This window comes from Sinohyriopsis cumingii, chromosome 16, assembly GCF_028554795.1.
Source record: "Sinohyriopsis cumingii isolate HCF-2022 chromosome 16, ASM2855479v2, whole genome shotgun sequence".
NCBI lineage: Eukaryota > Metazoa > Mollusca > Bivalvia > Unionida > Unionidae > Sinohyriopsis > Sinohyriopsis cumingii.
The window spans coordinates 35,582,202-35,726,380 of record NC_142976.1 but is presented as its reverse complement, the minus strand read 5'-3'; the positions used below and the strand labels follow the sequence as shown (position 1 = coordinate 35,726,380).

Here is a 144,179-nt window from a genome sequence, read left to right as displayed (position 1 = left end):
AGGTACATCAGTTAAATTTATAATTTATATTTAAAGCCAGTGCCATTCTTGAAATATTGATAAAAAATCCTTCTGCTCCAAGCATTTATTGGCTTATATTGGGAATATGAAATGAATTCATTACACGTTAATCTATTTTGATAGCATGCAATATTTGATTAGAGAGGCTTTGAACAGGATATTCCATAAAGCACGATATATAAAAGGTTGAATAATAAATAAAACACGGTCCATATATCTTTGAAAAAAAAATTCGCTTTCATCAGCTGAGAAAATGTGTGATTGTTTTGAGTAATCAGCCGTGTTAATTGATGATAGAGTATGCATATGCTTTGCAAATGAAATTGTTTTTACTGCTGTTTGCATTGAATGATGTAATATACTTTATGAATCCAAACACTGCAAGCTTAATGGAGATTCTAGCAATTTACACGTGCATTCAGATGAAAATGAATACGTCAGACATATTGTTTCAAAAATAACTGCTTATATTACAGACGCGTATAGCCTGCCTTGCTGTCTTTCCAAGAAACCTGGCGACTTCGTATTTAGAATATTCTATAGTAACAGAACTATCATCTTATGAATGGCAGAATGAAAAGAAACGTAGTATTTTAACCGCTTTTAAGAAAATGTGATATTAACAGTTGATTGTAGACTTTGTAAGGATATATATACAGTATGTGCAAAAGCAACGTGTCACACCACATTCAGCTAATATAAATATGGTCTTTTTATATGTAGACATGTGTAATGACACGCATCAAAGCATATATGAACGTGTTTGTGTATCACATATTATTTTTCAATTTAGCATTCTTTTATTTATACAATAAAATGTAAACTCGAAGTAATATTTGTTAATTAACTTATATAATTAACACGCTTTTACTGTCGCTTATTTTTAGCTGGGTCTGTTCAATCAAAATCAGGATAATTAATTCTGTTGCAACACAACATTTGTTAGAAGATACCTTTCCACTAATTCCTCATTCATGAAAAGTTTTAATTTCCAAATAGGGAGGACTGGAATCTGTGTAAAAATGGCCCTAATCAGTTTTATCAGTCGTGCTTTTGGCTCAGTACATCTGCATAACAATCCAAAACATGGATATTACTTTCAATGTAGACCACAACAAACATACCCAAGTTTCTTTTAGCTGTTTTCGATTTAATTATTCATATAACTGGTCATTTTAAAGCACAGATTTTGGAGTTTATCTTTAATAAGCAAGGATAGAACACATGGATAAAAAATATGGTAGACAAACTCGTCTCATTCCAAAACCCATTAAAAATTTAATACAGCTATTGGGTGTGTAAGCTATTGGGTGTGTAAGCTATTTTGTGTTAACAGATGTTGGGTGTATGCAGCTGTTGGGTGAATACAACTATTGAGCGTATACAGCTATTGCGTGTTTACATCTGTTTGGTGTTCACAGCTATTGGATGTAGCAGCTATAGGGTGTATACAGCTATTGAGCGTATACAGCTATTGCGTGTTTACAGCTGTTTGGTGTTCACAGCTATAGGATGTAGACAGTTATTGGGTGTATACAGCTATTGAGCGTATACAGCTATTGCGTGTTTACAGCTATTGGGTGTTTATAGATACTGAGTGTACGTTAAGTGGTATAATACAAGATTGCAAGACAATCCCATGCACATCGTGACAGGCTGACTCAAGGATAGAAGATAATCACATCTTGCTTATATGCTGTTAAAATATAATAATCCATCATGACAGGTTAACACTGGTTGGAAGCCAATCATATCTTAACTTTAGACTGTCAAAATAGAGTAACACATCACATCTTAATCCTGGATAGATTCAAATCGCTTCTTGATTTCCGGCTGTTAAAAATAGAGTATCAGATCGTGACAGGTCAGCCCGGGATAGAAGCCAATTACATGTTGATTTTATGCTGATAAATTCTACTGAGCAATGCGTGTTCGTCAATTTATCAAATGAACTGATTTTCAGCCGTTGCAAATTAAAATTTTATAGTCAGTCATGGAAGCTCCAAAGATAATGTGCACCATTATCTTTGGAGTTTCCATGACTGCTTGTACTTCATCTAGGTCACTTGCACAATACGATACCAAAACAATGACTGACATCGTATTGTGATAATATGCCAAAACAATGACTGACCGTATTGTGATATAATGCCAAAACAATGACTATGAGTAGGTCTGGATAAAAGGGTGGTGTCTGTGGCATGGTGTCTAGAATCAGGATTTTGGTGTATGGCTTGGTTTTGCTCACCCTAACACTCAACTTTTCTTCTATATTTATTTGTGTGCGCGTCTCAGCTGGCTTATTTCCTTCCGTGCACCAACCAGGCTTTTATATTTTTTTGTTGGTTAAAATACATTCAAAACAATTGTAAGTCGCAAGGAACACTAATACAACAATGGTCTTTTGTTTTTGTTATGTCATTACATTACCGTTCAAAGCTGTCCAAGTGATGAGATATAACAGACGTAAATATGCCAATTGCCTATTAATGCATGATCGATCCTTACTTAATTACTAATGGTGATCGATCCTTACTTAATTACTAATGGTGATCGACCCTTACTTAATTACTAATGGTGATCGACCCTTACTTAATTACTAATGGCTAATGCAGTTTTTCCGGTGCATGATTATTTGATAATAAAAGCTAGAAATAATTACTTTGGCAACATGTCTGATATGTAAATTAAAGATCGCGTCCAACATAATTGCCTAAGTCCAACTTATTACGTTAATCGTAAACATTCTGCATTCCATACTATCTATGACCAGCAGCTTTCTAGACTAATACCCTCATGTCGTTTAAGGCTATCTAATATTTTCTTTTGTTATATCTGAGACCTCCGACATTTTTAGTTGCATTACTTTCAGTTTGCTTAAGTTGTTGTGCCAACATGCTTCCCTTAGTTTTGTTGACCAATGAGACAAAACTGTTCTAATGACGCGACACGACAGCGGTCTGGCCTAGGAATTGAATCCAGTAATCTCATGCAGAAATCCGTTGCGCTAACAACCGTTCGTCTCTGGCGCACAACAATAACCTAAATGAACCAATTCGTTTTCCCTCCTTCTTCAAACGGCAAGACAAATAATTTGAAATAGAATTTCCACTCTTACCCGATCAAAAATAATATCACAGAAAGGCTTGTACTCGACAACTAAATAGGTTTTTAAAAAATCCTTTACCCCCCACCAACAAACTTGATTTCAATGAAAATAACGTTAATAATATAGATAATACACTAACATCTAGATTTTAAAAAAATAATCAACGATAAGCATATCTATAGGATTTGCTTTCTACTATTTAGCGTCCAAATGACCCATCAAGCAATTTAGTATGACCCTATGTGGAGATACACTTTCTGTACCATCATGCGCCCACCAAAACGAAAAGACCAAAAGGAAACAATCCGAATGGTACAAGTAAGGTAATTACGAGTGTAAACATAGCCAACATTACGATAATAAAAGTACAGACCGGTACATAGCTACGATGTCGTAGCCTCAACTTGATTTGTTGTGGTTGAGGCTACGAACTGATCCCATATCATGTAATGTAGCAACAAAAAAAAATCATCACTGAAGTCAGAAAAACAAATAGTGTAGAAATCTACTACATAAGTATAATCATCTTGTGAAAGACGCTTGGCTTATTTTGAATGTATTAAACCCTTACACGATAACATAAATTGGCATGGTTACACTAACCTCACCGTGTCCGCCATGACAGATAATGCGAGACTCTCGCCGTGACCCCTTTTTTATACAAGGCTTGCCAGATCATATTTGGATATTTTACGCTATATTATTATCAATCACGTGGCGAATAATGACTTCTTGGTGGAATTTCAAAGTTGCCGATGAACCGTATTTACTTTTAATGCGCAGAATTTCTGACTCAAACCGCGCCATATTTTTACTACGATTTATTTACGTTTCCAAATAAGGACTCAATGTCCTTAAATGGCACACAAAGAAACGAGGCTGAGAACGCAAGTAATCATTATATGAACTAATATGGCGGACGATCTAAACGAAAATATCGGCTAAAAAAGGTAAACGAGATTTTACAACTATTTCTACAATGATTTGCGATAATTCCGGTATTAAATAAGAGGACTACTCAATATATTGTATTATGTGCAAGGAATATGTTCAAATTGTTGATATTAGGCTAAAAGACTGCCGGGTGTGAATCACACCCGACTTGCTCCATTGACATATACATGCTCATGTTAGTACCCCGTCCACGAGGTAGGAGTAGGGATAATGCTATTAGTACTAACCGGTACACTGTAAAATTTGATGCAGTAAAACAAACAAGTGGATATTGCAATTAAAACAGTATATATTTGAAAAGTGTGTGTGTGTGTGTGTGTGTGTGTGAGAGAGAGAGAGAGAGGTGCAGGCAAGCAGAGATAACAGTAGTATATGGGGATACCCTACGGACAATGGGAATTAGCATTACAGAACCCCTTGGGACAATCTACGGACAAGGGAAATTTAACATGGCGAAAAATCGTGGGACAATCTACGGACAAGGGGAATTTAACATGGGAATAAATCGTGGGACAATCTACGGACAAGGGGAATTTAACATGGGAATAAATCGTGGGACAATCTACGGACAAGGGGAATTTAACATGGGAATAAATCGTGGGACAATCTACGGACAAGGGGAATTTAACATGGGATTTTTTTTTTAAAAAATAAAAAAGGGGTAGGCAATTCAAAGACTATCTCTTTTCGAGAAATATGGCTGGCCCTGAAAAGGGCCTTTGGGTTTATGTTAATGTATTCATAAACATAAATGGCACCGCATTGGTCTTCTTCTTCTCCTTAGGCTGCGTCTTACTGTTGGTCCGTACATCAGCACTCTTTTCAGGCATCCTTGTCTTTCGACGTAGATCCTACGTATCCACAGGCTGGTGTTGGTCCTGTGGACAACGGTCCACTTCGATCGGACATACATAAGCAAGTCTGTCCGAAACATCATGGAAGACACAAGGGTGGATGACTCAACTGTAGTCCACATCTTGAAGCGACGAGAATAGGTGAATCAATGCAGTGAACGGCGCTTATTTATAGGGACAGGAGGGATTGAAACGGATTGAGTTCATTCACCAATCCGATCACGCGTTACAGAATTCAGTCAGCCCGCATCCAATCCGAAGAGAGCAGTCTGTGACGTCACGTAGTCAATATAGATTCGCTAACGCTTGTGTGCAGTCAATCTATGCGACAGTGATTCAACATGACGGAAACTCAGAAAACGATCCATTGGGCTGCACCAGCAGGGGAGACTGCCCAAGGGAACTCGGACTTACTTTCAGAAGAAGTGAATTGGGATTTTGTGGATTTTCTCTCCTCGCAAGAATTTGTTCCGGAACCTTCGTTAGCTTCTTCATTACCGCAAGTGGAGAATTTTAGACAGAGACAGAAAGAAGAATTGGAGAAATTTATGCAACGACAAAAGGAAGCGGAACAAGCTTTTCTCCTACAGCAACAGCAACAAGAAGAAGAGGTAAGAAAAAAACAACAGCAGCAACAGCAAGAAGAAGAAGAAGAAGTAGCAGCAAAGAAACAAGAGGGTGAAAATCAAACGGCCACGGTACTGTTGGACATTTTAGCGGAGTTAAGAAGTCTGAAACAAATGTATCAGACTTCTTTATCACGACCGAAGAGAATACGACCTTCCCGAGCTAAACACGTCAACCCTGTGACTAAGCCTACCGTACCACCCTTAGTGATTTCAACCCAATCATCATCAACATTACGCAGTCCAGAAGTAGGCCTTGGCCGTGGCAAAGGCATAAGGCAGTTAAAGTTGATTGCTTAAACTCACCCCTTCACCATGAAGAAAAAAAGGCCCTTTTCAGGGCCACCCACATTTCTCGAAAAGAAATACAATTTCAATTTGCCAATAACTCAAAAAAAAATAACCCACCCATTTTACCCTTATAGTACGTGTCTGTGTATGAGTGCGTGAGTGTATCTTCTTATTTTAAAATCATAACTCAAAGACACTTACCTTATATCATTCATTTATTCTTTTCTCCATTTTTTACAATTCAATTCACAATTCACAACACAACACTTTAATTAAAAGTTCATTGATTTCTTCTTTCTCCTTGTTTAGTCTCTCTCTTTTTTTAATTTCTTCACCGTCTCACTCTTTTCCTCTTCTTCTTCCTCCTCGCTTTCTTCCCTTCTTCTTTTTTTCTCTTGTTTCTTTTTCTTCACCTGTCTTCTTTCTTCCTCAGAAGAATCCCTCTCTTCTTCTGAAGAATTCCTCTTTTCTTCTGACTCCTCTTGTTTCTTTTTTGGGCAATCTGGAGACCAATGTCCTTTTTCTTTACAATAATAACAGGTATCTTGACTTTTGTCTTTTTTATCCCCTGTTTTTTTTCTTTTTTGACGGTCTGGACACTCTGAAGACCAATGCCCTTTCTTCTGACAGATATAGCAAGTATCTTGACTTTTATCTCTAAAGGAAGGAGAGTAGTCCGTAGGCTGGTCTGAAGAGAATTTTCTAATGACCCCTCGCAAAGCTCTGACGAAACGTTCCATCTGGTCAGTCTCTTCCATCGTTGTGTTCGGCTTGAGAGTGAAATGAATAGTGAAAGGACAAGACACACATCCTTTTATATACGCTGGTCTGCTATGACTATAAAGTAGTTTATGGTGTTTGAACTTGAGTCATTTGACTTTTTGCTTTCAAGATGAAACGATCCCATTCATTCGAGAAGAAAGAAGAAGAAAGTAAGAGGCAGAAACGTGATCTATCGCCTCGTACCAGGGCTGAAATCTTGGCACAAATTCATGCCAGTGATTTTGAAGAGGACATGAGTGAACCAGAATCCGAACCCTCTAAACCAAGTTCACCACCCTTAGTCAACCCTGAAAAGTACTATTCCATTCGAGAGACGGAAAAGCGCTCCTCTAGAAAATTTAGAACCACGGCTTACAAATACACGGTGAAGTTTAAAGATTTCAAGGCTGAAGTGCCGTTAGAGAAAGCAGAAGTGTTCATCACCGAGGTGTGGGATTCTTTGCTCACTTCACTCAAGCAGCAATGTCAACCCAAAGAAGACGATCGCTTGAGACTTTCCATACAACACGACGGTTTGAAATCCCCTGTTTGGATCGAGTTTAGCACCCCTGCAGAATTGACTGCTTCCAAAGTCATGGACAAGATTCAACACGTGCAACAATCTAATGACCAGTTTGACATCACCGATGGTAAAGCCACACTGGACATGACCCACGTCTCTCCTCCTCAAGGGACTGGACGCAAAAAGATGTTATTGGTAGACGACCTTCGCAACACCAAAACAAGTCTCGTCCGAATTAACAACCCTCAAGACCAGATGTGTTTAGCCCGTGCCATCGTGGTGGGACGAACCTATGCCAACAAGAACGACACGGTAGAATGGAAAAGAACCTGTGACACTATTCAACGTTCCGACCGAGCCAAACAACGAAACGAAGCAGAACTCTTGTTACAACAAGCCGGATTGCCCAAAGACACACCCTGCGGCATTCCTGAGATGCAAAAATTGCAAGATGTCCTAGCTCCACGCTACACCTTGAAAGTGCACCCTCAAGAAATGCGCGGACCTCTATTGTTTCGAGGCCAAGATTTTAAGGACGGAAAATACATTCATGTTTATCATCACGATGACCATTTCGATACGATTACCAGTATCACCGGATTTCTGGGATACGGTTATTACTGTGAGAAATGTGACCATGGTTATAATAATCGAGAGCAACACAAGCATTGTGGATGGAAATGCTCAGGATGTTTGGCCTCTTCACCCTGTCTGAGCGAAGAACCAGTGCCTTGTTCCACTTGTCTGCGCACGTTTGTCAGCCCTACCTGTTACCAACAACATCTGAAAACGCAAGGTTCACAGAAGAAATGTGCTTGTCAACTCCTGAGATTGTGCCCCGCGTGTGGACAAGGCATACGTACCAATAGTGTCAAGGCACACGTATGTTCAGGAAAGAAAAAATGTCACATTTGTCACCACATCGTGGACTTGGAACACCAATGTTACGTGCAAAAATACCAACCCCCACCAGAGAAAGAGGACGGTCACAAGAAGAAAGGCAATTTCATCTTTTTCGATTTCGAATGCATGCAAGAGACCGGCATTCACATTCCTAATTTCTGCGTGGCTCATCGAGCGTGCGAGAAGTGCATTCAAGAACCTATCTTCAGTCATTGCCCTCACTGTAGCAAGATACCCGGAGGGCGTGAAAAAATCTTTCGGGGACCGAACACGTTAGCCGATTTTGCCCAATGGGTCTTAGACCCCGTCGACAAGACGTGGAGCCAAGAGGACATCGAACGTTACGGAGATTGTCATCGTCATGCCACGGTGATGGCTCACAATTTCTCCGGATACGATGGACAGTTTCTTTTGAGGTACTATACGGAACAAGGCACCGAGCGTCCTAAAGTGACTTTGAACGGAGCCAAAATCATTTTCATGCAAGTGGGACAAGTACAGTTTAAAGATTCGATGAGCTATTTGGCCATGCCTTTGAGTCGAATGCCTAAAACGTTTGGAATGACAGAAATGGCTAAAGGGTACTTTCCACACTTTTTCAATACGGAAGCCAATCAACATGCCGTTCTACCCCATTTGCCTGAGGCTCACTATTACGACCCCAACAACATGCGTACCGAACAACGAGAAGCTTTCTACGCTTGGTACCAGATTCATGCCTCGGACCCTTTCGACTTTCAGGAAGAAATGCTAAAGTATTGTCGTTCCGACGTGGACATTTTACGGCGTTGCTGTGGAAAATTTCGAGAACTGTTCATGGAACACGGAGGGGTCGATCCTTTGAAAGAAGCTTGCACCATTGCCAAAGCGTGTTCCTTAGTGTACCGCCAACGATTCATGCCTGAAAATACCGTGGCTGTCATCAGTCCTCAAACGACCCACTATGTCAAGCGTCAATACTCGGTCAAAGCCCTACGTTGGTTACATTACTTGTGCGACAAGGAAGACAAATGGATTCAGCATGCCCGCAACGGAGGAGGCGAAAAGACCATTGGAACGTATTCGGTCGATGGCTGGGACTTAGAAAACCCCAAGATCGTGTACGAGTTTAACGGTTGCTTATTTCACGGATGTCCCGTCTGTTACCCTGACCGTGACACTAAAAATCAGTTTTTGCAACGAACCATGGAAGACTTGTACCAGGACACTTGTCAGCGACGCCTAAAGTTAGAACAGCAAGGATACCAAGTGGTGGAAATGTGGGAACACGAGTACGATCACCGTTTGAAAATCGATCCCGAGTTTAAACGCCTCGTGGAAAGTTACCAGTTCATGGACCCGCTGAACCCGAGGGATAGTTTGTACGGAGGAAGGACCAATGCCACCTGTTTGCTGTACCAAGCCGACGAAAAGAAAGGAGAAGAAATCAAATACTTGGACGTGTGTTCGCTGTATCCCTACGTGTGTAAATATTGTCGCTTTCCTGTAGGGCACCCGCAATTGCTGACGGAACACATCGACCTGAAAAACATTCGACAATACGAAGGCTTGATCAAGTGCAAAGTTTTGCCTCCCACGAACCTCTACCATCCCGTCTTACCTCACCATTGTCAAGGCAAACTGATGTTTCCCTTGTGCCGTACTTGTGCCGAAACGTGCAACCAAGATCAGCCTTGTCAGCACAGCCAGGAAGAACGGGCCTTGACGGGAACCTGGGTCAGCGTAGAATTGTTCAAAGCTCTGGACATGGGATACGAACTGTTAGAAGTATACGAGATTTGCCACTTTCCCAAGACACAACAGTACCGCAAGGGTGATCCCAGTCAGAAAGGCATTTTCGCAGACTACGTGGATGCCTTTTTGAAACTGAAGCAAGAAGCCAGCGGCTATCCTTCCTGGTGTCACACTCCCGAAGACCAAATACAATTCAAAGAGAAATACCTGGAACAAGAAGGCATCACTTTAGACCACATCGAGAAAAACGAAGGCAGGCGATCGTTTGCCAAAGTGATGTTAAATTGCTTGTGGGGTAAAATGGCACAACGACCGTGTTTACCCAAGACGGAATATTTGACAGAACCTTCCCGCTACTTCCAGATGATTCACGACAAAACCAAATACATGAAACACGTGGACGTCGTTCGAGAGAATTTGATCTTGGTCAATTACGAAGAAGATCTGGACTTTGTACAAGACGACCCTTTTGGAAATGTCATCATTGCGGCTTACGTGACAGCCCATGCTCGCTTAAAATTGTACGAAGCTTTAAAACTGTTAGAAGAACGCGTCCTGTACTTTGACACGGACAGTTGCATTTACATCCATCACCCGATTCAACATCACCCTGACATCGAAGGAGACCGTTTAGGAGCCTGGACAGACGAGCATCCCGACGACAAGATTCTAAGTTTCGTCAGTGGCGGTCCCAAAAATTACGGCTACGAATACCGGGACAAACAAGGAGAAGTGCACACGACGTGCAAAGTGAAAGGACTGACTCTGAATTATCGTACCAGTCGAGTGGTCAACTTTGGGGTATTGAAAGAAGCCTTGCAATCGGGAGAGGATGGAAACTTTAAAGTGACCACCTATCAACCTAACAAGATTGTACGTTTACCCACTCACCACATCGTCAGTCGACCCTTGGAAAAAGTCTATCAAATCGTGTACCAGAAGCGAGTTCGACTTCCCAATCATTTCACCTTACCGTATGGACACGTCGGTATAAAACATTGGTTGTAAGAGGATAGCCCCCCCCCACCAGAAAGATGACTTCGCCACAGCAAGAATCGAGTGAGAAACCCGATGAGAACTCCAAGTTCAAACCCTACCATTTTCCAGTCTTCTTACCTGACTATTGTGATTGTGCCCGTCGATTGGACACGTTTCAGAAATGGCCTACGGATAGGGAAGGATTACTTTCTTCGCATGTTTTAGCTAGAACAGGATTTGTCTACTTGGGACCTGAGTCAGGATTGGGATACGAGGTACAGTGTTTCGCTTGCGGACTGAAGTTACGAATGGATCTATGTATCTATAAAGATTCAGCTATTCTGGAACATACTCGATGGTCTCCGCACTGCCCTTACCTTTCTATGGCCTTTCCACCCATCACACTACGGTACAATGTTGACGGTACCTTAGAGACGGTACCTTCCAGAACAAGACATAAAAAACGTAAAAAAGGAAAGATGTACAAGCTGGAGACTGCATTGCGACTAGTATAAAAAGAGGGCTATGGTCAAGATCGATAGTTCATTGGGACTACCAAGACCGAGCGAACAAGATGAATACTTTGAAAAAGACATCGTTCCAGTTTGGGGATTGTAAAAAAGCTGTATCTTTCTCTACTGGATGGATAAGACCCAGACATTGCGACGGAAAATGTCCGGAAGGAAACTGCGATTGTCCATGTGGTTACCATTGTAATTGCGTAACGGAGTTTGCAGACGAGTGCGATTGTGAGCCTTGCGATGGGACCGATGCTGTACGTTGTGATCTGAGCGATGCCGTAAAGCATCATGGGAACTTTGTTCTCACTACCCCTGTCATGGAAAGTGATGCTGTGCGTGTCAAACCTGAGGGATGCGAAAGCGATGCCGCTCGTCCTCTTGGACATTTTACTGGGTTTAAAGGGGAATGTCGACCTTCACGTTTACCTCCCTACGGATGTCATCCAGCCCTGAGCAAACTCCTGCCCATGTCACTCAACCCTCATCGAAACGAACCTGTGAAAAACGAATATTCGTTTCCTGTGCGTTTGTCGGAATACTGCGACTTTGAAAATCGTCTTCAATCGTTCAAAGGAAAATGGCCTAAGTATCTGGGAGGACCGACCCCCGAAGAATTAGCCAGAGCCGGATTTTTCTACTTGGGCGAAGGAGATAAAGTCAGGTGCTTCAGTTGCGATGTGACACTTCACCACTGGGAACCGGAAGATTCGGCCTACGTAGAACATGCTCGATGGTCACCGAATTGTCATTACTTACCCTTAGTGGGACCGAGACATTGAAGTAACTTACCATGTCGTTGACAAAGAAGAAACCAGATTGGCTAGGAGTCAAATGTTGGACATCACCGAGACCAGTATTTAAACTTCATTTCAAAAACGATATTGAATCATTACCTAAAGAACTGCAAGAGAAGATTTACAAGGAAGTTTGGCAGGGGTTTGCCAGAGTGAAATCTCAATGGGTCACTGTAGAACTTTTGTGTCGAGAAATTCATAAGAGGAAAGTGAAAAAAGTCAACCAGTGTGTTAGATTTCTTTGGGTCAAGGGTGCATTCATCCTATTATATCGCTTTAGACCGTTTACATCAAAAGAGTTCAGTGACATTCTTGGACGTTACCCTGAATGGCAGTGGTCAGAAATTACTCACTATGTGGATTACTTTTGTGAATTGTACAGACTGACCTATCCATGAGTACTTTACAAGAGAACATTCGTGCTTTGCCTGTGGAGTTGAGAGAACGCATTTACCGAGAGCTGGTGAAAATACAAGTGAAACGTAAAGAACAATTGCATCCGTTACGTCACCAGATCTTTAACCACTGGTACCTGAATGGTATAAGAGAACTGATTCGTCAGAAATTCTTTCAATGGTCAGACATTGTTCAAAACTTTGAGGTCGCTAATGATCGACATGTTCATGATTATGGTTACTTCGAGATTCACCTAGTGCAACGCATTGAGGAAGACAAGTTAAAGGATTACCAACATATTTTACGTGGAATCTACTTAGAGGAAGAGGAAACACCTAAACGAACTCTGACGTTTCGGTTACAGTATGCAAGATTTAGATTCCCTACTGGAGAACGAAGATCTCTGGCTAGAAAGTACGTGTATTGCATCCGAAAAAAAGAGAATATAAAAACAGGCTGTCATGCCACGGTTTATGTCACATGTCATCCAACAGATTCCGTGGAAGGAACTCAATGACCATATTCAAACCGTGGATCATTACCATCAATTATTACAAGAATTGTACCCATTCAATTTTGGACGACAAGTGGTGTGTGTCTTAGTGACTTGTTTTCTGGGATTTCGTTTACCAGCCGATTCTTTGTGGACTCTTTACGATCAGTACTTACCACCTCCATGGCCTTAAATGGTCACGAAAAACTCCTTTTGTTCAAAGCCTTGCGGTTTCATCTGGATACTTCTCGACCTCAACAGGAAAAAAAGATTCGTCAACTTTTAGCGACCCAAGACGTGTATGACGATGTGTGTGTAGCTTGTGACTTACACCCTCATTGGACAGATGTTCGTGATTGGAAAAAGGGGGGTTTTGAGGCTTGGACCCAAGAAGTGGCCCAGTATGCACGAGAGTTGTTCAAGGAAAAAAGTTACTTTTCAACCTGTGTTAGTGACGGTGCCAGAAGAACCCGTCACCGAGAACAACCACTCGCTTCAGGACAGGACTGTCATGGACATACCTGAAAGGTCATTCCGGGAGGACACTTGTGTGACAATACCTCAAGTAGAGACTGTAAGAACATTACACACTGTCCCTAGGACATCTTGGTTACCCAAAACATGTTGTACAGACACTTGTTTATATTTCACTTTGATTGTTTTGCTGTGTTTCATATTCCTGTACATCACTATTTGGGTTGTATGTATTTTTGTCTTTCGTGTTCATATTTGAAACATTCAATAAACGTGTTCTGAAAAAGTATATAAACTCTTGTCTTGTTTGTTTTTAGTGTCACAAGTGACATTTCTCACACCATGGCTACCTCTGCTGTCTCTGCTCCCTCTTCCTCTACTGTCAAAGTCATTGACGAACACTTAGATCGTGCCAGTTGGGAGGCTTTGTATCTTCGCCATCCCTTTAACATGCTCATTGCTGGACCTAGCGGTTCAGGCAAAACCGAATTCGTCAAACGTTTGATCGAACATAAACATCATTTGATCGATCGACCCCCTCAACGGATCGTGTGGTGTTACAAAGAGTGGTAATCGGCGTACAGCCTCTTGCGAGAAAGTCAAGGCGATTCCATCGTGTTTGTGGAAGGCATTCCTAAAGAAGACGATGGCATCGTCTCTGACTCCCGTCTAACCCATTTGGTCATTTTCGACGACATGTTAGGAGAAGACGAAGAAGAAATTAAATTGTGGTTTACGCGCAAAGGGCATCACCGTAATGCCAGTGTCGTTTACATCACCCAAAATTTGTTTCAACAAAGTAAAGCCCATCGCACCATCAGTCTCAATGCGCATTACGTGGTCTTGTTTAAAAGTCCTCGAGATAAATCGCAAGTGCAAGTCTTAGCCAAACAGTTAGGAACGCCTTGGCTGACTCAGGCGTACGACGATGCCACTCAAACGCCACACGCCTATTTACTCGTCGATTTGAAACCTACGACCCCCGAGGATTTGCGATTTCGTACCCACTTGTTTCACCACTGGTGCCAAGACGGAGGGCCTGTCCTGTACACGTCTCCGTCCTCGACTTCATTTCACTCCCCATGAAAAAAATCTATAAAAACCTCAGACCCTTTTTCGTCTGTCTCACACAGTGTGAACATGACGTCCCTTCAGTCGCATCTTCCCGTCAAATTGATTCGTGCCTTGTATGGCATCAGTCGAGAAAAAGATCCACAAACACGAGCCCGTGTCTTAGAAGCTAGTCTCAAAGAAGTCTTACGATGGTTCACGGTGACGGCACGTCAATTACTCCAAGGAATCATTCAGATTCCTCATCAAACCCAACGCTTTTTCGATCGAAACAAAGTCGCTTTGGTCCAACTGGCCGATCCCCGCATCGACACTCAAACCAAAAAACAAATCATTTTGAAACCTGGAGGGAGCGGTACTCTAGGAGGGGTCATCATTCGCTCACTCTTAAGATGGGATCCTAATGCCCCCAAAGTTATCCCCAAGACAAAAGTCCAACGAAGCCCCAAGAAGAAAAAGAAAAAGACCAGGTCCCCAAGAAGAATAACTTCTCCAGTGGCAGGACCCTCCTCTTACCAGACACCACCCCGAAAAAAGAAAAGAAGCCCCCAGAAAAAGAAACAGAGAAAAAGTCCCCAGAAAAAGAAAAGTCCACAGAAGAAAACTAGTCGCAAGAGAGGCACTTCGGCCAGGACGCAACCTTACACTCGCAAACCACGACCTGCCACGGCAGTGACTGCGTCTCCGGCATCCTCACGTTCATCCACTTCTCCGTTGATGACACCCAGAACTGAAGAGTACTTGGAGACGTTGATCACACCAAGAACATCTCCGTTGATGACCCCCAAAAGAACTTCCCCAGTGGCAGGACCCTCCAATTTAGTGGCAGTGGCTGCTGCTCACAAAGTACCTTCTCCCAAAATCAAAGTCCAAGAAAGATCGGGCATGTTACAAAGTTTACTGGATTTGTCCAAGCAAGAACTGGCTCGATTTAGTCCGTTGCGTACCCCTGCACGACGTGTCATGCCTGTCCTCAAACTGATAAAACGTAAAGACAATCAGTGGCGACGCGTTCCAGTATAAAAAGAGCCTGTGACCAAGTCGGGGTATCAGTGAACTTGTAAAAAAGATGTCACCTCCAAGAAGCCACAAAAGAAAGAGACAAAGGCAGACGCGTCATCCGACAAAGCGCTTAGCCAAGCATCGACATTACCCTAAGAAAAGACACAGTCGTTCCAAGAAAAAGAGGCGTCAACAAAGGGGAGGATTCCTTGGCGATTTTGGGAAAAACATTGTCACCTTTATGACAAAGCGATAGTCCCAAAAAAAGATAAAAGGGTGTGCGTTAAGTCATCGACGTTAGTGTCTGTTCGGTGAATGTCCCGGAACGCACAAGCAAAAATGTCACCCTCCAGAAAACCCCAAGGAAAGAAAAGGAAAGGACTGCCACCACGTTTAGCTAAACATGGGGACCTGTTATCTGTCCTGTCCAAAGCTTCTCCACCCCTACGAAAAAAACTCATTCAAACGGCCTCCAAAGAGGTCATCGATACCGTCTGCGAATGTTGTTTGAACGTTTTGAAAGGCACGATCCCTTTGTCCAAACACCAGAAACAATGCTTAGGCAAACATCGTCACGTTCTTCGCCAAATGGTTCGAAAAAAAATTCCCATTCGTCAAAAAAAGAAGATGTTGGTTCAACGTGGAGGCATTTTGCCTCTCTTGTTAGGCCCCATACTGAAAGGAGTCTTGGGAACCATGTTGGGAGGACTGATGGGAGCAAGATAAAAAGGCCTTCGAAAGTCCCAAGATCTCAGAATCGACCCCTGACAACCCCATGGAAGGACGAAAACTAGCTTTAGTGCCTTACAAACGATGGATGGAATACCATCGGTGGCAAGAACAACGCACCCCGCATTTACCTGCCAATCCCAATTTGAGCGAAATGTCCCAGTTACAACACGAATTGCAATCCTTGATGGATCGCCAAGATTTGTCCGAAACAGAAAAATCGCAAAAGTACGGTCAACTCTTGCAACGATTGCAACTCTTTCACCAGAAAGCTTTAGACGAAACAGCTCTACCCACTCTGAAAGATTTTAAGACCTTGATGAAAAGTCCAGCACCATCACCAGTACCAGTACCAGTACCAGTGGTCAAGACAGAAAAAGGAGAAGAAGAAGAGGAAGGGTTTCTAACTCCACCAGAAAAAGTACGCAAGTTAACAACACCACCTACCTCCAGAATGGGATGGATTAAAAAGATGATGGCCACCCCTTCTTCATCACAAGAGAAAAAGAAAGTGAAGACAGAAGTGAAACAAGAACCCATATCCCCTGCACAGACATCCTCCTCCTCTTCGACACCTATTGCTGGTCGCACACGCAAAGCCTTGCAATCCAAGAAAATACCCCAAGAGAAAAAGAGTAGCCTCTTCCAAGAGTGGGTGCCTTATTAACACATCAACCAACACAAAAAATGGAAAAAGTCTTAGCCAGCATTTACTACGATCCCTCGCATCCTGCAGGTTACGCAGGAGTTCAAAAATTGTATCGTGCTGCCAAAACTCGACTGAAAAGTCTCCGTTTACCTCAAGTGCAACGATGGTTACAAGAACAAGCTACCTACACTTTACACAAACCCATTCGACGCAAGTTTGCCAGAAGTCGCACCCGAGTGGAAGGCATCGATCATCAATGGCAAGCCGATTTAGCCGATGTCTCTCATTTGGCCAGCTACAATCGCGGCTACAAATATTTGTTTTGTGTCATCGACGTCTTTTCCAAATTTGCCTGGGTCGTGCCCTTGACTTCCAAATCGAGCAGCGAGTTAGTGCGAGCCCTGCAACGGGTGTTGAAACAAAGCGGTCGTCGCCCTCTTCGATGGCAAACGGACAAAGGCACCGAATTTCTGAACCAAGCTTTCCAAAAAGAATTAAAGAAACGTGACATTCATTTTTTTACCACCGAGAATCCCGAAACCAAAGCCAGCATCGTGGAACGTTTTCAACGTACTTTGAAAGAACGCATGTGGAAATATTTTACGCATCACCACACTCTGAAGTACATCGACATCTTACCGCACCTGGTGCAAGCGTACAACCAATCTTACCATCGAAGCATCGGACGTGCCCCGCAAGAAGTGACTCCCGACAACGAAGTGCTGGTGTTTGAGCGTCTGTTTGGTACGTCCCCGACGAGGGCTGTCCCCAAGAAAAGTGGAGAGTTGACCGTAGGAGATTGGGTGCGCATTGGCAAAACCAAACGCACTTTCGACAAAGGTTACTTACCTAACTGGACGACCGAATTGTTTCGCGTCACTGGACGAGTGCATGGCCGTCATCCTGCCGTCTATAAATTGGAAGACATGAACGGAGAAGTACTCAAAGGAACGTTTTATTTGCCCGAGTTACAACGTGTCACCAAAAAAGAAGACGACGTGTACGACATCGAAAGCATTCTCGAACGCAGAACCCGTAAAGTGGGCAAACGACGTGTCAAAGAAGTCAAAGTACGTTGGAAAGGATATCCACCCAGTTTCGATTCTTGGATCGACGCTTCGCAAGTCATCGACTATAAAAAGAAGAAGTGACCATCATGCCCTTTCACACAGCAGACGCAGCTACGTCGACCAGTCCTTCTTCCCCTAGTTCTTCTGTGCAAGATTTACAAAAACAACCCTTGTGGGTGTGGTGTGGAGAACGTGTGCCTAAAACGCAAATCGTCTTTTTCTGCCAAATCTTCGTGGTGTATTGTGTCATCGGGGCAGCCATCGCCAATTTGAGTTTGCAACAAGGAGACAAACAATTGTGGACCATTTTATTGAGCAGTTGCATCGGTTACCTGCTTCCCAATCCCTCCCTGAAATTCTCCTCGAACGGAAACGTTGTGTCCAGTGCCAGTGCCAGTCACCACTCCAACCACAACCAGAACCCCATTTTGGGTGGAGACACGCCTCTGACGTCCACTAATATTCCCTCGGACAGCCACAGAACTCTGGAATTATGAGTCACCAAAATCAATTTTACTTAACCTTACCCAGTGACAGTTCCATGGAGGTGTTTCCCCACAACACGTTGTGCTGTTACACGGCCAAATTACCTCAGGCCATCCCCTTAGATCACGAAGCCCATTGGGAAGTGGCTTTAGTGGAAATCATTCACCCGACCCAAGTCCTCAATGTCCTTCCCAATCAAAATTTTTTTCATGTGGAAGTTCATGACGAGTCATTGCAACAGGAGTTGAATAAGAAAGTCATATATGACAATAAAACCTATAATGAGAAAACTCAAAAGTGGACCTACCACTTTTTCATTTCCCCAGGCTATTATTTCAGTGGTCAACATTTGGTCAGCACCATAGCCTCCAGGTTTAATGCCGTGTTTCTGAAAGCTTTGGAGCATGTTAACAAAAGTGTTACCATGGAGTACCACAAAGTAGCTCGTCGCTTCTGGATGAAATTTGAGCGGAGTAAAATCATGTCCATTTTATTTTGTCCTGAATTGTTTGACATGTTGGGCGGAGACATGAACCTGAGAATGAACATACTCAAGAACAACGAATTACCCATCGTTTACGACAACGAGTCTTTTAGCAAGTTATTTCGTACCCCAGTAGAACTGAACCAAGGACTGAATTTGATGTTCGTGTACTCCGATGTGGTGGAGTATAACGTGGTGGGACACACCTCCGTACCGTTACTGCGTGTCATTCCTTTCAAAGTGGATTCTGCCACGCTCGCTGACGAGGAAGGTGGAAACACTTACCACGTCCACCGCGAATTTGTCCATCCTCACTATTTGCCCGTCAGCAAGTCGTATTTGGACACGGTCAACATTACTATAAAAGGAGATCTGGGACAAAATATTCCATTTACCAAAGGAAAAGTCACGGTGAAACTCCATTTTCGAAAACGGTTCTCTCACGATTCGTAAGTAAGTCATGTATCCAGTGTACCAAGGGGTTGCACGACAGCGAGGACACGGTTTAGGAGACATGTTAAAATCGGCCTTTCGTTCGGTGGCCCCGGTGTTGAAACCGATGGTGACACGCGGATTGCACGCCTTGAAAGATGCCGCACTGACGCAAGGCAAAGAATTTCTCCAAAATGTCATCATCGACAAACAAAACCCTAAAGAAGCCTTCATGAGGGCAGGCAAAAATGTCCTGCTGCAAACGGGTAAAGACATTTTAGGCCGACGAGACACACCTATAAATGCCCTGCACGCTACCGAGTCAGGCATTCAGCAAGGACAAGGCAGAAAGAGACGACGAAGAAAACACCCTTTCACCAGACTTCAAGCTAGAAAAACCAAGAAAAGAAGAACCGTTCGAGACTTAGACGTTTTCGATTATTGAGACACAGAAAAAAATGATGCACCGAGAGTCATGTGCTTGTTCCAAGACGGAACTGGATATGTTTGCCATGCCCCCCACCATGATGACGATGCAAGAATCCCAGTGGGTGGAATTTCATCCCGTCTCCTCTTTGACGGATTCCGCTCCCATCGAGTTCGAAATCAAAGGACAACCCGAAGATTACATCGATCTGAATAGCAGTTACCTGTATTTGAAAGTCAAAGTGATCAAAACTGACAACACCAATCCTGGAGCCAATGATAGGGTAGCGCCCGTCAACAATTTCATGCATTCCTTGTTCAGCGAAGTGGACTTGTACTTGAATAACAAACTGGTCAGCAGCAGCATGGATACTTACCCATATCGTGCCTACTTGGAAAATCTCTTGACGTACGGAAAAGAAGCCAAGAATACTCATCTGGATGCTTGCGTGGTATGGAAACCTGACACGGCAGGTGCAGGCACGTTTAGCGACACAGCCCTGACAGAAGATGACAATCCTCACAATGTGGGGTTTAACACACGTAGAACTAAAATTTTGCAAGGACGTAGTTTAGAACTGATGGATCGTTTGCATTTGGACATGTGGTTACAAGAAAAGTATTTACTGAACGGAGTGGATATTCGCCTGAGACTGAATCGTAGCACTGCCGCTTTCCATTTGATGGCCCATGCCAACGAATACAAAACTGTTATCCAAGAAGCCAGACTTTACGTACGCCGTGTGGAAGTGTTACCTAAAGTGGGAAACGACATCAGTCAGACGTTGAGCAGAACGACCGCCAAGTATCCCATACGACGTGTGGAAGTGAAAACGTTCACCATTCCTGTTGGACAGCGATCCATGATCGAAGATCATCTGTTCCAAGGACAGTTACCCAAGCGTTTGATCGTTGGTATCGTCAGGAATTCAGCTTTCAATGGACTTCACAACGAAAATCCTTTTGAGTTTCGACACTCTAGCGTGTCCAAAATCGAAGTCAGTCGCGACGGCAAGACCTTGTGTACACGACCCTTTGAGCCTAACTTTGCCCAGAACAATTACTTGAGATCGTACTTGTCCCTGTACGAAGCCACCGGACAGTTAGGAACCAATACCAGTCACGGTATTACGTACGAAGATTATGCAGGAGGCTACGCTTTGTGGGCTTTCGATTTCACTCCAGACCAAGGCAGCGACGAGGGACATTTCCACCCTATAAAATCTGGTCAGATTCGTGTGGAAATTCAGTTTGCAAATCGAGACCCTGCTGATCCAACGTTGAACGTCATCCTGTATGCAGAATTTGACAATACGATAGAAATCAACAGTTTGAGAGAAGTCATTCTAGATTACTAGAAGCCATGGAAGACTGTTATCCCTCTTTACCTAGTGAAGAAACTTTGGACATGAAATGTGAGGAGACCGTGGAAGGAGAATCCCAAGACAAAGACGAAGAAATTGTCATGATGAAGTCGAGATGGCCAGAACAAGAAGCCCATTTAGTCTCCTGTTTTGCTACAGTCCTGGCAGATATAATGAAAGAATTGATCAAGAAAGAGTGTTATGGATGTCACAACGATCATCCCAGTCAAATTCAACACGACAAATGTCTGATGTTGAGTCAAGAAGAAAAGTTGGACGAATATCTGGACGAAGCTTGGGGTCACATCGAGATAGAATTCGTGTTGAACGAGTGGTATAAAGGGTTGGATAAACATTCTTCTCCTCCATTAACGTCTCTGGAGTGCCGTCGCATCGAATCTCTCTTGGACCAGAGTAAGAAGTCGGATCTAAACGCCTCTTACTTGTCAGACATTTTCAAGCAAAAAGTCAGGATCGAATTGATGACTTATCATTACCTGTGAAGAAGAAAAAAACACAAATCAATGGATACCTGGGAACTTTATTACCTTTTGAACCATAGTTCGTATACGGCTTCTTGGAATCCTGTCGTCTGTGCTAAAGATGAACTCCCTCATCGCAAACCTAAAGACCATCAAGCTTACGTGATCAACACGGACGAAAGTCATCTCCCAGGAACCCACTGGGTAGCCGTCTACTTTCCTCAAGAAGGATGTGTGGAATATTTCGATTCGTACGGATTGCCCCCTTTGGAAGACGATATCATCGACTTTATGAGAAGAAATGCTCAAACCACCCGATTCAATAACGTGAAATTACAAGGCACAGATTCCTTGGTGTGTGGACAGTACTGTGTGTATTTTCTGCATCATCGCAGCCTGGGCTATTCCTTAGAACATTTAGTGACTCATTTCGATCCTCGTTCTTCTGCTAGAAACGATGTGAAAGTAGATCGATGGTTTTGTGACCATTATGCTTATCTTTTGTCTCAAGCTAGGAAACGTAGTGTCCATCAATGGCCTAATGATTTCCAACAGTGGAAATCACAATTTCATTCACAACGTTGTCAGCCCTGTTCTAAGTAGATTGTTAATTGAGAAAAAAATGTTGGATGTTATAGTGTTATATTATTGTTAAAAAATGTTAGAGTTGTTGTTTAGTGTTAAGTGATTTTTGAATAAAAAATGTTGTGTTTTGAAAAAATGCCTTTGTCTTTTGTTTAGCTATAAGAATGTTGAATTGATGCTCTTTCATTTCTTACTATCCCTCTCATGAACGTTGCGGCTCGAAAAAACCGTGTGGGGATGTTTTCCTTCACGTCCGCGCTTTCACTATAATAACCGGGGTTGTTTCCAGTCTAACCATCCATTGTCGACTCATCCTCCTAAGAAGATGTGCTCCAAACTAGCTAAGCTCAACGAAGCCTACGTGAATTTGCATAGGGTCAGACACAGTCTGATACCGAAGCCAGAAGAAATAGAGAATGTGAGAATGTTAAAAATCACTGAAGACCTAATAGAAGAGCTCTTCAGAGAAGAAGTGAACAGGGAAAAAGAAGAATGGACAGAGAAGTACAGACTTCAAAAACAGCAGCAACAGCAACAACAAGAACAGCAGCAGCAGCAGCAGCAGCAGCAGCAGCAGCAACCTGAACCTGACAGAGGCTTTGTCGATTGCCGTATCGACACCAAAGAGTTCTTCTTTTCTTTCCGAAGAAGCAGACCTATTGCCAGAAAGTCTATCCTCAGAGGACATCGCATTCTTAGAAACTAAAAAAGAATGCCATAGCAAAACAAAAAACAGCCCTTTTCAGGGCTACCCCAATACTCTAGAAAAGAAGTAATGATCCATTTGCCAATGTGTGTGTAGGTAGAGTAGTGTGTATATAAACACTAACTCTTTCTTAAAAATTTTGAGGGTATGTGTTGGTGTGTTTGTGTTTGTAAGTGATAAAGTAGGTTGGTGTGGATAGTAGATTAAAATGATGTTTGTTTGGTTTTTTTGGGCTGCTTGAGGTGTATATTTGGGGTTAGATTGGATTGCTTTGAGTATGTGGATAGTCTATTGAAGTGATGGGTAGCATAAAAAAGTGAGCGAGTGTTTCTTTTAGGTCCGCGCGTTGTTGTTGTTTCTTGGTCATGATCTAGGTAAGATGGATTTTATGTTTTTAGGGGATGTTTTCGTTCACGTCCGCGCTTTCAGTATAAATTGAAACTCGTTCGGCAGTCCAGCTACCCTTGTTGATTGATCAACACCAAAAATGAACACGAGACTTGAGAAACTGTTGGAGCTTCATGTGCATCTGGAATATGCCAGGCGCATATTAAATGAACTGGCCGCGGAAGCCATTGTCGAGGAGGGAAGGATAAGAGAGGAGGAAAGAAGAAAAAAAGAAGAAGAAGAAGAAAGAAGATATAAAGAGGAAAGAAGAAACAAAGAAGAGGAGGAGGAAAAGGAGAGAAGAAATTTCAAAATCCCAGAGAGTGAAAATTGGGATTCTGAAGCGACATATCCTGCCTCTGCTCTCTCCCCCAAAAAGGTAAAAAGTAACTGGGGGATAAGATGTGTATGTGGCGCCAGGCCTGGAAGGTGCCACCATTAACCAGGTGCCCATGAAGTTCCAAACAAAACAGCCCTTTTCAGGGCTACCCAATACTCTAGAAAAGAAATAACGATCCATTTGCCAATGTGTGTAGGTAGAGTAGTGTGAAAATAAACACTAACTCTTTATTAATAGTGGAAGTGTATGTGTTTGTGAGTTTGTGTTTGTAAATGATGAAGTAGGTTGGTGTGAATAGTAGATTATGGGTTTCTTTATTGTTTCTTAGAGTATGTGGAGAGTATAGTTAGGGTTTGATTATATGAAATGAGAAAAGTGGGGATGTTTTCCTTCACGTCCGCACGTTGTTAGGTTATGATATAGGTAAGATCCATTTTATGTTTTAGGGGATGTTTTCCATCACGTCCGCGCTTTTTGTATAAGAACCCACAGTATTCGTGGTTCAAACCATTCTGCAAAGAATAAAAAAGAAGATGGCTTCAAACCACCTTAACAAAATGGAAAAATTGCAAAACGTCATGGACAATTTAGGAATGTTTGAGCAAATGTTGGTTAACCTAAACGAGGATCACTACTCATATAGTCCCCATAGAGTGAAGATGGAGATAAACAATTTACGAAAAATGAAGGTAATCATCAGTGATCTGTTAAAAGAAATAAAGGAGGAAAAGGAGGATGAAGAGGAAAGGATAAGGATGAGAGAATGGAATGAAAAAATTGAAAAAGAAGAAGAAAATGAAAAGAGGAAGAAAGAAGAGGAGGAAGAGAAGAAGAAAGAAGAGGAGGAGGAGAAGAAAAAAAAGAAAGAGAAGAAGAGTGTAGGAGATAAAATAAGAAGTTGGTGGAGGAAAAGAAGAAATTAGAAGAAGAAGAAGAAGAAAACCCAAAGGCCCTTTTCAGGGCCAGCCATATTTCTCGAAAAGAGATAGTCTTTGAATTGCCTACCCCTTTTTTATTTTTTAAAAAAAAAATCCCATGTTAAATTCCCCTTGTCCGTAGATTGTCCCACGATTTATTCCCATGTTAAATTCCCCTTGTCCGTAGATTGTCCCACGATTTATTCCCATGTTAAATTCCCCTTGTCCGTAGATTGTCCCACGATTTATTCCCATGTTAAATTCCCCTTGTCCGTAGATTGTCCCACGATTTTTCGCCATGTTAAATTTCCATTGTCCGTAGATTGTCCCAAGGGGTTCTGTAATGCTAATTCCCATTGTCCGTAGGGTATCCCCATATACTACTGATAACTCTATCCGATGTATTTATAATTGTTTTAAACCGGTCTCATTATACGTATTATAAAGCTATAGATCGTAAAGGCTTCCAGTTTATTAATGCATTTTCAACTTGGCAGGATATAATTGAAAACATTTGTCAACGTTTCTCAATTTATTCGTACTAAGCAGTGCAATCATGATGACGGTATTTGACAAACGTCCATATAGTCCTCACGTTAATATTGACAAATTAGATAACCCAATGAAAACGTTTTAAAAAAGAGAGACCACACAAATACATTGATTTGATTGGTTACTTGGATTTACGTCGCCCAATAGGGCATGTGCGAAGGGTTTATTCCCGCACAGTGGGATGCTAAATGTTCCTGGGGGAAGGAATTAGTGCCACATCCCCCAGGCGTTTATTTGCTCAAGGAGCACTGCTAATTTAGCCGTCAGGTCTTAGGACTATATGTCTCTAACGACCTGAATGAAGGGCTTTCATGAGTGGAAATGGGCCCAACACACACTCATGTTAACAAAGAGTTAATTTTAGTCCGTTATTGACTGTACTAGGTGTTGATCCAAGCAGGCTAGCGAATATGTGGCTCTAGATGCTTCAACTTTGCAGTCATACAGTAACAACGAACATAACCAATACAATTAATCGCAGCATCCGTGCGGTCAGTCTCATAGATCTGTGGGAAGAGATTTAAATATTTTCAGTTTATAAGGGAAATGGCACTAATGGCCCTGACAATTAAATGTCTATTTTACGCGTTCTAAAGTGATTCAAAGACACGTGACACATCAGCTATATACCTACTTGTGTAAATATCCTATAAATCATGATGTTCAAACGGGTTTTAGAAAAACAGAAAAACTCTTCCAGATTTCTGTGCATTCGTCTTAAATCTGTTTCATGAATATATATTATTTATTTCTCATTATTTTCTTTAATCTGTATCCCTTTTCTCCTCTCTTATGTTTGTTTGTCTCGGTCTCTGATTTTGTATTTGCCTTTATTATAGTTTTTCGTGTTAATTTGTTAATTATTTTAAAACAACTCCGTCAGGCATAGCCGAAGACATCAAGGGTTTTTTCCCTTATATCGTAGCATGTGAATACCATGACAGTTAACCCGCCAGAAACAACCTGATACAAAAAATGTCAAGGTTAGCAAATCAGCTAGATTTCTCTGTCGTATGGGCTAGAAAATACAAATCTGGTTCAGGCAACGAGATTACGGCCCAACGACATGTTGCTCATTTATAAGAAATCCCTTCTATATTTATTCCAGCAACATTTAGATATTTTAATGTTTTATATTGTTCATTTTTTCGTTTTTGTTTGTCAAGAAATTCTTAATTTTTGTTTTTCTTTTGAACTTTACAAATAACCGTTTCAGAATTACTTTGAAAACAAAGCTTCACATGTACTTCTATTTCTATGTTGTTGCTTGTAACCGAACTTATCTGTCCCCATTTCTACGTTCTTCGCATCCATGAAGCCCGAATGACGGATACAATCAAGGACATACAATTGCAATTATCCGCGTCTCTTTCCAATGTTAGTCGAGTATCTTCAACTAAATATAAGTCTCAGAACTAATCGTAATAATATTTTTCAAATTGGTAAGTGTTTGGCAGTGAACACTCGGTTAGATATGAATAATTTATACTCACAATGAAAGAGATACGCTGAGAAGATTTTACCATTTCAGTGATTAAAGAAAACACCTGTACTATGGTCACTATTTACATCCGAGGCTTTTTCCCCAATATGCAACATTGCGCATTGTTTATAAACATATGATTCATTTTATATAAACAGATATTCTACATAGATGAATTTTTAAAAAGGCATTAACATACTTGGGCTAGTAACGATGAGAAAAGAAGTAATCAAAATATCAGTGTACTGAGACCAATATATATATATATATATATATATATATATATATATATATATATATATATAAACAAATTAACTGCATTGATTTTTTTCAGTGTTTGTATTTTGCAGGACATTAAAGGATGCATTAAGATTTTAGAGAATGACATGGTTACTTTAAAACAAAGATTTTATTATCATGTTGACCAAATTAAGAGAATTTAAACATGATATTGCTGTGTGATATTGTGTGGAACTATGTAATACATTTTACAATACCCCACTTTTCAGGTTTTAGTATACAAGTTTTATTTACTAATGTTAGCATATAGTACAATACACAGTATAACGGTAAATGATACATAAAGTCAAGAATGGCATTGTCATATCCAGATTAGTATGTGAAGAAAAAGACAATGTAGCAAAAGCATTAACTTACACGTGTATGTATGTATATATATATATATATATATATATATATATATATATATATATATATATATATATAGAGTGGCCATTTTATTTCAATGGCATCACATGATACCATGTAGCTGATGATGCAATTTTCAGAATTTCTATCGACAGTAATTCCCAATCTCTTTAAAATCAAATCTCTACTGTCACATGTGTTCTATTTATGTTGTGCAGCAGACTTTTTTCAAATGTGAAGTAAATGTTAAAAACCACAAAATTAAATTTAAGGTCAACCATAAAGCTGAGAAAGCTTTTAAATACAAATTATGAACCAATAAAAAACACTGTGATTTTTCCATGGTTTAATAATGATAATAATAATAATAATAATAATAATGAGAAGAATAAGATAAAGATGAAGAAGATTACTAATGCTACTACTACTAATAAAAACTACTGCTACTACTACTAATAAAAACTACTGCTACTACTACTAATAAAAACTGCTGCTTCAAACTTTTGTTAATTTGCATTATTATAATATAAAACAGGATATCAACAAAACTGAAAAGAGACTTCTGTGCAAGACAAGTCCCTCTTACAAAAAAGATTTCCTCTCTTGTGGATATCATTTTTGAAGCAAAACGATATCCACTTTGTTTTTCAAATTTCTTGTCCAACTTAACAGCTTGAAGCAAAACAATATTCACTTTGTTTTCCAAATGTTCATATACTGGAACTTCATGATCACCTAAAAGTACAACACATCATGTGTTGAAACTATAAATATCATAGCCTTTCTGATGGAAAAAACAAGCATCAGTCCATAACTCGGAGCATAATTTATTCGTCATTACAGTATAATGGCATATGCTTTGTAATTTGAACTGCACACACAATGTAACACACATTTTGTCATATGTAACAATATTTATGATACTGATAACATATGAGGAAATATGCATACACAGTGATAAAGTATAATGTTTATATTATAATCACATTCAATAAACACTCATATTATGCTCATGATAATATTTCTTGACTGAGTAATATAATTTTTAATGCAAGTACTATATACATATGGATTATGCAAGAAGCTACACACAGACACACACACACACACACAACCTTATTGTTATGTTGTCGCTTTACATGTGCTTTGATTGTGCCTGCCGAAATCAACTTTTCCAGTTCAAACCACTGAAAAATGAGCAAAACACATTAATATCGTAATAAATCTATATAATTAAATTTATAACATTCCTTATGCAAATATTAGAAATTCATTTTTAAAGCAACAAGTATGAACTACAATTGATATATAATTACATATTCATTCCAGTATTTATTACAACTGGTAAACAGTTTTGGATATCACATATTTCCCTCTTTCTATTTCATCATGGAAATATCATGAGAAAGTAAAGGTATACAAGAAAAATGTATGTTATATATCTCAAAGTGTGACATTAACTTTACCTGCAAGTTCGCTCAAATATTTTGCTTTAGACAGAAAATCAAAAATAAAATGTGTGTCTTCAGATCAAACTCTCCTTATGTATCTGACTACCTCTTCTCTCTCTCTTACTAGACACACACACACACACACACACACACACACACACATATATATATCTCAGGAGAGAGAGGGAGTCCCTTTGCCATTTGCAATTATTACAACTTGCAGTCACAAAATATGTTCAAACAAAAACAATATCAAGATTGTGTGTATGTTATGTAATCAATTGTAATTGAGCATGCAAACCTAATATGTATTATATCAAGATACACTATAACAATTAACATCAAGATACACTATAACAATTAACATCAAGATACACTATAACAATTAACATCAAGATACAGTATACCATGTATGTAGGTAATGGTTTACTTTCAATTCATAAAGCAATAAATCAGATATGCTACAATACAGATTAAAAATACAAAAAAACCACTAGTCATCAAAACACATTAAGCATTGTAGAGAAAATATTTACTGAAAAGGGGATTCCATAAATTAATGAAGGACAAGCCAAAGATTTTAGAAATAGAGATAAATGCATTTAGAAATGAAATGTAGAAGTTAGCCTGATATCGATGTGTAAGTGTATGAACACAGTACACATAACCCCATTGATACATTCTGTGAAGTCTTTGCCTTTAACATTTTCCTTAATGAAGAAATACATTGAAAAGCCAATACATATACATGTATCTCCAACCAATGTGCCTGAAAATTCACTACAAGTAGAAAAAAGACATGCAAATGACATTATTATGAAGTATTTCAAACCTATTTGTCATAAGTGTTTTGCAATTTTCCAACAATTTAAACCATGCAAGTTATCAATACATTGCAGTGAAAAAAGGATGATAAGTTTTCTTCATTCTCCTTGGCAAATTGTCCTACTGACAAATGATCACTTTAGATATTTGTCACAGGTGTGATATATCGTTTGAATGAGTTGTCACTAGACATTAATTGGGATACAGTTAGAATGATGCAAATCCATTATTGGAAACAATATATATTTATCTGGAGTTAGCACAGTGACACAAGCTTTCTATTGCCCCACATACCCCACCCCAAATGTTTATCTAGTACAGAATACTATTCATTCTAAAAAAATATAAAACAATTACGAAAAATAAAAGTCCGCTTGTTGTTCTTGTTGTGGTTGAAATTTCCAAATGTGCAATCCCCTATCTATCTGACCCTGCTTTTATTTTACTTTATTGCAGTGAATCATGTATTCATGAAAACATAAATACCATTGTATTTGTGTACATTATTCACTGCATTTTTGTACATTATTCACTGCATTTGTGTACAATATTCACTGCATTTGTGTAAATTATTCACTGCATTTGTGTACATTATTCACTGCATTTGTGTACATTATTCACAGCATTTGTGTAAATTATTCACTGTATTTGTGTACATTATTCACTGCATTTGTGTAAATTATTCACTGCATTTGTGTACATTATTCACTGTATTTGTGTACATTATTCACTGCATTTGTGTACATTATTCACTGCATATGTGTACATTATTATACATGTATCACTGTACTGGTACCTGAGAATAACATTTAGACTTGTACAAGGTTGATGGAATACCTTCCAAGTTCATAGCAAATAAAACACATACTCTCTGATGTAATCTTGAAAATCTATCTTTGCATATCTCAAATTATAATATATCATAATCTGTTCAAACTAAATTGGGATTAGTTTAGTTTTCTTCCATCGGACTTTGAATCTCCAGTCGTAAGTCTTTGATTCATAGGTCATCATCTGTTCACAGGATTAGAAGATCAATGTTCCATAAGTTGCCTGAAATTAGAAATAAGCAGGTAGATATGTAATTATTTACAGGTAAAGAAGCACATATATGATTATTTACTGGTAAAATTGTTACCCACATCACATATATTACATGCATTTGATTCCTATATGTAATACATATAAAAGTTCCCATGTACAGAAAACAACATGTTCACTGCATATATCTAAAACATGGAAAAATGCAGAAAAAATAAAATTAACAGAGAAAATGAATAAAATGTATGTGAATGTTACATACAATTTTCACTTGGACAAACTTATTTATTTTTTTCACCATTTGTAAGAAAAATGTATGTATTTACTTATGTGATCTTTAACATATCTCAATTCAATGAAGATTTTTATATGTGGAAATATTTATATGGTTTTCACATGCAAATCCAACACATATATATGGTTTTCATGTGCAAATTCAAAACAGATATTTTACATTTATGGCAACTTTGTCAAAGTAATTCGTGATTTCAGTTCAAAATTCTTTAAAAATGGATGCAACAATTTTCTCCTCTACCCAGAGTTTATGAAACGTTAGTTATAGTAAAGTAAATTGCTTTTCAAAAATCAAATTATAAATTGACATTCCAATTGGAATTTTCCATAACAAAATTTCCATTTAATTTTTGTTATAAAATATAATAATGGTTTTGCCTTATTTAGTATTAAATAGTTTAAAATTTAATGACTCATTACAAAGCCACCTATATCGATCTACAGTTACTACCCTGCATTAGCTAGATCCTACTATTGTGTTATTTTGCTATTGTCTACTAGTACTATTTGAATATCATCTACTAGTGCTAGTTGACTATTGTCTACTAGTGCTATTTGAATCTCATCTACTATTATCTGAATATCCTCTACTACATGCAGTGTGATCTGAATATTGTCTAATAGTGCAATCTGAATATAATCTATTACAGCTATTTGAATATTGTCCACTAGTGCAATTTGAATATCATCTATTAGTGCTATCTGAATATCATCTACTAGTGTCATTTAAATATAATCTACTATTGCTATTGGAATATCATCTACTAGTGCTATTTAAATATCATCTATTAGTGCTATCTGAATATCATCTACTAGTGTTATTTAAATATAATCTATTATTGCTATTGGAATATCATCTACTAGTGCTATTTAAATATCATCTACTAGTATTTCAGTATCATCTACTAGTGCTATTTTAATGTCATCTACTAGTATTATTTGAATATCATCTACTAGACTGTGTTATTTAAATATCATTTACTCATGCTATCTGAATATCTTCTACTAGTGCTATTTGAATGTCATCTACTAGTATTTTTTGAATATCATCTACTAGTGTTAATTAAATATCATCTACTATTGTTATCTGAATATCCTCTACTATTGATATCTGGCTATCATCTACCGGTAGTGCTATTTCAATATCTTCTAATAGTGTATTCTGAATATCATTTACAAGAATTATCTGAATATTGTCTACTAGTGTTATTTAAATACCATCTATTATTGTCATTTGAATATCATCTATTAGTGCTATTTGAATAGCATCTAGTACTATTTCAGTATCATCTACTAGTGCCAACTGAATGTCATCTACTAGTAAATTTGTAAACAAATGCTACATTGAGTATTGGTAAAACTTCATAATTTATGCCTCAAGATAGTGATAGTGATTGAAACCACATGGTCCAAGAGGAATGCAGTGATAGTAACTGAGGCTGCATGGTCCAAGAGGAATGCAGTGATAGTAACTGAGGCTGCATGGTCCAAGAGGAATGCAGTGATAGTAACTGAGGCCACATGGTCCAAGAGGAATGCAGTGATAGTAACTGAGGCCACATGGTCCAAGAGGAATGCAGTGATAGTAACTGAAGCTGCATGGTCCAAGAGGAATGCAGTGATAACTGAGGCTACATGGTCCAAGAGGAATGCAGTGATAACCGAGGCTGCATGGTCCAAGAGGAATGCAGTGATAACTGAGGCTGCATGGTCCAAGAGGAATGCAGTGATAACCAAGGCTGCATGGTCCAAGAGGAATGCAGTGAGAACTGAGGCCACATGGTCCAAGAGGAATGCAGTGATAGTAACTAAGGCTGCATGGTCCAAGAGGAATGCAGGGATAGTAACTAAGGCTGCATGGTCCAAGAGAACAGCATATGATTATAGACTGAATGTCTGTTGAGAAATCTACAAAATCATTTTGTATTAAAGAAGAGCTTAAAAATTGTAGAGGAAATGTGAATGTCTTTCACAATTCATGCTCGACTCCATAGAGAACAGTGGTGTATATCTGGATTTGTTGGACCATAAAATGAGACAATATTTCTGCACATAATATGACATACATATAAAAGTCACAAAAATACTTAAACACATGTATAATATAGTTAAATATATATTCAATTATTTTCAGTTAAATAAATCATTGTGAATGACAAAACAAACTGAATACTTTTATTTTGAATGCACCAGAACCAAAACAAATAAACAAAACATTATAAGCCATCTTAAAATATATGTACAACCCGGAAAAATATTAAGACATGAATAGAGGGAATTTAAACCAAATCATAATAATGATGTAGAGATTCATTCAAAATGAATGTAAACGGGTACAGATTTTGTGTGGGACAATCAAGATTTTTATGAATATTTCAGTGATATTGAATCATAGATGAGCAAGATCATCATTGGACAAATTTGACCATTTGGTTCAGTAATAGAGCTATAAAACTTTGATCACACTTGCAAAGAAACCCGCTTAAAAAAGATATAAAGTCTAGCACAAAAACGTTTGCCACAGAACTAGATCTATTAACATACTGAATCAAAATGGATGTCATGGAATGTTTATTTGACAAATTTAAATGTCAAATTTAGAGCCAAAATAAGCAAAAATACAAAACTGAAGTTTGACAGGATAAAATATTTAACATTTTACATAGGAATTACTGCACAGTGGAAACTGGAGCATAGATTTGCTTGAATGTATTAAGTACAACAAATCTTGCATTATTGTAGAAAATAGAATGCATTCCATCATGCATGCTGTGGAATTTCTTTTTAATAATCAAAGCTATCATCTGACAGGAAATTGTAATTTAAACAGCTACAGTCACTGGTTTAATAGATATCAGGCAAAGGATGAAGGGAACTGGAAACTTTGAAAAAGAAATTGATATTCTTAAATGTCCACAATATATTGGAATGGGGAAACGGCAGAAATGTAACAAAGGAAACCATACCATATGCAAAAAGCACTGCAGGTACAGCTCAGGAAACTAAATCAAGCCAGTTAAATTAAATAAAATAAAAAAAGCAAAGTCTATGTGATATGCCAATCATATTTCAATATTAGGGTTCAAACACCTAGAAATTCCAAAAGTATCATTATGTTAGGATATTTTCTTGTTAGATTGATATTATCACATATAAACGAACATCAGGAAAACACATATACTTATAAAATCGGCACAAATTTATTCTACCAGAATGCAAAGAATTATATAAAACATATATAACTCAATAGATATAGCGTGTACCCAATGTAAAATAACTAAATATAAAGTTTGCAACACCAAATAATTAAAAGGTACCAAAACAATTTAAATAATGAATACACAAAATACATACAAATGTTCATTCATATCTTGTCTCCTTATGATAATCATATGTTCATCAAAACACTTGCAAACACTAATCCAGATGAAAAAATACAAATCAATGAATGAAGAAAAACGTATTTCATTCAGTAAAGATTTCATATGTTGATACATACAGTACAAAAAAGTAGAGTGATTTGGTAAAGATTTCATATGTTGATACATACGGTAAGGAAAGTAGAGTCATTCAGTAAAGATTTCATATGTTGATACATACAGTACAAAAAAGTAGAGTGATTTGGTAAAGATTTCATATGTTGATACATATGGTAAGGAAAGTAGAGTCATGCAGTAAAGATTTCATATGTTGATACATACAGTAAGGAAAGTAGAGTCATTTGGTAAAGATTTCATATGTTGATACATACAGTAAGGAAAGTAGAGTCATTCAGTAAAGATTTCATATGTTGATACATACAGTAAGGAAAGTAGAGTCATTTGGTAAAGATTTCATATGTTGATACATACGGTAAGGAAAGTAGAGTCATTCAGTAAAGATTTCATATGTTGATACATACAGTACAAAAAAGTAGAGTGATTTGGTAAAGATTTCATATGTTGATACATATGGTAAGGAAAGTAGAGTCATTTGGTAAAGATTTCATATGTTGATACATACAGTAAGGAAAGTAGAGTCATTCGGTAAATATTTCATATGTTGATACATACAGTAAGGAAAGTAGAGTCATTCGGTAAAGATTTCATATGTTGATACATACAGTAAGGAAAGTAGAGTCATTTGGTAAAGATTTCATATGTTGATACATACAGTAAGGAAAGTAGAGTCATTTGGTAAAGATTTCAAATGTTGATACATAGAGTAAGGAAAGTAGAGTCATTTGGTAAAGATTTCAAATGTTGATACATAGAGTAAGGAAAGTAGAGTCATTTGGTAAAGATTTCAAATGTTGATACATAGAGTAAGGAAAGTAGAGTCATTTGGTAAAGATTTCATGTGTTGATACATAGAGTAAGGAAAGTAGAGTCATTTGGTAAAGATTTCATGTGTTGATACATACAGTAAGGAAAGTAGAGTCATTTGGTAAAGATTTTATGTGTTGATACATACAGTAAGGAAAGTAGAGTCATTTGGTAAAGATTTTACGTGTTGATACATACAGTAAGGAAAGTAGAGTCATTTGGTAAAGATTTTACGTGTTGATACATACGGTAAGGAAAGTAGAGTCATTCGGTAAAGATTTCATATGTTGATACATACAGTAAGGAAAGTAGAGTCATTTGGTAAAGATTTCATATGTTGATACATACAGTAAGGAAAGTAGAGTCATTTGGTAAAGATTTCAAATGTTGATACATAGAGTAAGGAAAGTAGAGTCATTTGGTAAAGATTTCAAATGTTGATACATACAGTAAGGAAAGTAGAGTCATTTGGTAAAGATTTCATGTGTTGATACATACAGTAAGGAAAGTAGAGTCATTTGGTAAAGATTTCATGTGTTGATACATACAGTAAGGAAAGTAGAGTCATTTGGTAAAGATTTTATGTGTTGATACATACAGTAAGGAAAGTAGAGTCATTTGGTAAAGATTTTACGTGTTGATACATACGGTAAGGAAAGTAGAGTCATTTGGTAAAGATTTCATATGTTGATACATACAGTAAGGAAAGTAGAGTCATTTGGTAAAGATTTCATATGTTGATACATACAGTAAGGAAAGTAGAGTCATTTGGTAAAGATTTCATATGTTGATACATACAGTAAGGAAAGTAGAGTCATTTGGTAAAGATTTCATATGTTGATACATACAGTAAGGAAAGTAGAGTCATTTGGTAAAGATTTCATATGTTGATACATACAGTAAGGAAAGTAGAGTCATTTGGTAAAGATTTTATGTGTTGATACATACAGTAAGGAAAGTAGAGTCATTTGGTAAAGATTTCATATGTTGATACATACAGTAAGGAAAGTAGAGTCATTTGGTAAAGATTTCATGTGTTGATACATACAGTAAGGAAAGTAGAGTTATTTGGTAAAGATTTTATGTGTTGATACATACAGTAAGGAAAGTAGAGTCATTTGGTAAAGATTTCATATGTTGATACATACAGTAAGGAAAGTAGAGTCATTTGGTAAAGATTTTATGTGTTGATACATACAGTAAGGAAAGTAGAGTCATTTGGTAAAGATTTCATATGTTGATACATACAGTAAGGAAAGTAGAGTCATTTGGTAAAGATTTTATGTGTTGATACATACAGTAAGGAAAGTAGAGTCATTTGGTAAAGATTTTATGTGTTGATACATACAGTAAGGAAAGTAGAGTCATTCAGTAAAGATTTCATGTGTTGATACATACAGTAAGGAAAGTAGAGTCATTCGGTAAAGATTTCATATGTTGATACATACAGTAAGGAAAGTAGAGTCATTCGGTAAAGATTTCATATGTTGATACATACGGTAAGGAAAGTAGAGTCATTTGGTAAAGATTTTATGTGTTGATACATACAGTAAGGAAAGTAGAGTCATTCAGTAAAGATTTCATATGTTGATACATACAGTAAGGAAAGTAGAGTCATTTGGTAAAGATTTCATATGTTGATACATACAGTAAGGAAAGTAGAGTCATTTGGTAAAGATTTCATATGTTGATACATACAGTAAGGAAAGTAGAGTCATTTGGTAAAGATTTCATATGTTGATACATACAGTAAGGAAAGTAGAGTCATTTGGTAAAGATTTCATCTGTTGATACATACAGTAAGGAAAGTAGAGTCATTTGGTAAAGATTTTATGTGTTGATACATACAGTAAGGAAAGTAGAGTCATTTGGTAAAGATTTCATATGTTGATACATACAGTAAGGAAAGTAGAGTCATTTGGTAAAGATTTCATATGTTGATACATACAGTAAGGAAAGTAGAGTCATTTGGTAAAGATTTCATATGTGTTGATACATACAGTAAGGAAAGTAGAGTCATTTGGTAAAGATTTCATATGTTGATACATACAGTTAGGAAAGTAGAGTCATTCAGTAAAGATTTCATATGTTGATACATACAGTAAGGAAAGTAGAGTCATTCGGTAAAGATTTCATATGTGTTGATACATACAGTAAGGAAAGTAGAGTCATTTGGTAAAGATTTCATATGTTGATACATACAGTAAGGAAAGTAGAGTCATTTGGTAAAGATTTCATATGTTGATACATACAGTAAGGAAAGTAGAGTCATTTGGTAAAGATTTTATATGTTGATACATACAGTAAGGAAAGTAGAGTCATTTGGTAAAGATTTCATATGTTGATACATACAGTAAGGAAAGTAGAGTCATTTGGTAAAGATTTCATATGTTGATACATACAGTAAGGAAAGTAGAGTCTTAACAGTTATGAAGATACTCAGTATTGTAGACAGCTTTGGATTCATGGGGCAGACAAAAGAAAAATCAGTCAACAATCTCAGTGATAGAAATTTCACAGAACCACTTAAACAGTTTTGAGACATGAAATCAAAATATACAGGAAAAGAGAATAACACATTTGAAAACATGGAAGTTATGAATGGCTCAATGAAACAAGTGAACCACCCACACAATGTTTTAATCACAGCTTATTGATTCAAAAATAATGAGAAATACCATTAGGATATCATGAAGCATGTTAACTTTCAAACTAATGGAGATCTTCACAACAATCACATTAAAAAAGTATACATTTAGTTTGAGAGTTTTGGGAAGTAATGTTTGTAACAAACTTAGACCCTTCTTATTGTTACCGTGCTCATAGATTAGACTTTATGTAGATTTAAAGATATTTAGTAATGCACATGCACTGTAATATGTTGCAGATGATTGAGAGTTGAATAAGACGTAGAAGTAACATGGGAAACTGATAAAGAAATTAGACGGCTAGAAGAAACTATGTTCAAAATATCATCCGATATGATAATTATTCCTTTCAAAAGTGGATTCGGAAATTCCATTACATTTACATGACCTTACCAAAGACTACTCACTGTCTTCAAAGAAATTAATTCCAGAAGACATTATTCGATTACAAAGTATTGTGTACATTGAAAACTAATGTCATTAATTCTAGAAATATGATGCTTTTGATAGTTTAAAACTGTGAAAGGATTAAAACAGTTGCATTGTTTAACAAATAACCAATCTTAAAAACCTATATCAAACTGAATAAGATACAGCGGCATTACTATTTTGAGAGCGATTTCTTTAAAAGATGAACAACACTGTATTCAGTAAAAAGAAAAATGGAAAATCTGAGGTGAAGAAAAGGAGTAAAACTAAGTGCAGATGAAAATAAGTTTTCAAAAGCCCAAGCAATATACCATTTGCAAGGAGAACATGAAAAGATCCAAAAAAAATTAACACAACCAATAGAGACTTTGCAGTGGTTCATTATGAATTCTGCTACAAGTTGAAAACAAAATACAAAAATAAAATGAGATAACTCAGATTCTTTATGCATTCATGGTCTGACAAAAGTCACGTAGTGAACCTGGAGCAGGATGGTGGGTTTGTAATGCACATAACCTGCTGCTCTGGGAAGATCCTGGGTTTGACAACTGGTTCTATCACAGCATTGGTGTTTTCTACAGAGTATTCTGCTTTTCTCCATATTACCAAAAATATGGGTTATCTAAATTATGTGGTATTAAATAAAATGTATACTTCAAAAATTAATCGTACTTACATTTTGGTTTCATTGTGTGTTTCATTCATGTCATCCACTTCAATTTGTGGGAATCCATCCTGCTGTACTACCCAGAAGTCCTGGTCATCAAACATATGCCCCTTCTTGGGTGCATTAAAGATTGGAAGTTTCAGAAGGAATCCTGTGATTAGAAGAATATTAAAAAAAACTGTTATTGCAAACAAACTATTAACATCACTGCCTACACTTGCTGTATGACCATGAAATAACCTTTGTTTTGAATCAGTGTTAATGTTAACTTATTTTGACAACAACATTGGGTTATTTTGACAACAACTTTGGGTTATTTCAACAACAACTTTGGGTTATTTTGACAACAACATTGGGTTATTTTGGCAACAACATTGGGTTATTTTGACAACAATATTGGGTTATTTTGACAACAATATTGGGTTATTTTGACAACAATATTGGCTACAATAAGACGGAATGCATAAAAGAGTAATATTTTTTTTACTTTTTTGAAAACACACATACCACCCAAACTAGAGTCTCTCAAAGGGACTGAAAAAAGAATTTCAAGGAACTGAAAGATACGACCATTTCTTTTTTTAACTGCAGAGTGTTGAAACCATCTTTTATGTTCTTCAGGAATAACAGAGTTGTAAAATTAATTTCTGTGATGGACATAAATGGTGCCACTAGGACCAAATATACATGAAAACAGAGTTGTTTATTAAACCATGTAGACACAAACCATCCATTCAGGAGGAGTAGTGATAAAAACATTTTCAAGAACTTTCTGTTCTGGAGGAATAGTGATAACAAAATTCTTAAGATGGCCACTTGGGCAACATATTATAAATCAGATCATCCACAGTTTCAATTTAGAACCAACTCAGCAGTCTTTTAGTGAACACCCCATGCAGGTATGAATATTCATTCTGGAGGATTAACTATAATACATTTTCAAGATGGCTACTGTGGCAGCCATACTGGATGTTCATACAGCACCATTTTCTTTAAGAGCAACTAGACCCTGAGATGAATGTGTGTTTCATGGCAATCTTCAAAGTAGTTTAATAGGAGTAGTGACAAAAACTTGTGCTAAAGGATGGATGGACAACAGATAGCCAACAACAGACAACAGAATATCCCAAATTTCTTCTGATTTGTGAACAGTAGACATCAAAACCAATGCATATGTTTTCTGCAAGCTTTATGCAGTAAATAGCTCAAGTAGGCAGTCATCTTATGATTGAAGAAATAGAGCCACATGAGAAGAAGTATGTTCTTATTAATTGGGATGGTGTAATTGCAATTAATTTATGTCTTCCAGTGTGATAACTATTACAGGTAGTAATATCAGTGTGATAACTATTACAGGTAGTAATATCAGTGTGATAACTTTTACAGGTAGTAATATCAGAAAATTCTCCTCATGTATTAATCTTGAGGGAAGTTTTGCCGTTTCTTCTGGTTGAGCAATTATGTCCATTTTCATGAGTTTCCTTTGAAGCCTGAAACAAGTTATACATTTATACATGTTTTCACTTCTGACAATAAAAATATTTTAATTTGTGAATGGTAGAGGAAGTTTTCTATCATCATGGTTTTCTGCATGTCACAGCAAGTCTTATAATAAAAAGCTCTAAGGACAATCAGAAAGGATTTATTTTTGAAAGCAAAACAACATCTGCCTGCCACCTCATTTTCATGGCAATTACAGCAATTCTGTCCTTAATTTTAGAATGACATCAGGTAGCCTTATTTATGAATTAATTGATCATTTATCACTTAATCAATTTGCAGAAACTGATGAGCAGTCCTGAAAGTTTATGATTTCCAAAAACTACAGTATTCTAGAGGAAAACGTAGTATACTGCTTTATGCAATGTGAAAAAGTTTTATTTTCAATATTGTACATAAATATGCAATATAAATTCATGATGTTAAATTAGCATTATGTGCATTACTTCATAATTTACTCCATAGCTATCCTTTCTTTGCAAGGTTTAATAAGAGAATGCAAGTGATTCACAGAGCATGAAATCTATTTTCAACTCATTTCTAAAATTTTATATTAACTGAACCCTGACATAAACAACCTCTATTCACCAGCTAGAACTCCACTCACAATAAAAACTCATCTCATCTCATCACCACTCACACAATAACCTCTATTTATTTGTTAGACTTCAAACCATGAGCACTCACATAATGACCTCTATTTATTAGACTTCAAACCATGAGCACTCACATAATAATCTCTATTTATTAGACTTCAAACCATGAGCACTCACATAATAACCTCTATGTATTTGTTAGACTTCAAACCATGAGCACTCACATAATAACCTCTTTTTATTAGACTTCAAACCATGAGCACTCACATAATAACCTCTATTTATCAGTCAGAATTTAACCATGAACACTCACATAATAACCTCTATGTATTTGTTAGACTTCAAACCATGAGCACTCACATAATAACCTCTATGTATTTGTTAGACTTCAAACCATGAGCACACACATAATAACCTCTTTTTATTAGACTTCAAACCATGAGCACTCACATAATAACCTCTATGTATTTGTTAGGCTTCAAACCATGAGCACTCACATAATAACTTCTTTTTATTAGACTTCAAACCATGAGAACTCACATAATAACCTCTATTTATCAGTCAGAATTCAAACCATGAGCACTCACATAAGAACCTCTATTTATTAGTCAGAATTCAAACAATGAGCACTCACATAAGAACCTCTATTTATTAGTCAGACTTCAAATCATGAGCACTTGGATAATATAACCTCTATTCATTAGTTAGACTTCAAACCATGAGCACTCACATAATAACCTCTATTTATTAGTCAGAATTCAAACAATGAGCACTCACAAAAGAACCTCTATGTATTAGAATTCAAACCATGAGCACTCACATAAGAACTCTATTTATTAGTCAGAATTAAAACCATGAACACTCACATAAGAACCTCTATTTATTAGTCAGAATTCAAACAATGAGCACTCACATAAGAACCTCTATTTATTAGACAGAATTAAAACTATGAGCACTCACATAAGAACCTCTATTTATTAGTCAGAATTGAAACCATGAGCACTCACATAATAACCTCTATTTATCAGTCAGAATTCAAACCATGAGCACTCACATAAGAACCTCTATTTATTAGTCAGAATTCAAACAATGAGCACTCACATAAGAATCTCTATTTATTAGTCAGAATTCAAACCAGGAGCACTCACATAAGAACCTCTATTTATTAGTCAGAATTAAAACCATGAACACTCACAAAAGAACCTCTATTTATTAGTTAGAATTCAAACAATGAGCACTCACATAAGAACCTCTATTTATCAGTTAGAATTCAAACCATGAGCACTCACATAGAACCTCTATTTATCAGTTAGAATTCAAATCATGAGTACTCACATAAGAACCTCTATTTATTAGTCAGAATTCAAACCACGAGCACATTTATTAGTCAGAATTCAAACTATGAACACTCACATAATAGCTTCTATTTACCAGTTAAAATTCCACCCACAATAGCAATGCACAGAGTGACCAATAGTGCCAGCATCTGGAATCCGCCCTGCTGTAATGCCGATCTTCCATCACCTCCCTTCTCAATGAATGAATAGTTGGACATCACAGCAGCAAGCTCAGCTGTGTTGTCCATTGGAATGACTTTGCCAAAAATCTCATAATAGCTGTAAATGTGAAGAAAAAGATGAGTAGTGCTGACAGTACCAAATATAAAGGTGATACCAAAGATGATGGTTATACCAATTGTTGCTAAAACAATTTATTCTTGTTATGGCCTTTCTTTGTCATGTTCTATAGTTTTAATCATCATTGCAATCACAGCCTCCAACATCTCCTCCTGATTTATCTCTTTCTTCTTCTACTTTATTGTCTTGGTTTGTCTGCACTACTGCCATCATTGTCATCATTATCACCATTGTCATCACTGTCACCATTGTCATCATTATCACCATTCTCATCATTATCACCATTGTCATCATTGTCACCAGCATCATCATTATCACCATTGTCATCATTATCATCATTGTCACCATTGTCATCACTGTCATAATTGTCACTATTGTCATCATTGTCATTGTTGTCATCATTGTTATCATTGTCATCATTATCACCACTGTCATCATTGTTACCATTGTCATCACTATCACCATTGTTCATCATTATCACCATTGTCATCACTGTCACCAGCATCATCATTATCACCATTGTCATCATTGTCATTGTTGTCATCATTATCACCATTGTCATCATTGTTACCATTATCATCATTGTTATCATCATTGTCATCATAGTCATCTTTATCATTGCTGTCATCATTATCACCATTGTTGCCATTGTCAGCATTGTCACCATTATCACTATTGTCATCATTATCACCGTTGTCATTATTGTCACCATTATCACCATTGTTGCCACTGTCACCACTGTCATTATCACCATTGTCATCATTATCATCATTGTCATCATTGTCATCATTATCACCATTGTCATCATTGCCACCATTGTCATCATTGTTATTGTTGTCATCATTATCACCATTGTCATCATTATCATAATTGTCACCATTGTCATTATTGTCACCATTGTCATCATTATCACCATTGTTGCCATTGTCATCATTGTCACCATTTTCACTGTTGTCATCATTGTCATTGTTATCATTATCACCATTGTCATCATTATCACCATTGTCACTGTTTTTATCATTGTCATCATTACTATTATATTATATTTGTCTGTAATCAATTGTTAGTCTTACTTATATTTCTAGGATGAATTTTATATATATCAAAATAATTCTGAATGCTGAATTATTATTATTTTATTGTATACATCTGTACCCAAATCCTCCAAATCTAACACTATTTTATTGTATACATTTGTACCCAAATCCTCCAAATCTGACACTATTTTGTTGCGGGGATCATTATACAAAAAGGATATTCAAAATATACAAAATATTTATTTAAAAAACCCAGCTTTATGTTAATGCAAATGGAATTTATTACTTCCTAATTCCAATGTCTATTGTGGAACAATTCAATTACATTAACTACAGCACATACAGTATATTTAAAAATTAAAAAAGATATTATTCCTCATTTACATGATTCAGCTACCATGGAGTGTCCTTGGGCAAGGGACTTTACTCCAACAGTCTTGACACTAAATAACCTACTTGTGTTGCTGTGCCAAAATGCACCAAAACCAATGTGAATGTTAACTGAGCTTCAATCATCTAAATAAACAATAAACCTAACAAACAATGGACATAAGAAAACAACAGACATAACAACAATGGACCTAACAAACAATGGACCTAACTCATTCCTATCTTCTGGTACCTAATAAGGCAAAACAGTGTTCACACATTGAAGAGTAGATACCTAAAGAATCATGAAGATCATTTGCGGGAAATTTGACACTAGGATATGACAAGATAGAGGTTGAAATTTGACACTAGGATATGACAAGATAATGGTTGAAATTTGACACTAGGATATGACAAGATAATGGTTGAAATCTGACACTAGGAGACCACAAGATAATGGTTGAAATTTGACACTAGGATACAACAAGATACTGGTTGAAATTTGACAATAGGATATGACAAGGTAATGGTTGAAATTTGACAATAGGATATGACAAGATAATGGTTGAAATTTAACACTAGGATACTAAAAGATAATGGTTGAAATTTGACAATAGAATATGACAAGATAATGGTTGAAATTTAACACTAGGATACTAAAAGATAATGGTTGAAATTTGACACTAGGATACAACAAGATCTGGTTGAAATTTGACAAAAGGATACAACAAGATAATGGTTGAAATTTGACAATAGGATACGACAAGATACTGGTTGAAATTTGACAATAGGATATGACAAGATAATGGTTGAAATTTGACAATAGGATACGACAAGATTTGGTTGAAATTTGACACTAGGATACAACAAGATCTGGTTGAAATTTGACAATAGGATACAACAAGATACTGGTTGAAATTTGACAACAGGATACAACAAGATACTGGTTGAAATCTGACAATAGGATACGACAAGATACTGGTTGAAATTTGACAATAAATTAGAGCCACTGATGTGAATTAATTGACTTTGTGAGCAACTTTGAAGCTTGCTTGAGGCAAAATAAGCATTTTTCTACCTTGTCAACTATCAAACCCCAAGAGGCAAAATAAAACAGTCTGGTTTAATTCCTGATAATTATAGACTACTTGAAAAATTTATACAAAAATGGGATGGTTCACAACTTCAAGGTTGATTCCCAGTAAAAAAAACTTGATTGGAAATATTTGGCTAAATACAAAGTCTGTATATCATATGATAATGCTTTGAAATTGAGACTAATTGGAGACATATCACTTGATTGATTTTAGAAGCTTTTGCTTGATGATAGTTTGATTCAGTCTGTAATATGGGAAGTAGTTAGAAAATCTGCTTCCTCTCTTGAACCATGTCAAGTTGTGGGTAATATTGAATCTATATCTTTTTCATATGTCGAAGAGGCTGGTTATTCTCACTTCCAACTTGTTTGTATTTCTGTTGTTAATCATTGGAAAGCTGCATTTAGTTTTCTTACAACATGGTAGGTTTTGGTGCCCTATTCAGGGTTCTTTGATTTACTGTCCCATATTGATTTTGTCAGTGCTGTTTTGGAAATGACAACATATGATTTCACAGTTATTGTAAGCCATTGTTATGACTCTATGTTTCCAAAACAAAAAAAGAAGTGAAACCAACAAGTCTTGTAAATTAAACAAATAATTTATTTCTCTATTAATTACAAGATGAAACTTTAAGTGGAACTTTTATAGTATTGTGAATTAAATTCCAAATAATCTTAAATATTCTATCATGATTCCAAAAGTAGAGACGGTACTGAATTAACTCCAATCTTGAATGTGCTGATGTACCAATGTACTATTGTACTATTATCATCATCATCAATCCCCTAACCAAAGAGGTTGTTGAGGCACCACAGATGATGTCATTGCCATTTCTCTCCATCTTTCCCTGTTCTTCACTGCATTTTGGGAATCTCCAAAACACATGCTGGTCCACTCTTTAATGTTGTCTTCCCACCTCCTATTCCCTATGCCTCTTCTTTTGTACCCTCCCACTCTGCCTTGCAAGACTGTTTTTGCCAGTCCAGATGATCATGAGTATCACTTTAGTTTGGATTCCTTCACAGTGGTTAGGAGACCTTCACAGTGGTTAGGAGGCCTTCACAGTGGTTAGGAGACCTTCACAGTGGTTAGGAGACCTTCATAGTGGTTAGGAGGCCTTCACAGTGGTTAGGAGGCCTTCACAGTGGTTATGAGACCTTCACAGTGGTAAGGAGGCCTTCACAGCGGTTAGGAGGCCTTCATAGTGGTTAGGAGACCTTCATAGTGGTTGGGAGGCCTTCACAGTGGTTGGGAGGCCTTCACAGTGGTTAGGAGGTCTACACAGAGTCTGGTGGCCCATTGGATCTTATTTTAGACCTCTTTATTGACTAAGTGATCAATGTATGAGATGCCCAAGATCTTGCAGTAGCATCTCATTTTGAAGGTTGGAATCTGTCATAGGTATTTCAAATCTGTGATTGTTTCCAGCTTCTGTCCACTGACCTTTATCTCTGCACTGATGATACTGGTGTTGTGTGTCATCAGTTTGGTTTTTTCAGCACATATCTCTATACCATATACTGTGGAGGTTGTGTTGAGGTGCCTAACCACGTCAGTCACTTCTTTTTCATCTCCTGCCTAAACCACCAACATCATCTGTGAAGCAAAGATTGGTGATTGTTCTTCCTCCGATGCTGACAGTGCCATCATGGTCTTCCAAGGCATCCCCCATTGTCCTTTGCAGGAAAATGTTGAAGAATGTGGGTGAATCCAATAAACTGATATTAAATTATGAAAAATGTTGTTTATTAGAATCTTCTATAAAAACCTAAGACACAAAAAGAGGACCATGATGTGGGTGATAAGTTTGTATCCAGAACTTACTAAGGTCAAATGTCAACATGTTTACAAATATTAAAGTACAATTAACAACCAAGGATAAAAGCTTGCTATCTAAACATTTGTGTACAAATGACATTAGCTTAAACTACAATATACAATCATGGATAAAAGTTAAGCACACAATATAGATAAACATAACACAATGATGGAATCATGTATTTCCATCATGTATGTTCCACAATAATGGAATTATGTATTTCCATCATGTATGTTCCACAATGATGGAATTATATATTTCTATTCTGTATGTACCACAATGATGGAATTATGTATTTCCATCATGTATGTTCCACAATGATGGAATTACATATTTCCATTCTGTATGTACCACAATGATGGAATTATGTATTTCCTTCTTGTATGTACCACAATGATGGACTTATGTATTTGATCGAATTACGTATTTCCATCTTGTATGTACTACAATGATGGAATTACCTATTTCCATCTTGTATGTACCAGAATGATGGAATAATGTATTTCCATATTGTGTGTACCTTAATGATGGAGTTATGTATTTGATCAAAGTACATATTTCCATCTGGTATATACCACAATGATGGAATTATGTATTTCCATCTTGTATGTACCACAATGATGGAATTATGTATTTGATCGAATTGTGTATTTCCATCTTGTATGTACCACAATGATGGAATTATGTATTTGATCGAATTATGTATTTCCATCTTGTATGTACTACAATGATGGAATTACCTATTTCCATCACATGGGTACCACAATGGTTACTTCCATGCAAACAAATATCTTCTAGCTCTTTTTAAATCTTCAAGGTGTATAATAATGAAATGACTACACATAATAGTACCAAATGATATGCATAATAGTACCAAATGATATACATAATAGTACCAAACGATATGCATAATAGTACCAAATGATATGCTTAATAGTACCAAATGATATACATTTTCTGAAATCATTCCATGCTGGATGTGCCGTTTTTCTCAGCTTTGTTAACATGAATATTTTGTATCTGTTATTTGACATTTTCCTTTCCCAGATTACTGCCAACTATTGTATTGTTTGTTCTTTAAATAGCTGTATGAATGATTGTACTCTTCATATCACAGAGGAAAAAAATGATATCTTGTCATACCTCTGTCCCCAAGATGCCTCCGATGCCAAGGCAGCTGCCACTGCACCCACAATTCCTGCTAGTACCCCAGGCATTCCATGCAAATTGTGAACCCCGCATGTGTCATGGATCCTAAGCTTCTTGGCCATCATGGGCTGTAGGAAGGGGAAGGAAGATAATGAAGCATACAAAATTATACTGGTTTTGATGCAATCCAGAGTTGACTTGAAAGCACTTTCATACATGATATTGGCAAGATTTTAATTTGTATGAAGTATTTTATTTTATGTCCATTTCTGTAGGAGAATCATAAAAGTTGCCTCTGACTTCCCTGGCACTAAGCAATAAACCTTTTGAATCCACTGTCTTAGAAATCATTTTACTGTATGTACATTATATTTGGCTATTACAATCCATTTCCAAGATGGCACAGTGGATATAAATCATGTGGGGAAAAGTAAAATTTGCTAGCAGTTCTTGTTATGGGAAGTTAAATGTTGGGTGTCTTAAATGGCCGGCTTCCATTTAGGAAGGAAAATGTAAAACATACATGGGTATCCTTATTAGTTATTTCCCTTTCAGACAACTATCAGTCCAATCCAGTACAAAGTTTTAGCCAGAATTCCATTCAGACAACTATCAGTCCAATCCAGTATGAAGTTTTAGCCAGATTTCCATTCAGACAACTATCAGTCCAATCCAGTATGAAGTTTTAGCCAGATTGACTTTCAGACAGCTATCAGTCCAATTTAGTATGAAGTTTTAGCCTGATTGCCTTTCAGACAACTATCAGTCCAATCCAGTATGAAGTTTTAGCCAGATTGCCTTTCAGACAACTATCAGTCCAATACAGTTTGAAGTTAGAGTAAGATTTCCATTCAGACAACTATCAATCCAATCCATTAGGAAGTTTTAGCCAGATTGCCTTTCAGACAACTATCAGTCCAGTCCAGTATGAAGTTTAAGCCAGATTGCCTTTCAGACAACTATAAGTCCAATCCAGTATGAAGTTTTAGCCAGATTGCCTTTCAGACAACTATCAGTGCAATTTAGTATGAAGATTTAGCCTGATTGCCTTTTAGACAACTATCAGTCCAATCCAGTATGAAGTTTTAGCCAGATTGCCTATCAGACAACTATCAGTCCAATACAGTTTGAAGTTTCAGTAAGATTTCCATTCAGATAACTATCAGTCCAATCCAGTAAGAAGTTTTAGCCAGATTGCCTTTCAGACAACTATCAGTCCAATCCAGTATGAAGTTTAAGCCAGATTGCCTTTCAGACAACTATCAGTGCAATTTAGTATGAAGTTTTAGCCAGATTGCCTTTCAGACAACTATCAGTCCAATTTAGTATGAAGTTTTAGCCTGATTGCCTTTCAGACAACCATCAGCCCAATCCAGCGTTAAGATTTTGTCAAATTACCTTTGTATTTAGTCACTATCCAAAACATACCTGTACTCAGGATTTTTAGACATTCTGAAAAATGACACAAGCCCTTTAACCCCTGAGACATTGGCCAAATTTGTCAATTTTACATCACATGACTACATCCAGATAGTTATAAATGTTTAAATTGGCCTAGTTATGCCAACACAGGCTATTTTGTTTTCCTCACACATGATTTATATGCATAAAGCTGTAGTTGAAATGGAAAGTCATTGTGAAATGACAAGTTTCATTATGGAAATATCCACAGGTGTTATCGACATGTTTCTTTTCCACACAGATGTCTATGAGACAAATTTCACTCATGTATATCTTCAATGTATCCAATATATATATATATATATATATATATATATATATATATATATATATATATTACAACACAACAAAAATCAACCTATTTCTATAAAATGCATAACTTTAATCTCTGGAAATCCCTCTATATGCCTATTGCTAATACTTCTATGAAAAGGTTCTTCAGTTAAGCAGTCATTTTGTTAATAAATTAAGGAAACAGTTTTACCTGGAGAAATGGAAAGATACAATAAAACTGTATAGATATAATCAAACTGTAGTTAAAACTGTAAAGAATTAATCTGTAATATGTAAATTCAAGAAAAACCTACCGTGAGGAACTTGTATCCCAAGACAGAGATAACACCAGCCACGGATCCTGCGAGCAGAGCTCCCCAGGGTTGGAGAGGCATGTTGGCAGATGTCCCTACAGCAACACCACCTGCCAATGTGGCATTCTGAATATGGACCTGCAACATTCAGACAGTGGTTTTAGCATGGACATACCGGGCAATATAATTAGGACTCCAATAAGGGAACAGCTATTATAATAATACACAAGAACATAGTAGGTACCAAGTTAGAACAACAGGTTGTATTTCTGGATTTGATTGAATAAAATCAGATCATGAAACAGTGAACCAATTAAGGGTACACATTTGAGGTCTTCACTTTGCAGGTCTAGCAAATGTATGCATCTGTTTTTGCATTCTAGAGCATGAAGATGAAATTCTAAAGTAGGACAATGAAATTCTAGAGTATAAAGATGACATTCTAGAGTATGAAGATGATATTCTAGAGTATAAAGATGACATTCTAGAGTATGAAGATGACATTCTAGAGTATAAAGATGACATTCTAGAGTATAAAGATGACATTCTAGAGTATAAAGATGACATTCTAGAGTAGGATGATGACATTCTAGAGTATGAAGATGACATTCTTGAGTATAAAGATGACATTCTAGAGTATAAAGATGACATTCTTGAGTAGGACGATGAAATTCTAGAGTATAAAGATGACATTCTAGAGTATAAAGATGACATTTTAGAGTAGGATGATGAAATTCTAGAGTATAAAGATGACATTCTAGAGTATGAAACAATTAGATATGGAGTACCACAAGGCTCAATTCTAGGTCCATTACTATTCATTTTATTTGTTAATGACCTACCACTTTTACTAAGAGACTCAATATCATCTTCAGATCTCTATGCAGATGACATAACATTGTCAGATATCCAAAACACAAAGTATGAACTTGAAATTTCTTTACAGAATGCCCTAAACAAACTGGAAAACTGGTGCACATGCAATGGCATGGTGGTATTTACTGGTAAAACTAAAATATTACTTATCTCAACACGGCAAAGAAGGACAAATCTTGATAGTGATGAACTATGTCTGACATGGAAGGATAAAAATTTGCAAATGGTCTGTCATGATAGACTAATTGGTGTTCTGGTAGATAATAACCTATCATGGACTGAACATATCAAACGTATCAGTAAGAAAGTCAATTCAAGTTTATGGCTTTTCAGTAGGATAAGACATTTTCTCCCTGAAAGGCACAGTTACATACAACCCTATTTAGACTACTGTAATACAGCATGCATGGGGTAATTCAAATGATAAAAACATAGCAAAACTGGAACATCTTCAAAAAAGAGCATTTGGGCTAATATCAATCCAGAAAGAAAGCAAGGAAAATTTAGCTGGTAGGTTAAAAATATTACCTATTAAAGACCGAATCTGTTTGAGAAAAGAAAAATTAATGTACAGGATATCCCATAATAGTGCTCCTGAATATTTACAGTCACTATTCCAGTACAGGCTACCTGGTAATACTCCCCACCTGCGATTCATGTCTACCAAACAGTATAAAATTCCCAAACCAAATAAGTAGTTATTTGAAAGAAGTTTCCAATACTCTGGAACTCTGCTCTTTAATAGTATTCCAGTTGAGTTAGAAATACCCAATATATTTCCTTCTTCCAAACCCAATATTTTCATTGGCTTCAGAGATGCAGCCAAAATAAATAAATTTCTTTGTATGAGGGCCTCAAAGTTTTTAGCTAATTGTGTTACCCTCTTTAAATAAGGTCATTATTATTATTATTATTATTACTATTATTATTATTATTATTATTATTATTATTATTATTATAGTATGAAGATGAAATTCTAGAGTATAAAGATGATACTCTAGAGTATAAAGATGACATTCTAGAGTATGAAGATGACATTCTAGAGTATAAAGATGACATTCTAGAGTATAAAGATGACATTCTAGAGTATGAAGATGACATTCTAGAGTATAAAGATGACATTCTAGAGTATAAAGATGACATTCTAGAATAGGACGATGATATTCTAGAGTATGAAGATGACATTCTAGAGTAATTCTAGAGTATGAAGATGACATTCTAGAGTATGAAGATGATATTCTAGAGATTAAAGATGACATTCTAGAGTATAAATATGACATTCTAGAATAGGACAATGATATTCTAGAGTATGAAGATGACATTCTAGAGTATGAAGATGACATTCTAGAGTATAAAGATGACATTCTAGATTATGAAGATGACATTCTAGAGTATGAAGATGACATTCTAGAGTATAAAGATGACATTCTAGAGTATGAAGATGACATTCTAGAGTATGAGATAACATTCTAGAGTATAAAGATGACATTCTAGAGTATAAAGATGACATTTTAGAGTAGGATGATGAAATTCTAGAGTTTGAGGATGAAATTCTAAAGTAGGATGATGAAGAACATTACTACATACTTGTACCTTACTATACTTTATAATTATGGGTCATGTGATTTCTTCGAGGGGTTACATAATGTAAGCAGCAAATGTGATATTTTCATATTGTCACCTATTGTTTGAATTTGCACATGCTTTTTATGAAATGAAAACAATCTGCTTGTGACAAGCCAATTTAATACACGTGCAATATGCAGAAAATTCGGTAAATACCAAATCAGTATTTTAGCACTTGTGTAAGACAATACATATAAATTTTTTGCAAGCAATCTTCCATTGTACAGATGCATATAATGTAGCAATATTTGTAAGCTCATCACCTGTTAAAGGAGAAACTGTCGATAGTGACATTGTAAAGTCCCTCTGAGGTTATGGGACAAGGAGACAACTGGTTGAAAGCAATTCCAATTTTTTTAGAGTTGTATAAGAGTTTATAATTAATTTGTCTATAATTTTATTTTATATGCAAAACTGCATGTTTTAGTTGTATCTTGAAGTAATATTGATAAATACTTTTATTTAAGTAATGTAATATGTACAGTTATCCTACTGATATAACAGCATTATATTTTTTAGAAAAATGCACAAATTGGACAACTGATTCCTAGTGTAAATCCATCATCTAAATGGATCTGTACTATTTACTATATAGTTTAACATCACTGTCACTGTGTGATGAACTTGATGGCAACAGGAAATGGCTAGACCAATGTATCATCTATACACCAGATGTGACTTTTATCCATTGTGATTTTCATAGCCCATAATATGGACACAAATGTTATCAACCATATCTTAAAAACTACTCAGTGGATCTAAAATTTGGTATTTCAATAGAAAATTAATTTAAGTTTCGAGGAAAATAAGAATTTTTCTTTTAGAATTAAAAATGAGTTTCTTATTTCTATATTATGTAAGAATGGTGTTAACTAAAATGCAGACATATTTCTATTTGAAAAAAGGAATAGTCATGATATGCAATGAGAATTTCAAATAACACTTCTTATAAATAGATACATACATTTAGTTACTTAACAGCCATGATTGAGTTTCTTTGCTTAAGTGTGTGTGTGTGTGTGTGGGTGTGTGTGTGTGTGAGCAAGAAAGAGAGAGGGATGAATATCATAGAAAATTGGAATGAAACTAAAATATCTAGTCCAAGTTAATATTTTACAAAATATGACAAACAATTTTGGATCTGAAATTATTTTGGAAATTGTTGCTGAATGAGAACATTGAAAAGCAGTGATGAATTTAAGTATCTTAGGCCATTTAGTTAGGTTGCAAACTGGCATCACTCATATTGAGAGAAACCTAAGAGTGTGCCTTGGATGTAGAAAAGCCTAAGAGTCTGCCTTGGGTGTTAGTAAGAAAAACTAAAGAGTGTGGCTTGAAAGTAGAGAAACCTAAGAGTGTGCCTTGGGTGTAGAGAAACCTAAGAGTGTGCCTTGGGTGTAGAGAAACCTAAGAGTGTGCCTTGGATGTAGAAAAGCCTAAGAGTCTGCTTTGGGTGTTAGTAAGAAAAACTAAAGAGTGTGGCTTGAAAGTAGAGAAACCTAAGAGTGTGCCTTGGGTGTAGAGAAACCTAAGAGTGTGCTTTGGGTGTAGAGAAACCTAAGAGTGTCACTTTGATGAAGAAAACCTAACAGTGTGCCTTTGATGTAGAAAATACATAGACTTCATCTCTGATATAGAGAAACCTTAGAGTGTGCCTTGGATTTAGAGAAACCTAACAGTGTGTCTTTCATGTAGAAAAACCTAAGAGTGTACCTTGGATGTAGAGAAACCTAAAAGAATTGCCTTTGATGTAGAGAAACCTAATAGAGTGCCTTGAATACAGAGAAACCTAACAGTGTGCCTTGAATACAGAGAAACCTAACAGTGTGCCCCTTGGATGTAGAGAAACCTAAGAATGTACCTCTGATGCAGAGAAAGCTAAGATGCATTTTTAATGTAGATAAATATAAGAGTGTGCCTTAGATGTAGAGAAAGCTACGAGTTGCCTTTCCAATGTAGATAAACCTAGGAGTGCATATTTGAAGTTTTGCGTTCGAAATGTGGCCATTTGAATCATGTATGTGTTAGCTGCAGTTCGAAATGTGGCCATTTGAATCATGTATGTGTTAGCTGCAATTCGAAATGTGGCCATTTGAATCATGTATGTGTTAGCTGCAATTCCTTGTCATGTATACAGTACAGCAAACAAATATTTTCAGTTGATGAAGAGCAAATGTCGAGATTTGCATCTGTATTTTCCCATTTAATTTTACATGTGAAATATGGTCATCTGAATTCTTCATGTGTTATCAGGAGTTCATTGCACTGTATCCACAATATAGCATGCCTGTATTTTCAGTGGGAGCTGTACATCAAGCAGTTAGATTTCACATTTGTTCATACCCCTATAGTTAAACATGTGATATGCCACTCTGAATCATTTATGTGTTAAAAGAAGTTCTTTGTGTCATGTACACAACACAGCATACAAGTATTTCAGTGGAGATTAACATGACCAGTTTGCTTTGTGTCTGTATCTGCCCCATTATTTTTACATGTGATATGTGGCTGTCTAAAATTATTTAATTGGTAATTAGAAGTTCTTTATGTCACTTTTATCTTTTAGCTTTTTTCTGAGTAGTGACATACCATCTCAACTCTCCCTTTTTTGTCCACCACTGCTGACAGGGCAAAGGTGACGACGGTACAGGCACAGAGGGACAGGTATGTGTTGATGACTGCCCTATACTGCTCATCAGCATCTGCAGCCCCTCCATTGAAACTGGGCCAGAACAGCCATAGAAAAATGGTACCTAATGAAACAAGGAAAGAATTGCTGCTACAGATGCTGCTGCTGATTATAATAATAATAATAATAATAATAATAATAATAATAACAATAAAAATAATAATAATAATAATAATAATAATAATAATAATAATAATAATAATAATATGTTGATGTAGACAATTATTCTAATAATATAAAAACTGATGCTGACTTAGACAATAATAATAATAATAATAATAAATAATAATAATAATAATAATAATAATAACAATAAAAATAATAATAATAATAATAATAATAATAATAATAACAACAATAATAATAATAATAATAATAATACATGTAATATGTTGATGTAGACAATTATTCTAATAATAAAAAACTGATGCTGACTTAGACAATAATAATAATAATAATAATAATAATAATAATAATAATAAGTGTAACAATAGTAGGGTATGTGCAATTTGCATGTAAATCTATTTATACCTTCATTAGATTTTAGTGATTACTTGCTTGATTATTGGAAGATGGTGTTGGAAAAATATTTATCAACCTGAGCAATTTAAGTTTATAGGGACTGTCATAATGTACAGTATTCATGAGAATCTATGGTTGCATGAACTTGTTTCATAAAATGGACACTAAATATTTCTTAATCAAGGAATTCTCTCAATATCTGAGAAAGGTTAAATCCTTTATGTTAGGTATTTGGATCATGTCTCAATGCATGGCATGGATCACCAATCTGTGGAATCAAAATGCTTACTGATAGGTCATACAAATGTGAAGCAAGAACATGAGTTCCTTGATGGGATTGACTCTCTAATGGCTAAAAATAATTTTCAAGAATATAAGGTCAGACTATATTTTCCTTTCAACTGTGGAGTGTTGAAACCACCTTTGGTATTCTTCATATTCTTTCAAATTAACTGCTGTGGTAGGCATACTGGGTGTCAACTTGGCAACATTTCATTTAGGACCACCAAGGCTGTGGTACCGTAGGCATACTGGGTGTCGACTTGGCAACAGACGACCAAGGCCTTCTGATGGAAATCTCATGTTAATATGACTTCTCTTTTGGAAAGCAACAATAACAAGATATTCGAGATGGATGTCATGGTGGCCATATTCAAGATGGATATCATGGTGGCCATATTCAAGATGGATATCATGGTGGCCATATTCAAGATGGATGTCATGGTGGCCATATTCAAGATGGATGTCATGGTGGCCATATTCAAGATGGATGTCATGGTGGCCATATTCAAGATGGATGTCATGGTGGCCATATTCAATACCAGATTGGCAAAATTTCTATTGACTAGGAGCTTGACATAATAAGAAGCCTTTTGGTAAATTTGCATAATGTTGATATGACTAGCCATCAAGAAGAAGCAGTGATAACAAGATTTTCAAGATGGCCACTGTAGTGATTATTTTTTATTAGAAGTCAGATTGGCACCACTTTCATTTATGACCAACTAAACATCATAAGAAGTCTTTCAGTGAAACACCATACTGATATAACCAGGATGTATAGTGATAATAAGATTTTCTAGATGGCCACTGCAGCACCATTAGAACCAACTAGACAAGCTGCTTCGTTAAAACACCATGTTGATATGACATTCCATTCATGAGTAGTGATCATAATATTTTAAGATGGACACAGTTTTTGTGGACACCAGATCAACACCAATCTGGACCAACTATACATAATAAGAAGTCTTCTGGTGAAAACCCATGGCAATATTACTTTGGAAATATAGCAATAACATTAAGATGTACATCACTGTACACCAGGTCAACACAATTTTCATTTAGTAGTACCTATACATACAAATGCTTCTGGCAAATTTACAAACCCATTGTGACCCACTGGAAGCTACCGGCAAACTTACAAACCCACAGTGACCCACTGGAAGCTGCCAGTAAACTTACCAACCCACTGTGACCAAGCTGATACTTGAACCCACATGAACATAAGTCAGATATCACTAATCTGTAAAGGCCCTGTGCCTTAAACCAGTCAGCCCAAAAAAAATCCATAAGCTATTTTATTATATATTGCCTAATATAAAATACATGTAGTATAATTTAAAATCATTACTTATGCACCAATACTGTAACCTGAGACCAAGCAAATGACCCATGAATGGAGTTAGGTTTTCTTGGATTATGCAGTTAACCAAGAGTGGAACTAAGTGTATTTCTAATTAGCAGCTTAGGGGGGAAAATAGTCAGGACAGATTAATGGACGTAATAGCAGGGAGAGAATAAAAACTCACCAATCATGGAGAAGAGGTCGGAATGGTAGACTGTCCCCTCACTCTTTGAGCCTTCTATGTCCTCTGTATACAGAACTCTGGCCACAGCCAGACCAAAATAAGCTCCAAATGCATGGATGTACATGGACTCTCCTACATCCACCCCCTAGGGATGTGTAAGAGAGATAATAATAATAATAATTATAATAATTACAACAACTTCATCTGAACAGAGTTGCAAAGTTAAACACACATTATGCCCTTAATAAAAATAATAATAATAATAATATTATTTTAAGAGAATAGCACAGTGAGTTAAACAACTATACTCCATGTTACCCTCCAATAATAAGAAAATATTATTGAGTTAATCAACAAGACAGTCTATACTACAAAAGCAAATCAAAATACTAACAAATAATACACACATTGCAAAAATAAATACAATTTTATCAATAATTCACTGGAAATAAATTATTAAAATTAGTAAAGAATATAATGGAAACTTGGTTGACAACAGTGGTCATGTATACACATACTTACTCTAAGTATAAAATCAAATAATAAGCCTTAAGTACCTTGAAATAGACTATTTAGTCAATGTGCGTTCCACACGGAATCACAAATTTTATCCAATTTGTAACTCTGTAAATTTATTTGAAGTCAAAATAAAATGCAACCTAAGGAAAAATAATTAGTTGATTTAACAGTACAGTTAAAGGTACAAATAGTTCTATACACTCTAATATTTTCCAGGTCAATGTACTTGTATAAAAATAATTCTAAACACACTCGAATCTTGTCCAGGCCAAGGTACTCATATAAAAATAATTCTGTACACACCCTAATCTTGTCTAGGCCAATGTACTTGTATAAAAATAATTCTGTACACACCCCAATCTTGTCCAGGCTAATGTACTCAATGACATATAAAAATAATTCAATACACACCCCAATCTTGTCCAGGCCAATGTACTCAATGACATATAAAAATAATTCTATATGCACCCCAATCTTGTCCAGGCCAATGTACTCATATACAAATAATTCTAAACACACCCGAATCTTGTCCAGGCCAATGTACTTGTATCTAATTAATTCTATACACACCCCAATCTTGTCCAGGCCAATGTACTTGTATAAAAATAATTCTATACACACCCCAATCTTGTCCAGGTCAATGTACTCCTATACAAATAATTCTATACACACCCCAATCTTGTCCAGGCCAATGTACTCGTATACAAATAATTCTAAACACACCCCAATCTTGTCCAGGCCAATGTACTCGTATACAAATAATTCTAAACACACCCCAATCTTGTCCAGGCCAATGTACTCGTATACAAATAATTCTATACACACCCCAATCTTGTCCAGGTCAATGTACTCCTATACAAATAATTCTATACACACCCCAATCTTGTCCAGGTCAATGTACTCCTATACAAATAATTCTATACACACCCCAATCTTGTCCAGGTCAATGTACTCCTATACAAATAATTCTATACACACCCCAATCTTGTTCAGGCCAATGTACTCATATACAAATAATTCTATACACACCCCAATCTTGTCCAGGCCAATGTACTCATATACAAATAATTCTATACACACCCCAATCTTGTCCAAGTCAATATACTTGTATACAAATAATTCTATACACACCCCAATCTTGTCCAGGTCAATGTACTCATATAAAAATAATTCTATACACACCCCAATCTTGTCCAGGCCAATGTACTCCTATACAAATAATTCTATACACACCCCAATCTTGTCCAGGCCAATGTACTCATATAAAAATAATTCTATACACACCACAATCTTGTCCAGGCCAATGTACTCCTATACAAATAATTCTATACACACCCCAATCTTGTCTAGGCCAATGTACTCATATACAAATAATTCTAAACACACCCCAATCTTGTCCAGGCCAATGTACTCATATAAAAATAATTCTATACACACCCCAATCTTGTCCAGGCCAATGTACTCCTATACAAATAATTCTAAACACACCCCAACCTTGTCCAGGCCAATGTACTTGTATCTAGTTAATTCTATACACACCCCAATCTTGTCCAGGCCAATGTACTCATATACAAATAATTCTATACACACCCCAATCTTGTCCAGGCCAATGTACTCATATACAAATAATTCTAAACACACCCCAATCTTGTCCAGGTCAATGTACTCATATACAAATAATTCTATACACACCCCAATCTTGTCTAGGCCAATGTACTTGTATCTAATTAATTCTATACACACCCCAATCTTGTCCAGGCCAATGTACTCATATACAAATAATTCTATACACACCCCAATCTTGTCCAGGCCAATGTACTCCTATACAAATAATTCTAAACACACCCCAATCTTGTCCAGGTCAATGTACTCATATACAAATAATTCTATACACACCCCAAACTTGTCCAGGCCAATGTACTTGTATCTAATTAATTCTATACACACCCCAATCTTGTCCAGGCCAATGTACTCTTATACAAATAATTCTATACACACCCCAATCTTGTCCAGGCCAATGTACTCCTATACAAATAATTCTAAACACACCCCAATCTTGTCCAGGCCAATGTACTCATATACAAATAACTCTATACACACCCCAATCTTGTCCAGGCCAATGTACTCCTATACAAATAATTCTATACACACCCCAATCTTGTCCAGGCCAATGTACTCCTATACAAATAATTCTAAACACACCCCAATCTTGTCCAGGTCAATGTACTCATATACAAATAATTCTATACACACCCCAATCTTGTCCAGGCCAATGTACTTGTATCTAATTAATTCTATACACACCCCAATCTTGTCCAGGCCAATGTACTCATATACAAATAATTCTATACACACCCCAATCTTGTCCAGGCCAATGTACTCCTATACAAATAATTCTAAACACACCCCAATCTTGTCCAGGCCAATGTACTCATATACAAATAACTCTATACACACCCCAATCTTGTCTAGGCCAATGTACTCCTATACAAATAATTCTATACACACCCCAATCTTGTCCAGGCCAATGTACTTGTATCTAGTTAATTCTATACACACCCCAATCTTGTCCAGGCCAATGTACTCATATACAAATAATTCTATACACACCCCAATCTTGTCCAGGCCAATGTACTCATATACAAATAATTCTAAACACACCCCAATCTTGTCCAGGTCAATGTACTCATATACAAATAATTCTATACACACCCCAATCTTGTCCAGGCCAATGTACTTGTATCTAATTAATTCTATACACACCCCAATCTTGTCCAGGCCAATGTACTCATATACAAATAATTCTATACACACCCCAATCTTGTCCAGGCCAATGTACTCCTATACAAATAATTCTATACACACCCCAATCTTGTCCAGGCCAATGTACTCCTATACAAATAATTCTAAACACACCCCAACCTTGTCCAGGCCAATGTACTTGTATCTAGTTAATTCTATACACACCCCAATCTTGTCCAGGCCAATGTACAAATATACAAATAATTCTATACACACCCCAATCTTGTCCAGGCCAATGTACTCATATACAAATAATTCTAAACACACCCCAATCTTGTCCAGGTCAATGTACTCATACACAAATAATTCTATACACACCCCAATCTTGTCCAGGCCAATGTACTTGTATCTAATTAATTCTATACACACCCCAATCTTGTCCAGGCCAATGTACTCATATACAAATAATTCTATACACACCCCAATCTTGTCCAGGCCAATGTACTTGTATCTAATTAATTCTATACACACCCCAATCTTGTCCAGGCCAATGTACTCATATACAAATAATTCTATACACACCCCAATCTTGTCCAGGCCAATGTACTCATATAAAAATAATTCTATACACACCCCAATCTTGTCCAGGCCAATGTACTCATTAATCTGGGCCAGCAATACCTCTATCAGAGCCATCACCAGCAGCTGAAGAGCTGATGTCTTACCAAGAACTGCTCCAAAAGAAATCAGGACCGTAGCAGATGCAAAATCTGCTGACAACATTCTGAAATATTTGAAGTGAAATAAGAACAGAAATTGTCCATTAACTGGTTTATATTTTATGAAAATAATTTATACATGTAAAACAGTATGAAAAACAATGTTTATTAAAAGAGATCACAATCTTAGTTATAAGTTTCATAATGACACAAGAATTATTGCTTAATGAAATAATTACATAACAATGAGCCAATTATGTGATTTAATGTGAAAAAGCAATGTAAGATTCTTTTCTAAAATATAAAATGGTCTAATACTGGGCTCTTTTAGATTTAAATTTAAGAAAATCAATGGTTATTAAAATTCGCTACTTGATGATAAAGCAAATGCAACAAAAAATTACTGAACTCGCTTAATAAATTTAACACATGTAAGAAAAGGCCACATATGGTCCCTTTTTTTAAAATCTTACACAAGAAATATTTTAAATGATGACAATATATTCCCATATTTTCTGGATATTTTTGTAACTAGCTTGTGATGTTTTTTAACTGCATTTATCATGTTATGCCACCAACAGAAATGCTCACTATTGGAGCACAAATTAATGGCAACATCAAAAGTTACTTGAAAAAGTCTTTCTTTTTGTAATTTCAGTATACATTTTTCCTTATCTCTGACTTATTTATTCTGTTTTCAACATTCAAAGTGAGTAATGTAAAACTCTGGTATGAAGCTGCAAATGGCCAGTATGCTAAACATGTTACCCGGAATGGTACTGAGCCAACTGACTGCTTACTAAGTCTTGGCACAAGTGTTTTGCCCAGCAAGTTACAAATGATCCAAAAAAAATTCTATTCCTAACCTCTTGGTCAATCCTACTGCAAATCCGATCATAGAAATAACTTGGATGATTGGCTATCTTTGTTTTTAGTGGAGAAATTTGTAATTTTTCTGTAAATTACTGTGCAGACATATATCCAAGCCATAATTTTGTCTCACAGAAATAGGCAAGGTAGTTCTGAATGACTGACTTTATATCATTATATATCAAGTCACTAACAAATCACTGAACAAATAATACTTTTAACATTTAAATTTATATTAAATACTTTGTCCTCACACATACAGTTGTTACAGTAAAGTTGAATGAACTCACCACATCAAGGTTTTTTGTGTGTAAACCTTTTAAATTTCAACTTGTGAGTGTAAAATCTTGGCCTACAAGTTTGAATATAGTATAATATAAACTCTATGCTTACCTGAATGAATATAGTAGATTATAAATGCCCATCAATATAAACACAATGCATTATAAACTCTATACTTTCCAGTATGAACACAGCAAATTATAAACTCTATACTTACCAGTATGAACACAGAAAATTATCAACTCAAAACTTACCAGTATGAACACAGTAAATTATAAACTCTATCCCTACCAATACGAACACAATAGATTATAAACTCTATCCCTACCAATATGAACACAGTAGATTATAAACTCTATGCTTATCAGTATTAACACAGTAGATTATAAACTCTATCCCTACCAATATGAACACAGTAAATTATAAACTCTATGCCTACCAGTATTAACACAGTAGATTATAAACTCTATGCCTGTCAGTATTAACACAGTAAATTATAAACTCTAACCCTACCAGTATGAACACAGTCAATAATAAAACTCTAAACCTACCAGTATGATCACACTACATTATAAACTCAATGTCAAGCACAATATTCAATGCAGTAAATAATAAACTCTATGCCTACAAGTATGAATGTAATACATAATAAACGCTATGCCTACCAGTATGAACACAGCTGATAATAAACTCAATGCCTACAAGTATGAATGTAGTAAATAATAAACTCTATGCCTACAAGTATGAATGTAATACATAATAAACTCTATGCCTACCAGTATGAACACAGTTAATAATAAACTCAATGCCTACAAGTATGAATGTAGTAAAAAAATAAACTCTTTGCTCCCAGTATGAACAAATACATTATAAACTCTATCCCTACCAGTATGAACACAATAAATGATAAACTTTATTCCTACCAGTATGAACACAATAAATGATAAACTCTATGCCTACAAGTATGAATGTAATATATAATAAACGCTATGCCTACCAGTATGAACACAGCTGATAATAAACTCAATGCCTACCAGTATGAACACAGTTAATAATAAACTCAATGCCTACAAGTATGAATGTAGCAAAAAAATAAACTCTTTGCTCCCAGTATGAACAAATACATTATAAACTCTATCCCTACCAGTATTAACACAGTAGATTATAAACTCTATGCCTACCAGTATGAACAAAATCAATAACAAACTCTCTGCCTACCAGTATGAACAAAATCAATAACAAACTCTATGCCTACCAGTATGAACAAAATCAATAACAAACTCTATGCCTACCAGTATGAACACAATAAATGATAAACTCTATCCCTACCAGTATTAACACAGTAGATTATAAACTCTATCCCTACCAGTATGAACACAATAAATGATAAACTCTATGCCTACCAGTATGAACAAAATCAATAACAAACTCTCTGCCTACCAGTATGAACAAAATCAATAACAAACTCTATGCCTACCAGTATGAACACAATAAATGATAAACTCTATGCCTACCAGCATGAACACAGTAGATGATAAACTCTATGCCTACCAGCATGAACACAATAAACGAGAAACTCTATGCCTACCAGCATGAACACAGTAGATGATCAATTTAACATTCGATGTTGACATTGGATCCTGTTCAGATAATAGTTTCAAAACACGGTCAACTAAACACTGGACTCAAAACATGGTCAGTTAAGGACTGGACTCAAAATATGGTCAATTAAACACTGGACAACAATAGAATGTTTTCATCGTTGGAATAAACTCTTCACGTAACATTGTATACTGATCTGACTGATTGAGCAGAAACCCAATGTTAAAATATATCTTAAATCCAATGTTAAAACATCTTAAACCCAATATTAAAACATCTTAAACCCAATATTAAAACATAAACCCAATGTTAAAACATATCTTAAACCCAATATTAAAACATAAACCCAATGTTAAAACATATCTTAAACCCAATGTTAAAACATCTTAAACCCAATGTTAAAACATATCTTAAACCCAATGTTAAAACATCTTAAACCCAATGTTAAAACATATCTTGTTCATACATTGTTTTTTATAAATCCATTTTATCACATATTTTACACTATAGTAGCTGCTCATGAAGTTTTTTAATTTTTAGTATATACTCACTTAATATATTTTGTTGATATTTTTCTCAACATTGTGACTTTAGAAAAGCAGCAAAGGAAATATGAGTTACCATTTATGACAAGTTCAAATCTAGATAGCTCCAAAACTTGAAATTGTTATCTAAAACAAACGTCTGGACCAAATCTGAAGGTTAAAACCCTATACGGTGGACTTAGCTTTCGTGGACATCCCATTATAAAGCACAGCTGATTGTAACATACAAATATTTAAGTCTTTCCTTCTGTTAATTATCATTCAAAACTTCATATAATAAAACTTGTCCAAAAAAGGTTAAAATTTTAGTGACCCCTTTTTGTGCCATCTATAGACAGAGTTCACCTTATGTCTGTTTTATGCATTCCTGGATTAATCATAGACGTCTTAAGAATTTTTCTCCTGTCCAGATTATACATAGCTTTGTCTCCTCTTTAGGTGACACGTACGAATGGCTTATACTTATGAGCAACAACTGTTCTCAAAAGACACTTGAATTTTAGATATCTGACAACAACTTGATACCTTGAGTAAATTTAATAAAGTTTGTCAAGAATTGTTATAACTTTACTTAGACTAATATGTAGATGTGATATGGCTTAGATAACTCCGTGGCTATGCGCTCAAGGTGAACATTTGCTGACCATGTTTCAATGATTTCGGACCAACACTTATTCGGACATTTAAACTGAGTTCTCATGTTTCAGGTAAACTAAATAATATCTATATTTTAAAAAAAACACATACACAAAACTAAGAGTCCTTTAAAGGGACTATTTTACATGAATGAGCAAAAAGAATTGCCAGAAATTCCAAATAAGATCATTTCTTCTTTTTAATTGCCGAGTACTCAAACCATCTCTGATATTCTTCAGCAATAACAAGATTTTAAAAGTAGCTGCTGTGGTGCACACAATGGATGCCAGACTGACACCAGTTTCATCTAGGATACTATACATCTTCGGAAATCTTCAGGTCAAAATCCCATTTCCTACTGATCACCATATTCAGGTAGGTAGAATAGTGATACGTTTTCACAACTACCGTCATGGCAACCATATTGGATGTACGACTGGTACCAATTTCATTTAGGACCAATTAGGTACCATAAGAAGTCTATTGGTGAAAAACCCCATGTTGGTACAGCTATCCATTTGGGAGTAGAGATGACAATATTTTCAGCATACCCACCATGGTGGCCATATTGAGCATTAGTCCTTTTCATTTAGGACCAAGCAAACACCATAAGAAATCTTCTAATGAATGCCCCATGCCAAAACGCCGTTCACTTTAAGAGAAGTAGCTAGAAACAAGATTTTCACGGAGGCAACATGTCAGATCAGCACCATTTTAATTCAAAGTCAACCAAACATTATAAAAAATGTCTTTTAGTGAAAAGCCCAAAATGATATGATTATTCATTACGGAGATACAGTGATCCACACTTTTTAATATGGATATTGTGTCAGCCATATTAAACCCCAGATCAGCACCACTTTCATTTAGGACTAATTATACATCATAAGATGTCGTTTGGGGAAACCCCTATATCAATGACTTTCCGTTCAAGAGACATAGCAATGAAAAGATTTTATAGATAGCTGCGGTGGAAAAAATATTGGATTTCATATAATCAATAGCGTCGTTTGTGTTGAATGAGACATCATAAGAAGTCTGTGAGTGAAAACCTCATGTTGATAAAATCCATTCAGGAGGAGCAGTGATAACGAGATTTTCAAAGTGGCCACTGTGTGGTGGCTATACTGGATATCAGGTCAGCATGAAGTTCATCTAAGACCAACTGGACATCACACGAAGTCTTTTGGTAAAACCCCCAATCAATATAAATGTCTGTTCAGGACGAGTTGCAATAAGAAGCTTATATGATGGCGGCCATATTGGATTTCAGATCGGCATCATTTTGATTTAGTAATAAGTAGACATCATAAGAAATCTTTTAGTGAAAAACTCATGTTGATATTTTATCCATGTAGGAGGAGTAGCGATAACAAGATTTTGAAGATGCTGTGGCGGCCCTACTGGACCCCCCATATAAGCATCAATTTTATTTAGGACTAACTAGACATCATAAAAAGTCATTTGGTGAAAAGTGCATGTTGATATGTCCATCCATTCGCGAGTCAGAACAACATGGTTTTTTTTTATTAAACACTTCGCATGATTTCTAATTAGTTCCAAATGATAATGGTGCAGATCTTACGTCCAATATGGCAGCTACGGCAGCCATTTTGAAAATCTTGTTATTGCTACTCCTCCTTATCGGGTGATGGACGATATACAACGGACCATCCCAAAAAAATTCTGATCTATCACCAGTAGAGTTAAAATAATAATAACAACAACAACAAACATTAGTTGTGTCTAGAGAGGAAGGTATTTGATAGCTGGTAATTTGCCTGTTTTAAAGAACAACTCACTCTAGCAGAGTTATGTGTATCTTCTCCCCGTGCGTGACCTGGTGAATGACGCCCCGGACTAAAAACGCCCACTGGATTGCAAATGCAGCAATCAGGAGGTTAATGCCGACGGCCGAGTAACCGTAACGCTTCAGGAACGTCATCAAGAACCCAAACCCAACGAAAATCATGACATGCACATCCTGAAACACTGAAATAGAAAGACTAGTATGTACAAACTGTAACACTAATACGTATGTACAAACTGTAACACTAATACGTATGTACAGACTGTAACACTAATACGTATGTACAGACTGTAACACTAATACGTATGTACAGACTGTAACACTTTAATACGTATGTACAGACTGTAACACTTTAATACGTATGTACAAACTGTAACACTAATACGTATGTACAAACTGTAACACTAATACGTATGTACAAACTGTAACACTAATACGTATGTACAGACTGTAACACTAATACGTATGTACAGACTGTAACACTAATACGTATGTACAGACTGTAACACTTTAATACGTATGTACAGACTGTAACACTTTAATACGTATGTACAGACTGTAACACTAATATGTATGTACAGACTAACACTTTAATACGTATGTACAGGCTGTAACACTAATAAGTATGTACAGACTGTAACACTTTAATACGTATGTACAGATTGTAACACTAATATGTATGTACAGACTAACACTTTAATACGTATGTACAGGCTGTAACACTAATAAGTATGTACAGACTGTAACACTTTAATACGTATGTACAGATTGTAACACTAATATGTATGTACAGACTAACACTTTAATACGTATGTACAGACTGTAACACTAATACTTATGTACAGACTGTAACACTAATACGTATGTACAGACTGTAACACTAATACGTATGTACAGACTGTAATACTTTAATACGTATGTACAGACTGTAACACTTTAATACGTATGTACATATAGTAACAGTTACAAGAAGTTTATGTACTCGGATTTTAGTTTCTTAACTATGGCAAAGTTTGTGACAAGTAGGGTATAGAGGAACATTGGCTTCAGCAAGTCATCAGTCTAACTTTCTTTAATCATTGTTGTAATTATTATAATTATTATTATTATTATTATTGCTGTTGCTGTTGTTATTAGTATTATTATTACACTCACACACACACACACACATATATATACTTTTATTATACCACAGATATATTAAATTCATCCTTTTTCACGTTTATATTACCACATTCTTTGCACAAATGGATTGAAACTGATATTAGTATAGATAATATCCAGCAGGTAGGTCACTCAGTGGAACAATTATATAGATAATTCCAAAAGCCCTATACCTGCCCAGGCTACCTCAGTTCGACTGCCAACATAGCCAAGAATGTCTTCAAAGCAGTCAAAAACCAGCCTAATAACTCGTTATAGAGACTGGGGGTCGAAATTGTAGAAGACCCCCCCCCAAAAAAAAAACAAAAAAAAACAAAACAAACCGAGACGGACGAGAGAAATTGCGGAGGATCAAATCCCCCAAAAAATGGTCAAAAATGTTTCCGAATGAAAGTTTTGGCTTCAGGATTGAATCTGGTCGACTCTGTGGAGATGTAAAGAAGTAACGAAATTGTTAAGTCACTGTAACTGAAATTATTATTGCTGTTTCTGGTAAGAAAAAATAAACAAACACATGACCCTACCTAAAAGCTTATCATTGCAACATCTACATTGTAGAGTGTGGAAAAAAGACATTATCAGCAATAGCTATGTTAATTCAATGAAAACTGAGCGCTTTCTGAGTTACGAAGACATTGCGGGATTATTTAGGTCGTATATCTTACATTCTCACAATAGTCACTGGGAAAGGGATCTGTTTTTAAATTAATAATCTGAATGCAGGATTTATACAAGAACTTAACTGGATAACTCGGCTAATTTATTCCCAGATAATTTACAATCTTAAGTTACCCGCCTGAAAACGATATTTTAGACGACACGTATTAGCGGGTGGTCGCATTCTAAGTACACCGAATTATTTCATTTAGACGCCCTTCTTTACTATCCACGTTGTTTCTTTAGTATTTTTTAATGAAGCAAAATTTAAGGCTCGTTTTGTATTTTAAATCTATTATTGCCAAATATGTATTAGTCACTCTGATAAATTAGGAAAATGTCATTATTTCTAAGCTTTTTGACGCTTATATAATCTGACTTTGCGTGTATTGGTAAGGAATTACGCTCTTTTCATTCCATCCTCCCTTTATCTTTCTTTTTTTCTTTCCAGCCATCCCCCCACCACCCACCCACCCACCCAAAAAAGAACATAAGGTGGACATAACAACGAATCAATGTAAGTTTCGTTTCATTCACCGGATTTTAAATTGATCAGATACAAACTTATTCCTTGACGGTATCGAATGTTTATTTTCTGTAACCGTCTGGTTTTGGAACAGCTACGTAAACAAAATATGTCATTAATCCTTCCTTCCTTCCATAAATGTTTGAACACTTACATACATATATTCGCTATCAATCAATCATCTATCCACACATTCATACAGCCAGAAAGACAAGACACAGTCAGCCGGCCATACATACACACACGCACACATAGGTACGTATACGTAGGTACATACATACCAGGCATGCATGCATACATACATACATACATACATACATACATACAGCAAACCATGGCATTTTATTTACTGTGACAATAACGTGAATATCAGAACCTGGAGAAAAGAAACTTTCACCCTACACAAAACCGACAGACAGACGTACAAATCCAAGAAACAAAAACGTATAGCTTTTATACATGTTAGCATGCCGTCATTTTCCAAAAGAATTTATACGAAAATAAAAACTCATGCAAGTTCATCTGATCTCGTCAGGGTTGAGAAAATATATCGTGAACTACTGTTTCCAATGTTTCCTTATCATTCAGAATTTACATCGAACATCAAAACATGATATGACTCAATGAAAAATTGCATCATGTCGTTCTATAATCGAAGTCACAGAGATTTCGATGTCAACAGGTGATACATTCCAACAAGCGTTTATCGACCAGGCAAAATTACGTAATATATATTTGTTGAAGTTTATATCATTTACAAATAAGAAAGAAAAGACAGAATATTTCCCTTACATGTAAAACAAAATGTTTTCTCACTGAAATATTTAATTGTGCGTGCTGTCGCTTTACGGCTTTTTAGTGCGATGGTATTTGAAACATCTTTGTCAGCATGGGAATGGTATGGAAACAATAGTTATACACCTGATATAACAATATATTCAAACGGTCAAAAATAACAGTACGAAAACTCAATGATTGTGAACGCTTCGAAGACGTAACAAGATTTTACGCTGCGATTGAAAGTGAGGTCGTGAAACGTTCAAGAACAGCACAAGCTGCACAAAACGTACGAAGCAGTACATGAAGAAAGGAAGTCAGAAGATGGTTAGCTATGCACAGAAATGGAACGGTATAATTCGAAAACGAAGAGTTACTAAAGTCTAAGCACATGATACAGACACAGCACTAGATATATGTTTCACATGGATTACACATCCCACCATAACACCTACCCCCCTCAAGCTTTACAAAAACTTTTCTCGGAGCTAAGCGGGATTTCAAAAGTTGATCTAGTGCATCCACGAATATCAACACGCGGCCGTCAGTGGAACACCGGACAAATTCCAGTCTGTTCGATATTGAAAACAAGAAGTGAACATCCGTATCTATTGTCAGATTGAGCGTCTAAGATTAAATGGGTACATAATAAGCATGTAAGATTATATGGATACATAATTGCATAATAAGCGTGTAAGATTAAATGGGTACATAGTTGCATAATAAGCGTGTAAGATTAAATGGGTACATAATAAGATTATACGATTAAATGGGTACATAGTTGCATAATAAGCGTGTAAGATTAAATGGGTACATAATAAGCGTGTAAGATTATATGGGTACATAATAAGCGTGTAAGATTAAATGGGAAATTAATAAGCGTGCTAAATCTGTTACATGACAAATTTCACGTACTGCACCGAAGTCTGGGTATGCACTGATCGCATTCACTCCAGAGCAGATTACGTGTTGCACCCAGGTGATAGATATGGATAGCATAGACTCAGATCTGCAGTCACATACTACTCTGATAATATTGCCAGTGATTTCGAGAGACAAGTATAGACTCTGATCTTCTGGCGTATTAGGTCCTACACTGTTTGCAGCTAGATGCTGTGTATACACCGGACAACACGATAACAGGTAAGAAGTAAATGGGTGAAAAACCAGTCACGTGACGCAGTTTACCAAAGTTTATCATTGCTAAACTTGATCCGACTTCCTGCACACAAAAATATTGTTTAAGGGGATCGTAAATTACATTATCTCGTCTTCCATGAAAACAGGCCCTGTCATAAAAATGTAAAGTTAGGGATTTTAGACTGGTTTTTAAATAACTGATACTTAAAATGAGATTTAAGTAAGATAGGAGTCACGACTTACGTATCTATTGAACCATGTTATTAACAATTAATGATTTTCTGATACTAAGACATTGCACTTCTGTGAATACAATCTCTTGAGCATACATGAAACCTTTGAATATTTGGAATTAATTTTGTAAAAATTAGATGAAACGTTCTGAATTGCTGAATGACTAAATGACGCGTAAGGTCACATTTAAGGATTACGTCAAATGTTATGGCCATCACACCATGTGGTATGACCATCTGATGTTGCTGTTGTAGGGTTTAACGCAGTTTTTCATACATGGCGGCCAGTAGCAATGATGGAGGATGAACCCGGGAAAACCCCGGAAAGAACCACCGACCCATGAGAAGCTACTGGCAAGCCTTCTCACATATCCACATTGACCGAACCTGAGACTCGAACTCACGCAGAGATAGGTGAGATGGCAACGATCCGTAACGGTGACCACTTTAGCTCACTCGACCACTCGGGGCCCCTATGACCATGAGATGTCAGATGAGTACAAGCTATACAGGTTTTATTTGTAAGTAATTCTTACTGGCAGAAGTACATAGATTACATTATTGTATTTAAAAATAGGTAAAAGTATTAAAACAACTGTCAATGAAACAATTTTTGCTTAAGTTTTTTAACAAAAAAGAGATCCCGACAATTCTTACTTCAAACAAGACATTCCATTTTTGTCCAGTCGGCCTTTCATTGGGGTAGAAAGTATAATGAAAAAAGAAATTGATTTTAAACAAAACAATTTTAATCTAGTTTGTTTAGGGAGGGACGGACACGCACACAAACGCCAAAAGTGATCGTAATGTGGAGATTCTTCCCAGGCGAACACGACAAAAGTACAAAATGTATCGATGCAAAGAAATTTAGAAATGTGTAGTCTTCAGTCCTATAGATTAGAATGATCCCATCATGTTTCTAGAAGTCCGCAGTCAACGATCCTGTAGTATAACATATATCTTTACATTGTTTCTAAAAGTCCACATTAATCAGTCCTACAGTACAGAATGAATCTATCCACAGTTTATACAAGTCCGTAGTCATCAGTCCTATAATACAGAATGTATTGATACACAATTTCTATAAGTCCTATGATACAGAATGCATCCATGCACTCGTAAGCCCTATCGTACTGAATGCATCCATGTACAGTTTCTAGAAGTCTGCAGTCATCAGTGCTATAGCACATAATGAATGTATCCACGTACATTTTCTGGAAGTCTGCAGTCATCAGTCCTGAAGTATATAATGTATCCATGTACAGTTTCTAGAAGTCTGCAGTCATCAGTCCCGTAGTACATAATGTATCCATATACAGTGCCTAGAATTCTGCAATCAGCAGCTAACAAATTTACAATTATTGCGTAAATATTAATGAAAACGTTTTTTTTTCTAGCTCAACAAAATAAAAGTCGTAGTCAGAGATGCGCGCAAACTTTATCCTTAAATGATAAATAATAAGTTTATAATTACAGATTCGAAAGTGCTGAACAAATGTCATACTGCAGAAAATAAATAACAATTCTAATGAAACACTATACATCTTATTTAATATAAGAAAATAATTATTGTGAAATTTACATAAAATGTAAATACCAAATTAGAATTAATTCTGTAAGTCTATAATGTCATTTAATCACCAGTTTCTTATACCTAATTATCTGCATGCAGACTCTTTTCCTTGCGCAAAGTATAAAAATGTAGACAATGCCATTAAGATTCTTGTTGGATTTACATGCATAAATGTTTCTGTATTCAGTCATGAACCAAAATATCCTGGTAAACGTTTGCTTCTCAGTTTCTTATACTAATGGCAAACAAGCAAATTATGATATTCATTTTCAACAGATTTTCGTTTGCACCTTTCACACTGAAAAGTATGCAATACTGATCTATATCTAGTCAATGTCATTGTAAAATGAGCTTCATTTATCACACGCGGAAGGCTTTCAAATTATAAATATTCTTTATACAAGGAATAATGTTCTAGCTTGTTGGAGGACCCCAAAGGAAATATCAAATGTTTGCTTATTCGCATCGACAGTTATCTCATATTTCACTGACATAATTCACAATGTCACCGTTCCATACGTAAAAACATCTAAATTATCTAACAGAGATTTAACTGGAAATGAAAAACATTTTCCATTTTAAGATATACCGTTATCAGCATTGACTTTAAACGCATTGCAAGAGGCGCACTAATGCTGTTTTCATTGACTTTAAACGTATTGCAAGAATCGCACCAATGCTGTTTTCATTGACTTTAAACGTATTGCAAGAATCGCACCAATGCTGTTTTCATTGACTTTAAACGTATTGCAAGAATCGCACCAATGCTGTTTTCATTGACTTTAAACGCATTGCAAGAATCGCACCAATGCTGTTTTCATTGACTTTAAACGCATTGCAAGAATCGCACCAATGCTGTTTTCATTGACTTTAAACGTATTGCAAGAATCGCACCAATGCTGTTTTCATTGACTTTAAACGCATTGCAAGAATCGCACCAATGCTGTTTTCATTGACTTTAAACGCATTGCAAGAGGCGCACTAATGCTGTTTTCATTGACTTTAAACGTATTGCAAGAATCGCACCAATGCTGTTTTCATTGACTTTAAACGCATTGCAAGAATCGCACCAATGCTGTTTTCATTGACTTTAAACGCATTGCAAGAATCGCACCAATGCTGTTTTCATTGACTTTAAACGTATTGCAAGAATCGCACCAATGCTGTTTTCATTGACTTTAAACGCATTGCAAGAATCGCACCAATGCTGTTTTCATTGACTTTAAACGTATTGCAAGAGGCGCACTAATGCAGTTTTCATTGACTTTAAACGCATTGCAAGAATCGCACCAATGCTGTTTTCATTGACTTTAAACGTATTGCAAGAATCGCACCAATGCTGTTTTCATTGACTTTAAACGCATTGCAAGAATCGCACCAATGCTGTTTTCATTGACTTTAAACGTATTGCAAGAATCGCACCAATGCTGTTTTCATTGACTTTAAACGCATTGCAAGAATCGCACCAATGCTGTTTTCATTGACTTTAAACGCATTGCAAGAATCGCACCAATGCTGTTTTCATTGACTTTAAACGTATTGCAAGAATCGCACCAATGCTGTTTTCATTGACTTTAAACGCATTGCAAGAATCGCACCAATGCTGTTTTCATTGACTTTAAACGCATTGCAAGAATCGCACCAATGCTGTTTTCATTGACTTTAAACGCATTGCAAGAATCGCACCAATGCTGTTTTCATTGACTTTAAACGCATTGCAAGAATCGCACCAATGCTGTTTTCATTGACTTTAAACGCATTGCAAGAGGCGCACTAATGCAGTTTTCATATTCGAGTCCAAAATTTCATCATGCACATTTGTATCACACTGGATATCTTCCCAGTTCATGACAGAGAACATATATATTAACCTCTATTACTTCCCACCGTATTGTAATTTACCGCCATTTACAGGCCACCTGTTTTACAGTACATACTAGCTTACTGGTCCTTCTGCACACAGCATTAACGCAGAGCTGACGTTATATGATGAGCAGGCAGATCAGGGTATATGTTGTTTTTCCGATTATTTATCCCTAACAAATTGCACAGAGCCAGATCTGATCGTGCATTATGCAGTAGCAGCTAATGCTTTACGCAGTTTGCAATTGAATCCGACAAAAAGCGGGTAATTACGGTATTTATTCATACACGTATAATTGTGTATATATGTTTTGTCTAATTTAACATGTGTTAATGTATACAGTTACTTGCTGTCGCTTGCACACGTTTACTTGTTCAATTTTACAATTTGTCATAAATTGCAATACAATAAAGTTGTTGATCCGTTTCTTCATCCTCTGAATCATATAGTAATAAACTGGGAGAATGCGCAATTGTTTATAACTCTCCATTTCAAGGATTTCTAAGATATTTGTGATCATTTGTTTGATTATGGGAAGTCTGTGCTAGGAATATAGTCCTCAGCCCGAATAAATAGCCTATTACTAGGAGCAAACGTCATGGAGCGAAGTGTTGGTGAGATTTCATGATGGCATGGTTTAATTTTAGTGAATTCAGGTCAGAGCCGCAAGAGTGTCCCTGTCGCTCAGTAGTCCCTATTAAAATCTAATTGTGTAAATTGGTTGTGTGACTCCCTGTGCAGTATTTATGATTGGGGACTGATGTAATGCACAATGGAATAAAAGAGAAGGGATTGTTCCATCGTCGGTAGGCGCCGTTTATTGTTGATATGATGGTAAATATGGTGTAGAATTACAGGCAAAAATGAGGCTTAAAACCATGATTTGACTGGCCTAAGGTGGTGTAGTAAAAATAGTTCCCTGTATTAGGTGGCTGAGTTATATATTTTCACGGCGTGAAATACTGGCGCTACGTTACGGAACTGTAATGAGGAGAAACCATGCAGTTGTGAGGTTGACAGGAAGTTGTGACGTAAATGTGTAGTCGTAATATTTGTGATCATGTATTAATTATAGCAAAATTATTTATAGTCTGTACTCGTTGGAATTTCCAGTTTACAAAGTAGTTGTATGGACGTCCTTAGAAGATTGAATGGAACCATGTGACTTATAGTGGGATTCACGCGAGGGTTTAAATCGCTCAATAAAGATACCCCTTTGGCTTATTACAAAATATCGTCACACGCCGTCTTAAATACGCGTAACAATTTCACATCTATGTACGTGATAACTGTCAATACAGACTAATATTGTAAATTCCTTTGAATTCCCTTCATAAAGAAGACCAACTCTCCTTCTTTTAAAACATCATAATTGTTGGCAGTAAACAATACAGCCAACAATTCAGGCATCAACTATAGAATAAGCCTATTGTGCTTCAGGCAGCCAGGCCAGTGAAATCTCCTGCCAGACCATGCCCAATGACGTCACTGCCATAATGCTATATTTAGTTTGAGCAGCTTCTCATATGAAAAACAAATATTATCAATATTAAAAGTAATAGAAAGGAATCTATGTGAATGGGGAAGCAAGCAGCCAGTAAATGCATGGGGTTATAGTCAAAGTGGAAGGATGCATATAGGAAGACGGAAAGTCCAGACTTTAAAAAGGCAGTTCTTAAGTCTATCTGAGTGATCAAACATTGCCAACACTACCAGGATTACAATTGTCGAATGCAGTGAAACGTCATTGTTGAAGGCTGACACCTGACTGCAGTAAAACGTCAGTGTTGAAAACGAACACCTGGCTGCAGTGAAACGTCAGTGTGGACGACTGAAACCCTGACTGCAGTGAAAGATCAGTGTTGAAGACTGACACCTATCTGCAGTGAAACGTCAGCATTGAAGACTGATACCTGACTGCAGAACTAATAAAGCACTTGTTTGAAAATGCATTCGTTCCATCATACAGTAAAATCTTGTAACAAGGGTCCCTAGAAGGGAATGATGCTCTACCGTAAAGTTTTCCAGAAATTCAAGATAAAACCTTTTCATCCTTTTAATACCTTGTTCACTTAGGATCGTGTATACACCATTAGATGTCTACTGGTGCAAAACCCCATGTCAGAATGACCGTCAACTCAGGGAAAGTTGCGAATAAAGATTTTCAAGACAGTAGTCGTAGCAGCTTTTTACTGGATGTATCATTGGCATCATTTTCTTTAATGACCAACTAGGTATCATAACAATATACTGGCGAAAACCCCATGTTGATATAGCCATCCATTTAGGATGGGTAGAGTAATAATATTTTAAAGATGACGATCGGCCAAATTGAGGATGAATTTGCATCATTTTCAGGACCAATTAGACGCAGTAAGAACTCTTCTAATGACAAACCCATGTCAAATTAACTTTTCATCCAAGACCTGTAGCAATACCAAGAGTTTCTGGATATAGAAGGTCGGATCAGTCTTCTTTTAATTTTGGAGCAGTACGACATTATAAGAAGTCTTTGTTGGAAACCCCACAATAACAAAATTTTCAAGATAGCTGCCATGGTGGCCATGTTGGAATCAGAGGCGCACCATTTTCATTTGAGACCAACTAGACATCATAAGAATTCTTTGATAAAAAATCCTCATGTAGATGCTACCTTAAAACTCATATTCATGCGACCATCCATTCAGAAAAAGCAAAAAAATTCTCAAGATATCAAAAGAAGGTTTCTGGTGTAAACCGTTTGTCAATATGACTTTATATTTATGAGGAGTGAGATAACACTATTTCAAGATGGCTGCTGTTGAGGCAATATTGGATATCAGATCGGCACCATTTTCACTTAGTATCAATTAGATATCATAAGAAGTATTTCTGTGAAACCCTATGTTATCATGACCATCCATTGGGAAGCAACAGTGATAACAATATTTTCAAGCTGAGGCCACAGTAGATATCAGATCGGAATCATTTTCATTTCGGACAAACTAGGCATCACAAGAAGTCATTCAGTTAAATTCCCATGTTGATATCACTATCCATTCACGAGTAGTAGCAATAAAACGAGTTTCAAGATGGCTACTGTGGTGGCCATGTTGGATGTTAGAGTGGCGCCATTTTCTTTCGGGGTCAACTAAGACCATGAGATGAATATATGTGTAAAGGTTCAAGTCAATCCTCCAAGTAGTTTAGGAGGAGTAGCGATAAAGATTTATTGGTAACGGCCGACTGAAGACAAACGAAGAACAAAAGACCATCTCATAAGCTACAACCAGTACATCTAAAACTCGCCAAACGAGAAAATAGAAAGGAAACCAATCAAAAGGCCACATTACTAGATAGCTGCTGGAGAAGATGGTCAGAATATCTACTGGGCTGTACAAAGAGTACATCAGCAAGAAAGCAATTTCTGCTGTCGACTCGGGCCTACGTTCCAGTAGAATGACATGTAAATGCGATTGTCCAGTACACCTAATGTCAGAGTATCCAAGGGGGCTGGTTACTTTGTGTATATTTTATTGGGGAACTTGGGTCTCTTGTCTCTGTCTGTCTCTGGGGGAATTTTAGTGTCGATTATGCTTGCTACGGCTTCGATCACTTGGTTGACACAGACATGACATACTAATAGTCAACAAGTCTGTCCCCTAGGGTCCTATACAAAGCAAAACTACCACAATATAAATAAATAATAAATAAATAAATACAGAGTAGTAGAAAATTTGTTCTTTATTTTTCCATTATCATACACATTATAGCTAGTGCATACAGTGCAAGAGGGATATAAACTGAAATAACCTTGTCATAGCCATAAATTAGGATATTACTGAGTTGGAAGGTAATGAAAAGAAATTAAATACTAAATTTCGCACTTCAAAGATAACCCCTGCGGTTATAACACGTTGATTTACATTCAACGATTTGACATAACCTTAAAACCGCATTTTGCCTCGAGAAAATCACCCCTGGAGCAACCACCTAAAACAAGTCTCCTCAAGTGTTACATAGATTCTAAACAAATAAGAAACACATTTGTTTTCTTTTTGTTAAAAAATTATCTGCTATATAAAAACCAGTGAGATTTATATCGTCCTCCTGACGCCATATGTTATGCCGTATCAGTCACAATGACAGCTGTGCGAGTACACGAAGAGTTGGTACTAAGGCGAATTTAACAGAATCCTCTAACATGTTCTGATTGATACACACCAACAGTATTCAAACTGACAAACCCAAAGCTGTCAAACAAAATAATATAGACCCAAATCTGTAATGCAAAATTACACAGATCCTAATCTGTCAAGCAAATTGTTATAGACCCAAATCTGTCGTTCAAAATGATCTGTTTCGTGAACTGAAATTAAAACTTGCAAAATTTTATTGGAGCGATACAGTCTATATTTCCTTAGTAGAAACTCTTTTTATGCTGTTTTTAGAGTAAAGGTTGTGCGTATGTATGTGTGTGTAACATACATGGTATGTATGTTAAGTAACCATCGTCATACAGTTGAATGAGAAAAGAGAAGTAAAGGTTGTGTGTGCGTGCGTGTGTGCAACATGGTACGTATAGTAATCATTTTCATAAAATTTAATAAGTCAATGCAGACAAGAAGTAAAGGTTGTGTATGCATGTGTATTTAACATACATTCATGGTATGTGTGGTAACGATCGTCACAAAGTTGATTAAATAAGACAATGTAAAAAAGTAAAGGTTGCGAGCGCTTATGTGTGTTAATGTGTGTGTTAAAGGAGCCCACGTAATTTTTTTTTTGTATATGCAACAATAACGTTATTTTCACGAATTTCATTTTCAATTCAAAATATTTTGAATAAATAAAGTCAAAAGACATTTGAATACTTGTACAGTAAACTTTTAAAACTCGACGAACTTCAGGTTAATATGCTTTCCAGTTTACGGTGTTGCCGAGTTTTCTAGCTACCAGGCACCAGTGGACTTTGCGCCGTGACTAATGGAGTCATTGTGTGGTGACGAATATTGGAGTGATAACTGTCTGGTTTTTCGAAATTTTACCACATCTGAATTTACCGATTATCTGTACCTGCATCAAATTCTTGTGCTTTGATGCTGAACGATATTTAAATTAATATAATAACTTCGATTTGGAGGTACCGAAAAACTGCACTGAGAGTATTATATGTCTTTATATGTGTGTACAATCTCTTCAACACAATAACCGATTATACAATTAGCATTTTCTTGAAATCAATGTACATTACTCTTGTCTGGGTCTTACGTGTGTAACACCATGACTCTATATGTACAGTTGTCTTCTCAGGGCATTAAGTATGTAACACCATGCCTATATATGTACAACTGTCATGTCCGGACTTCAAAAAATAACACCATGCCTATTGTTGAACAGTAGTCTTGTCCGGACCTTAAGTATGCAACACCACTCCTATGTAAGTAAAATTATCTTCTCCATACCTTAAGAATGGAACACCATGTCTTGTACTGAAACATCTTCAAAGCCATTTCTTAGAGATCAAGGAACACCTTCAAAGCCAATTCATAAAGATCAATGAACATCGTCAAAGCCATTTATTAGAGATCACGGAACATCGTCAGTCATTTCTTAGACGTAAAGGAACATCGACAAAGCCATTTATTAGCGATGAAGAAACATCGTCAAAGCCATTTCTTAGAGATCAAGGAACATCGTCAAAACCTTTTCGTAGAGATCAAGGAACATCGTCAAAGCATTTTTTTAGAGATCAAGGAACATCATCAAAGCTATTTCTTAGAGATCAAGGAACATCATCAAGATCCATGCAAAATTGATTAGGGTAAAAATATTCTTAGTATATCTTAATGAGAAAGTTTGCATTAACGTTTTATAATAATTAATACAGGACTGTTATCATAATACATTCACAAGTCACTTCAATGCCCGTAATATTGTCCGGATTTTGTGTCGATATGCGGTCATATACATGTCTAGGAACCTTTTTGAACTCTAGTAAGCGTGATAATCAAGTTTTTGAGTCCATCTGTTATTATTTGTATCCGAGACCGTGATCTCGTGGTTAGATTGTCGGCCTAGTATGCGGGAAGTCGCGGGTTCGAACCCAGGTCAAGTCATACTAAAGACTTAAAAAAAAAACTGTTACTAACATCTGCCTCGCTTGGCGCTCAGTATTAAGAGGTTAGTGTTAGGATTGGTCAGCCTGGTGTCAGGATAACGTGACTGGGTGGGACATCATGCTACATCTCTGCGACATGATGGCCCAGTGCTAGACATCACTATAAACTGCCACGGTGCAGGAATGGTAGCGATATGGCTGACAAATTGTTAAAGCTGCGTCAAGAAATCCAAATCACAACCACATTATTTGTTTCATTTTGTATTGCATCTGTGCTAGAGTCTCCCATCATAATTGTTTCTTTCTTTATTCCTACTGTAGACGCGATCTGGTTTAGTTTCATCTGTGCCATACCATGTTACGGTAGAATCTTATCGACCACAAACAGTTCCAGTTAAAACTGGTTGTCTTCTCGATATTCATTTGGATCTAAAAATCCTCAAGGTCATCTCTGAATTTCTTATATGAAGCCACATGTGCTCGACGCGAGCTTGATGTTGATAAAACAAACCCCAATAATCTGAAGGAGAAAATCATACATAGTGACAAAAATACCATAGATTACCCCCTTGACCCGTTCTGACATAGGACCCTCTTTATCATACTATATAAGAGAGAAGGTACATAACTTCCAGATACTTAGTTCCACCCATGCCCCTCGATGGCTTATTTTACTCCTGAGATATTTTTCTATTCATCAAGCTATCATTGACTTTTCTACGTTGTACCAAAATGAAGTTTGGGGCTCCGAAACGTGCGAATCTCGCGAATTTTTTCCTGCCGGCACACCGTCACGCTCAGGTGACAACCGGTGAAAAATGTTACATATACCATTTTTGCGACTCTACGATACATCCTTCTTTAATTATAGAACAGTGGTAGATGCAAAAGTAAGTTTTTACTCGATTCAACTTATGAATCCTGTTCCATAGAAGAATTAGACATTGTCTTCTTCACTACATATGCATTGCTTACAAGCGACTATTATTTTCAAAACATGTATACGATGGGGCACACACGTCAACGGCCAAATATGATTTTCTCAAACGGTTAACTTAAATAACATCTACGCATCAGAGAACCGTTTTACGATGTAGACTATTATATATATATATATATATATATATATATATATATATATATATATATATATATATATATATATATATACGGCCAACCGCGTTGTCGATAATACATTGAAAAAGCCAATTACGTTATCGAGAATACATTTAAAGCCACTCACGTTGTCAAGAATACGTGCAATGCAAGTCACCCGGTTTCGAACAGAGATCCATATTATTATGGTTTATTACTCTTGTATCTGTTCCATTAAACTGAAGTGCTAGAATGCTTCACACATAATTAACCACACTGAGAAGATAAGGTCTCGCTCTTTTCCAGAATTTATCGCCGTCGCATTTCTGCGTACATTCAGTCCTTTAATTTAAAAATTCATATTAGCGAAAAGTATTTAACAATCTTTCACCACAGCTGAGATATTATCATAAAGATTAAGTGGTGTTTAACCTACATATTCACATCAGCGGATTTTGACGCAAGTAACCATCCAGGGTAAGGCCTTGGATTGCATACTACATGATGGATTCTACTTCAGCTCTGAAACCTTGGGAAATGGAGGCAAGTACAGGCGTGGAGCTAAAAGACATATCGATAGGAAAATGGAAGCATGGGCAGGCTTGGGTGCTATAAAATCACATGGGCAGTAGTGGGCTATGAAATAACATGGACAGGCATGGGGGCTATGAAAAACATTGTCAGGAATGGGCTATGAAATAACACGGGCAAGCCTGGGGTTTTGAAATAACTGACGCATCGATAGGAAATCATTTACAGTGGAGCACACAAATTCACCTTTCGTCTGTTTTATCATGCGCTCAGGGTCACCGTACATACTTGCTAAATCGGGTCCAACTGCAAACGACATGCACGCTGCTCTACCGTCGCTCAATACAGATATAAAAACATGAAAACGGAAATAAAGCAACGTCAGAATCTCATAAACGTTAGGCGTATATATCATCCCCTAAGTTAGTTCCATATTTTACTTCACAGAAGAACTGAATATTAGGTACAGGTAACGTAAATAACCTACTTTTCTGATATAGACGATAGGGATTCCAATACTTTTCGTCCAGGTAAAGACAATGTCTTGATTGCAACACTTCGGTGGAAACGAAAACCTCTGACTGCTGAATTCACCAAAATGTGCTCAATCATTTACAATGACGTGAAACGAGTCGACGATGCGAATACTGGACGAAATCTTCCACAATTAAACAAACGGTGTTTCATCTAAATATTGTCGATAAATGAATCCTAGACTTGGTAGTCTTCACGAAACATCGCAATACACGAGAGGAACGTTCAAAATACGCCCTATACTAAAAGGAAACACAATACTGTCGCACGGGGCGCTCATTCATCTGTTCAGAGCTGCCAAACACACTTCCAGCTGTTTACAATGACTACGATGAGTGTGCTATATTTGGGCACAAACGACTATGTGTACCTCTCTAACAATGTCTAAAAAAACACACGCTCTGCTGCTTTAGCAAATAATGTGGATAAGTGACTATGATAATGGGTTTAAAATAATGCCATATGCCACCAAAGCGCCTCGCTAACGTCGACTGACACACGTTCAAATAGTAATGGATGCAAGGGACAGTCTTTTGCGCAAATTTAACGCCGCATGCACCTGCCTGATATAAAAAGTTATAAATAAAAAGAATACACGAGTAAGGTCATAATGGTCCATATTTTTGGGATAGGTATAATAAAGCAAATCACAAATATATCATCATTTGACCTAAGACGTTAATGAAAGTTGATAGGATAAAAGTTTATGTACCCTAACCCCAAATTTATACATGTATTGTTTATGTCTGAGGGCCATTTTAGACAGCTGTGATGTTCACAGTGCAAACGCAAGCCATTTTCCTGGGTGATTATTTTGAAAAACATTATGTACTTAATAGCTTGATGCAATTCAAAACAGTTGTCATCCATGCAGGTTTTTAGATAGTCTACTCGCCTTGAACCCCACGTGTCTACTTCTAATGGTGGCTAGCTCTGCTTCCTAGCCAATTATTTGTATTTCACTGTCTACATACTGTAAAGTGACTATGGAAGGCGTACATGTCTTACATCAATTTCAAGAACAACCCAAGCCTGAAACACCCAATTCACAAATATGTCCCTACTTTTAATTATTAAACAAAACTAGCTCAAAAAGTCACATCACAGCCTCAAGTTAAAAAATTTGAAAGGGGCCAATTTACGAAACAGTCCCTTTCCACCACAGTATTCTTATAGGATAACAGACAAAGCAAACCAAAAAATGTAGTCGTCTGAACCCAATTATGTAAAACGGATGAATACATTTGGCCAATGAGTACAGAGGTCGCCATCATCATAGCAATGTCTAGCCATAAGGCAGAAAGGTGAGCTCTGTTTGAACTACTAACTCGCGAGCAGAAAAAATAAGTTATGGTATTTGGTAAAAAGTGATAATGATCCAGCGGACTTTTAGGAAAATGCTTTATTCATTATCAGATTGTCCAGTCCAAATGTTCTATTGCACAGCAAAGTTCAAATGGACTAAAGCATATACCAATGGCTACAATCAGGGGGAAACTGTTTACCTCCGCCAAGATCATCCATTCGCTTTGACGCTACTCATGCTTGAGACGCTAAGCGACATTGAGCTATGGAGATATAAAGAAGGGATGTTTTCAAACTTTAAGTTTTTGGCACTAGATGAATTAAGTAAGTCGTGACAGTCGATTTATTGAAACAGTTAGTGACCCATATTTCTGTTCGCACCTAATTGCAGGTGATATTGTCAACAGGAGAAACATAGGGTACCAGAAAGTACATTTTAGAACATTCTCAGTCTCCAATCAAAGAAACGCAAGCACATGCGCGTCGTTATATAAAATGGAACTGAAAAGGTGGAGGAGGTTCCGACTGACAAGTATACTAAAACATTGGACAACATGAACCCTAGGCATCTTACATCTTGTCGGAAAATTCCATTGGTATGTACTTTACTATGTGCAATGTGCCATTCAAGCATGTATTACTGCACAATATATACACTTCTGATAACAAGGTTCCAATAAAAGAAAGAAATTAATAATAAAATGATATCTTTTTTCATCTATCTATTCCTGATATTAGTGACCTCTTCTGGGTTCATGTCCCAATTATAACCTATTGCAAATTATCTCTTAATATACAAATAAATAATATACAATATGATTGTTATAAACTGGTGATGTAGATATCGAACCGGAGAGTGAATTCAAATACAAGAGTTCATTTTATCCAGTATTGTCCTTCTTAATTTACATCATTTTTTTTACCATTACTGTAAATACCATGTGCTTTTTCATTTCCTCCTATCGCTACTAACAACTGAGTACCAGTATAAACATGACGTAATTGATACTGCAATGTGGCGAAATCATTGCATAATGTTTCACTTCGGCTTTGAGAGAGGAATATGTAAAGGTGCAACGTCGCTTGCTGTTGTACTATATCCATTTTTATAAAGGTGGAAGATAATTAGATACAATATGATAAGATTAATATAGTGGTTCATAAAACAAAATTTGTAGATCCAAATAATTACATTAATCTTGAACTTTGGTCTCACATAGAAACCATCCCATCATTTAAACCATCTCTGATCGAGGAGGGTCATTCGGGACACAATTTACTTCACAACTAAGGATTTCTATTCCTTCGGGAGGTTATTTACTTCACAGCTATGGATTCCTATTCCTTCTGGACACAATTTACTTCACAGCTATAGATTCCTATTCCTTCGGGACAAAATTGATTTCACAGCTACGGATTTCTTTTCTTCTACAAGTAATTTACTTCAGCTTAACTTAAGTCTTGAAAGCTCAACACATCATAATAACAACTTGTAATTACCAAAACAACCTGTAATCACCAACACAACATGTAATTACCATAACAACCTGCAAACTGTAATTACCAAAAACAACCTGTCAATCCTGTTCTCCATTTCTTGCTCTATCTTTGGTGGTATCTTGACAAATACAGGCTACAAATAACAGCGATAAAGAGGATAGGTAGATGGATGGGTATTTCCCTCCCCTACCCCCACCTGTTGATCTGACCTCAAGATCATGACATGTTTTACCATGAGTTTGTATCAGACTCAAAAATACGGCTTTAAATGCCCTTCATGTACAAACATACAAACAGACACGCATGCACATACACACAGAGTAACTGTGAATACATTCTTCAGTACTGCTTTGATGTAGACTTTTATTAAACAATAATTTATCTTGAAAACAATAATTTACTCTCATATCGATTTAAACTGTTTAAAGCTACGTTAAAAATCTAAATCACACACACACACGCACGCACGCACACACACTTGAAATTGTTTAGCTTGGGTCTGAGCTCTTTTTCAAATTATGTTTTATCACCTCTGTAGAATGGACTAGCTACCTAGTATATTCTGTCATAACAGATAACAGTAATTTAGTGACAGTTAGCAACAGTTGGTCTACACAGCATAATATAGCATATGTATCTACTAATTTCTGTGGCAAAAATTACATAATTTCTGTAAAGAAACAATCAGAAAAGTACTTGACACAGATATAATTCAGATAACAGGAATTTAGAGGGATACTGGTATTTTTTATTATGATCACAAAAACTGGAACACGTTTATCAATATCTAGCAATTTGTGTTCATCAGTTGAATCCTGTTTAAAGTTAGCCTCAAGGGAGAATAGTCCTTGACTAATGAGTCACCCTCTATAAATAAAGCATTATTATTATTATTATTATTATTATTATTATTATTATTATTATGTTATCCGAACCATCAAACATATACGTATTCTCAGTACTTTGATTTATAAATTTGCGCTGCAGTATCGTTAAATGTACGCCATCACTATATTCGGAACAACTTCGGCTATTTCTGCTACAGCAACACTTGCTCAGATGCATGTAGGAGCAGTAATTTACAGAAAATCTTAATGTTGTTTGCCGGAAATTTCTCCGCAAAAATAAACTCTATTCCTTGGACCATCTCAGCTATTTCTACGATTGGATTACCTGTTAGATTGACCGAAATGGTCCGTACATGCGTAGCTACTCAGTTAATGTTTATTTTGTAAACAGCCGAAGTGGACAGAATGGTAGCCATCCGTAGGATAGACACCAAAGTTGCGAATGCCATCACTTTTGTTAGTTATGCAAACGACTTCATAGCTCAACAAAAAAAACAAAAAAACACATGGTGAGTTTAAATGACACAAACACAGTCCTAAATTTGTTCACGGTATTCAGATAAAACTGGGTGCCTGACTCGAACGCTATTAACTAAACCCATAGTAGTCCTTCTCCATTTTTGTCTTCTTTATTCTACTTATTTTTGAAGCTAAAAAACCTACGCGTGTCACAAAAATATGAATTACACGTGTTTCGCAGCTAAAATATTGGACCCCAGGTGGCCAAGTGGTCTAAAACGCTCGCCTTTACCGATCACTGAGTACGTGAGAAACTGCCAGTAGCTTTGGTTCTTACCGGAGTTTTCGCGGGTTCTTTCTCCAGATATACTGGCCGCCATGTACAGCCTATCTTGCGCTGAGAAATGGCATTAAACCCCAAAACAACTGAAATGTATAAATGTCATTGCATTTATATGGAAAATTATATTATCTTTAACTGAATCCAACTAGTCCCTAACCACCCACCCACCCAAAAAAGACAAGAAAAAGTGCTAAAAAGTCGTGCCAACATCTAAATGACTGTATACATAACAACATGTACATATTTTCACTTCATTCGTGTTCAAGATGTTATAATTTCTATACATAAAAGCCCATTTATTAGTCTGCGATAATTCTAGTATTTCAAACAAACAAGAGCAAGTAATGTATTCAAGATGACCTACATTCGATTTCCCTGACCTAAAATAAATTAAATCACTTGAAATGGTGCCAAAAGGGTGAGCCAATAAACATGTTATCTATACCAGTAAAGGATGTAATTTGTTAGAATGTTAATTCAACCTTTACTCTTTTGACATTTTCCGTAATATATTTTGTAAGCTGCAATGAACAACAAGGAACGGTATCTATAACCATATCCAAGTCCCTGATAAAGTATATTATTATTGAACAGGTGAAAACAACCAAGATGCCATGCGTCCATTTCATAAAGTACTGGTATTACATACCCATATTGCTAAAGTGTCAGTAACTGTAAATAAGACAAGTTATTGATGTTGATGTAGCTTTAGTTAGCTCGTCTTATATGCGTGTCTCTTTGTCTGTGTAACGTTCGTATTCGCCTATACATTGAGTCCAGCTGCAAACTGCACAGGTCCAGATCTGCCGTCGTATAATGCGCCGGTAGATCTGTTTGGTGCAGTTTGTTAGGAGAAATCAGAAGAACAAACAATATAGACACTGATCTACCGGCGCAATATGCTACGGCAGATCATGATCTTTCTTGCTTGCTGTTAGGCTCGACTTAATAGCAAGTACATACGGTATTAATTATGGAGGAACATAGATTGAAAATGCTGTTCTTAAGTTTTTTCTGTTTGTCTGTCTTTTTCTCTCTCTCTCTCTCTCTTCCGTAAACGCTACATAATCCTATTCAATCAGGTCTAGCTTATTGCTGAATAATGATATTGAAATTTCCTATATGTTAACAATACCTTTAATATATATGGGTGTCTCCCTGACAGATAAGCATTTAGAGAACAAGAGAGTCAAGCGGGCACAGAATACATCACTCATCTGTATGACATATTCCTAAGGCCAAGTGCAAGTACAGCTGACAGACAAATCAGCAACCTGCTTACATAAAGATTTCTTTTAATGCAGTTGTTCGTATTTGTTTTGAAAATGAATGTTTCAGGGTTTCCCTATTGTGTGTGCCCTTCCCATAATTAAAAACACATGGACATAATTTGTCTGATGTTGAACGACCTCCATGCCATGATGTTTTCTGTCAAAGGACAAACTCTGTTTAATGGCTTTAGAGATTCATCAAAGGTTCTACCTATTTTGGCAATGGCTATATCTACTAATTTAAGCAATGGCTACATCTGTACTAATTTGAGCGATGGCTACATCTGTACTAATTTGAGCAATGGCTACATCTGTACTAATTTGAGCGATGGCTACATCTGTACTAATTTGAGCGATGGCTACATCTGTACTAATTTGAGCGATGGCTACATCTGTACTAATTTGAGCAATGGCTACATCTGTACTAATTTAAGCAATGGCTGCATCTGTACTAATTTGAGCGATGGCTACATCTGTACTAATTTGAGCGATGGCTACATCTGTACTAATTTGAGCAATGGCTACATCTGTACTAATTTAAGCAATGGCTACATCTGTACTAATTTGAGCGATGGCTACATCTGTACTAATTTGAGCAAAGGCTACATCTGTACTAATTTGAGCGATGGCTACATCTGTATTAATTTGAGCGATGGCTACATCTGTACTAATTTGAGCAACGGCTATATCTGTACTAATTTGAAAGCAATTTTGTCATCTATTTTTAATTGCTCCAAGTGGAAGGGGGGGGGGGTAGTAAAGGCGGTCATATATCGCATTTGAACTAATGAGAAACCTCTATCTGCCACCATATTTTCATGTTTGGGTTGAATTGTATGGAATGTATTTTGATATGCTGCTTAGTAGTTTGTTTATTTTATTTACATCGGCCATATTTTATGGCGGATTGTCTACCTCTGTAAAATGCCTGTATGCTATCTGCCAGTTTTGGTCAATTCCGCTGTGCGAATGTTTGAGAAGTCATTTCAAGGCTTTATAACTTTACCAATGTTGGTCAGGTCTAATGTCACATCAGCATTAGTTTCATAAATTTTAAGACTCCATATTCTAATCAAAGTTAGTTAAATTATGATAAGCAGTGTTTGACAAGTTGTTTAAAGTTCTTTTATATTTTTAGCAAAGGCAGCCATATTTGATGTTGATTGGCATCATTCGTAAAGACAGAGCCCTCAGTACCAAAATACACTGTGGCAAATTTGACTGAGTTCTGTTGAGCGGTTCTTAAGTAAAAATGTTTTTAAATGATTTTCTTTTTTTGTCACGGTGGCTGTATTAGATGACTGATCGGTATCCATATTACAAAATACAAAGCCCTAATACCAGGATACTCCAGGTAAAATCATGTGTAAATTGGACAGGTGGGGTGTAAATTGTACAGGTGGGGTTTTGAGGAGAATATAAATAACGACTGTGAAAGGACGACGGACAAATGGCCGTATCATAAACTTGGCCGTCCTGCCTGCAGGTTACTATGAAAAATTAGATGCAATTTAATCCCGACTCCACGTTTCATATTTAGGATGCAGCAGTAAAAGACAAAGACAAGGAGAACGATGGTTCAGGGACTGCACTGATTTCTAATACTTTCGATTGCTAATTTGGATGAAATCTGACATCTAAATCAAAATCAAGCCACTTAAAATGTTTGTTTTTTTTGTTCGATAGTACGGATTGTGCTTTTTTTCCCTTCCAAATTCATTCAAAGAAAAAGATTAGAATTCGTAGTCGGCTGTCATATTGACAATCCGATCGGCACTATTTACATTTAAGACTAATTACATATGTAAAAGTCTTCTGGTGAAATTCCCGGGGAAATATGGCTTTCTGTTCAGAGGATTAGCGATAGCAAGGTTATTAAGATGGACGGTGTGGTGGCCATACTGGAATTAGATCAACACCATTTTCGCTTAGTACTAGCTAGACATCTTGTGTCTTTTAGTGAAGACTCCGTGTTAATATGAGCCTTCATTTAAAATGAGTAGCGACTATAAAAATGTTAAGATGGTCAATGTGGCACCATGCTGTATGTCCGAGAGGAACCATTTTCATTTAAGACTAACTAGACCGCGGGATTAATATGTGCGTAAAATTTCTTGGCAGTCTTTGGATGTAGTTTAGGAGAAGAAGCGGACAGCACACAATCCCATAAAGTCATCTAGTGCAGGGGTCGGCAACCCTTTTTACATAGCGTGCCACTTTTTTTCTGGATTAATTACAAAATGAACGAGCGCGTGCCACCAGTAAAAGAGTAACACTGTTAAAATTGAGATTTTTGGCTGCCCTTTGCGTGCCACAAAAAACCTCTTGACGTGCCACCTATGGCACGCGTGCCACCTATGACACGCGTGCCTTAGGTGGCCGACCCATAATCTAGTGTATAACCAGTACCAGAAGAGCTAAACATGAATTCATTCAAACGCATTATCAATATATGAATAGGTTGCAAAAAATATTGTAGTTTTTCATGAAGTAAAATGAATGCTCTAATGAAAATATGTATGCTGCATAATTGCATTCTCATATGATAAAACGCAAAAGGAGAATAAAGATTGGAACTTGTACGAGTTTTCTTACTTTTACTTCTACCGTAGAGTTGTATCGAAACATATCTTAGATAATAGCAAGAGATGAAATTCGAAATTTGGTGTACATGTTTAATATGAATAAATAAAGCTGAAACAAATCAAAACTTTTCAAAAACATTTTTTGAATCGTGCACACACACAAACATATATATAACGTGGAACCGCTCCGGTGGCCGAGTGGTTAGAACGTCCACCTAGGATGCGAGAGGTCGTGGGTTCGATCCCAGGCAGAGACATACCAAAGACTTACAAAAATGGTACTAACAGCTACCTCGCTTGGCGCTCAGCATTAAGAGTTAGTTTTAGGACTGGTCGTCCTGGTGACAGGATAATGTGACTGGGTGGGACATCATGCTACATGTCTGCGGCATGACGCCCCAGTACTAGACATCACTATAAACTGCCACACTGCAGACACTGTAGCGATATGATATATTGTGAATTTAGGCGACTATTCGATCCAGTGCACTCCAGTATAATTTCAGGGTCATACCTGTGGTTTTTGTTTGCATACACATAGTAAGAATACGGCGAGTTTCCTCTTTCTAATTGGGCTTTATGTACCGTATATATTCGCTTTTAGGCCGAGTCCAACTGTAAACAACATACACTCTTATTTGCGTGGCATAATGCGCTAGCAGATCAGGGTCTATGTTGAATGTTCCACCGATTGCTCCTACCAACCATCAAAGACCAAGATCCGTCATAATATCAAGCACTTCAATCATACTTACATGCGATTACATACAGTATTTACGAAGCTCTCAGTGTCGCTATATAGGGTTTATCCAACAGTTTTTACGAAGCTCTCAGTGTCGCTATATAGGGTTTATCCTACAGTTTCTGAATACAGCATGTAATCCTCAAAGTAGTGCACCTACACAAGTGCATCTTAACTGTATATAATAAATAATATTGTAAAAAGAAAATAAGTATAAGTTCTCTATCCAGTCGCAAAGAATTAACCTCTTCATGTTACTAATTCTTCACTTGCTAAGATCAATTAAATAATAAAGTTCCATGCGATACTGCCGATTTCATTAACAGATGACACAGCTGAATTGTGGCTTCGATATTTTACGAAACAACGAAACTGATGGAATGGATATGGTTCTAACAAAATTGTAACAGCGACTTTAGAAATTACATGTCAAAAGGAAATGTGCAGGACGGACCACTGAAAAATGCCCTAAACCAAGCAAATCGTCAATTGAAACTGAGACGTTTAAAGTGGTTTTGCGATGCATAATGTATTATATTGTCTCATTATACGAGTGATATGGAAATTTAGGTCGAGGAGACCATCATTAGGTGGTAATAAAATAAGTGAAAGGAGGAGGTGCATTATCCGTGCAGGTAAAGCAAAACATATCACTACATGTGTAACTGAAGTCTAACAGATCACTACATATTTAAATGTGTTAAGGTTTGGATCTTGTGTATGGAACATAACAGTCCAGAGCTTCTGAACAAGCAAAGGAGAATCGACAAAGCTGGAATTTATCTGGCTATTACTGCAAGACAACAATATGCCTCTGTGTATAGAAAAATCATACTTTCTACTCGGCGGAAATTCCTCCGCAAAAAAACCAACAAACAGAAACTGGTATTTATTCAAACTACTTGAGGTCTTGTTACAATCACAGCTAGACTTATTAAGACATATTTTGTCATGCTGGCATGACCTTTCGTTCAGAAGTAGTAACTATAACAAGATTTTCAAGATGTCCCCTATGGTGACCATATTTGACGTCCGAGGGGCACGATTTTCATTTAGGGCTAACCAGACCAAAGGATGAATGCGTGTGTATATTTTCAAGGCAATCATAGGAGTTGTTTAGGAGGAATAGCGATAACAAACTTATACCAACGGACGGGTGGATGACGGATAACAGACAAGGGTGGATGACGGTTAACAGACCATCCCTTCTGGTCCATGACCACCAGTACAGCAAAAAATTGCGTTTTTCTATTTTATGGGGGAGGGGGTTGCTTCCAAAGTGCCACAGTTTGCGATGTAGAAGTATTCTATCCGTACAAGTGTTCTAATCAAACTACCCTCTTGGGGACCAACGTTTTATTTTAGGGTGGTTGGGAATTAAGATATGTGTGAAAAAAAATGCCAGACCCACAATCGCTACAAAATTGTTTAATTCCAATTCATAGAAATAAAGAACTTACATTTTCCGATATCGTAACTGAAAAAATTAGCTTAAGATAAAAAAAAGAACCATCCTGACTGGAAAGAAAATCATACCCATCCGCACCCGGAATTAAATGGTCCATCCCAAAATTGAAATGTGATACAATTAGAAAATTTAATACATCATTCATTAAAGTATGATATGTTTTCATATAAGAAAAGAAATATTTTGTTTCAGGATGTGATAGATGCACACAATTAAAAACTTTGAAATATAATCTCAAAAACCTAATGTCGTATAATGTGTCTGAAGATCAGCTCATTGATGCCCGCTTGAATCGAAAGTAGAACGTAAATCTTAACTTCTAATCTGCTAGCTATTACGCGATAATCGGAGTCCTATCGCGATCTGTCTGATGATTAGCACGATCTGTCTGTGCTTTACATTAATACTTTGATGTTAGTTTCAAAAACTGACTTATCATCTGAAAAGAAAGGAATTTTAGAGACTTGAAAAGATTATTAAGACATAATTTCAAGTTGTCACATCAATGAACTAAATGAGGAAAAAGTCACCGTATATATTATTATCAGGTGTCACATTAATAAAGTACCCGAGGAAAACGTCACCGTATATATTATTATCGGGTGTCACATCAATGAACTACCTGAGGAAAAAGTCACCGTATATATTATTATAGGGTGTCACATCAATGAAATACCTGTAGATAACCAGTCACTGTATTACAAAATTACTGCCAGTTTCCAGTTCAGGGAATAATATCGCACTGAATATTCGCCGTATTTAATTACTATGCTATTTCACTGTCCACCAGCGGGTTAATATTTATACAGGCCAAAGCTCTTCATTCGTTGAATATACTCATCTGTCAATCAGGGTCGTCGACATATTATACAAATGTAAGTTCAAGGTTACATTCCTATATAATCGTAGAAAACTGAGATCATGCAGATGAATCCCCAATGAAAATGTATCTTCTGGTTTGAAAAATGTTTCTTTTTATTTTCATTTCTTTTATCCGATGTGTGCTTCGCTTAACTTGAAGAACCACGAACAAATCCGAAGCAAATATAGATAGTTCATTATTATTGCAGGCTTAGAAACCGGATCGACTTTGATATATCTCTCCTTCTAATTATTAATTTAAAAAAGCAGCACAGGATATTATCCGTTTCAGCTTTGGCAACAATAATTATCTAAATTCAAAATTCGACGCAACCATCAACCTGGATCCAGTGGACACCGCCAAGGACAGCAGATGGTAGCCTCCCTGCGATTTTCCTCCCTTGCCACGTCCGGACACCAAAAATAAATTTCCGATATATTAACATAAAACTGAGTGAGTGCAGGTAAATTCCCACTCAACCAAACAGGTAAACAGAAATATTTTATTAGTATCATGAGTGCGTGGGCAATTCCCTCTCACAAATCAGACCTCCAGTCAGACCGCAATGGGTCCCCAAAAAAAGGTTCCGCGGCTGAAGGTTAAATTTATCAGTGCACCGTGTGCACATAAACGCCTGGGGGATGGGGCTTTCATTCCTTCTCCCAGGAACAATTATCAGGTCGCCGTGCGATCAGAAACCATTGGCACATGCACATATGTGCGATAGCCACTTAAATCCAATGTAAGTAAGACTAGGAAGCAGTTCAGTTTGTTTAAGAGATACGATTGTAAAGATCGATAGTCACCTCAATCAGTTTACGATTTCACCGACCCTACATCCGTTTCACCACTTACACAATGAAAAGACTCCCCTCACAAAAGAAAGAAAAGTTCCGATGCCATGCTGCTAATATTTGACTTTTATTATGGTACATATTTCAGACTTGAGGGGAGCCCCGAGTTGCCGAGTGGTCTAAAGCAGGGGTCGGCAACCTAAGGCACGCGTGCCATAGGTGGCACGTCAAGAGGTTTTTTGTGGCATGCAAAGGGCAGCCAAAAATCTCAATTTTAACAGTTACTCTTTTACTGGTGGCACGCGCTCGTTCATTTTGTAATTAATCCGGAAAAAAAGTGGCACGCTATGTAAAAAAGGTTGCCGACCCCTGGTCTAAAGCGCTATCCGTTACGGTTCACTGCAATCTCACCTCTGTCTGCGTGGGTTTGAGTCTCGGATTCGGCCAATGTGGGTATGTGAGAAAGCTTGCCAGTAGCTTCTCCTGGGTCGTTGGTTCTTTACGGGGTTTTCCCGGGTTCTTTCTCCACCATTAATACTGGCCGCCATGTATAGCCAGCCTATCGTGTGCTTAAAAATGGCGTTAAATCCTACAACAACATTACAGACTTGACATTAATATCTTATCTCTATCTGTTATTCAAAGTTATGTTGTCACAAGTACTTTAAAGAATCAAAGCATCAAGGGCTGTAAATGTCATGCATTTATCACCAGCAACTTTGGTTTGGATTTTTTTAAATATATATTTCACAACAACACGATCAGATGGTGGGATTCGAACCCGCACTCTTCTGTCGCGAGTCCGGTACGCTAACCACTGAGCCATTGTAGCCACTCCCTCCGTTAGTTGCGTCTTACGACATGAAGGGGGGGGGGGGCTCATCAAACCGATTTTACAGCCCAGGCCTTCTTACGACATGCTGGAAGGGCATCAAGTCGATTTTATACCCCAGGTCCTCTTACGACACGCAGGAAGGGCATCAAGCCGATTTCACACACCACGCCATCTTACGACACGCAGCAAGGGCATCAAGCCGATTTTACATTCCCACGCTCGCAATAGCAGTAGCTTTGGCGGCATTTGATCTCAAAGTTTCGACTTAATGTTTTTTTCCCTTCCATATGTATAACAGTGGAGAGCTTTTATACCTTCAAGGCCAAGCAGTGACATCTCTACCTTGATGCTTCATATGCAATGACAGTCCCAAGTCTGGGTCATTCAGACCGTAAGATACGTGGTGAAAATAACGAGCGTACAAAATATAACTGTATATAAGATTTAACGACCCTGAGAGTACGATTAGTTGCTTTTTTTCATTTCACGGAGTTATATGCAATCGAAACGTATCATTTTCGTTAATAATCTTATAATTATAAAATAGTCATCTGAAGGGAGTGACACTCTACTGGGTGAAAAGAATTTCCAGGAATTGAAGACATTTCTTCCTTTTAACTGCCGAGTGTTTAAACCATCTATGATAATCTTAAGTGATAACATGGTTGTGGACATACTGTATGTGAGCTTGGTACCATTATCATTGAGAACAAAGCAAATCTCATTAGAAGTCTTTTGGTGTAAACCCCTTATCATTATGATCATCTATTGGGGAATGGGGTGGTAGTGACGAGATTTTCAAGCCAGCCATCGTGGCAGCCACACTGGATGTACGACTGGTACCATTTTCATTGGGACAAAGTAGGTAACAAAAGAAATATATTGGTGAAAACGCCATGCTGATATACCATTGGTTGGAGAGAAGATATAACAATACTTTTAATGTAGCCACCATGGTGGCTATATTGAAGGTAAGTCATTTTCATTTAGAATCAAGCAGACTTCAACAGAACTCTTCTGATGAAAATCCCATGTCAAAATGATTTTCGTTCGAGAGGAGACGCTACAACAAAAATTGTCAAGATAACCAAATGCTGGATGTTAGATCAGCTTTATTTAAGTTTTAGAATCAACAAAACATTATCAGATGTCATTTAGTGAAAACCCCATACTGATATTTCCATTCATTTAGGAGAAGTTATGACACGATTTTTATGATGGCCATATTATATATCATATTGGTACCATTTTCATTTAGGACTAACAAGACATCATAAGAAGTCTTCTGGTAAAAACAACATGTCAAAATAAGTTTCAGTTGTGCAGTAATGCCAGTACGATTTGAAAGATAGCAGTTTTCCATAATCGACATCATATCAACAACAGTTTCATTTACAGCAAACTGTATTTCATCAGAAGTCGTTTGGTGACAACCGTATGTCAATATGAGGAGTAACAATAACAACTGTTTAAGATTGCTGATGTGATGAGCATGCTGGACATTAGAACGGTACCATTTTCATTCAGGGCCAACTAGATATCATGAAAACTTGGTGTGAAAACGGCATGTTGATACCGTCATCCATTCAAGTTAGTAACGATAACAATAACGATGGTTTTCGAGAAGACTGAGATGGAGTTCATACAGGACATCAGATAGGCTCCGTTTTTATTTTGGACCACTAGACATCATAAGAAGTTGTCATGATCATCCATTTAGTAACAATAGTGATAAGATTTTTAAGATGGCTGCCATGGCGGCCATATTGGACGTCATATTGATTTTAATTTCATCTATCACCAACCAAGATTCAAACGGTGCTTGTCAGTGAAACCCCATGTTATGACCTTCCGTTTATGAGAAGTGGCGATAACAAGATTTTCAAAATGGTTGCCATGGTTGATATATATTGGGCGTTAGAGCGGCACCATTTTCATATAGGACCAACTAGACATCATCAGAAGTCTTTTGGTCAACACATAGTTTTTATGACCATCCATATATGAAAAGTAGCGATAAGAGGATTTTTAAGATAGCAGTTGTGACGGCAAAAATGGATTTCTGAACAGCATCATTTTCGTTTAGGACCAACTAGACCATAGGTTGAATGGGTGTGTTAATTTCATAGCTATCCTCCAGAACGTTTAGGGGGAATGGCGATAACAAACTTGTGCTAAAGGACGGACGATAGACCATCCCGTGAACTCTTCTTGTCTAGCACCAGTAAAGCTTCTATGAACCATCATAAATTTGTTTGTAAAAAAAAAAAGGTATGCCCTTACTGCAGACTGAATAGTTTAAGTCCAGATAGCTAAAAACAAGAGTCCCTTGAAAATACGAATACTGGGCGAAAGGAAGTTCCAGGAACTCAAGATAAGACGAACTATCCCTTTAAACTGTCCAGTCTTGAAGCCATCAATGATGTTCTTTTAGAATAGGAAGATTTTTTTAATTTTGAGGGATACTTTCATCCCGCTTGCCGATATAACTGTGTGAGCTCAATGAGAGGGGACACTTAAGACATTGTTCACATAATTTCCTGTCCACCTCCACAATTTTTCTACACAACAATTTTAGCTACATGGTTTTCAGACATGTCTCACCACCAAACTATTAAAAGAAATACCAGCACCCATTTCCTTTAAATACCAAACAGGATTGGCTAACCATTTCTAAATGAAGGAAAGACCCTGCACAACAACCATTAACTAAATGAATATCCAACATTTTAGGAGAACATGGCCCCGTTCCCAAGACTTTCATTTATATTTTGACTCCGACACGCTTTATCTTGTCAAATTTGCCTGAGGTTTATTTTTTTCCCTAAATCTTCCTTTACACTTGTTGCTAATTTGTTTTGCGGGGATAATATAGTCAAGAAAGGCATTATAAGATTTATTTTCTCAATTTTCTGAGCTCAATAAAAACTAAACTGAAAATAACTAACATTTAGGTTTTTAACAATGGAGATTAGATTAAGGTCCCAGTTATCCAAGTGATTTCGCCTGTCATAAACCAGATTCTAACCTATTTGTTTTGGTCACTTCCGTCTGAGCACATTGCTAACCTGTTTGTTTTGGACCATACGCTTCCATCTAAACATATTGTTAACCTATTTAATTTGGACCATACACTCCCACCTGAACAAGTTGCTAATCTGTTTGTTTTAGACGATAAATTCCCACCTAAGCATATTGCTGACCTGTTTGTTTTGGACCATACACTTCCATCTAAACATATTGTTAACCTATTTAATTTGGACCATACACTCCCACCTGAACACGTTGCTTACCTGTTTGTTTTAGACCATACACTCCCACCTGAACACGTTGCTTACCTGTTTGTTTTGGACAATAAATTCCCACCTAAGCACATTGCTAACCTGTTTGTTTTGGATGATAAATTCCCACCGAAGCATATTGCTACCTGTTTGTTTTAGACCATACACTTCCATGAGCATATTGCTACCTGTTTGTTTTAGACCATACACTTCCATGAGCATATTGCTACCTGTTTGTTTTAGACCATACACTTCCATGAGCATATTGCTACCTGTTTGTTTTAGACCATACACTTCCATGAGCACATTGCTACCCGTTTGTTTTAGACCATACACTTCCATGAGCATATTGCTATCTGTTTGTTTTAGACCATACACTTCCATGAGCACATTGCTACCTGTTTGTTTTAGACCATACACTTCCATGAGCATATTGCTACCCGTTTGTTTAAGACCATACATTCTCACCTGAACACGTTGCTTACCTGTTTGTTTTGGACGATAAATTCCCACCTAAGCATATTGCTACCTGTTTGTTTTAGACCCTACACTTCCACATGTGTATATTGTAGAAAGACTAGATATAGTATGAAGATCAAAGGACTCATGCACAGCACCGAGAAAATAATTTCCTTATCTGCACGAGTGAATCTCAATTTGGCTACTGATTAATCGATTGCCAATTATAGCATAATGATTAGAAAATTTATGGATACCCGGTTGATTCCTTCACCTGTACGTGAAGGGACATGTTTGCATGTAGATGTTAGAGCATGACGGCACGTTAACACAATTACGGTTACATGGTGCCAATAAAAGATAATACAGTGTTAAAATGTAAATATAAAGGATTGGACAGAAAACACAAAAAAAAACAAAAAGAAAACTTTAGCAAGATAAACTATTCTAGATAAATGTAAACATAAGTACAAATATTTAAACGATTCCAAATAAATGTAAATACGAAATACATAAAGATTCGGGGTTCGAACCCCATCCCAGGCGGACGCTATAACGACTTAGGCCACCGGAGCGGTCAAAACGAATCTTACCCTCTAAAAGTTATTTTAACCTTCAGTAGTCGTGAATAATTATTAGTCGCTTGTCTTTTCATTTTGAAACAAACAATTCGTTTGACACAGTCGTCGCATTTACTCATTTCTGTCACTAAAAAAAGAACAATTATTGACACCACCAACTCGTCTTCAACACATTTACAAACCGGAGAGAGAGGGGGGGGGGAGAGAAGGGGGTGGGTGGGGCCTAACTCGCGCGGTTTGAAATGCGTCTCCATTTCATAACCCAGCTAATTCCATGCTCATTATTTCATCCGATCAATATATTTAGTCACTGATAACATATATCTTCGTAGAAAGTTGTTCACCCATGTGTGGTTTACGTCCTTTACCAATCATTTACACTTGGCTTGAAAGAAATAATCAGATTCATTTTAAAGGGGAGGGAATCCAAGCTCACCTAATTTAAAGGGGGGAGGAAATCCAAGCTCACCTGATAATTATAGACATGATGTTGAATCGCTTAAGTAAACTTTCTTCTATCTGTTCTTTGAAAAAAGATCTTCAGAAGTTTCTAGATTTGCACGATGTTCATAAAGAGAACCAAACCGGATTCAGCCAGGTTATTCAACTACAAATCATATATTTTGTCTTCACGCTCTTACAGAAATTGTCAAAACTTGCAGGGTGAAATTATGTTGTGCCTTTATTGATTTTACTAGTGAATAATGTTTGGAGGATAGACCCGTGGACGAAACTATTAGACAACGATGTTAATAGGGAAACGTTTAGAATAATATATAATATTGTAACAATCGAATGGGTTACTTGGCCGAGCGATGTCAAACCTTGGTGCGATTCCGCTAGAAGCCATAAGTTTTCCTTGTTTCCAAAGTTCTTTATACAACTACTGTTTTAAACTGGAAAGTCCAACGTGTGCATTCTATAAATAATTTTGCTCTAACTAATACCAGACCACAGATCTCACAGCTACCCAATTGTCTATCAACCGCACAACTGTTTGGTTTCTCTTCATTAACTTCCCGTAACGTACTGTCAGCATTTCACAACGTAAACTATACTACTCAGCCACCTAATACCACAGGTGCTTGACGCAAGCTTGATGTTGAAAAAAACCCAACAATAATCTGAAGGAAAAAATCATACAAAGGGACACAACTACCTTATATTACCCCCATGACCCGTTCTGACATAGGACCCTCTCTATCATAATATATAAGAGAGAAGGTACGAAAATGCCACGTTTCGGAGCCCGTAACTTCAGTTTGGTACAACGCAGAAAAGTCGATGATATCTTGATGAATAGAAAAACATCTCGGGGAGTAAAACAAGCCATATAGTATGGCCGTGTTCCTTTAAAGACGGAAATAGCAGAAGGAAATAGAGGGTCGTGGTTGGAATGAAGTATTTGGAAGTTGTACCTTCTCTCTTATATATTATGATAGAGAGGGTCCTATGTCAGAACGGGTCATGGGGTAATCTAAGGTAGTTTTGTCACTCTGTATGATTTTTTCCTTCAGATTATTGTTGTTGTTTTTTTCAACATCAAGCTTGCGTCGAGCAGCTGTACATAAATACAGTTAACTATTTTTACTACCCTACCTTAGGCCAGCCAAATCATAGTTTTAAGCCACATTTCGCCTGTAATTCTGAAATCACCTTTACAACCATGGCAACTATAAACGGCGCCTGCCGACGACGGAAGAGTCACTTCTCATTTATTCCAATGTGTAATTTACCAATCTCCAATCATTAATGCTGCACATGGAGTCAGACAGTCAATCTACGCATCATGGAAACTCACTAACACTTCACTCCATGACGTTTGCTCTCAGTAATTGGATAATTATTTAGGTCTGAGGACTTTATTTCCAGCACCGAATTCCCATAATTAAACTAGTAATCACAAAAATCTTAGAAATCATTTAAATGGAGAGCTATAAGCCATCTCCGCTCCAACACCTGGCTGTGTTCTCTTTAAGATTTCCTGTGCACGAGAAAATTGCACTATTTTCTTCTGTCTTCTGTTTTGAAGAGAGCACTGGACTGAATTCCTAATTTATCTGAATACATGAAATTGGTTATAGGATGGGTTTTGGTCACAAAAAAGTCATTCAGTGCAAAGTCATTCAATGCAATGTCATTCAATGCAAAGTCATACAGTGCAAAGTCATTCAATGCAAAGTCATTCAATGCAAAGTCATACAGTGCAAAGTCATACACTGCAAAGCAAATGGCATGGTGGCTAAGATGAGTCCTGCTTCTGATCAATTCTGGTTATTTCACGCCTGTTGAAAATGATTAAGCATGCTAGTTTTCCCTTTGATGACTGTCGTTCTTGGGTCACTGTAATCACTGTACGTGGTAATGCTAAATGCCTGACCGCTAGATCTAAATAATCCTAAATCGGTCACTACAAAATCACTATACTGTATAGGCCAAACAGTTTTATATTTTTCTTTGGGGGGGGGGGGGGGAACCAGACAGCGCCACCCCCTCATTCCCCCCACCCAAATAAAAAATAAAGTGGGTTTTATTTTGTCTGTTCCTTTGCGGACATAAATGTTAGTGGAGTCACCAGTCATTCACAAAAAGAGGAGAACAATGTGTTGGTTTATATACAATGATGCGAACTGCTCTAAACACAACGATGACACAAGATCCTTTAACCTAACACAGTCGATTCTTGTATTACATCTAGTCGTTTACCTTCCCTCAAAAGAATTTACTGGTCTATAACATTAGGTAAACACTTCAGCCACTTTGCATTACTCAACTACTTTCCATGTCCTGTAGAGTTTTGTTCTGTTTGATTTTTGGGGGGCTGATGCAATACTTAATGCCTTCTTAAATGTAACATCCGTATTGCAATCCTGCCACGAGATCAGCCCGGATTTAATGTTAATATTTTTCCTGGCCCCAACACTTTATTTCAATGCCTCGGCACTGAATAACCTTCATGTTTATATGCGGTAAAAACCGCCAAGCAACATTCATACCACTGTCTAGCTTTTTGTCATCATACCTAGTCATTCCTCAAGGTCCTTACACTTAATTTAGGAAGGTCATAGAAACAACTTATTCTTCTCATCCTCCACATGTTAGTAATCCTCATATATATATATATATATATATATATATATATATATATATATATATATATATATATATATATATATATATACACACAAACAATGTCCTTATGTCAAAATGGGGCATGGGGGTAATGTCGGATAATTTGGTAACTCGGTCATTTTTTTTCCTTCAGGTTATGGCTTTTTTATTCAAGATTAAGCTCGCGTCAACTACCTATATTTACCTTGAAGAGACATTTATGTTAGATCGAAAATCGACATCAAAACATATACATGAAAACTTGTACACCAAGCAACAGATGGTTTTATTATTTATCGATAACTTGCGTTAAGCTTTTACTGTATAAACTATAGTTCAAATTTATTATATGCATGCACATTCTATATAAACGGGAAAATTCACTTACTTGGGTACATATTCGGTACTGGCGATGCGAGATTCTTGCTTGTCGGTTTTGCTGGCCCATCGTACTCTGCCAAAACACCAAAAAGAATGATGAAAACAATTTCAAGAGTAAATGCAAACAATGAAAATTTGTAGCGTTTCCAATTCACCATTTTGAGTCCAGACTGAACTATGTAGGTGCCTAATATATTTTGTCCTCAGAATCTGCCACCTCGCTCTTTGCTTACAAGACTTGCGCCCAGTGCGATACCGTCAGTTAAGATAGCATTCACGGATTGTCGTTTTCACATCTGAGGCCTTCCGGCTACAATGAATCGAGTCAAGCTATCAGACTTGACACGCAGTATTAACAATGTGTACTGCGGGAAAGGTACGTTTGGATGTAAATGGCACGTATATAAATTCACTACCGGCAAGAAGGTAAAATTACAAATATTGAATAATGTATGTTGACTTTTACCTTGTTCTTTGCACCATAAAGTTGAAGGACGTGTTCAAACTGGTGTAGGTCAGGGCCGACAAGGGGGATGGCGATCGGGGATATATCCTCGGGGCCCGCGCTCATAAGGGGGCTTCTGCCGAACAACACTTTTTAAGTTTATATAAGAAAAAATTTGTTTGAACAAGAGCTATGAGAGACCCGGGTGTTTCTTACCCCAGGGCCCGTGATCGCTCTCTACGACCCTGGTGAAGATGGTCTGAGAAAATAGTTGGCCTGAAATTAAATATGTTGCTCGGGAAAACTCTTGAGATATTTGATGATTAAGTGTGTGATTTTATGTATTTCCTAATAGTGGAAAACATAAATAACAACGTGTTAATTGGAGGGGGGGCCTCATTTTCGTTTTGCTAAATTATATTTTGAATTTTAAAACACTGAACTATAATGTAAGGTTAAAAGATCCGGAGATCCTAAAACTCCAGGCTTTAGTCTGAGTTTCCATTTTCAGCTAATCCGAAATGTACTTAATTTAAGCCCTTTCTGATTTATTCAAAATCTGAAGTTCAAACTAAATCCCAAATGTTTTATAATTTCCTTGTAAGACACTGTATTCTGCAACATTAGTTGTTTTGATTGACCTTGACAAGCTGGTCAGCCTCCGGAATTACCTGGGTGCGGCAAATTTTAACGTATGAAAATCTGTCTTAATTATTTTTTAAAATTTACTATGTAAAAAACAAGATCTAGGCAGTGGCGTCACTAGGGTTGGTGTCACCCAGTGCGGTAACTCATGGTGTCACATCCATGGACCTCCTTCCTGCATAAAATTCAAATATTTTATCGACAGTCATGTGCGGTAACTCACGAGGGTGACACCATGAGTTACCGCACATGAATGTCGATAAAATATTTGAATTTTTGTGCAGGAAGGAGGTCCATGGATGTGACACCATGAGTTACCGCACTGGGTGACACCAACCCTAGTGACGCCACTGCCTAGATATTTTTTTACATAGTAAATTTTAAAAATAATAAAGACAGATTTTCATACGTTTTTCCTGCACAAAAATTCAAATATTTTAATGACAGTAATTTTGATGTCACCTCCTCTGATGGTGTCACCTGGTGCGGTCCGCACCCCGCTAGTGACGCCACTGGATCTAGGTAAATGTTGTCCTTATTTAAAGGTTCTAGTTTTAAGACTCCTTTTAGGCATGGGGAGAGGGCGCAATTCTGACAGTGCCTTGGGAGGGCAAAATCATAAATCCTCCACTAATTGAATCATGGGAAATTTGAATGTGGATCTAAAACTTAAGCAGATGAGCATTAACCAAAATATACGGATGTCTGGTCCATTCAGATTTTTTTTAATAAATATAATTATTTTTATTAGGCCAAGTCCAAATTTAAAGTAACGGGGAATAAAACATTAGGTCTGTTTGATAGTTTGTGGTCAGCTTAATAAAGGCTAAATGAATAAGCATAAAGCTACATTGAATTAATTTTTTTCTACGAGGGACGTTTTCCCAAGAATGGAACACGTCACTAAATCAGTACAAATTACACGAGTGTAATAATAAGCACTTCTCATATTCCCCAGGTTAGTACTACTCAGTCTCAGTAGTAGTAGTAGTAGTCGCATTGGTAGTAGTAGTAGCAGCAGTAGTAGTAGTAGTGGTAGTAAGTAGTAATAATATTAGTAGTAGCAATCCTAGTAAGAGTAGTAGTAATACTCGTAGCAGTAATAGTAGTAGTAATACTAGTAGTAGGAGCAATAGTGTTACTAGTAGTACTAATAGTAGTAGCAGTAGTAATACTAGTAGTAGTAGTACTAGTAGTAGTAGTAGTAATGCTAGTAGTAGTAGTACTAGTAATGGGTGCAATAGTAGTACTAGTAGTAGTAGTAGCACTAGTAGTAGGAGCAATAGTAATACTGCTAGTAGTAGTAATACTAGTAGTAGTAGTAACACTACTAGTAGTAGTAATACTACTAGTAGTAGTAGAAGCAATAGTAATACTAGTAGTAGTAGTAGCAGTAGTAATACTAGTAGTAGTAATATTAGTATTAATACTAGAAGTAGTAGTACTAGTAATGGGAGCAATATTAATACTAGTAGTAGTAGTAGTAGCACTAGTAGTAAGAGCAATATTAATACTAGTAGTAGTACTTGCAGTAGGATCAATAGTAATACTAGCAGTAGTAGTAGTACTAGTAGTAGGAGCAATATTAATACTAGTAGTATGAGTAGTACTAGTAGTAGTAGAAATAGCAGCATCGGTTGTTTTTGTAGTAACAGTAGTATAGTGAAAACGGATGTTGTTTGTCTTAGATGTTGCACTAGTAATATTAGTAGTAACAATATCAGTAGCAGTAGTAGTGGTAGCAGTAGTTCTTGTTGTTGTGGCAGTAGTATTAGCAGCAGTAGTAATGGTGGTTGTAGTGCCTATTCCTAGCTGATCAAAGGTTATTCTGAAGGTATGTAGACAGCTTCTCACATTGCACATCTGTATGTTAATGGAGCCATAAAGTTGGTTTTCCACAGAGATTAATGGACCTTTCAAAAAGGAGACCTCATTTGGCGGTGCGATGGGCAAAGACTAGTCAAGCATATTGCATATTAATGAGGAACAGCATCAAACTGCCTTTCGCCTGACCTATTTCAGAAGGTATCGTAATGTTCCCCTGCTAGATCAAATGAAGATAACATCAGCCGATATATCAGTAAGAGAAACTGGAAACAAATTAGGATCTCAGCATAGGGTAGCCTATCCTGCTGTATGATGGCTATTATAGAATGATGATGATTTCACTATCATCGAAATTCCTGAAGTGAATAAACAGCGGTTTAAAATACTGGGAATGCTTGCTCAATGTGTGTGTGTGTGTGTGTGTGTGTGTGTGTGTGTGTGTGTGTGTGTGTGTGTACAGTGGTGAACTAAGGGTAAATGGCACCCGGGGGGACGATGATGGCCCAAAGGGGTTTTGGCGCGCCAAAACCTATGTCGCCCGGGCTTCTTCCTCAGGAAATGAAAGTTTCAGGAGGCAGTTATTGCTCGAACGCAACATCGCTTGGCCATGTGTTGGATGATTCGCTTCCGGTTGAGTGCACAACATATTTTACGACAGCAAAGGCCGACTATATTCTGATTGTGACTTTGTCTCCTTCCGCCGCCACGTGGTTCCATTTGAACAAAAGTATGTTAGAATCTAGTTTTCAACGGCGACAAATTATATCCGAGGTTTCTTTCTCACCTTGACGGAAAACACTCAAAAAGTTCCGTTTGGTTTGTTGGTCAGCAGCTATGAGATAAACATATTCGCATAACCGTACAAGTATTCGGAATGAAATGTCATTCAGAATACGTGCATTGAATGAATATATCGTACACTACATTCTACGTAACTTCATTACTTGCCATTTAATGTACAGGGTTGACTCGATTTAAAATTTTACTCATTGGATAATCAAGCGTTGAAGTATGTCAGCACAATTACACCTGCACTACATAACCTGCTTGCATTGTTATACCATAAAAGGCCAAAACAACCCCAATGGATCCAAAGGACTTAGGAATCAGTATGCAAGTCAGGTGCTTAACTGACATAATACAGCATTGCTTTATCAAAGAAATGGAATAACTATAAACAATCAACTTTTAGTTTACTTGCACTGAATTCAGAAATTTTTATTTGAAAAGATAGCTCTGTTTTAAAATATATAAATACCTTGTTTCAATGTTACAATTTTAAATAATCCCTAATAATACCAGCTCTAGGGAATTATGCACAAATAGTTTTATTGGAGTTGGTATTTAAGCTAAGTTCAGCTGCAAACAACAGAGACCATAATCAACGTCGCAAATGCCGCGGCAAATTAAGATCTATGTTGTTTGTTCAACTTATTGCTCTTAACAAACTGCATAGACGAATACCTCTTCTTCTTCGTGTGTTGGAAAAACAGATGAACGGTTTCACGTCATGTGATAAATAGAATTGTACCCTTAGTACACTACATTGACTGTTGGGTACGATACTTTGAAATGTATATAAATCAAAATCTAGTTTCCAGAAAACAATGTCATAGTATTCCGTCTCGAAGAACTTAGCCTTCTTGTTTTTGTCCCTCTTCCCAATATGTTCGGTAAGTGTGTGTGTGTGTGTGTGTTTTCTTCTTCCAATACATATATATTGAGGAAGAAGGGGAGGGTGAAAAAGCAAGTTGGCAATGGGTCTTTGATACGAATCTCCAGATGAAGGCCCATGTAATCAAAACCCTAGGAAGCGCATGCGTTGTTCTTATAACCGTCCAACTCCACAAAAGTCGTACTCGTGTAAACGGTTCAGTTGCAAGCACGTTTTATTTTTTTTGGAGGGTGGGGTGCGCAACAAATTGTACACTTATGCTTACTTGAAATGAAGTTTTGAAAGTGTTTAAGTGATTATCTTTTTGTGCTCCAACGGTACAAAATAAAACAACGAAACAAAACATTGCCCAACTAGATATTTCTTATTACCAAGTTCGAGGATTGGTCTGCTATAATAAGTCATCCGGTTAAACCTGAATTTCATACATATGTTAATGTTCTTTACAGGCAAATTACTTCGTTATCATAGTTCTCTTGCACACAACCTAACTTGTAAAATTCATTGCTTGTGTACGGTAGGTAACTTGAGATTACAATCTTAATTAATTGCTCTGCTCGTTTAGTAGATGCTAGAGCGTACATGGCTGAGTCTTCATTTCATATGAAATTTATCAAACGAGTTGAAATATTTTTGGCAAGCATAAGATAGATATTTATTAATAGATTCATGGACTGCTTATTAGTGTAGAGAAATACCTTTTACTTGTATTCGGATGCCTCCAGTACTTTTCCTCACGGGTTTTTATTATATAAAATTACGATCTTGGTATCTTAACGTGAATAACACGTTAGTTATGTTGTAAAACAATTTACAAATTGGTATCATACCGTCATACTACTGAATGAGGACTGATGTAATTGCTTTAATCAATTAATTGTTTTTATTGCACAATATTAAACAGAACAGAACATACTCTTTTTAGCATTACATTGCAATTCATAGCTACAGACGCGAGGATGTGAGGATGCAAACACAGACGTGAGTATGCAAACATATATTGATACAAACTTGAATATGCAAAAATGTATTGCTATAAAAGTGAATATACAAATATGTATTGCTCGCTACGTGAAGATACAAATATGCATTGCTCCCTACGTGAAGATACAAAGATGTATTGCTCCCTACGTGAAGATGCAAAGACGTATTGCCCTTTACGTGTAGATGCAAAGACGAATTGCTACAAAGGTCAAGATGCGAACGTGTAATGATACAGACGTGAGTATGCAAACATGTATTGCTACAAACGTGAAGATGCAGACGTGTATTGATACAGACGTGAAGATGCGAACGTGTATTGCTACAAACTTGAAGAAGCAGACACGTATCGCTACAAACATTAAGATGCAAACGCATATTGATACAGATGTGAAGAGGCAAAGATGTATTGCTACAGGTGTGACGATGCAAACATGTATTCCTACAGGCTTGTGGTTTCAAGCATGTATTGCTACAGGTGTGACGATGCAAACATGTATTCCTACAGGCTTGTGGTTTCAAGCATGTATTGCTACAAACTTGTGAATGAAAACATGGACTAATGCAGACTTATAGATGAAAACATGTATTAATATAGACGTGAATATGCAAACATATATTACTTGAGACGTGAGGATGCAAACATATATTGATACAGATGTGAAGATGAAAACATGTATAGCTAAAGACGTGAAGATACAAACAGATGCTAATACGGATGTAAAGGTGCATAAGTGTATTGCTACTGACGTGAAGATACAAACATATGTTGATACGGATGTGACGATGCAAACATGTGTTGCTACAGACGTGAAGATGCAAATGTGTATTGATATATACGTCAAAATGTAGACATGTATTGCTTCAAACGTGAAGATATCAGCTGAGTCCTTCAAAACGAGAGTGAGAGAGAGAATATGTATGTATGTATGTATGTATGTATGTATGTATGTATGTATGTATGTATGTATGCATGTATGTATGTATGTATGTATGGGATGATGCTGTTCGTCCATCGGTGTCGATGAGGACCATTTAATGTCATCGATTCACTGGGGATGGGTCTGGAGATGGCTGATCAGTCCGATCCGTGCCCGGAAGAGTCTGTTGCAGTGGGGACATGGATGTGCATGTTGCTGACCGGGAGTTGCGGAACTGCTGTTCATGGATTTACGCAGATCACGTTTTTCAGCTGCGTCCACCAGTCTTTTCTGCTCAAAGGATTCCGCACCAGCGTTGACTTGACTGCGCCAAGCAGATCGGTTATCAGCGACACTCTCCAAGCTGTCAGGATCAATACCTAGGTTCTTCAGCGAAGCCTTGAGGGTGTCCTTGTACCTCTTTTTTGACCACCGTGAGATCTTTTGCCTTGTTGTAGCTCTCCATAAAAGACCTTCTTAGGTAGGCGTTCTACCGGCATGCGTACAAAATGGCCAGCCCAAGGGAGTTGTGCCTTGCACATCATGGTGTGGATGCTTGTCATGCCGGCCTTAGTGAGCACCTCTGTGTTTGGTACCTTGTCCTGCCTTCTGATTTTCAGTAGTTTCCTCAGGGAACTCATATGGAAGTGGTTCAGTTTTTTTTAACATGGCGGCTATACACAGTCCATGTTTCGCAAGCATAGAGGAGGGTGGGGAGAACAACCGCTGCGTAGACTTTAAGTTTGATGGCAAGCTTGATGCCTCTCCTATCCCAGACATTTGAGCGGAGTCTGCCAAATGCTATGCTGGCTTTGGCAATCCTAGTGTTGACCTCATCGTCTATGTGGACTGCTTGTGAGAGGGTGCTGCCAAGATATGTGAACCTGTCTACATTTTTGAGCTTATGGCCATTGACAGTGATAGATGGTTCCAGTTAATCTTCTCCAGGAGCTGGCTGATGCAGAACCTCTGACTTGCTGGTAGAGATGGTGAGTCCGAAGTTGGAGCACGCTGTGGAAAGAAGGTCTATGTTCTGTTGCATGTCTGCTTCCGTGCTGGAGTTGTAGGCACAGTCATCTGCAAACAGCAGGTCGCGAATGCTCTCAACTTGGACTTTGGTTTTGGCTTGGAGCCTCCTCAGGTTGAACAACTTCCCATCCAGACGGTATCGGAGACCTACTCCAACATAGCTGTCCTTGAAAGCATCGATTAACATTGCGGAGAACATGAGACTGAAGAGAGTGGGGGCTAAGACGCGTCCTTGTTTCACACCATTCTTAACTGCAAAGGGTTTGGAATAGTTACCCTGGTCCTGGAATCTGGCAAGCATGCCATCATGAAACTGTCTCACCATTTCAATGAAGACTTCTGGACATCCAAATGTGGCCATGATGTTTCAAAGGCCTTCCCGGCTGACAGTGTCGAATGCCTTAGTCAGGTCCACGAAGGTGGTGTATAGCTGGACATTTTGTTCAAGACATTTTCTTGCAACTGCCTGGCAGCAGAGATGATGTCGATGGTGCCTCTCTCCTTTCTGAAGCCACACTGGCTTTCTGGCAGTAGGCCATGATCAAGGTGGTCTGTGAGTCTGTTCAGCAGTAGCCTGACAAGGACCTTACCAGCGATGCAGAGTAGAGAGATTCCTATATGGTTGTCGTAGGATTGGCGATTGCCTTTGCGTTTGTAAAGGTGGATGATGGATGCATCTTTGAATTCCTGGGGTATGCGTTTCATCTTCCACATGCCACATAACATTTCTGTTAGTCTTCCCACTAACTTAGGCCCGCCAGACTTGTAGATCTGAGCTGGGATGGAGTCTGCTCCTGGAGCTTTCCCACTAGACAGGAGCTCAATGACCTTATGAGTTTCCAGCACTGTTGGAGGGTCGGCCAACCTATCGTTGATCTCCAACAGGGGTAGACGGTTGATCGCTTCATCGTTGATGGAAGAGGGTCTGTTGAGGATACCGTCAAAGTGTTCCGCCCAGCGATCCAGTATCTTCTCCTTCTCGGTTGTGAGAGTGCTGCCATCGGAGCTCAAGGGTGGGGCTGTACCTGATGTTACTGGGCCATAAACATCACGAAGAGCACAATAGAAATTCATCATGTCGTATCTGTCGGCAAAGGACTGGATATCATCAGCCTTTCGGCTCAGCCATGTGTCCTGCATCTCGCGTAGTTTCTTCTGCACAGCTTGACGGACTCTGCTGAAGGCATATTTCTTTGCAGCGGACTTGGGGTCGATGTTGTATGCACGATGAAGACGATGCTTTTCCTCTAGCAAGGACTGTATTTCTTCACAGTTCTCGTCAAACCAGTCTTGGTGCTTTCGCGCAGTGACACCAAGGGTTTCAGATGCAGTAGAGTACACCAGATGTTTGAAGGCAATCCAGCATTTCTCTACGTCGTTTGTATTGGAGTCTGTGGTTTCTAACTGGCTTGTCAGAGCTTCAGACAGAGCTTTTTCATTGTTGTAGACTTTCAGCCTGGAGACGTTGAGTCGTTGAGGGGCTTTAATTCCCTTTGGGCGTCTGGGAGGTTGAATTCTAAGATTCATCTTGGAAATCAGTAACCTGTGGTCTGTCAGCTGGCAGCACCACACATGGCCTTGGTCACACGGACATCCTGCCTGTCATTCCTACGAATGCTTAGACAGTGGGTGCATCCAAGTTGTTTTTGTATTACGGTTAGGCAGAAGGAAGATGGTGTTTGTGATCAGGAGATCATATGTTGCGCACATTCTTAAGAGCAGATGTTCATTACTGTTGCCGTTGCCAATTCCATGTCTACGTCACTTCCACGAGATGTGGTCTGCGCCAACTCTGGCGTTAAAATCACCAATAATTATCAGCTTGTCTGCCTTTGGTACCGAAGCAATCAGAGTTTCCAGATGCTGGTAGAACTTGTCTGTGGATTCCTACGAGTAGGTCATGGTTGGTGCATAAGCACTAATGAGTGTGGCTTGCTTTTTTCCATATAAGGGTAGCTTCAGCATTATAAGCCGGTCATTAATTCCCTTTGGTAAGATGGAGAGCTTATTCACCAAACTCGATTTGACAGCGAATCCAACTCCAGACTCACGACGTTCATCGGTGCCACGTCCACTCCAGAAAAAGGTGTAACCAGCTCCAACTTCAGTCAGTTGGACCTCGTCGGCCAAGCGAGTTTCACTTAGGGCTGCTATCTCTATCTTGTAGCGAGCAAGTTCTCTTGCAATCAGGGCAGTTCTTCTCTCTGGTCTGTCAGCCTCTGCACAATCGAATAGAGTGTGTATGTACCACGCACCAAGAGTGAGTGGAACCTTTTGGGTTTTCTTTGTGTTTTGACCACAAGAATGGGATTCCCTCCAGCCGCGTTAAGTTGGTCGGGGTAGATGAAGCAGGCTTTTTTAAGGGCACCTATTCTAGTCCCTTCCTCAGGCTATGGAGGTAAACAGTGCTATTCTGAAGAGGTCTGCTTAGTCGTTCAGACGGCTGCCGACATCCATTTCTGCTTCAGATCAATGGAAGACGACCATATAATCCTATGGCATCCACACCTGACGCATCGCAGCTCGCCCATCGCCGCAGGACTTGGGCACGGGTGATGACATAAATGACTTGCTCGTGATTTGGATTAAAGTGAGTTAGAGTTCTGCTGCGTCAGCCTCACTCTTTCGTCCAGGCTCCACTTCGTCCAATTGTAATACGTAGTCAAGACGGCTGGATTGGAGACTGGATGCAGTGGGTGACCAAGGCGTCCTACGTGTCTTGCCGTGCTCTTACAGTTCCACATCGCTTTGTTGGGTCCGCCTTCCTGCCCGTTGACCAGCTGGTAGTTCCTCTGCGCAGTCCGCGGTTCCAGTCTTCACATGCAATGGGTGACAATCCCTGACTCACCGGGGGTTTGAGACCCGTCGGTTACCCTCAACCTGGTTTGGCCGGCCAGTCGAAGCCGTTGCCCGTGGTGTGGCCGCTGCGCATGCTACAGCTTCTTGGAGCCACAGGTGAGAGCTGAGCACCAAGTAGAGACCAAAGGTGGACTAGCTACCCCCAAGGAAGTACGACTGCTACCCCTACCAGAGGTACTACCCCTCCATGAGCACCCCTTACACCCCTATATGTATGTATGTATGTATGTATGTATGTATGTATGTATGTATGTATGTATGTATGCATGCATGCATGCACGTATGTATGTGTGTGTGTGTGTGTGTATTTATGGTTTAAAGGCACAGCATCACAGTCCAAGTTATAATAGTGCGGACTACGCATAGTTAATAACGGCGTGTAAAACAAACATAAGACAAAAGGTGTCAAATCCATAAAATAAAAAGTTAGATTTTTATATTAACCTCTTAAATAGTACAAAACTTTCTCAAATGGAGCTGCAACACACAACGCATCCCAAGTCTCCAATGGATCATCACCACACGACGCATCCCAAGTCCCAAACTTAGCATCACTACATGACGCATCCCAAGTCTTAAATGGAGTATCACCAAACGACGCATTGCGATTCTGAAATGGAACATCATCACATGACGCATTCCAAGTCTCCAATGGAGCATCAGCACATGACGCATCCCAAGTGTCTAAACGAGCATCACCACACGATGCATCCCAAGTCTCAAATGGAGCATCATCACACGACGCAACCCAAGTCTCTAATGGAGCATCATCACGCGATGCATGCCTAGTTTCGAACAGAGCATCGTCAAGCGACGCGCCCCAACTCTCTAATCGAGCATCATCAGACTACACGTCTCAAGTCTCAAAGACTGCCTCCTTTAGTTACCTCTTTGTTATGACGGGGAGCGCATTGGACTTGTTATATGCCCTAGAGCTCGAGGAGAGACAGACAGACACATAGCGTGAGAAGGAGAGGTGGCTGAGACAGAAACTAATAACAATAATACATAAAGAAAGAAAAGATACATTTATCTTCTTACACACATTTTATTGACACCTATAAATAATACTAATACACAGGGGAGGTCAAATTGAAGCTGAATACAATAATTGTATTCCCGAAAGCAAAAAGAAAATTGAAAAATACAATTTTATTCTAAAACATGTTAAGAAAAGACAGTTTATATTGCAGTTTACTCATTCCAGAGTCACTCACTCTTACATTTAATGAAATCTAAAAAATGTCGACTCTTTTCTCTCTCCGTACAATTTCTGTACATCAAATATCGAAACACCAGGTAGATCTTTCAAGTGATTGTCCCTAGATTCTAAAACAGTGACGAATATCGATCAAATATACCCATTACCGTTTTTATTCCTATTAGGAACTAGAGATCACCAAGCTGACAATTTTCATTGTGTTAATGAAATTGCGACAGTACAGGCTTTTTCTTCTTCCTGTCATTAATTTGTTCTCTGATCCACAGTACAATCATCAGATATATCTTGCAATATTTTAAGACATCACACAAGACTGATCAATCTAGATCAGTTGTATCCATTACTGTATCCGTTTCTATATCGGCATGCAGAACGCGGAGATTTGTCCACTCACTATGGCGATCAAAGGACTTCTGCAACTTTTTCTAACAGACATTTGTAGTCATGTATTCATGGTCACGTGATTGCATCAACAGCTACACACCAATCAATGACCTCAGAGCGATGGAGTCGTGTATTCATGGTCACGTAATTACATCAACCGACACACACCTATCGATGACCTCAGAGCGATGGAGTCATGTATTCATGGTCACGTAATTACATCAACCGATACACACCTATCGATGACTTCAGAGCACTGGGTCATGTATTCATGGTCACGTAATTGCATCAATCGATACACACCTATCAATGACAAAACAGTTCCAATGGTCCATTGTCTTCCGGGTCAAGTAAGTAGTAATATACAATTCACAACATTCATATCCCATCGATTAATAATGCATTTTTAACATCTTTTTACATAAATGTCCTGTGGACTAAATTTATATATATATATATATATATATATATATATATATATATATATATATATATATATATATATATATATATATATATATATACACATACATACATACATACATATATATATATATATATATATATATATATATATATATATATATATATATATATATATATATATATATATATCCATTTTCCTTGCTCAACGAATAAATAAATGCACAGTTTTTCAAATTTACCTTTGTTTTATTCATAAAAATCTTACTCCACCTTTTGGCATACGAATTCGTTCTCTCTTATCAACTGCGAAATCAATGTTGGAAATACTGCAGATTCCTATGGTCCTGAATCACAACCATGGTCTCCAAAACCCTCCCAAAAGCCCCCCCCCCCCCAATGTTCCAAAGTCCCCAACAAATACTCTTCGTTTTCAGAGTAATCATTTCCTCCAGTCGTTGTTATGCGTCCTGTATACTGGAGTTACCGTTGAAATACTCCTTAGTACCCTCTTGATCCGCTTAAGTCCGCAATCCTTCTACGGTTGTTATGCGTCCCTGTATACTGGAGCTACCGTTGAAATACCCCTTAGTACCCTCTTGATCCGCTTAAGTCCGCAATCCTCCATTAAGCCATACTCATATCTTGCAAAAACGCTCAAATCAAATTTCATAATATTTGACACCTCTCTGATAGGCTTTGCATAAACTTTTTAATATCCCAGATCATACATTAATAGTATTTACGCAGATAGTATGGGAAAATAACATTTGCTATTGGCTAACTAGGCACAGTGTGTGTGTGTGTGTGTGTGTGTGTTGGATGTTTAACGTAGCTTTAATAATTTTGCTCTCATATCGCTACGATGTCTGCATTGTGGCAGTTTATAGTCATGTCTGGCGCTGGGGCATCATGTCGCAGATATGTAGCATCACGTCCCACCCAGTCCCATTATCCTGACACCAGGCCGACCAGTCCTAACACTAAATGGTTTCTCGTCGTTCTTATTTTTGTTTTCTACTTTTGTTTCTGCTGCGTAAAGTTTGTTGCAAAAACAAAGTATTAGGATTAATAATAATCTATCACAAAACCGGCACTTAAAATACAATATTTTGGTTTCCTATTGGAAATCGACAAGAACAGGAAGGATTTGCTTTTTGTTTTGGGGCTTAACGCCATTTTGAAGCACACGATAGGCTATACATGGCGGCCAGTATTAATGGTGGAGGAAGAACCCGGGAAAACCCCGGAAAGAACCACCGACCCACGAGAAGCTACTGGCAAGCTTTCTCACATAACCACATTGGCTGAAAACAGGAAGGATAATATCTAAATAATCTTAATAGCATAGAAGCCTGCCTGTTACACAATAAACAATTGTATAGTATTCACCTTAATAGCATAGAAGCATGTCTGTTACAAAATAAATCATTGTGTGTTATCCACCTTAACAGCACAGAAAGCCCGTCTGTTACAAAATAAATCATCGTATCTTATTCACCTTAATAGCATAGAAGCATGTCTGTTACAAAGTAAATCATTGTGTGTTATCCACCTTAACAGCACAGAAAGCCCGTCTGTTACAAAATAAATCATCGTATCTTATTCACCTTAATAACATAGAAGCATGTCTGTTACAAAATAAATCATTGTATCTTATCCACCTTAATAGCACAGACGTCCGTCTGTTACAAAATAAATCATTGTATCTTATCCACCTTAATAGCACAGAAGTATGTCTGTTACAAAATAAATCATTGTATCTTATCCACCTTAATAGCACAGTCGTCCGTCTGTTACAAAATAAATCATTGTATCTTATCCACCTTAATAACATAGAAGCATGTCTGTTACAAAATAAATCATTGTATCTTATCCACCTTAATAGCACAGACGCCCGTCTGTTACAAAATAAATCATTGTATTTTATCCACCTTCATAGCATATAAGCATGTCTGTTACAAAATAAACTATTGTATTTTATCCACTTTAATAGCAAAGAAGCATGTCTGTTACAAAATAAATCATTGCATCTTATCCACCTTCATAGCACAGAAAGCCCGTCTGTTACAAAATAAATCATTGTATCTTATTCACCTTAATAGCATAGAAGCATGTCTGTTACAAAATAAATCATTGTGTGTTATCCACCTTAACAGCACAGAAAGCCCGTCTGTTACAAAATAAATCATTGTATCTTAACCACCTTAATAACACAGAAGCATGTCTGTTACAAAATAAATCATTGTATCTTATCCACCTTAATAGCACAGACGCCCGTCTGTTACAAAATAAATCATTGTGTCTTATCCACCTTAATAACACAGAAGCATGTCTGTTACAAAATAATTCATTGTATCTTATCCACCTTCATAGCATAGAAGCATGTCTGTTGCAAAATAAATCATTGTATCTTATCCACCTTCATAGCATAGAAGCATGTCTGTTACAAAATAAATCATTGTATTTTATCCACCTTCATAGCATAGAAGCATGTCTGTTACAAAATAAATCATTGTATCTTATCCACCTTAATAACATAGAAGCATGTCTGTTACAAAATAAATCATTGTATCTTAACCACCTTAATAACATAGAAGCATGTCTGTTACAAAATAAATCATTGTATCTTATCCACCTTCATAGCATAGAAGCATGTCTGTTGCAAAATAAATCATTGTATCTTATCCACCTTCATAACATAGAAGCATGTCTGTTACAAAATAAATCATTGTATCTTATCAACCTTAATAACATAGAAGCATGTCTGTTACAAAATAAATCATTGTATCTTAACCACCTTAATAACATAGAAGCATGTCTGTTACAAAATAAATCATTGTATCTTATCCACCTTCATAGCATAGAAGCATGTCTGTTGCAAAATAAATCATTGTATCTTATCCACCTTCATAGCATAGAAGCATGTTTGTTACAAAATAAATCATTGTATCTTATCCACCTTAATAACATAGAAGCATGTCTGTTACAAAATAAATCATTGTATCTTATCCACCTTCATAGCATAGAAGCATGTCTGTTACAAAATAAATCATTGTGTGTTATCCACCTTAACAGCACAGAAAGCCCGTCTGTTACAAAATAAATCATTGTATCTTAACCACCTTAATAGCACAGACGCCCGTCTGTTACAAAATAAATCATTGTGTCTTATCCACCTTAATAACATAGAAGCATGTCTGTTACAAAATAAATCATTGTATCTTATCCACCTTAACAGCACAGACGCCTGTCTGTTACAAAATAAATCATTGTATCTTATTCACCTTAATAGCATAGAAGCATGTCTGTTACAAAATAAATCATTGTATCTTATCCACCTTAATAGCACAGACGCCCGTCTGTTACAAAATAAATCATTGTATCTTATCCACCTTAATAGCACAGAAGCCTGTCTGTTACAAAATAAATCATTGTATCTTATCCACCTTAACAGCACAGACACCCGTCTGTTACAAAATAAATCATTGTATCTTATCTACCTTAATAGCACAGAAGCCCGTCTGTTAAAAAAATATCATTGTATCTTATCCACCTTAACCGCTCAGAAGCATGTCTGTTACAAAATAAATCATTGTATCTTATCCACCTTAATAGCACAGACGCCCGTCTGTTACAAAATAAATCATTGTATCTTATCCACCTTCATAGCATATAAGCATGTCTGTTACAAAATAAATCATTGTATCTTATCCACCTTAATAGCACAGACGCCCGTCTGTTACAAAATAAATCATTGTATCTTATCCACCTTAATAGCACAGACGTCCGTCTGTTACAAAATAAATCATTGTATCTTATCCACCTTAATAGCACAGAAGTATGTCTGTTACAAAATAAATCATTGTATCTTATCCACCTTAATAGCACAGACGTCCGTCTGTTACAAAATAAATCATTGTATCTTATCCACCTTAATAACATAGAAGCATGTCTGTTACAAAATAAATCATTGCATCTTATCCACCTTCATAGCACAGAAAGCCCGTCTGTTACAAAATAAATCATTGTATCTTATTCACCTTAATAGCATATAAGCATGTCTGTTACAAAATAAATCATTGTATCTTATCCACCTTAACAGCACAGACACCCGTCTGTTACAAAATAAATCATTGTATCTTATCCACCTTAATAGCACAGAAGTATGTCTGTTACAAAATAAATCATTGTATCTTATCCACCTTAATAGCACAGACGTCCGTCTGTTACAAAATAAATCATTGTATCTTATCCACCTTAATAGCACAGAAGCCCGTCTGTTACAAAAATATCATTGTATCTTATCCACCTTAATAGCAAAGAAAGCCTGTCTGTTACAAAATAAATCATTGTATCTTATCCACCTTAATAGCACAGACGTCCGTCTGTTACAAAATAAATCATTGTATCTTATCCACCTTAATAGCACAGACGTCCGTCTGTTACAAAATAAATCATTGTATCTTATTCACCTTAATAGCACAGAAGCATGTCTGTTACAAAATAAATCATTGTATCTTATCCACCTTAAAAGGACAGAAGCATGTATGTTACAAAATAAATCATTGTATAGTATCCACCTTAATAGCATAGAAGCCCGTCTGTTACAAAATAAACCATTTTATTTTATGCTAAGCAGTGAATTACTTGATTTTCTAATTAAAATAGTAATGATATTTCACTGTAGTGAAAAAATAACAATATTTTTTCACTACAGGAACTACTTTTTGGGGTCAGAACATACTTACCTCCCTTTGATTTCTGTCAGTGAACTACATTTTCCTTATGTAGTGTTTTTTTTTTTTTCTTTCTATTAATAACCCCTGTCTATTATCCTTGAAACTTGTAGTTTGTTATTCTGGAAATATCAGTTAATTTTTATCATTCTGATGTGGAACTAATTTTGTGCGCAGGTACACATAGTACAGCATAACATGTACGGTAAACAGCTGACATTACCGTAAGAAATCTGCTAATTCACTGTGTCACAAACTCTAGGTAGCCAACGTATGTGAGCATAAAATAAAAAGAATATTTGCTTGAAACGAGTGAATAACGGATACATTTCATCTCGTGGGTGAAAAACTCTAGTATTTTCACTCGTGGCTTTGCCACTCGTGAAAATACTGAGTTTTTCATCCACTCCATGAAATATATCCGTTATTCACTCGTTTAAAGCAAATATCCTCTTTGTATAGTATCGACCTTAATAGCACAGAAGCCCGTCTGTTACAAAATAAACTATTGTATAGTATCCACCTTAATAGCATAGAAGCATGTATGTTATAAAATAAATCATTGTATCTTATCCACCTTAACAGCACAGAAAGCTCGTCTGTTACAAAATAAACTATTGTATAGTATCCACCTTAATAGCATAGAAGCATGTCTGTTATAAAATGAATCATTGTATCTTATCCACTTTAATAGCACAGAAGCCCGTCTGTTACAAAAATATCATTGTATCTTATCCACCTTAATAGCACAGAAGCCGGTCTGTTACAAAAATATCATTGTATCTTATCCACCTTAATAGCACAGAAGCCGGTCTGTTACAAAAATATCATTGTATCTTATCCACTTTAATAGCAGAGAAGCCCGTCTGTTACAAAATAAACTATTGTACAGTATTCATCTTAATAGCATAGAAGCATGTATGTTATAAAATAAATCATTGTATCTTATCCACCTTAATAGCACAGAAGCCGGTCTGTTACAAAAATAGTATTGTATCTTATCCACCTTAATAGCACAGAAAGCCCGTCTGTTACAAAATAAATCATTGTATATTATCCACCTTAATAGCAAAGAAGCCTGTCTGTTACAAAATAAATCATTGTATCTTATTCACCTTAATAGCAATGAAGCAAGTCTGTTACAAAATAAACCATTGTATCTTATCCACCTTAATAGCACAGACGACGGTCTGTTACAAAATAAATCATTGTATCTTATCCTCCGTAATAGCACAAAAGCCTGTATGTTACAAGATACAACAATAACATGGAGCATAAATGTTGTTTTAGTATAGATGAACAATTTCTTGTGGCAGATGGTTCCACTAGTCAGTACATGCTATTATGTACAATTTTGTTACAAAGAGCTTTACCATTGATATTGAATGATGTCTGAGTTTCTAAGAATGAAAGACACTGTCTCGAATAAAAAGATGGAATTAAATCAATCATGCAATCCAGACAATGCTTGTTGATTTTACAGTAAAAGAAGAACACTTCAAAGAGTGTTTTTATGTTTCCTCTTTCTGTGAAAGTAGGTAACCCAGTTTCAAAATAAAGCACTTTGTTTGTAGCAATTTTTTTTCTTCAGTCTAATTCTTATTCTGACTGCTTCAAGATGGAATTTTTCAAGTTTTTCGGAATATGAGTTAGTACAGGATTACCAATCCTGAAATGCGTATTACAAAATTGGGCGAATGTAGGTTACATTTTTTTAATATTCTGGTTACGTTTTAATAAAACACATTTAAACTTCCTCATTAATTTAATACACATATATGCAGAATTAATTATGTATTCAATAAGGTTGCGTCAAGAGTCATTGCATGATAAAATAGTCCCAGCTGTCGGTATCATATAACAAAATGAATCTTTTCACCCGTAATATTAAACTTGGTTGCATATTCAAATTTCTTGTTGGTTTGAAGGATGCACTCTGTTTTGGATGGATCAAATCCTCAAATACCTTGTTTATAACATTTCACTGACCTAACTCTTAAATACATTTATTCAATATAGATATGGCTATAGTCGGAATGTTTTGGGACTAGAATTATATCAGTTATTAATCTGCCTGTTGTAATTGCTGGACCGTACTTACCGTATCAGGGTCGTATTAAGGTCCCTGTAAGCCTTAGGCACTTCTTTAATTAAGTGGTTGACACGACTCTTCGTGCATACACTTTACAGTAACATGGTTTGGTAGGTCCTAGGCACAGAGCCTACACTGCCTATTTGATTCTACGGCCATGTACTGTATTGTTTGGACCACTTCTGAACACTTGCATGACTTCTAGTTCAATTTAATGGAAGAGACTGAATGATGTCACTTTTGCCAATGGTCCAAACCTATCTAGCTGCTCTCCCATTTCCACGAGTTAAACGTTTTGAAGAGATTACCGGGTTGTCTACTAAAGAGTACACTGCTGCTGGGCTTTTCTGCGCATGCAAGATTTATGTCACAAATATTGGAGCAAAACGCATACCAAATTCAACCGATTGACGAAAATATAATACAGCAATACTTACAATTGAAAAGAGGCAATTGTCACAAAAATATTATGTTCAAATAATACTAATTCTAGACAAACGGGATATCACCCCTGTGCTTAATTGACTCACGATATGTAGGCCTTTTCTACGCATGGCTTTGAAAAGATGTAATGTTTATGCATCGGGCTATGGAAATGAAATGCATTGCTTTGTACTCTTTCAATCAGATCATTACGATCGCCAGAGAGATATATCCAAACCAATCTGGCGACCTTTTGCGTCGATTCGAGGAGGCTACCAGCGAACAGTATCAGAGTGTTTAATCTGTCACTCTGTCTGAGGGAAGATGGGAATTTTAGGTAATATTATAATGGTATGACTGCCACGGATTATAATGGGATGACTGCCACGGATTATAATGGGATGACTGCCATGGATTGATGTAATAGTAAGCCGACAGACTTAATGGCAGATCAACATTTGTGGGCCAGTCTAACACAACTAGCGAACCGAACGGTTATCTTCACGTGAACCAGATTTGGACTACACTTGGCTATCAGACATTCTCCAGATGAATTGCTTGAACACCAGACACAGTGCAAATGAATCGCGTGAACACCAGACAGTCTGAAAATGAATCTTTGGAGAGAGAACCCTGGGAACTAAATCTCGGGTTGGTAGAGACTAACGACGAAGAAAAGGATCACCTCTCTGTGAGCAGTTCAGACCGGTCTGCCTTACATCTGAGGCCAAAAGGTCTGAAATCCGGACACAAAATCGCATTCTGACCACGAGCGAATTTTGGGTGGAAAAAAAAAAGGGTCCAAAAGATGAAGTTTTCCCTCTGTATTTTTTTGTAGTGCAACTAGAACTTCCAGATTATTTAGTATCATTGTAGAGCTATATCTGTCTGCTTTTTTGTAATACCACCCACGCTGGTGTATCCTAAATTACCTTGATGCTGCAGAGCTCGGAAATAGGGTACAGCCTCATCACGCCTACAGACGGGATTGGGGCCGAATCGGTTAAAGACCTAATAATGTTTCTTTACGTTAGATATCTTTTATGTTTTCTAATTTTATGGTGTTTGTTTTTTTTGTAATCATATCATTATATATGTTGTTTTTAAGGTGTTTTTGTGTTATACAAAGTCCTCATTATTATTATTATTATTATTATTTTTACTAATATATATATATATATATATATATATATATATATATATATATATATATATATATATATATATATATATATATATATATATATATATATATATATATATATCGAGAGAGAGAGAGGAATACAAAGGGTCGAATAGAAACGTATAGCTTGCTGGTTAGATGGCTAATCAGATTTAGCATGACTTTAATATTTCAAAATTGCGACCATTTAATACTTTCATGTTACAGACAGGTTTCTCAGTCCTAAGAATTCTTTTTCTTTTCAAACACAGAGATATAATATATGAACAAATAAATGAAAGATTTTGTAATTCCTTCCTTCCTTCCAAACTCCTTTCAAAAACGATAGGATGTTTGTTTATAAATCCAGAACTATATAGCTCGGTTAAATATTCCATTTATCCCTATATAACCTAAGAACATTGTATTTTATTTTAAGATTATTCCCAGTGGTAAATAGCTCTATGGTGTTATTGCTGACATAAATTGCATTTTCAGCTTGTATTCATTCATATATGACTATTCGATATAAAAGCAGGTAACGAAAATAAATGGTACGTATCACTCGACATTTCGACTGGACTAAATAATGTTAATTGGTTCGACTATAAATCTATGTAATTGGGAGTGTGACGTACTGATAATTGAACTGTATGTTTTTAACACAAATTGTATCATGCTGTTGAAAAATAAGTGTAAAGATATCAAAGTTATTGAATACTGATTTTTTCTTTTACGAGACTGGTTGTCTCATAAACTCTTAGTCAAGGTGTTTCCATGACGAGAGAGAGAGAGAGAGAGAGAGAGAGAGAGAGAAGTTCAAACTCTCTTGAAAGAGGTGTCACTTTGACAACGAAGTTATGGCTACATCTGGGGAATTTGGCAAGCGGAGGTACGGGATGCTGTGAAGACAAAAGTCTCTTTGAGTTTGTGACGAATGAACTGTTTATTGAAATACTCAACATATAAAATTACATTCCAGCATCAATCTACATCAACTTAAATTACAGATATAAGAGATACATAGAAAACTACAACATTCATTCACTTACCAACATCATACATTGTATAATTTCTTCCTTTTAGAATATAATACAGATAATTAAATATCGAATAAATTCACGATAGCTAAAGAATCTAAAATGCAATATTTCAGACTAATACCGTAATTGAAATATATTTTACTGAATTTAATCTGAAATGTCAACATGTTAACTTTATTATTTAAAAAGTATTTTATTTCTAAATTAACTATTACTGAGTTATGAAGTTGGTAGTGAATGTGGCTTTTTACTATAATCAATAATATAATTACAAGTAAATATTAGTTCTTCAAACAATTAAACTTTCCAATACATTATATTAAAGAATAGTAAAGAAATATTAAAATAATCTAATGTTGAAACGTAATGATGTTAGATTAATATCTTAACACTAAAAATCCTTATAGTATATGAAAATTGTACATAGACGATAATCTTACCGGTAAAGACAGAAGTCTCTTTAAGTTTCTGACGAATAAACTGGAATGTCCGTGGATGGACGCTTTTTATGTCAGTTTCTTAGGACAAAGCCAAATATGGACATGCGTCTAGTTATTGTGTTCGCCAGAATCTCAAGGTGAGGCTCCATCGTTCCATACAGACCATCGTCTGGGTCTATGTACGTCGTTAGGTAGACAATTCTGCTAGATCAGCTCATTTACTCATCTAGAAAAATCTTTGGAATTCGTCTAGTTCATCTATCTACACAACTTGCCGAGTGTAGTTTTATGCTGACTTATGATACAAGGGAAATGTATGTACAAAAGGGTTTTTCATTTTTGCTCATAAAGGCGCAATCTTTTTTAAATTGTACATAATTGTAATACCGAAATAAATGGATTTAATCTCAATATATTTTAATAAAAATGACTTTCAATATAATTTAATCAAAAATTACTTATCATACAATTTAGAGAAAATTTCAATCTTATTACTTGCACTAAAAAATTCTGTCCTAATGTTTCTATAAATACCATGTACTATCAGAGAGAAATAATTTGCGTAGACGACTGTTATTTAATAGCCATACAAATGTGTGATCATTTCCATAAACATTTTGTAACTGTGTTTTATTCGGTGTGTAAATAACACTGATATTGTCCTGTCACATAAAAGTCCCAGATATTGTTGACTAAGCAAAGAGGATGGTACCTGTTAAATATTGCTTCAAGTGGACAAGCTATGGATACGGCCTAAGATTGTTGGCGTGACAAATCAGGGATATGCACTGTAGATCGGATAGCGCTGGATAATAACTTCTGTGCACAGACGGCAAGAGATTGACGTTGTTTACCAATCAGAAGGACTCACGGTACAAATTCAGTTCCCATAGTAAACCTATGGAAACACCATGATATTCACAATTCACTAGCTTTAAATTTCTGAGTGCTCATGATCAAACCCATATTTATCAGTATAGATGAAACCTGGGTAACAGCTTATGTGTAGAGTAAAGGATATGAGCCACGGCGATTTCTGGACCAACATGTGTTTGAAACATGTGCTTTCAATTCCTACCAAAGAGTCAGGTGCTAATTTCAGTAATGAGTGTTCTAAACTCAAGACTGTTAAAGGACTGAAATTCCATCAAGAAAAAATGTCTCTATTTTTTAAGTTACTACTAGGATAAGCTCTCAAAAGATTCTGTTTCCTACAAAATAACTTTCATTATCAACCAATCCTTGTCACCCAAACCCATATATACCCTATTTTATGTTTACCCATTTGCAGGCTGGTTCGTTTCTCCATACAGTTAGTACCGCGTATCCAGAAGATGCTCGAAACAATCCGTTTGTCCTCTCATTAGAAATGGTCATAGGACTCGGACCAATCTGTAAAAGTTGATTTCACCGATCAGAGGAAAACAAATTTGACCGGTCAGAAAACCCAATCTTTAATCTGAAAAGGATACAGTCTCCATCAACTCAGCGATTTCCTATAAAATTGATAACCAATGATTTTCCGATTCTCGTCCTTGGGATTCCTATCCATATTGAATGACCTCTGCAGTGAGATTATTAAAAGTTGTTTAACCACTTTTTCATGTTTAATCTCCTGACATCATCACAATCTCCATCGAAAGACGCAAAAAGAATGCTTTTAATTACATGTACCCTTCATTAGATTGGGAGGATGAGTCATGACTTTCAGATGTACCCGTCATTTGGCTGAGGTGAGTCATGAGTTTTACATGTACCCTTCAATAGATTGGGATGAATGAGTAGTACATTTTAAATGTACCCTTCAATAGATTGGGGCGATTGCGTCGTGTGTTTTACATGTACCCCTCAATAGTTTGGGGCGATTGAGTCATGCGTTTTACATGTATCCTTCAATAGATTGGGGCGATTGAGTCATGCGTTTTACATGTACCCTTCATTAAAACACTCATGAGTTATTTGATTTATGTTTTATATTGATATCACTTTCTTGATTTAAGCAAATATTCCATTGTTATCAGAAGTGAAACGATGAATAGAACTCTTATTAAAATGGTTTTAATTTCTTTATGTTCATGTCATCATATGACAAAGTACACTGGTGTTTGGATAAATTCAAGCCTTCAGTGGTATTATTTAGAAACTACGCCTAGCATCCTATTTAATATGAATTTAAGGTGGATTATCGACTCTACAAAAGTGATTTTTTTTAAAAGCCACATCGACGACGTTGCTAAAAGGAATTTCGCTGAATATTTCTCCTTCTTAACCTACGTCTCCTTAACATCTCGTGCAAGCGCTATCAATTTCTTGACGTCATCTTTCCAAAAATGACCTCATTTAAGATACCATTGGACATGGATTTCCTAAGTAAATGAATCTTCAAACAGATATGACGATGAGAAGAAAGAATTGCGAGAAAATAGGGAAAATGATATAATCTTGTGATGTTACACGGTATTTATGATCTCTCAGTCCCCACATAAATGAAATAAAAGAAGAAAACTGAAGCAAAGTTAGGTCAAACCAAGTCTTAGAAAAATAAATGGATTAAAAACATGATTTAAAATATTATTATAACGTCCTTAGAAGTCCATAGAGCAAATAATATCAATCCTGAAGTCATTAAAATATGAAAATAACTAATTTTCTCATGACCTGACGAATATATTCTATAGCACCATGGAAATGGTAGTGAAAGCCCAGGAAAATATATTTGAAAAGTAAAAGATATCCTTGTTGATCGTATAGAGCTGTGTATCTTAATATCATATAATACACTGTTAAGCTTCTACTTTAGATAATATATATGTAACGCATTGACAACTGATCTAAAAGAAAACAGGAAACTTAGATATGTTGAAAATGAAATGCAATGAATACCTACTATACTGAAATGAAATGAATATTTGCAAAACTGAAATGCAAAGAATGCTACCTAAACTGAAATGCAATGCATACTTGCTAACTGAAATGCAGTGAATACTTGCTAAACTGAAATGCAGCGAATTCTTGCTAACTGAAATGCACTGAATATTAAACAAACTGAAATGTTGTGAATACTGAATAAACTGAAATGCAATGAATACTGAATAAACTGAAATACAATGAATACTGAATAAACTGAAATGCAATGAATACTGAATAAACTGAAATGCAATGAATAGTTGCTAAACTGAAATGCAGTGAATACTGAATAAACTGAAATGCAATGAATACTGAATAAACTGAAATGCAATGAATAGTTGCTACCTGAAAAGCAATGAATAGTTGCTAAACTGAAATGCAGTGAATACTGAAGAAACTGAAATGCAATGAATATTGAATAAACTGAAATGCAATGAATGTTGAATAAACTGAAATGCAATGAATACTGACTAAACTGAAATACAAGGAATACTGACTAAACTAAAATGCAATGAATACCGACTAAACTGAAATACAGTGAATACTGAATAAACTGAAATGTAGTGAATACTGAATAAACTGAATTACAATTAATACTGACTAAACTGAATCGCAATGAATACTGACTAAACTGAATTTCAATGAAAACTGACTGAAACACAATGAATACTGAATAAACTGAAATGTAATGAAAACATGCTTAGCTAAAATGCAATGAATATTGAATAAAACTAATTGCAAGGAATACTGACTAAACTGAAAGGCAATGAAAACTGACTAAACTGAAATACAATGAAAACATACTGAACTAAATTGCAATGAATACTGACTAAACTGAAATGCAGTGAATACTGACTAAATTGAAATGCAGCGAATACTGAATAAACTGAATTACAATTAATATTGACTAAACCGAATCGCAATGAATACTGACTAAACTGAAAGTCAATGAAAACTGACTAAACTGAAACATACTGAATACTGAATAAACTGAAATGTAATGAAAACATACTGAACTAAAATGCTATGAATGCTGACTAAACTAAAATGCAATGAATGCTGACTAAACTGAAAGGCAATGAATGCTGACTAAACTGAAAGGCAATGAATACTGACTAAACTGAAAGGCAATGAATACTGACTAAACTGAAAGGCGATGAATACTGACTAAATTGAAAGGCAATGAATACTGACTAAATGGAAAGGCAATGAATACTGACTAAATTGAAAGGCGATGAATACTGACTAAACTAAAATGCAATGAATGCTGACTAAACTGAAAGGCAATGAATGTTGACTAAACTGAAAGGCAATGAATACTGACTAAACTGAAAGGCGATGAATACTGACTAAATTTAAAGGCAATGAATACTGACTAAACTGAAATGCAGTGAATACTAAATAAACTACGTGCATGAATATTGTTGTCAGCCACGTTTGCTTTAGAGACTTTGCTAATTGGAAGTTTTTATTTCTAGTTAATTATCGACAAACTTGTATATATCTATGTAATGTTTGGCTTTTCTTTTTTTTGTTTTTGTTTACTGTTGTTTTTTTTTATTATAGAGATTTGTTTGTTGATTAACTAATATAGGATTCTTATTCTTTGATGACCCATGAGAGCATTTTCTTTTACCGACCGTGCTACGCTCTTGAAATAAATTTATTATTATTATTATTATTATTATTATTATTATAGCTGTTGTTGCAGTTCCTGTTGTTGTAAATGTAAAAGGAATGGATGTCGGAGGGCAATGTACATTCATGCATTCGAAGCTTACATTGGTCTGGCTGTGGCTTGAGCTCTGTATGGAGAGGACGTCAAAGGATCCACGGTAATAATGGTATGGCAGAATGGGAATTAGTCCAGAAGTGGGTGAAGATAAAAAACAGCGTATGTATGAGTTTGGCTGGACAGGATTAGTTGATAATGAAATTAAGATTTAAGTAAAAAGATTCTTTTGGTATCTTATTCAAGTTGTAACTGAAAAAAAAACACAACAGACATTGTTTTAATGATTGAATTTCAGTCTCTTTTCAGGCTTGAGTTTGGAAGACACATTATGCTTCACTGGAGAGTTTCGTAATTTTTAAGGTAGAAGGCGTGAACCTAATTATCATAGGCCTAGTATTTATAAATCTACATGTAAGCTAAATCTGTAATGTGGTTTACATTTACTTTGAGTTAGGCTTTAAAATGGGTTGGGTTGGTTGGTGACTGCCTGTCACAGTTAGGTTAGCATCGGAAATCAAAAGCCTAACTTAGACTGCAAATGAACATCCGACTTGGCTGACGTATATACGTATGTCTGCTACAGAGGTAAAAATCTAAAAATCGAGATGGCTGAGAGGTGATGAAAAGTATGCTAATTTGTTATGGTACTAGTGAACTTTATTCATGCAGGAAGCACATACTGATTCGTTTAGCCGCATTGTCACAGGAAAATATTTAAATTAACTCTTTGCTGTCACAAATGAAAATAAAAAGAGGGGTTAGTGGCAGTGTTGGTTCAGTATATAAACCACCAGTTGAATAAGGAATTAACCTGATTGCATCAGTCAAAATCTCACAACTATGCTTTCTGTACAATTCATTAGTTAGCTTTTATTTGTATCTTTAGTGTAAAGTTATTCTCATTTTTCTGCAATAGGTCATTTTCGGATGTCATGTGAGACCGAAATTATGAAATCAGCACCTGGCTTTTTGGTACGGTATTGAAGGCATGTGTTTCAAACACATGTAGGTCCAAAAAATGCAGCGCCTCATGTGGTTTTCTCTACATATAAGTTGTGGATGTATCTATACTGATAAATGTAAGTTTGATCATGAGCATTCAGAAATGTAAGATTATTGACGTTTTAATATAGTGGTATTTGCATAGGTTTACTATAGGAACTGAATTAGTACCGTGTCCCAAAGGCTCAAAGGGCGAGGGGAGGTTTACCATTCGGATCTCATCTCCATGACTGGTGAGTCATTGTTATCCCTCAGTGTAGACATTTTGTCCTGAACTATATGCCTTCTTGAACCGATGATATGAAATTTAGTAAACTTAGTTCTAACGTTTGTAAACTGAACAAGCGAAGAAGAGTTCACTCCCGTTGTATATATATATATATATATATATATATATATATATATATATATATATATATATATATATATATATATATATATATATATAACCAACTCAGTCCGAACATTCTTATCTAGTTTAATAGCATCGCTGCTATTCATTAGTTACGTGTATCCAAAAGGTAGCCATGTGCTATAAGGGTAAAGCTATTGGTCCATGCTCATAAGGTATCAAGAATGGATATGAAATAAAATGCATAAGAAGTTCAGATGACGAGCTATCGATGTTGCTCTATTTTCGTGGGGGTGGTGTGGTGGCTTCAGGATTACTCTTGTGAGAACCATGCTCATGTTTCCTAAATCCGTTGCGAAGATTTACTGATTCCTTGATAATCGTATTATACTGTCCTTTGCTTTCCTAAAACCGGCGGAAGCAATACCGATTACACGTTGTATGATGTCCTGTTGCTGAACCAATCATACTTTTAGTTTCATCACCTTTGCATTATAAAATGGAAGCAGGACATTACCCACCTGTCAATTTAAATAACGTCACTAACTGCAAATTTGAGAATGTACGACGGCATGTATTTTCAAGTTAAAGTACAAAGTGGCACATGCACATGATGTATGCACAGTTTATCCCAAATGCAAGCTATCCAGGTAAATCGTTTAGAAAAGGTAATTTGTCTATAGAAGTATAGGTTTATTCAAAGGGTAAACTAGCAGACATGCATGCATCTGGTGAGGTTACTTTTATCAATCACTTAATTGACTCAAATAACCACGCCTTCTCAATAACCATTTTTTACCATAGAGCATTTTTGATATTTGTTATAAGTCTATGTCGTAAATATGAGGTTTACATTGAGAATATTCACGACTAAGACATAAAATTTAGTTGCCATCAGACAATTTTAATTATTACTTCCAGTCACGTCATTTGCATATGAAAATCTTTACTACTAGTACAAGGATGGGAATGTTTTACAAAGGTATCGGTTTTTATGCCATGAAATTTGAGTTAAATCTAATCAATAACTTTAGACTATATTACATTTTAGTCTACTTTGTTGAACTTTGTAGCTTTTTGCAAGCACATGCTACTAGTATCATGTAATATTACATAGCCACTCTTGCCAATTGTATCGTTCTACTAGAGTTAATTCATTATATAAGACAGGGTTGTGTTCAATACATTTTAATCACACTACAGCCAGCACATGTTGCACCATTTCTCTCTTTACCAGAGTAGTAAACCCTTTATAACGGTACAAGGGGAATCACTCGTACGATCTTACTGTACATGTATGTACGCATTACGTTCCATTCCCTTATTGCTATAGATTTTCTCCGTTAAAGATGCTTAAAAATTAACATACATATGCTTGGTCATGATATGAAGCCATTTCCTAAACTTACTACAGATAAATCTGACAAGAAAGTTTCAGTTTTATGGGTCTAGAATCCATAGTGACGGAAATGAACTTATCCTTTAAAACTGGAACAGCCAGCTTGATTAGATATCACAAGCAAATAATTAACTAAATAAATTATGGAACGTTATGTGTGTCCCAAATCATCTTTACCTACTCTAATTTAACTCTAAATTAATATTCTAGTAATCAGTAAACATTCACATTAAGATTGTAAGGGCTTTCAAATACACAGGTTTCTTAACACGTCTTCTTCTATATGTCTGGAGATCCACCATTATTATCTAACGGTTCCATTATTATCTAACGGTTCCATTATTATCTAACAGTTATTATCTAACGGTTCCATTATTATCTAACAGTTATTATCTAACAGTTCCATTATTATCTAACAGCTCTTGTTCGCTCAGCTTTTGGGTCGGGTGTCTGACTTCCGGTCTGACTCTGAAATGTAATCTTTGCACCACTATTAGTAGTTTGAGTTTCTGGTGTTACACCAATTTCTGTATCAACTGGTGATGATTTGTTTCAGAAATTTACAATAAATAAAAGTGGGATGGGTTTTTTTTTAATTAATTAGAATGTGCTGAGTTCAAAAATGAACTTTTATTAATTATATCTTTTCAAGTAAATTCATAGTAAGCATTCTAATACATGCACCGTACACTATTTTTAGTATTGGTCTTTAGTTATTTTTGAAAAATCTTGACCTCATGTTATTTCAAGCTGAAATTCACATATTTCTCACATATGGTTAAATAGAAATGCGTTGTGAACATTCAGCTTCAAAAATAAATTCACTTTATCTTTGTTTCAGGCGCTTCTATAGCCTTTTTTGCCGTTTTCTTACCAACCCACCCCCACCCCCCATTTTTGCATGAAATGACATACCGATGAGTCATAAACGTTGAAATTATGTTACTCTTAAAACCAATAGTGTATGTAAATTGTGTGTTCTTGTATATGCATGCATGGATCTGAAATCACAATTTAGTAAACAACAATTGCCGTTTTCGAATTTAATTATGATAAGACAGAAATTGTTTTTCCTCATTCAGCTTATCACATTGTACAGGTTCTTGGATACATTTTCATTACAGTAAAACCGTATTTCTATGGTGTAAATTGTGGATGTTGCAACATTAAATTTTGGATATCCCAAATTTTAGATATTTTCATTGCAGTAAATCAGTATTTTTATGGTGTAAATTGTGGATGTTGCAACCCTAAATTTTGGATATCCCAAATTTTAGATATTTGCATAATAATTCTTAGTAATGCAGACCAAATTTGAGCAGTAGTATACAGTACATAGTGTAGTGTTAACATAAAGTGTGAAATGAGAGAGAAGGAACTGCCACTGATTTGTGTATGTAGATGTAATTTAATTGTTGGTTTGTTAATTTAATTTTTTTATTATATGTTATTGTAATGTAATATTGTTTACTGGATTGATATTGTCCAGAACAGAGTTCAGTTCTGTTTGTCCTGACTGATTTTTTTATTTATTTTTTATTTTCGATGTACACAACTAATAACAGAAACATTGTATCTACTTCCTGACCTTGTTTCAAAATCTGGGACAGTCTGAGTAAACAACTTTTTACATTTTCTTTTATCCTTCTCAGAGTAAGAATCATTACACTGAGTCAAGGTCACAGCTAGTCTACGTGACATCAAGCATGTATGACTTGATAAACAAACTATTTTGTCCAGAAGGATGAGCTCTTGACACCCATCAACGAATCTGTTTTTCGCTTTAGTTAGTCTTATAACGGATTTTATAATTAGAATTATATCAAACGTGCATTAACAATTGAGACGTCAAGTTGTTTTATGTTGTGTCCAGTTCGGGCTGAGTTTTTATTTTCTTCAAATTATTGAAGTTCAAGTAATTCTTTTTCCTGGAAATACAAAAGTGCTCTGATAATTCTTGAACAAAGAAACTTACTGGAAGTTATACGGAATTCAAAACTGAAGTAATATTTTCTGTGATTCAACAAGAGACTGCTGACACATCAGTACAACTCTGATTATTACAGACGTCATTGTCTTCCATTTTCGATTTTTTTCGGGATCTGAACGGTGATTCACTTATGACTTTTCATAGATAGGACTTGTGTTTTAATTCTTGGATTATTTTGGTTTTAATTCGCAATACCGAAAGTTCTTTTTTCTCATTGTTTCACTTTTATTCCAGGGAAATAAATTATTTGTTTAATTTTACAAAACTTGTTGTCTTCACTCTTTTCTGTTACTTTATTAAGAGCGTAGACTCGTAACAATTTGTTGTCCAGAAATATTCATGGTTATGTTTTGATTTGCTGTTTTAAAAAGAGAAAAAGTTTCTGATAGTTTTTCTGTTCTATATAATGACAATATTCGTTCAGATGTATATTCACAAGGAAGACGCAAATTGGTTTTCTTTTGTTCAAAATTATTCAATATAGTTTCAATTTTACGTCATTTTCGCTCACACGAAGCACGAAAATATTAATTTAAATACTGGTGTCTCTAGGTAAGAATCGTACATGGAACAGATGATCTGACAATTATAATATCTATTTGATGATCTGACAGTTATAATATCTATCTGATGATCTGACAGTTATAATATCTATCTGATGATCTGACAGTTATAATATCTATCTGATGATCTGACAGTTATAATATCTATCTGATGATCTGACAGTTATAATATCTATCTGATGATCTGACAGTTATAATATCTATCTGATCACAATCATATACATATCACAATAACTATCACTATATAGTATCAGTATCACCCGTCATTCGTGAAGTACGAGCGTAACCTTGAAAATAGATTTCATACCAAAAGTTTTACCAACATTTTGTAATTTAGTTAGTTTCATGAACGACAACACATTTGTTATATTTGAATCCTTGGTATAAACGTTCGCTTTTCATAAAATGAAGTTTTTGTGTGCTTTGAACTTGATATATGTAATATTATTGACATTGATGAAATTTTTTGCATACGCACGCGCTGGGAAGAGATACTATTCTTGCTGGCATGGGTGACCTTTATAAAAGACGTAAGTCAGAGTTTTTTACGCAAATATTCTCACTTATTGTAGCATTATTTTCGTACAATGATCTCCAAAGTTTTTAAAAAGTAACCGTAGGTCAGCACATATACTCGTTTATTTAGCTTTACTGCGTTTTGAAAAATAATGTTCTCGTTCATTTCCGCTGAATAATTTGTGCCAAAAGCCCAATGTCATATACGCTAAATATAATTTGACCTTTCAACCACGAATCTATTCGGATCTAATAATGTCGGATTTGTACATATAAAAGCGGAGAAAGTACCAGGGGTAATGAGCTTGAAATTTTGAGAAAATCTTATTATTGATCGCCAGCGCCCTCTAGCGACACTCCCAGTTGTTAATTTCTGTTTCTGTTTTGCATGTTTCAGACAGCAACGGTCTATCTGGTGTTTGCGATTGCTCTGGTGTTTTATGTTCTGACTATCAGGATGTCTAAAATGTTCTTTTGTAGCCTGTATATGCTTTCTGTTCCTAAGATACACACGACCATCTTTTATACGAATCTTGTAGGCGCGAATGTCAACATTTCCTTCTATACACGCCTTCTGCCATGTACTATGTTTGTCACTGGGTTTATCCATAATAGCATCTCCAGTTTGTAACGGTTTTAGTTCTGTTTTACTCCTACAGAAGTATTTTTCTTGCTTCATTTTGGTTATCAACAACTAAGACCTGGTACTGTCCTGCGACTGCGATCTTAGCATTTAGAGTATTTTTGACATTGACAGTCAAGTTCTTGTGCGCTTATTGAGGATGCGTGATGCAGGTGACGAATGCGGTCCTTCCAATGGTGTATTCGGGAAATCCAGTAGTGCGAGGAAGGGATCTAATCTGGTCTGTGCGGCTTTTCTCGTTAATACCTTCATTGTTTTCACCGCGTTCTCCACTCTTCCATTTGATTGAGGGTATCCTGGTGAGCTAGTTTTGTTCTCGAACTAGTAAGTACGTGCAAATTCTGCAGAAGCTTTTCCTGAAAATGGCGGTTCATTGTCTGATACAAGTTCATCGGGTGAGCAATCGCTTTAATAACGAGTTCTTTGGTTGTCTTATTTTAAAGTATATAAATTTAAAAAATAATTAATAGTTGTCCACTGTGACCAGATATGCTTTGTTGTCAAAATCACACCTGTCTACCTTGTCCTTGTAGGCATATCGTGACTTAAGAGTGACCTTGTAGGTTCCTTGTGACTTATGAATGATCTTTTAGGAACATCGTGACTTATAAATGACTCTGTAGGCACATCTTAACTTATGAGTGACCTTAAAGGCACATCGTGACTTATGAGTGATCTTGTAGGCACATCGTGACTTATAAATGGTACTGTAGGTACATCGTGACTTATGAGTGACCTTTTAGGCACATCGTGACTTATGAGTGGCTCCTTCTGCTGCTGGCAAGAATATGCATTGCACTTTGCAATATAGTTTTCTATTTCACGATTCATGCTTGGCCAACATATAAACAGAGCCGGTTAGACCTCTAGGTGAACTAAGTGGAAGGCGATAACGTACACTGTAGTCATTATGCTCTTGTATCGTCTACAGTTCTTTTTATTCTACAGTCAATAATATTCCGGTGTTTGAATTTCAGAACAAAATTTAAATAAGTGTCTTTGTCCAATAATTCAGTATGAGCACTCAAATATTTCCAGGAAAAAGAAAAATCTTTTAGAATCCACATAATTCGAATAAAAATTAAAATGTAATTCCCAAACTGGTCACAAACACACACTTTCCAGTGTAAAGAAAAAACTCTGACTGAGAAATATCTCTATAAACACAGATTATACAGTAACTTGAAACGCAAAACAGATTCCCATATGAAGGTCAACTCTCCAGAATCTTCGAGAAGTATTTACGTCTAAAAGCACGTAGTCCCAGTATGACCCTGACAAAAACCAATCATTTTACTCAAAGAATAAGATACAAATTAAAGGTTGTTTACATGTCTCGGTAATTTCTGAATTAAGGACGGAAACTATGTCAGATTAAGAAACAAAGTTCGCTGTTTACGATTAGTCAGGTCAAACTGAATTTTCTGGAAAAAAATCAATTCCTAGTAAACAAAATTACATTATTTTGACATATAATGACATTAAAAATAATATTTTTTTAAAAAAAAAAACCCTTACAAACAATTAAATTAAATCAAATATACATAACAATGTAAACCCCAAAAAACTATATGATAGCAAATTAAAAGCTGTTTCTGTATACAGCAGGTAAAATTTGACACAAGGGTACACATAGCATGTTATCAAACCTCGACTGAATAATTTAAGCTAAATATTAGAATAACAGTGTCCAAATTAAAGCGCACGTGTTCATTACAGTACAAGTAATTCTGGTAAAAGTCATCATCAAACAGCATTTCAATCACTCAAATTGCGATTCAATCACTCAAATAGCGCGGAAACTATCAATCAACAAAACTAGTAGGATGTAATTTTAAAGCTTAAATTTATTTTTTTCAGGTCTCTACTTCTATTTTGTTCTTCCCATTTCCTAAATAATTATTATTTTCTCGACGTATTTCCTTGACAGATTTGAATGCTTTAGAACAAGTCTATATAGTATCTCTTTCATAATTAAACTATATTTTGTTTTATTTTTTTAACTCAGGACATTGAAACATCTCGAACGGTATATACTGACTCTTTCTTTACTATAATATTTGAAGTTAATATGCAGTTTGTCATGAAGTGCGTTGATTTACAAAGATAATATTAACAAAACTCGCAAAAAGAAGAAAAAAGAAAAACGCATCTTTTTTGACATCCATGTGAATAAACTAATGCTCCGTCAACGGAAAGAAAGCATGTACTTTGGGGTGTTTAAATGCTGTTCAAAATAGAAAATTTAAAAGATTATCTTTCCCACGAAAATTTTATGCCTCTGGATCAATCATGCAGAAAATATATATCTATTACTTTCATTTATTTATTCATATATTTATTGTCTCGGCTTTATTCAGATAAAAATTGCGAAAGAGCTAGACATTTACTTCCCTTTATCGATGTACGTTGTTTTTGCTAAATTGCTTTACCAAAGTTTTCGTTCAAAAAATAGAAATCCAAAACGTTCCGAAAATGTATTCAAAAAATAATAATTAAACAAACAGACAAATTCATGGAATTTACGGGAAAATTAATCAGGTCATCTACTATTGCGACAAAGAGTGAGAAGCAACAAGCTTTGTAAACTTCAACAAAAATGCAACAAAAATTACTGTCCATGAATGCAAAGTGAAAATGTAAGAAGAACTTACGGTATTGCGAATTAAATCCCAAATAATCATAGAATTGCTAACATAAGGTCTATTGAATAAAGTCCTGAATAAACTTTAGTGATATTCCAAATAATTTCCAACACTAAAGGTGTTGATGTGTCTGTAGTGACATGTAGTCTGTAATATAGTCTGTAATATACTACTGTACCAATGGCCTGGACTGCAGTGGTGTTTCTAACAGTCTTTTTATTGAATTATAGTAATATAACGCAAGGTTTCCTTGTTTGAATTCACTATAATTTCCAGTTAATGCCAATCTCCAAAAATATCATAGAGCACTTTGTATTTCCAGAGAATAATATATAAATTCATTCAAATCAAAATCGGAATACAACGATTTAAATGATTTCTACGCAGAAATTATAGCAGGAATATATCGTTTTTCCAGTACACAAGGCTACATAAAAACCCAAAGATACAAAAGAAGAGCTGTATGTAAGACAAAAGTTCATCTCTTGAACAATCTAAGCTATAATTAGACAAGGTCTGTTACAAACATTATAGCTAAGAACATGATAAACATAATGCCCTTAAATTAGACTAAGATTATCTTAATATTTATCCCACTCTCGCAGAGAAATTTAAACTATGTATTAGTTGTTTACAGAATAAACACAAATCAATGATTCTGGTAAGATGGACAATGAACTTGATTTTGGACAAAGTCAGCTACTAAATACAATTTTACATAACCCACAGCACATAATGAATAAAAAAGGCTGTCAAGCAATGCAAATTAAATATACGTATCACTAGATAGGAATAGACATATGACTATTAAATGTCATTTTTCTGCTTCGAGCGTTTTATGTTTGATCTTGCTATTAACGTATTTGTGTTTTTTTTTATTAATAATTCCAAACAGTTTTAAAATGTAAATTAAACTATGTAAAAAGTATGCTGTAATACATGAAAATCTACTCAGCCGATCTACATATGCATACAAAAATGTTAGCAAAATTTCATTTGTATACGTTGAATGGTTCTTTTAGACTTTTGTTACAAATCTTTTTGTGACATACATACTTTAAGTAAAGACGTGCGTATGGGCTCGACCAAATCAATATGCCCTCACTGACTGATGTAGCCAAGTTAAGTTCGGTTGAATATATATATATATATATATATATATATATATATATATATATATATATATATATATATATATATATATATATATATTTAACTGATTCGATCAGACTCCATTGTCAGTTTCTGAAGTGTAATTCATAAAGAAAACTTTTCATAATTTGTCGATAATAGTGTGTATGGACCTGTATCTAATAATTGGAGACATGAACTTAATAGTGTATCGAATCTTTTGCATTACTGTATTATTGTGTAAATAAAATTTGGTATTTTTTGTTACATACTTTAAATATTAATCAGATATAGTGATCAACTCAACTTAATCCTGTGCTGAGAGTATGTATGTATGTATGTATGTATGTATGTATGTATGTATGTATGTATGTGTGTCTGTATGTCTGTATGTATGTCTGTATGTATGTATATCTGTATGGCTGTAAGGCTATTTATGTATGTCTGTATGGCTGTATGTCTGTATGTGTGTGTATGTATGTATGTATGTATGTATGTGTATGTATGTATGTATGTATGTATGTGTGTATGTATGTATGTATGTATGCATGTATGTATGTATATATGTATGTGTGTATGTATGTATGTATATATGTGCGTGTGTATGTGTGTATGTATGTGTGTATATATGTGTGTGTATGTATGTATGTATTTATGTATGTATGTATGTATATGTATGCATGTATGTGTGTGTATGTGTGTATGTATATATGTATGCATGTATGTATCTATGTATATGTGTATGTATATGTGTATGTATGTCTGTCTGTATGTATGTGTGTGTATGTATGTATGTATGTGTATATGTATGTATGTCTGTATGTATGTATGTTTTTGTATATATGTATGTATCAATGTATGTATGTCTGTGTATGTATGTATGTATGTCTGTGTATGTCTGTGTATGTATGTATGTATGTATGTATGAATGTGTATGTATGTCTGTATGTATGTATGCATGTCTGTGTATGTATGTATGTTTGTGTATGTATGTATGTCTGTGTATGTATGTCTGTCTGTCTGTATGTATGTATGTATGTATGTATGTGTGTGTCTGTCTGTCTGTACCTGGGTGAGAGAGAGAGAGAGAGAGAGAGAGAGAGAGAGAGAGAGAGAGAGAGAATTTTGAGACGATCTAAAGAAATTGATTTACATCACGTCCTACTGAATGCGATGTAATTCTATTCCAAGGTTTGACGAGCCTATAAATAGGGGGTGGATGTGGTAAGAAAACGAATGAATGGTGCCTTTTTATGTGTTAAGGCGCGAACGAATGGTGCATTTGTTTGGTGTTAAAGCACGAACGAATGGTGCATTTGTTTGGTGTTAAAGCACGAACGAATGGTGCATTTGTTTGGTGTTAAAGCACGAATGAATGGTGCATTTGTTTGGTGTTAAAGCACGAACGAATGGTGCATTTGTTTGGTGTTAAAGCACGAATGAATGGTACCTGTTTTTGAGAGTTTAGTCTTATAGTGCAATCAGTTGTAGCAAACGTGAAATTAAAATTCATTAAAAAATTTATTCTTAGTATTGCAATAAATATCAAATAAGTTCTGAAGATTTTAGATTACGCAAAGGATTGCATAAACATCAGTTAACTTTCGTTCCTGTATCTTACGGTTTGTAGTTGGAAAATAACTGGGAATCTCCATGTGCGTTCATGCATTCGAAAACAAATATAGTGAAGTGAGTAGATAACCAACCATTGATATAAATAAGTAAAGAACTTTGACTAGCCATTTCCTTCAAAAAGTTAAATTCCATATATTCATCGCCTTGTATTTCGACAATCTCTCTTTGTTTCTCTCTCTCTCTCTCTCCCTTACACACACACACACACACACACACGCACACACACACACATACACACACACACATACACACACACACACACACACACACACACACACACACACACACACACACACACACAGTGACCCCATGATTTGGATCACTTTATATTACACATTAATGTGTAATATCAAAATGTATGATGTCATTATCTTATATTATACATTCATGTCTGATATCGAAAACGATAATATTATGACTTTATATTACGCATTAACATGAAATATGGAAAATTATAACATCATGACTTTTTATTTATGCTAGTCTTGACTTCTTATTCAACAGCATCGTGTGGCGTATCTCCCTGAACAATAGTACAATATACTAGCATGATGTGTTATTAACTTCGGTCTCGTTGCATAACTTGGGCCACGCGATTCCGTCAAGAAGTTACATAATATGCAGCAAATGTGGTATTTTTTTTGTTTCCATATGTATTGTCACATATATTGAATCTTGTGTTTTATATTAAGAACTAAAAATCATTTTCACATTTCTAGAAGTATGTCTATTCAGTTATGTATAACAAGCATGCAGACATTTTTCTACCGATATTACTTGGACAACTGTCTACATATCTTCGAGACGAACATATAAAGGGTTTCATCTAGACCCTTTTCGATGTTTGTATCAAATGATATGCTTTATATAACATGACTACAAAATCATGCTTTGTATAACAGGACTATAATATCATGCTTTGTA

The 144,179-nt window shown here is 36.4% G+C and overlaps 2 protein-coding genes across 2 annotated transcripts in view; one reads left to right on the top strand and one right to left on the bottom strand.

Annotated features, from left to right (window-relative positions):
- The window catches only part of LOC149780204 (glutamine synthetase-like), a 7,589-nt gene extending 6,866 nt beyond the window's left edge, over nt 1–723 (top strand). The window contains exon 6 of the mRNA XM_089936966.1: nt 1–723. This exon is cut by the window's left edge and continues 386 nt beyond it. The gene's annotated coding sequence lies outside the window, so the exon portion shown is untranslated.
- A 26,854-nt stretch (nt 724–27,577) lies between these two features.
- On the bottom strand, nt 27,578–104,799 carry LOC149780203 (ammonium transporter Rh type A-like). Its single transcript, XM_089936960.1, has 10 exons — nt 104,436–104,799; nt 67,402–67,591; nt 61,579–61,729; nt 57,685–57,829; nt 55,252–55,415; nt 50,161–50,298; nt 48,107–48,240; nt 42,433–42,617; nt 38,915–39,056; nt 27,578–30,575 (listed from the first exon to the last, which is right to left on the bottom strand). Exons 1-10 carry the CDS (start codon nt 104,584–104,586, stop codon nt 30,557–30,559), a joined length of 1,419 nt encoding a protein of 472 aa, XP_089793086.1. The 5' UTR covers nt 104,587–104,799; the 3' UTR covers nt 27,578–30,556.
- Between the last annotated feature and the right edge of the window lie 39,380 nt (nt 104,800–144,179).

Bases quoted from the DNA above. Each gene is read 5' to 3' on its own strand.
- LOC149780203 (XM_089936960.1), bottom strand. From the start codon at position 104,586: ATGGTGAATTGGAAACGCTACAAATTTTCATTGTTTGCATTTACTCTT. The intron at 50,299-55,251 runs GTATGTCACTAC...TGAATGTTGCAG, and splicing joins AAAAAGGGAGAGTTGAGATG to GTCCATATTCAGAATGCCAC. The intron at 48,241-50,160 runs GTAGGTTTTTCT...CCCTTCCTACAG, and splicing joins TGGGATACAAGTTCCTCACG to CCCATGATGGCCAAGAAGCT.